Genomic DNA, 127232 nt, shown 5'->3' with positions numbered 1-127232 from the left:
ATCCTTTTTGAACTGGCCCAGCTTGCAAAATTTTTCAGTAGGGCCGGTAACTGCCTTGCTGGTCCGGGTTGAATTTCTATCGTCTAGCCAAGTTTGGCTGACCACTCCGGCCGCTAACCTGGCCCATGCTGTATATACAACACAGAGCCAAGCTTGGGGTACCACTGAGCTTCCCGCCTGGCCCAGGCCATAATTCCAGCGGTGAGTCAGTCCATGGCTATACAGAGAACTGCCGGTGGTCGCCAGACTGGCATACCAGTATGGGGCCGCCTAGCGCCATGAGGCAAAACAATCTAGGCCCAGTGAAACTTCCCCGGCTGCCTAGTCTGGCTCAAGATTGAGCCGGTCATAATGTGCTGCTTGGGGGGCCTATTAGAAATGATTAGCGTTCAGTATAATGACGTAAATAATTACATTCCGGTGTTTATATTTTTAAATATTACTATAAAAGGTATAGTTTCAATATCGAAACTTGATACGAATTAGCGAAAACTATCCAGCCCGGTCCCATCACAATGCTAGAATGCAAGCGTAGCATTTTAGGGGGTTCCGAAAATATGCTCAATATGAACGCATTTCTAGGTTCCGATTTCCTGTCGCAGCGCGTTTCCGCGGCAGCATTCCGGGTGCCCCTGGCCAGAACGCGACACGTATTACGAGCGCCGCCACGAATCGCACCTGGAAGAGACTGGATTGGAAAGCCTCTAGACTGTTTCACATGCTGCGATTCTCGTCCGAATTCGGTGCGATTTCCAGTAAATATGCGATTAAAATCGAAGTGGCACTGTCCCAGCGGCTCTGCAACTGGTTTCTACCAAGCTGGAATTTCGTCGCACAGTCGTTGCGATCACTTCATCGTCAGACAGCCGTCCATTAGCCAGCTTTCATCCGCGATAGTTGCGTATTCGAAAATAAATTTAGACACTTTACATCTTTTGGTTTAATGCCTAAATATTAAACATTTCTAGTTACATCTTGTATTCGTAAAACATTTGTGTTATTAAGACGTTTTTGTTGTATTTGAGGCAAAGTAAAACGCGAGGGGTCCGTGTCCGAACAGCCGGCCGCGCCGACAGAAATCCTGAAAATTGGAGGACGTGAAACCAAACATTGCGGTCGCACTCGCTAAGTCGGCTGTCGCACCGATTTTTTTTTTTTTTTTGCAACAGTCGCTGCATCTGCAACAGGCTTCTGGACTTCTACATGAGGTTTGCATTCTCAACTCGGTGAACACGTATCTTTAAGAATCGGGTAAGCGTTTTCAGATAAGATCAAACCACTTCCGGTGAACATTTTTTATTTTGATGAAAAAAAAAAGTTTTGCTGGCCCCATGAACAGACGAATAAAACCGATCGTTACTTTAAAAAAGATTGTTTTTGGGAGAAATAAAATAATTTTTAGCAACCTCTCAGTCAAGTGCGCGTTTTGCGTATCGGGCGATGTTGGCGTATCGGGCGGGTTCCCCGAAAAACCTGTTCTGGCTTCGGGTTTAAAAATATTTACTTACAAATTAGGCATAGGAAGGATTGACAAAAAGTGTTACTCATCGAGGATTATGGTTGTTGTAAAGAGAAAATAATCGCAAGCGCGGCACATAGCGCAATAAGGCTCTGGATTAAATCTTTTTTCTCCGTATCTATAAAAGCTAAGGTCCTCACACTGTGCCAGTGTGTTGCCCTGTATATAGTTCACCATCGCCTGCAATATTGTTGACCTAGTTACCGGCGGAAAGTTACAATTCCTCGTTTAACTAAATATGCATTAAATTCAAAATCATTAAAAAAAGGCTATATTTAATATTGTTTAATCTTTCCGAAATTAGCATTTATATTATATACTAACAGAGACTGCGAAAAACATAACGCAATATTTTGTGTGGGTTCAAAATTATAAAGCGAGAAATATGTCCAAATATACGATAACGCGGTTGCCATAAATAGGGCGTGCTCATAGCCACTCTTCACTATTTCATCATTATTAGAAAGCGCAAAAATACTACGGGGTGGTCAGGACAAGTCAGACTAACAGCACAGAGGTGGACGCTAGTTTTGAAAGGAAAATTTCTAATACACTTTTGTATAGCCCTGTTGGAAAATCTTGATGATGGAATATAATGAAAAAAGCCCCATACGAGCGTAACCGTAATCTGGGACATTCCATACCAGCGAAAAGGCGCCTCCAGCAGAGTGGATTAAGGAAAAACATCACAGACGGACGGAACAATACAAGCATAACGTATTATGGGACATCCCATACCAGCTAAAAGGCAATACCAGCTCGGTGGAGCCCTATGGCTTTACTATGCTGGTATCGCCTTTTCACTGTTATACAGGGCGATATTTTTTAGTTCGACATCTTTGTTTAAAAAGGTGATCAAATCTACACTTATACGGTTTGTGCGGGAACGTTATACGGCCAGGGGTACGTAGTATAGGGGCCTAATCATAACGATCAGTCGAACAATTAAATGCAGTTTGTTAATTAACTTTTTAATTAGGGAAAATGAACATATGGTTTCAATTAGAAACTCGCTGAGAATCATCGAAAGCCGCTAAATCATCCCTTTTTAGAAGGATATAATGCAGGGGTGACATTTTACGCCCTCTTTAAAAAGGCTGCATTTGGATGCATTTCTAGGTTTCGGTTCCTTATCGGAGCGCATCTCTCCGCTCCTGTTCCCAAGAGGCTTAGACGCACAACAAACGCGCGCCCTCCTTCTTTTCATGCTATGAGGGGGGCGAGGGCGTGGCTTGGTACTGTGGCGACCGGGCAGCAGGGTCGCGGGCACAAAGATGTGCTCTGATAAGAAACTGAAGTCTGGAAACGCGTTGGAATCGATCATTTTTTTAGAAGGCTGCAAAATACTGCTTTTGTCTTTTATCTTCACAGAAAGAGTTGTTATAGTGTTGTCCGATGATGCTTAGCAAGTTTCTAATTGAAACCACGGGTCTATTTTCACTAATTAAAACTTTAAAGAACATATTCTACAGAAAGGGAAGCTGAAGCGGTTTCGTATTTGAGCAAACACATGTAAATCTTCTTCAATTGACCTCCAGGATCTCAAATATCAAAATTATTTCTTATTTTGGTGGATCGAGGCTGCTTAAAATCATTGTCAAAGTACCGCTGAAGACACTCTTTCCCGAAGAGTGACGTCACAAAAGGAGGTTTCGAAATTTCCGCTCACGAATCTTCAGCGCCTATAAAAGCTCTGCACGCACACGCTATTTTTAAAAAGGGCAGAAAAAGACGTCACGACTGGTGCCAGAGCGGCCCTCAAGCGACACACGCTTGGCGGCCAAAAGATCCTCTTACGACGTCACTACTGGTTGGATGTTTTTTTTTGTGTGTGTGTTTTCTTACGTTTAGTTATATCTTTGGGGAATGCAAACGTGAAATTCAGATTCACAGAATAATACTATGCTAAAGCCCCATCTAGTTTTCTGAAAGAAGTCATGCAGTTCCCTTTAATAAGCCGACTCATCAATACAATTAACCTATTATACTATGCCCCCAGGGCCATATAACTAACCTGCAGAGGCCGCGTAAGTGCAGCTTTTACGGCTTTTTTTAACAAATCTGTAAAGCCTACAAAAAAAAGCCTGTAGAATATAACTTAACACGATATGATTGTATGGCCCCTTCCTCGCTTGCATCGCTCGGGAGAGGCTCGCGGGCATTCAGCGTTCCATTGGAACGCTGGATGTCAGCGAATCTCTGCATCGGCCAGTGGTTTTAAACAAGCATGATGTCTGAACACAAATAAGCTCTTGTCCGAGGTCCTCGAGGAGCACAAACAGCAGTGGCGAAATGTAGTGAGGTGGCAAATTGGGTAGCAAGTATTTATTTCTACAAGAAATGCATGCAGCAAAGTTTAACGTTGCTCAAAAAATTATAAATTCAATACTCAACAAAGGTGTCCCTTGAGCTGTGAGACCAAACTCTCACTCTTGCCGCTCAGGAGTTCCTAACTTGTGCGTAGAGGATTAGCAAAACCGAGATCTGCGTTGGAAGCGCACTTGCGATATAAATATTGAATAAACATAAAATGAAAAATGAGACATTTAGAATTCTTTGTAATGCGAAATTAGAGCGCAGCTCTTGAGGAGGAGGATGGGACGGGATGCCCCGTTTCCCCCCTCCTCTCCTCCTCTCCTGCTTTCTCCCATTTAGCGGGAAAATTTCCCCACTAAATTTAGCGGGTTAAGTTCCCCGCTAAATATCGCGAGAAAATTGATGTCACGTGACCTCAACACCAATTCAGTTTTCCCGCTAAATGTAGCGGGGAAAATGACGTCACATGACTTCGTGTCCCGTCACCCATAAACAAATTCAGTTTCTCCGCTGGATTTAACGGAAAAATTAACGTCACATGACCTTGCTGAAACTGTGTGTACAAGTTTGGCTTGCGCCAAACTCTTACGCACAGTTGTGTTGACACGCAGTCAACCGCAGTCAAGAGTCAATAAGAACGCGCTATCGTCGCTAGCGGCTCACCAATAATAAGCGAAATCCAAGCCAACATGGCGGCGCACAGCGACAGCCTCGAAGTGTTCGACCTTGGGACAATCCCGCTGGCTTCCCCGACGTTTTTTAAAGCTTGAACCATCGCAGCCTTGGAAAATACACTCCCCATTGCTCCCCAAAACGAAAACGCAACTTCTGCGAGCGGAGAACCGGATACGTTTCGCCGAGTCGGCCGAGTGGCGCGAGCGAACACGTCACCCTCCTCTCCTCTCTCGGCTTCTGATTGATCGAACGCACCGCAACGCTTCGGAAAGCTGAGCGAGTGTCTACTCGCCTGCGTCGCGCTGCGGAGCGTTGCGGGAAGGCGCGCGTCGCATCGCAAGCGACCGCTCCTGGCCGCAAGAACGCTGCAACGCAATCAAACGCGTTAGCGCGGATGTACGTATGGGCTCTAACGGTTATCGCGCGTGCGTTCCACGCAGTAAGCCAGGGTTAGACTCCTGGCCGCGGAGGCGCCTTTTTGTTGACTCTAACGTAATGTTCTGGTAAATTCGAAAACAGTGTTGCTTCTTCAATGTCAGAATGTTCTACACGCCGAACCTTCTACGCCAGTTATTCCAGAAGCCCACACCCCTACATATAGGGCTCCGAGTGGCGATCTGCAGTCAGTTTCGGCCCAGCGTTCGACTCTGCTGTCTCGCCGACTTCGACGCTCACGATACTTTGTTATTATCTTCTTTTCCCTTTTCGTTTTGGGCACAAGTTCGCCACATAAAATGTTTATTTCTTCCTGTTTATTTATTGTTATTTTGGGCATTACCCGTGACATTCTGGTGGTAGTGCTGGGTAGCGCATGTCCATGCAGCGTCCCTCTCTGAATTACCGCAGTGTAAGTACGAACCCAAGCCCCCAAGAACCCAACAAAACCAGAACGGGATCCGATCAAGCCGCCGGAGCCTTGGCCTACCCCCGGAATAAGTACCCTTGCTACCCAAGACCAGGCAAACAAGGAGGACGACGATGACCAACCACTCGGAGACCCCGGCCGCTTCTGCCGTCGTATACCTGCCCGTCGGAACCCGGACTCCGAGGCGTTTCCACGGGGAGATCCACGAGGACGTTGAAGATTGGCTACAACATTACGAACGAGTGGCCCGCCATAACCAATGGACACCGGAGCAGTGCCTTTAGAACGTCTACTTCGCTCTTGAGGGCACGGCACGCACCTGGTTCGAGCACCACAAAGCGTCAGTTTCGTCGTGGGAAGAATTCCATGCCGAGCTGCGACGCACCTTTGCCAACGAGCACCGACGACAGCGTGCCGAACAACTCCTGAGAGCGAGAACCCAAGAACCGACCGAGAGCGTCACAAGCTTCGTCGAAGACGTTCTCCACCTGATGAATCGTGCCGACCCAACCACTCCCGAAGAAAAAAAGCTGCGGGTCTTGATGCGCGGCGTGAAGGAACACATTTTCGGTGACCTTGTGCGGAGCCCGCCTACAACCGTCGAAAGTTTCATCACTGAAGCAACCAACATCGAGCGCGCGCTTCAGGCGCGCGCTTCCCACTACCAGCGACATCCAGGAGTCGCTACACCCACGCTGCTTGACGGCGAAAACACTCCGGATACGCCAGACATCCGGGGAATTATCCGGGATACGCCGGTCGTCCGGGAAGAACTGCGAAGGTTGCTGCCAACCGCCAGTCGTCCGCTAACCCTTTCCATTGCCGAGGCTGTCCGAGAAGAAGTGCATCGGGCGCTCCAACCAGAGGTTCGCGTCACAGCGGTGGCACCGGAGGAACCGCCGCTGAGCAACATCGCCATGGACCGACGCCCGCCACAAGCTCCCCGCCAAGCCACGGCGCCACCCCGAAGAGACACCCCAACGCCGCAGTACACGTTCGCCCAGAGCAACCTGCGCCGAGGAAGACAGACGTCTGGAGGGCAACCGACCGACGCCCGCTGTGTTACCACAGCGGGGAAGCTGACCGTGTGTACCGCCGATGCCCATACCGCGACGACCCGGGCTGGCCGGGTTCCACCCGAACGACCCGCGCCCCCGTTATGGTGAACGCCCTCTAGAGATCGACGAGTACGTGCGACGACCTCAGTCCCCCGAGCCTGCGTACCGCCGAGAGTTCCGGTCGCCGACGCCACGACGTCCAGCTTCGCCGATGCATCGATCCCGACGTCAAAGTCTGTCAGCCCTCACTCGTCGCCGGGGAAACTAGGCGCGGCAACCCCTGGAGGTGGAGTCGCCGAAGACGACCGACGCCAAGATCCTCCATGAACATCAGAGGGCCCTTACTCAAACGCCACCAGAGACCAAAGCTACGCTCCTGCAACGGTAAAGAATAACCTAAACATCGTTATTCACTGTCACGACACGTCGGCTCTCGTCGACACCAGAGCAGACTACTCCATTCTGAGTGGGAGGCTCTCCCAACGCCTTCGGAAAGTGACGCCGCCTTGGGATGGCCTACAGATATGAACCGCCGGAGGACATCTCCTCACGCCAGTCTTAAGATGCGCTGCTCGCTTCGAGATTCACGGTGAGACGTGTCCGGTAAAGTTAGTCGTTATACCAGACTGTGCGAGAGACGTTATACTCGGAATAGACTTCTTGTGTGAATACAGCGCCGTCATCGACCTGGAAGATAACGAGTTGAGGCTGCGGAAACCTGCCGTAATTCCCGAGGATCACACTACAACGGCAGCCACGTCAACTACAGTGCGTGCACTCACCGCCCACGTGAACTTGCCACAGCGCTCGAGTGTACTTGTGCCGGTCGCGACCGAAAAGAGTCATCTGCGGAGAAACTTTGCTGGAAGGTAGCGTCCAACTGCTTTTAGGAAGAGGGATTGGCGTCGCAAGAGGCATCGCGGAGCTCCAAGACGGACGCACTGTTGCCCTCGTAACGAACTTCCGACAGGAGGCCCAGCACTTTACGAAAGGCACGACCATGGGTCACGCCGAGAAATTCCCCGACTCTGCCGCTATCACCGGGGTATCAGAAGACCTCTCTTTGTGGCCACACGACACAACGCCGGCTTCGCAGTTTGATATCGATCCAACCCTGCCTACCCCACAACGGCGACAACTCAGTGACCTTCTTGCCGAGTTCAGTGAGTGCTTCTCTTTGTCAAAGGTTCGCCAAACGACGGTTGCGAAACCTCGAATTGTTATTGATGAAGACGCGCTTCACGTTCATCATTCGCCGTACTGTGTCTCGTTGAAAGAGAAAGAAATCATCCAGAAGGAAGTTGAAGAAATTCTCAACGACGACATCATCCAGCCCTCAAACAGTCCGTGGGCTTCACCGGTACTCCTGGTGAAAAAAAAAAGACGGGACTCTTCGGTTCTGCGTGGACTGTCGTCCACTGAACGCCGTAACAAAAAAGGACGTCTACCCGCTGCCCCGCATCGACGACACTCTGGACCGGCTGCGCCACGCCCGATATTTTTTCGTTGATGGACCTGAAGAGTGGGTACTGGCAGATCGAGGTCGACGAACGGGATCGTGAGACGACTGCCTTCGTCACGCCGGACGGACTGTACGAATTTAAAGCGATGCCGTTTGGACTGTGCACAGCGCCGGCGGCCTACCAGCGCGTAATGGATACCGTCATTTTAGGCTTGAAATGGCAAAGCTGCCTCGTCTACCTCGACGACGTCGTGCTAATTGAAAAACCCGCCAAAAACTTCCAGTGACATTCGGTGGAAATGCATAAATTTCCACTAATTTTTACCAGAAACCAGCGCAGATTGTTGAAAATACTACCGGCCGCCACTTTCAGTTACCAGATTTCGGTGGACGTTTTACCGGAGCTACTTTCGTTTAACATCCGGCAAAAACTTCGAGTGACATTTGGTGGAAACTGGTTAATTTTCACTCATTTTGACCAGAAACCAGCGTAGTTTACCAGTCTTTGGTGGAAATATTACCGGCAACCATTTTCGCTGGAATCCTACCGGAAGCCACTCTCGTTTGACGGACACCGAACTTCACTGGAAGCCGACGCAAGGGGAATGGCTAAAGGCAAGGAAGCCAAGACGAGCAGGGGGACTGAGTTTGTAATGGTGGCCGCCAACGCAGTGGCATTCTCGTGAGTGCGTGTTTTAGCTCGAGACGACGTTGCAATCCTGCAAGAAGTGCGTGCAGCGAACTGTTTTGACGATCCAAAAAGGTAGGCAGCGATCACCGGCAACTTGCTATTTGTGACAGGTAAAAGTCTGGGCCAGAGCAGGTACGAGACCACTCGGGCGGCATTCTCGTGAGTGCGAGTTTTAGCTCGGGACGACGTTGCAATCTTCAAGAAGTGCGTGCAGCGAACTGTTTTGACGATCCAAAAAGGTGGGCACTTTCACCCGTTTTGAACCGATACCAGTTTACCAGTCTCTGCTAGATTATTTGCCGGCAAACAGATTTCGCTAGAATTTAAACGGCATCGGGTTTCCAGATTTCGCTGGAATGTCACCGGCAGCAGCTTTCGTTTACCAGACGACACGGTTTTGCTAGAAATCTTACCCGAAACGTGTGACTCGCTTCCCTGTGTACCGAACTTCACCCGAAGCCGACGCGAGGGAGGGGGAAGCCGAGACGAGCCGGGGACTGGGTGTGTAATCATGGTGCCTCGCACAAAGGACGAGACCCCACGCGTGGGGAAATGCGAAAAGGTCGTTTTGCTCATTTTTTTTTAAGCAAACCGGTTTCTTTGTCCCTTACCCTGTTGGAAAATCTCGATGATGGAAAGATGACGGAAAAGGCTCATACAAGCGTAACCGTAATATGGGACATCCTATACAAGCGAAAAAGGCGGCTCCAGTATAGTGGAATAAGGCGGAACAATACAGGTGGGCGGAACCATACAAGCGTGTCGTATTATGGGACATCCTATACCAGCGTAGTGGATATAGGCGGAACCATGTAGGCGGACGGAACCATACATGCATAACGTAATATGGGACATCCTATACCAGCAAAAAGGCGATACCAGCATGGTGGAGCCATATGGCTCCAACGTGTTGGTTTCGCCTTTTCACTGTTGTACAGGGCGATTTAGTTTTAAGCTTTACATATATGTTTAGAAAGGTCGTGAAAGCTATATTAATGCGGTTTGTGCAGGCGAGTTATACGGCCAGGCGTACGTAGTATAGGGACGTAGTCGTAACGATCAGTCAGATAATTAAATACAATTTGTTAATCAACTTTTTAATTAGTGAAAATGAAAATATGGTTTCAATTAGAAAGTTGCTGAGTCATTGAAAACCACAAAATCAAGTTTTTTTAGAAGGATATAATTCAGGGGTAGCGTTTTATGCATTCTGTAAAAAGCTTTATTTGGACGAGTTTCTAGGTTTCAGTTTCTTATCAGAGCTCATCTCTGCGCCCACGGTCCTGTTCCCCAGGGGCATAGACACGCAACACACATGCGCCTTGCTTCCCTTCATCCTACGAGGGAGGCGAGGGGGCGGCTTCGCACTGCGGTCACCGGGCAGCTGGACCGCAGGTGCAAAGATGCGCTCTGGTAAGAAACCGAAGTCTGGAAATGCGTCCAAATTGACCATTTTTTTATAACGCCATAAAATGCTACTCGTCTTATATCTTTACAAAGAAAATTGATTTAGTGTGTTTTGATGATGCTTAGCAGGTTTCTAATTGGAACCATGGGTCTATTTTCACTGATCAAAAATTTCACGAACATACTATACTTAGAGAGAGGCTGAAGCAGTTTTGTATTTGAGAAAACACTTTTAAATCTTCTTCATTCGACCTCCAGAATCTCAAATATCAAAATTATTTGCTAATTTAATTAATCAAGGCTGCATAGTCATTTTTAAAGCGCTGTGAAAGCACCTCCCTAGAGAGCGACGTCACAACAGCAGCTTTCAAAATCTTTGTTCACGCATCTTCAGCGCCTATCAAAGCTATGCACGCACATGCTATTTTTTAAAAGGGCAGAAAAATGTGTCACGACTGGTGCCAGTGCCGGAGAATATACCTAGAAAACTTGCGATTGGACGCGCGGCCCTTAAGCGACACACGCTTGGCGGCCGAAAGGTCTTCTTACGATGTCACTGTTGGTGGGATGTTTTTTTGTGTTTTCTCACGTTTAGTTATATCTTTGAGGAAAACGAACGGGATATTCAGATTCGCGGGATAAAACTACGCTAGAATGAACCTCCATCTAGTTTTCTGAAAGAAGTCTGGCACATCTCTGTAATAAGCCGACGGATCATTACAAATTAGCCTTTTATACTATGCCGCCCTGGCCATAAAACTCACGTGCACAGACCGCGTAAATGTAGCTTTTACGGCTTTTTTAAAAAAAATCTGTAAAACAGAAAAAAAACTCTGTAGAATGTCCCCCAATACGATACGATTGTATGGTTCCTTCCCCGCTTGCATTGTTCAAGAAAGACTTGTGGACATCCAGCGTTTCATTGGAATGCTGGATGTCAGCGAGTCTCTACATCAGTGAGTGGTTTCAAACAAGCATGGTGTTTGCACACCAGTAAGCTCTTATCCGAGGCTCACCAGGACCACTAAGAGCAGAGGCGAAATGTCGTGACCTGGTAAATTTGGTTGCAGGTATTTATTTTTACAAGAACTGCATGCAGCAAAGCTTAACTTTGCTTAAAAGAAGATTATTAAAAATTCAATACTGAACAATGGTGTCCCTTGAGCTGTCAGACCAAACTCCCACTCTTGCCACTCAGGAGTTCCTAACTTGTGCGTAGAGGATCAGCACAACCCAGATTTGTGCTGCGAGCGCACCTGCAATATAAAAGTTGAATAAACATGAGATGAAATATGAGACGTTTACAATTCTCTGTAACGTGAAATTAGAGCACAGATCTTGAAGAGGAGGATGGGAAGGTATGCCCCTCCTCCCTCTCCCCTCCTCCTCTTCTGCTCCCTCCCATTTAGCAGGAAACTTCCCTGAATTTAGCGGGAAAATTTCCCCACTAAATTTAGCTGGTTAAGTTTCCCACTAAATTTAGCACAGAAATTGATGTCACATGACCTCAACACAAATGCAGTTTTTCCGCTAAAAGTAGCAGGGAAAATGACGTCGCATGACCGTGTCACGTCAGCCATAAAAAAAATTCAGTTTCTCAGCTAGACTTAGCGGAAATATTAACCTCACATGACCACAACATTAATTCAATTTCCTGCCAAGTTTAGCAGGGTGGTTATGCCGACAGCGACGCCGCGAAACGCGGAAACGGGTGCTAAGAGCTGCGCTAAAAACTAAATGCATCAGGTGAAATAAAGTGAACATTAGAGATACTGTAAGAAAAAGAAGAGAATCTAAGATACCGTTCTCAGATCCTTCCTTTTGTCCGTTCTCAAATGTTTTGATTTCAAGAAATGTTTATCTCTTTATTCATACCCAGAGAACCCCTCCCAGTTTCAGCATGAATGCAATAAATCAATGCAGACTAGACCTTGTAAACTATAATCCACATGAAAATTAATGTTTGCCACATAGTCATGTATGAGTCAGTGGCTCAGATCTCTAAATACATTTGTATTGAGGAACATTCTTGAATAGAACTTCTGGGCTTCGAATTCAACAGTTTGTACCTCCAAAAGGAACACTGTATGGCACTGATTTTTTTTTTTTTGTGACACATCAGAAACAGCACAGCACTGTCATCCTCGCATACCTAACAAGAATTTGTATTTTTTTTTTAGCATGGCATGTGCTATTCTAATGCCCATACAGCATCCTTTAACAAAATTTCCTTTGTAGAGCTTTTTATTGGTTCTTATTTAGCTCGCACGACAGATTCGGTACCTTGAATTCTCACTCGGCATCAACAGTTTTATATATTAATGTAATAGCGAAAGACAAGATGTATGGACTTGAGTACGGCTCAGCAAGCACAGATGTTGAGAAAAGTACTGAAGAAAACTCAGATGTCAAAATAAAAATAAGCTGGAATGTGGAATTATGGACATGGACATGAATACAGTTAGCAGATTCAATATGAAGAATATGTGTTAGACGCACGCTCAAAGAAACCTGTTGCATCTATATTCATTCAAATTACTTTGCAGAACCCAGCGCTACAGTCTCAGGTGGGAGTTCGCTGAATAAGTCTACTGAAAATGAGTGTAGACGGAAAAAGCAGTTTGATCTGCGATAATGAACATTACATAAGTGACATGTCATTATTACTGTTACAGTGCCGAATGTTCCAAACTGTCAGTCGCATCATTCTGTGAGTTCCCTCCGTACATTACAGGGTTTGGCTCTCTCGAATGCTTTGCGAGAAAAATGATGAACTGGAAATATCTAGAGTAGTTCTAGAAAAACTATTTCCAGAATCTTATCTCAGCATCGCAAAGAATATAAAAAGTTTCTAAAGACAAGGTTAGTGCAGGAGTTGAATAAACTAAATACTTTGTTTTTCGAAACCATCTTGCCGTAGTAAACGTATGAAGTTCCCCTAGGTAGAGCTAGTCATTACGGATGATTGTGCCCATTGCGTACCATAAAAATTTAATTTGCGACCTACAATATTTACAAACTCAATTAACTCTGAATAAGTGGACCACTTGGCATTAAAGATTGGCCTCACCATGACTGTCTGCCAACATCTACATAATCATTTCCATGAACCTATGTATTTCAAGAAAATATTTGGTGCGAGCTGCTTAAAACACAATAGCACTTTTTAGCAAGTGCTGATTGTTGGGCAAGTTGGTACGGTACGTTAGAAAACATGATTGTGCTTTGAAGACGGGGACATAGGAAGGACAGACACCACAGAGTGCTAACTTTCAACTGATTTAATTCAAGAACCTCGGCGTAGAATCACACTGCGTCACCGCACCACATCTCAACCAATCCGTGGCCCTGCCACGGACCGCAAGTACGCCAACTCCTTATCCGCCAAGTCAATTAACGCCACACTGACACAACACGTGCCGGAACTATTTATAGCATCAGCCTCCATAATCTCTCTAACAGTCATATCTTTGTGCCTAGCAAGAACAGTAGACTGAGCAAATAATGGTTTGCACTCGCAGTCATGATCTGTCGTGTCACTGTCATGACTGCGGGTGCAAACCATTATTTGTTTCGTCTATTGTTCTTGAGAGGCACAAAGATATGACTGTTAGCGAGATTATGGAGGCTGACACTATAAATAGATCCGGCACAAGTTGTGTCAGTGTGGCGTCAATTGACTTGGCGGATAAGGATTTGGCGTACTTGCGGTCCGTGGCAGGGCCACGGATTGGTTGAGATGTGGTGCGGTGACACAGTCCGTTTCTACGCTGAGGTTCTTGAATTAAATCAGTTGAAAGTTAGCGCTCTGTTGTGTCTGTCCTTCCTATGTCCCCGTCTTCCAAGCGCAATCATATTTTCTACCGCACTTTTTAACACTAATAGAAAGCCTGTAGTGGGCCACAACTTAAGCAGTTTTCACTTCATTATAAAGAGCAATTACACATATGTGAACCATGAATATAGGCCTGCACTGAATTTTTTTCTTAAGCTGAACGTGCTATGCTCTGTTTACTATATAAATCTTTGCAGAGCTGACAATGTGCAAGTTCCTGTTTTTTTATATTTCACATGTCCCGACTGGTGAGTGTGGTAGGGACATAAGATTGATGACACCAACGAAACACAATGATTATTTTAAGAATTTGTTTGGGTATAGCACGAGCAAGGCGATCTGCGGGAAGTTATTTCTGTGACACCGTCGAACCTACATCCGCGGGCTTTAAGTTCACATGTTAATCATGTCTGCAGACTCCTTTTTGTAATTGGAATTTCATCCAACCCAAGATTTGAATATGTTTTTTTTTCATTTTAGGCTTAGTAGTGCTTTTGCTGTTCTATTAATAGGTAAGAAAAATGCTTATTTCAAGTGGCATACCTAACACCTGGTGGCATGAGGACTCCCCTGTCGTGACGCAGACCGAAAGTCACAGCCAGGGAGATACTGCGATGCTCTTGTTGCTGGGATTACCTCCCCCATGGTCCTGCCCAGACCACAGAAAAAGATTGAGTCCAAGCTTGTGGCCACTAGGATCTCCAGATCTTGAGGCACCCAAGTAGCTGAAAATAAAAACAAATCACAATCAAGTACTTGGCAGAGCTACATTAGAATGGCTAGCATATTCTTTCGTGATCAGCACATAGATCCTCTTATTTTAGTCATAGTCACCCCCCAGGACAAAGCTACGTAGGCGCTAAAATGATGGGTACCGAACTTAGGTGAATGATCAAATGCATTCATTTAACCCCCTTTCGCCCCAACCTGAGACTTCTGTCAAATATTCACATTCAACTGTAAAGACTACAAATAAAACTACTACTGCAATGCAAAGCCGTATAGTGGGAGAGTTTAGCCAGCGGGTGTGGCAACGAAGGCGCCGGAGAGGAGGAAAGGGAGGAGAACGCCAAAGGAGGGAGAAAGAAGGCAGCAGGGAAACAAAGAGGAGACGACCACCATTTTGACGCAAAGCTGTCTGCACGGAGCACTGTTGAGGCTACGTGTCGTCTGCTACGGGCTTATTTATTTTTTTTGCCTAAATAAAAGTGCGTTCAAACATGGAGGAACTTCTTTCTTTGGGTTTTTAAGCCACCGAGGAATAACACTATATCATTTTATTGCCAGAGCCTGCCAAATAAAAGGAAAGAACCGAAATTTGAATATCGATCCCATGCCGGGCGAATGAATGAAAATGGCGGCCCTCCCCGCTCAGCTGGGAGCAGCCTAGAGTTCACGCGCATGCGCTCACGCCTCTTGCTCTGTGCCGCGGGCTGATCAGCTCACTCAGAAGGGAGACGTTACGGCAGCCAAATCATAGACTGCCAGACTCTCCCCATATATGGCTCTGCTGCAATGGAAAGATTTTCCTACCCTCGTGCTCAGCGAGTGTCGACTGTGGATACAACTCCGGTTCATACACTCGCTGAACATGAGGGTAGAGTGTACCAGCAGAGGGCAGGTGTCTGTATACAAAGAGTTTAGTTGGCACACCAAGAGGCTAACGAATAAGAATGGGTACCACTCTGATCAAAATGCCAAAAAAGCGTGGATCTCGGCTTGACACTAACAGCGGCACACAGTATCTATCTTAGTGACAAAGGGGTACTAAATCATTATTTTCAGCTTCCTAACTAAACTAAATATTCTTCCCGGCTTGCTTTTTAGGAAAATCTCAAAATTTACAAGAACTACTAAGACAACGTCTAAAAAAAAGCAATGGCAAAACCAGCAATCGAATTCGCCTGCTCTCCAGTAGCACGACATCTATGGCAGGCAGACCTGCAGAATGAGCAAGCAGTTTAAGAAACAGAGATGTCCTATGTATAATTTTTTTTTTATGCTGCAAAGCAAGCGCTGGAAGGAGGTTTCCAACATTAACGAAATTTCTTGCAATCAGTTGAGAACAAATTAGAGCAGTGAACTTGTCCTTGCTTCTGGCATAACGTTTTAGTGTTGCCCATGGAAACTCACAAAAATTCGAAAATAAAAACAAAAAAGACTAACCTTCATAAAAAAATCTAACTTTGGCAAAGAAAAGTTACCTTGGAAAAAATATGTACAATACAGTTGTACAGCGTGCATTTGTGTGCTTAACCAATTTTGAGGCAAATCGGCGACAGTGAAAAGAAGACGTTTGAGTACAATTAAGGGAAAGACAGAAAGGATGCATACCTACAACAAAAACATTTAGAACGACCACGGGCAGGAAACTCTGGTGAGGCTCTCGGAGTGACTCCCTCATATGGGCCTGCGCAGACCACAGAACAAGATCGGTCAGAGCTTGCAGCCATAAGGTGCTTCATACCATGAAGTTACAGAAGCGGGTGCAATTGGAAGCAAAGTGCATTTCAGTTCTCTGAAAAACGAAGAGTTTAATAGGTAGCTTGCATTCATAAGGTGATACAGTCATGAATGCACAGACTTTTCAATGCAGCGCTATATCACCAACTTGTTAACCATGCCGGGCAACACTAAAAACTGAGAGCATTATTTTAAACTATCTCAGCTTAAAGTTAACCACGACAGAAGCTTCAAGCCATCCTTGCAAATTCAGTGCACAAAGCAAGCCATGTGACCTTCTAGTTGGACGCCATGGTACGTCGAGCTTATAATCATGCGTCATGCTGTTTTTGCTGCAAAGGCTTGTAGTTTCAAAAGTGGTCCAGCTTAAAGAGACTAAAAGTATAGACGTTTATGAGTGGGGCCCTCATTTAGTCTGCAGCTACATTGCGAAATAGGACGTTCCAACCGGGATGTTTGCTGCCTGTAACCACACGACCAGCTTGTGCCCAGCGATTGTTCGAGCTGAATACATGTCCTCGACAGTGCCATTATTTGACAAGCATTTCTATGACTGTTAAACATGACTGACTTACAGAGAGACTCCACCTCAACGACTAATGACTTGGGATACCTAACTGAATACTGATATATCAACTAAATGCAAAACAATTACCTGGCAAGCATTAAATTTTTCAAGAGGCTGGGTCGACTCCGCATTAATTTGAAGGAGTCGATGCGTAATAGGACAATACAAACAAAAATATGCCTTAGAATTCCTTTTGCACCCCCAAAATGATGTGTTTTTGAAGGTAAGGTACACAATGTTCTTGATTTAGAAAGTGCCTCAGCTGTACAAATGCATATGCAATAAGGGCACTTGCCAAGCCTATTCTACTCAGCTCTGTGCAGGTTAAGCTAAGTTAGAGTATAGAAGTACATGCTCACTGACACCATCTGAAAGGCAGGGAGAAGTCTCCGTTGTTCGACCTCCAGCCCGTCTGCTACCTTCGATGACGTTTCAGCGCCTGATGAGCCTGGAGCGAGCACATGTCTAAAGCGGGGTGAAAAGCACAAGCATGTGCTGGAGGACGCCCAGCCATTCTCTTTTTGTCATCGGCTATACTACATATTTTTAGTAAGACATATTTTTAAGTGAGGAAAAGTACTGCAAATATGCAGTCCACCTTAAAGATAACAACAGTTGCCATTCACCATTTTCCAAATAAGTGCTCCCACGTACCGGAACATCTACACATGTGGTGCGTGAGTAGGTTCAGGACTGAGAGGCTAGAAAACGAAGCGCTCGCAAGGCTTGTCTGGCCCTTCCAACCATGCGGGTACATTCGTTGCAAGTTCCCGATTTGTAGACAAAGTGATTTAGAATGAGCAAATCTTGTCTACGCCCGAGGTAGAACATTGAATTGCGATTCCCCCATATTGTGCGAACCATCCTTCAAACTGCGGTACCACCTGCAAATAAACTATGTTGTGCTGCGGCACGCGTCCATGCTGCCTGCTTCAGAGGAAAACCAGTGCTCGTGTTGAAGACGACATCCCACAGTGGACAGGCAACAATTTTTAACGAACAAAAACAAAATTGATATCATTCAATAGACACAGATAGGCTCACAAAGTGTCGGCACCATGATTGTTGTTGTTGGTTTTACTCTTGCATACAAACAAAGGTGACTTCCTCTCTCCTCCGATGGACAGTAAAACCCCCTTATCTTGGTGGCCCCTATTTCTTCTCGAATCGGTCACAGAGGACATAATCGCAGTCACTGAATTCCGCAAAATTAAAGGCCGCGAAAATTAAAGGTTCGCCAACATTAAGGGGTTTACTGTTCTTCTGAGTGTCACATGATGTTAACATTTCAAGGAGGCTGAAGGTATTGGTTTAAGAAAAAATTGACCTATGAAAAAAATGCCCTTCTCCAGGTTAGGCACGCGAGGTTCTTTTGCACTACCTATAAGGTGGCAAGTTTATTTCGGCAGAGCTTTTGGTAAAACGGAGTCACAAAAGTAGCTATATTTGGCGTCAACTATTTTGTGCTGCATTATAAAGCCAGAGTAGATTCCACAGTGCGTGCTTCAGCAGAGCACTGTTTGTTGCGAGAGCATATGTGGTTTAGTGTTGCATCCCATTTGCATAATCTAGAGAAACTAGCGCTGACAGAGTTGGAGCACTCCAAATATTAACAGCCGACTGTAGAAGCATTGAGAGATGCACACATGCGAACTGTGCATTTCTTAAAGGTGGGTTCGAGCAAAGGTAAAAACAATATCTATACTTACGACGGCCATACTTGCCTTTCCCAAGCACGACCACTTTTCCCTCGGTAGCACCATCCAGTAAGAAGCACCAGCAACACGCCCATGAGACGCCGCCGCCTCCTGGATTGAATGACGACCCGCCTGAGGTCTTGGAAGGAGATCCGGAACACTGCTTTAGGCCAGATGTTGTATCTGGTGGGGCAGAGACTAAAAGCAAAAATTAACAAATTTATCTGAAGCGCTACATTCCTATAGGACAGCAGTATTTTTCTTAGGCCAGTGATTCGCTTTAATTAAACACAAATGGTTGGTTTATATGATGAACCATCAGCCCCTATTTTTCTTAAGTGTAACGCAGTGTCTAACGTTACGTCCGACGGAACCCGAAATAAAAATTAAAGTTACGCCCAACGTAACTGTCAAGCATTCGAGTTACGTCCGACGTAACCCAAAATAATTTACTCGAAAATAGGTCGAACTCTATTTGTTGGACCCACCGAGAATAAAAAAAAAAAAAAATTCAAATATAGGTCGACTTTTTTTTTTATTTTTAAGAACAGGGGAAATTTTGGGCAAAAGAAAGAAACCTTTATTTACATCACTTCACAGCTTGGTAGACATCCTCGCAAATCCGCCACAATACTTCACTGACACCGTTGTAAAATGACGACAAGAAACGAAAGAAGATGCGAAGCGACGGAAGACAAACTACAAAGACGCAAACAAAGCCGCCGTGTCGCCATGAGCAACACGCGAGCCGAGCCGCCTCAAGCAACTAACAAAAGTAACATCTTTTTTTTTTTTTTTTTTTGTGCGCGTTTGCGAGGATGGAGGACAAAGTGCATGGCGCATCGCGTTCCTCTCCTTCCCCATTGCCCAGCAAGGGGAACGCTAGAGGTGCGATGGCGAAATCCAATGCCCCAAGAGGTGCGCGCGATAGCGGCATCGGCCACCGCTGTTGTTTTCGGTTGTTTAACAAAAGCCTTTGGAAACAAGAAGCGGCGCAGCTCTACGGCAACGCCGGCTCGGTGACTCGATAGCTTCATGCCTCCGGTACGGTCGCAAAATTTGGTCGCGAATGTAGGTCGAAATTCTTTAGTCGCGATTTCCGAAAAAAAAAAAAAATAAATAAATAAAAGAAAAGAAAAAAAAAAGGTCGACATATATTTGAATAAACACGGTAGTCAGCTGCGCGACGAGACACACATTATGAAAGCGATTGGTGCGAGCGATCAAGGTGATGAGCGACGTTTTCTAGAAGCACAAGAACCGAGCGGCGCAAGCAGCGAGAGTGAGAAATCTTCGTCGCTCGGCGCCGGCACTCGTAGCTTCTCGTCGTCGCTCGTCTCGTTGATCGCTATATTGCTTACATGCTGTTCAGAAAGGTGCTCTAAGTGGTTACCATTGCATTGGGACCAGCCTCGCATCCAACCGTAACCAGTCTTGACTTTTTTTTAAGCCGCCCATGTAGAAGTTAACATCGTACATACATCGTTTTCAAGCATGGCTCCTCGTTCATTGCTCGATTTACTTTTTCGTAAATGACAAACCGCAATGAAGCACAATTATTCTAGTTCAAAATTGTCACGAACACTTGGCACGCATGCTTACACTGTAGCGCACCTAACGTAATTTAAAAGTAGAACGAAAACGGGACGAGATTCGCTTACCGCTTCACGGAAACTGAGTCCTTCGGATCCTAGGCCTAACGGCCGAAATCGGAAGTCGCCTGCGGTCCGGCGATCGGACGAGTTGAGCCGGCCGCGCTGTGCTGACCCCGGCTGTCCACGCCTGGTTGAACCATGAGAGGCGTCGTCGAGTTGAGAGCCAGAGACGCAGTAGAAACGGACCGTAAAACATCTGTCCCGTAAAACGCAGAAGGAGCCAGCGCCAAAAGCGCTACGTCTGGCTGCGTCGCCATCTCCGCGACGACCGGAAGTGTGTAAACCGGGACTGGCCGGGAAGTTAGAAAAGGCGCGGCAGCGGAAGCCACTAGGCGGAAGCTTTACGTTTCGGTTTCGCTTTTCTCCGACATCGGCCACGGTCGCGGGCTGGTATGTTTGCGGCTGGTTGCGACGACGCGAGGGGCCACGAAAAGACGCCGAGTTGGCCGAGTACGAGTCACGGCCCACGATACGAGCAACGGGCCATTTGCCCCTGTCGACCGGCGATGCGGTATCCGCGGCTTAGTGTCACGATCGGTTTGTTGCCGTGCACGTTGACTCAAAGCTCGAAGTTATGCAGTTCCGTCAGTTCCGTTCCGGCACCAGCCGCACCACGTTTTCCGGTGCATCGCACGTGGAGGCCTTTCGACGCATTCAGTGAACGTAAAGATCGCGCCCGCTGTCTTCGGTGCTGTGGAAGAAGTTGGGAGACGGAAGAAGCATCAAAACCAAGGCGTTTAGGACTCCAGTCCGGGCCGCCGGTCCACTCTGAACGAGAGGCGACGTGTGTGTGCACGCTTTGAGGAAGCCTCCACGTTTCGCCGCGCCAGACCTCGCCGATCGCGACCAGACCCCGAGTCCGAGAGGCTCTTGCGCAGCCAGGAACGGCAGCGAGGTAGGAGCTGCTCGTTCTGCGCAACCATGCAGTGCTCTACAGTGATCGGAGCTCTCGGTGTCATGCGTGCTTGCACCGAAGCCGTTGTGACCCCTTCGGACGCGCAAGTCGTACTTCGCAAAGGTTTGGACGGGGCCGCCGTCACCGAGCAGCTCCGCTAAATTCCGCTTACTTATGATCCCAATAAAAGCTTGCGTTTGTTCTCGGGAAAAAAATTGCGGGACCGCTCTCCGCGCCGCCGACGAGGTTGGCCGCCACCATGTTCTCAGCTGTTCACTCGCTCCCGCAGCGAGCGCCTTCCGATAATCCTCCCGTTCCAAAATGCGATGCGATCTTCGTTTACATGGGCTGAATGAATGCGCACTCGCCATCTCGATCCACCTCTGTCTAGCGACTTTAATGCGATGCGCTTTGCGCATTATGCCGTTTACATGACCGCATATTGAATGCGGCAACTGGATTCAATGCGACTAAGTCGCATTCATGTAAACGCGGCTTATGTTATTTTTCGTCATGTATGATGTATGTAACGATACCGGTGGTAAACGATGGACGTTTTAGTTGGAAGATGGCGGTCGTCTTTCTGCATGTATGGTTTAGTTATACCGGTGGTCTTGTGGTATAGGCGTTTCGTTGGAAAGATGGCGGTCGTCTACGTCATCGGACGCAAAATCATACCAGCCATACCGAGTCATATCGGCGAGCAAACCGGCTGCCAGTATAGACAGACCCGGAGCCATAGCGGTGCCGGTATCTCCAGTTATGGAGAACGCAAAACCAAACTAGCTGCATGTATAATAACAATAAATTATGGTGGTGTCATACCAGGACTGTACAAGCAGCAGGTTTGTTCCTTGTACGTTTTTCCAATAGGGTAACGAGAAACGGCCGGCCAGGAACGAACGACTGTCCCCAAGATTTCTCAACGTCGGTGGATGTTCGTTCCGTGCGTTCGTCGCTTTCGCTAAGCGTGCTACTGATAGTGTGTATGTGTTTGCCTGGTGCACCCGCGGCGGCGACATAGGGGAGGACATCGTGATCTGTGCCCGTGATTTCTCAATGGCGGCGGATGTTCGTTCCGCGCGTTCATGGTTTTCGCTAAACGTGCTACTGATAGTATACGTGTGTGTGTTCATGTGGTGCGCCTGCGCGGTTTTATTAGTTGAACTACAGTACATCTTGGAATTTACCCAGCGGAATTGTGAGTACCTTGAAAGATATCTTTTGCGGCAAAGAACTCGGTTGTTCCTATTTAATCTGATCGCTTTTGTCTACAGCTGTGAAAAATATTTCACTGATATCGGCCCTGTTAAATAAATACACAGGACCTTCAGGTCTATGTGGACTAACCACTTTAATTGTTGCCGAATCGTCCAGCATCTGGTAAACATAACCAACCACGGTTCACAGGCTTCCTCTAAAGTGCCTTCCGGTGACGTCCGAAAAAGGAAAGAAAAAACACGGTACATTCCGGCCAGTCTGGTGATCTTCTGGTAAATTCTGGCTTTACTGGAAGTGAAAAGGGTCCCATAATCCAGTAAAATAGATTTTTACTGGAAATGAGCTTCTGGTAAACATCCGGTGATATTCTGGTAAAAAATATGGTGACATTGCGGTAAAAATTTAGTAGTATTCCTGTAAAATAACCGGTGACATTCCAGTAAACAATTTAATGAAATTCCGGTGAACTTCCAGTAAAATGGACTTCTACTGGAATTGACATTCCGGCAAAAAATATTTTTCAATAGGGAATACTTGATTTATATGTATCCGAGGCCTGCAAAGACTTCGTCACCATATGAACCGCGTCCTTGATAAAATCCAAAGTTTGTAAAGCAGCAATCGATGCCTCGATTTTTTTAAACCTAATTACAAGGAATCTGCAAGCCGATTTGATTTATGATGCCAACCACTATTGGATTTGAATTCGAAACCTGTATTCGCACACCCCTAAACCAAAACAAAATTGAATTCACTTTTTTTTACGGTTGAAACGCAGTGTTTTCTATTAGTAGTTTATGCATTAACGTGGATCAAACAGTTAAGCATAAATAAAAGTAGTGAAATGTACAAACAGATGAATTTTGGAAACACAAATTTTGTGAGCAATGTGGACGAGAGTAATATACAAATATCAAGATGGTTTACTATATAAAAAAATGCTAAATACCAAAACAGAAAGTCGGAAAATTTTAGTTATACATAAAATAGCGCAAAAAAGACAAGATGAGAAGTATAGAGGACAGGCATTTTATGTCGTTTCACCGGACCATCAAACACATCAGGATATATGTATGACCAAAGCAAGATCAGAAACGTTTTTGTTATTAAAGCTGGCGTGTTCTAAATATGGCGGCCCCTACTTCCGTTTTTTGTAATACTGGGTAAAATGATACCGCCATTCACGCCGTCATCACTGGACAATATCGTCTGGTCCCATGAGCGTGCAGAAAACAATTAACACGTTGCTCTCTGAAAGTTGATCGTGCCACTTTTATTTTCTAGGACATTCTTGAGACCATGTCGCGGCACAGACGTTTCACTGCATTAACAATTTTAATAGTCGTCGCACAAATTTCTAACACAATTTCTCATATCCGAGAGAAAAACGAATTAGCAGGCCTTACACTTTGTATGCGTTATATCGTTGTTCAACACGTGGTGCTCGCGTGCTCGCACGTGGAAGCAGCACCTCCTAGGTGACCAAATATATAAGTGCTGAATTTTATACAGCCCTATCGAAAGCCAGCAGCAGGGCAGAGATTGAACACGACTACTACGTCAGTGATCGTCTGGTACTTCTGTCCGATCATTAACCGCACGAGTTCCAATCGATCTCTGACGCAACCCAATAGTGTATAATCTGTGTGCAGCGCTAATCTCGTTAGGATAAATTTAAAAAAAAATCAGCACTGTGGCTCTACGGTTTGCTATCAGGAGATGTTAATAGAAGAGACGATTTAGGTAAATTCATTTCGTGTTGAGAGGAAATCGTGGAATGAAAGGTGGGTTGTAAAACTTAAAATTTTTTTCTGTTCAATACACTTAGCCGACATGAGTGCTATATTTTAGAACCATCGCCACCTAATAAAATATTTCACTATTCATCTTTTCCACCCGCCTTGAAAGAGCGGAGTAACCTACTCACTGAAATAATAAACTCGATTTCTTTAAACGTTTACCTAAACTGTTTAAGAATGCACCTCAACATATAGTGAATATACTAACGTGTTTTTTTTTTTCAAGCATGTATTTATGGATTTTCTAACAATCGTTTTAATATATATTCATGCCCGATTATTCTATTGCAAATTAGGTTATTTGAGATTTTACCATGAATTTGTTTCTTTATTGCCATTCAGGCTCTAGTTCTAAAAGGTTCCTGAATAAGAACCAGTATAGTATAAATAAATAAACACACATTTCATGGTTCGGGAAGTTAAAGATAGTTGTACACTGGGTATTCGCACTTCGTCTTTAGTACAGATGTAATTACTGAAAAATTCAAATGGGTTTAAAAGAATGCTTTAAATTTAGTAATTTTTGTAGCAACAAAGCTTGCGAGTAAACTTTAATTTGTGATATATGTTAAAGCTGTCAAGGTTGTACGAAGATTACACGTCACAAGAGCACCCGAAGAGTCAGCTCCTGCGATGCATGAATAGAGTACAGCGGATGACAAAGCACACCAATGGGTGTAATAAAACTTTTGTTGAGCTATTTGGTTCATATTGATTAAAAGGTTAAAAGGTGCGAACACACAGGACAAAGAAAAAAAAAACGAAAAAACACGTACGACACGGACAGGCGCCTGTCCGTGTCGTACGTGTGTCTTTTATCGTCCTGTTTGTTCGCGCCTTATAACCTTTTGCACCACTGGGCATGGACATACACGCTAACGCCATGCTTTTTACACGTAAGAGAGTATGGTAAACGTTTTACGAAATAACTTTTTGTACCGCCTTCTTCCAGACTGTAGTTGAGTGTTTGCTTGCTTAATTTTATTTATAAAAATAAGCACGGATCAACGCCCTGCACCTTAAAAAAACGGAGGAAAGAGGTAGCTGCTGCCCGTTTTCCTCCCTTCTAGAGTCACGCCCGTAGCCAGACATGATAACATAAAGTTTTCTTCTTTTTTTTTCAGGCGGACGGGAGGAGGTTTCGCCCTCCCGTCTTATTTGGGTTATGTTTTTCGGTCGCAGGCGCAGTTTATTCAACGCTGTTCCACTGATTCAGTGTCAGCGACAGCAAAGGCCGCCTGTAATTAATTATCCTAGTCCAAACATGCAGAGCACCAAGATTGCACTGACCTTTATAACACTAATTTTGTCAAACGAACAAACTAAGCCGTTAGAAACCACAAAGTTACGGAGCAGTGCCAGGAGCAAAACGTACACTGAGCGGACATAGCTGTCTCCGAAACTCCGCACACCGAGTGCCAACCGTTCCAACGACGATCGCCGTGGTTTCATAATTTCCGTGTTTAACCAACATCGCTATCGAAGTGTTGTGGGTTGTGAAGAAAAACTGGAAGCGTCGATTTGCCAATGTCACCATGTGTTTCGTTTACAAGTGGTGTAATATTAAGATGAGATGAAGCATACCGTTGCAGGTTGGAATTTTCTTCATAATAAAATGTTTAAGAATACCGCTTGAGTGATGACGTGCAATTGATCGCCCTCCGGCACCACGTTGGGACGGTGGTTTGAACCATAGCTCCTATTGTACAGGCCAATGTGTTTGTCGCCTCCAATGTCATTTTGTCCACTCGTTAAGAGAAATTACGCACTCGGGGAAGGGTTGAACAGGCATAAAATGTGACGGAAAGTACGTGAATTTGCACTTTGGGATATTAGCATTAAGCGAAATTAATAAAAAAAGCCGATGCACTGTAGAAAAATTTCCTTTGTGCTATAGCCGGATAGTTTTTAGTCGACTGTGGGCTCATAGACGAGAATGTTGTTTTAGAACTCGCTACGGCCTACGCAACACCTGCCGCAGATCGTGGCTTGGATTGAATTGACGTGTGCTGAAATGCGATTTTACTGCCAGTAAGGCACAGCTTTCAGCTGAACAAATACTTGTTCGACAGATAATATTTCAAGACGACCAGTGTTGCCATACATGAACAGCGCAAAAACAAAAACAAATACTACTAAAGAAAAATTGGCCTATATAGGAACCGCAATTGAGCGGCATGTTATATCGGCTGTCGCAAATAAATACGGCATGAACATTTGCTTTTTACTGAGATATTCATCCTTTGGGCCGTTACAAATACCTTCTGAGGAGTGACATTACTAAGAAAAAATCTACATACTCGAACACGATGTATTGGCTATGTGATCGTCGAGAAAATCCGTACCTTAAAAAGGGCAAGTAGAAAGGCGAAAGCGCAGTTGTCGGATATAATAATCGAAGAAGTGTGTTTGTTTGCTGCGGGTAATTTATATGAGCGTATGTAAGATAAAAAATGCCTCCAGCACAACGGTGGCGCAAGCAAGCAATATTTTTTTTAATATTTTTTTTTTATTTTGGCGGTTTTTAGCGTCACATAACCTAGTACTGGCAATTACTTCCTCGAGCGTGCAATCTTGTCTCGACGAAATTAATATGCTTTTACGCTTCGCGACACGTATTATCTGGCTACCGTGCGACAACGAGCCAATTAGGATGCTTCGAAGTAGCTATATTGAACGGTTTACCACTCCTCCCTGACGTGCGGTACTTACGAAGGAATTGTGGCTCGAGAAATAGTAAAGTTCGGAATGTGCCATTGGGCAAGTGACAAAGTTTTATTTGTCTCCGTTTAACATTGCCGCGTTGACAACGAAAATACTGAGTGACTGCGTTTGAAATGCGAGTTTTCTAATATCCGCATAAAGCTGGCTTGGACAATAAATACAGTTCGTGAATATCCCATGTTTCGTTTTTATGTGCTGCTCATCTCGCTCCGAAAGCGGTGACTTGTTTAGATGGGCGAGAGCAGCTAACTGGTTTTCTTGCGCTAGCTGCTGGACGCACTTGGGAACCCTCAAGCAGCCCCAGGTGTTTGCCTGTTCCAAAACTATTCCAGCTATTCTTGAATTTACCTCGGCAGCGTTTCGTGTTAAGAGCGACAATAAATGCAGCTTCCTCGTTAAGCCTTATTGACTCCATTCACGCGTGTCGGACCGCATTAATGAGATGCAGACGAGAGAGGAAATTTGCCCCCTGCTTTCAGTGACTAAAATTCCTACCTTCTTGAAGGAACGTATAGTACCCGATCGTTCTTGCCTTAATGGAAAAATACATACAAACCCTTTTTTTTCTGAGAGTGCGCTCGCTTAAAGAAGAAACTATAAGCGGGTTAATTTTTTGAAGAAAACAGGAGATGACGAATGAATAAAGGGCGAACACAAAACATATCACCTGAAACGTGTTGTGTTTGCCCCCTGTTTCGTCCTTCGGGTACGGTTTTTGAAAATGTTTTAACACAAACCAGCTCGGCTTTATCTTTATAATAAACACACACAAAAAAATGTTTATCTGCAAACATAAGAAAACTCCAGTAGATTTTCCGCAACCAGTAAAGAAGACGCGCGCAAAATGAGAATTTCAATATACTCCTGAAAAGCAGGTGATTATCGAACCCATACTCACAACACGTGAACTGCCCTGAGAAGGTATAGTGGCGGTGCGAGCGTTTACCGATGTTAAGTGAAGTAGTCAACGCTCAGAACGTTCTTTTAAATGAGACAAAAGGGTTGAAAATCAAAACAACAAAAATACGGCTCGTAGTTAATTTTCCATATTGCAGAGAATGCAGCGGAGCCTACGAGCAATTTGATTCGCTCGTGCACTGTAAACGTATTGCGCGTCGAAGTGCCTCGGGTGTCAATGTGCGTCTCTCGAAGGTCACCTGACGCTAACACTCTGCCAGTTTGGCACCGTCAGCTCTAGGCGTTCCCTGCCGTTTATGTTAATGCGCAACGCACTGTAGTTCCGTGAACTTTCGTGGAAACCGGAAGGCAATAGAAACAAACGGAAACTTGCGTTGTATTTGTGCACTTGATGTTGAAATGCGGAAACACATATGTGGAGGAGTGGATAGCCACGGGGAGAACATGAAGTCGGGGGTCTCTTCATTTTCATGAATTCAAGGCCCCCCCCCCCCCCCCTCGAAGTTAAACATTCACTCTATTAAATTAAATAAAAAGTTAAGTTCGGTTAGAATCTGCATACACTTCTTCCTAAAAACACGTGTTAGCTGGCTTTTTAATATTTTTTTTTTTTTAACTCGCAGCACTGATCACTGTTGTAAGCTGAAAGCAAATATGAAAAAAAAAATCGTTTCCTGCAGAATCTTGGCATGAAGTACAAATATTTATATTTTAAACTCGGTTTTTTAACACTTAAGCTATTTCTGATCTAATCTCACTGTTTACTATCATTAGGGTGTATTTATGTGATCATGAAAACCAAATATAAACAAATAAACACATTTTAAATTATGAATTTGTTAATGGTCATAACAAACCAAAAAAAAATAGATTGATTGGACCCGACACTGAACTGGCTCTACCTGCACTACTGAATAAATTTATTATTATTAATATTTAAAAAGGAAAAAAAAAAAAAAACGATGACTTTTTATTCAGCTGCGTCCTGGTTTATGAACGCAGTGTTTTGGTTTAGAAATTATTGGAAGCTAAGCAGTAAGACCAAATATAATGCCAGTGGTTTTATGATAGATACTATGCAAACTCTTTCACATGTAAGTATTGAATTGGAGTGCTAAGAACTGCTATCATATCTTGTTTCGTTTGTACTTTGCCAGGGCAAAAAGAGAAGCAGGATTTCGCATTCTTGTAAAAGGTTTCATAATAAATATTATATCTTTAAAAAGTCTCCCGACGCTGTGCACGCTGTGCGCATAACAGTGGCAGTAAATGGGCAAGAGAAGCAAGCGGTCAAAGAGTTTGGATAAATTTCTTAAACTTTCTGCGCATAATTGGAATTGCTTCCATGGCTATTAAGAAACGCTGTCTATATGCGCATTTTATGTACAACTAGTTGAAAGTGTGGCAAATGGATATTGAATATTTGCCTCTTGAATGCGACTTTATTCTCTATTTATACCTGGATTTTCCTCTTTTTTATTTTGTCGAGTAAAGCTAGAATGGACGTTACTCATCGTTTTGCAGCTATTGTTCCATTATAATATCTACCCTAGTGCGTCGGCAACCGTTCTTTTATAAGGTTGGTAAACCAAGCACCTACAAATATGCTGCGCCAATCCTTGATAAGGATAAGGCTGGAAGCTTCGTTTTCGGGTTTTTAGAGCGTCGGTTGCAAGTGATACCACCTGGCGAAATCCGGCGCCTCTCCAAATTACTCCACCAAGTGGCGCCCGCGACTCTACGTTTTCGCAATTTGGGTACATACAATTCCCTCTCGTCGTGGTCAGAAATTTGATATAGACGTCTCGAAGGCCGGCTGTTTGTTACCATCCTACGTCACGCACAGATTTAATATCTCTCCCGTCGTCACAGACGCCCGTCAACACACTGTTAGGAATGGAACGTACATCTTTTTCGTCTTTACCAGGTGTGGGAGACTTTGAGACTGCACAAACATTCCAACATTCCACACGTATCGGGGGGCCGTAATCGCGAATTCCGGATAATACAGTACCATAAAACGAACCCCACACTCTAAGAAAAAAGATGGTCTCAAAGAACTAACGGCAGCGTTTGGTCTTCTCAACTCCCATTTGCACCCCGATGAGACCATCTGGTTCGTGCTAGGTACCGTGCGCAAATGCTGGGGACTAACTGTTCTCGACCAGGACTAACTGAAAGGCGCGCGGGAACAAAAGCAGCCGCGGGTGCAAAAGCGCGGGATCAAAAGCAGCGAAAGGCGCGCGGGAGCAAGAGCGCGGGAGCAAAACACGCGCGGACAAGGTGGCGGCGTCTGCCGCATCGCCGATGGCCAGCGTTAGCAAGGCACTATCTGTTTCGGAACGCAGGGGGAGGTATCCACAGACAATCGTAGCATCAAAAATTGCAAGAGGGGGCAAGTTTAAGGGTTGAAGCTGACTTTATAACGATCGCAGCCTCCGTACCAGCCCGTCGGGGGAGCCGCCGCTGACTCAAGCGCAGCCATTGTTGATGCACTGGCCATGCGGCTTTTGACCATTGTCCTGTGTCCATCCCCTTTGCATACTTTTGAACGTACTTTGAAAGCGTTTATATTTTCATTTTAGTTTAACCTAGAAAATTGTTTTTACCACGTAGCACGTGGCAAAAACGTCTCCAAAGACAAAAAAAAAAGAATTCTCGTTTCTTTTCTTTTTGCTTTTTTCGTAAGAGACGATGCGGTTGCCACGGAGACGCGCATGCGCAAAGTAGGGCAGTCTATGCGGGGAAGCGAGAACATAGCTGCCGGGAGCCTATGGGGACGCTGTTTTATAGACTGTCACAAATAATTACGGTGTGTACCGTTACTTCTTAGTAAGAGATACACTCCTTGGTAAGTTTAGCAACAATATTAGAGAACAATATTGGTGCGAAAGCGGCACCATATTTCTAACATCGTTCACGGTTGAGATGGTCACTGACAAAACGGATCCTCTAGTATGATCTGTATAAAAGGGGCATGGGTAGGCTTTGGGGCGACGATTGAAATAGCGTTTCGTCGCGTGTGGGTCGTCGCGTGTGTGTTGTGCACGTGTGTTGTGTGTGTCATCTGTGTTCTTATTCATTGTCTATGTTAAAATCTGTATAACGTGTGCAAATGTGAAATAAGCGTTGTTTGTATGTGAATGTAATGAGCGCGGAAAAGATCTACCCCAGCCGAAACTATATTTTTTACCAACTTTGAATTTGACGTTGACTAGCGCCACCTGGGCGTGTAAGGGCGCAATTTGGTATTAAATAAGGTAAGGGCGCAACATTTAGTCCCAGGGGCCTAAATGCAAGGGTGCAAAAGTTAGTCCCGGGGGTTCAACTCTGAGGGACTAACGGTAGGGGAGCAAATGTTGCTCCCGTCACCGTTGCTCCCCTAGGAGACCAATGGTTGTGTCAGCGCATTTGCTCCAGAGCAAGTCACGCTCCCTTTTTTTCTTAGAGTGCAGCATCTCGGACAAAAAAGGCAATTCCAGAACCAGGTTTGATAACAGCATAGAAATCAAAACACACGTTTCGGGTATAAAGGTGTTTTTTTTTTTTAGCTGCACCACATTTTCAAAAAAGGGAACTTGAGATAGAGTAATTTGAGCCCTGGGAAAGTGTTAGTGGCCATAACGGCCTCTAGAAAAACGGTGAAATTAGGCAATCAGTTAGCTAATTAACTAAAATGTTTCAATTAACTTTTAATTTTTCACTTGAGGGCACATAATGTATTTAGAGGATTGAAGATCGGCCACAGTATGGTCTAGCCGTATCGTCAAATATGGATAAAAGAATTCCTAGTAGGCGCTACGGGGTCGAGAAATATCACTTTGGTAAATGGCGTACGACCGAAACTAAACAGGAAAGAGTGCCGGTAAAGTTATCGCTCCGCCTTTCCGGGCACGCGATTCGTCATTATCGAGGCCGGCTCGCCTAAGCAAGCGGAACTGGCTGTCATAATGACGAATCGCATGCCCGGAAGGGCGGAGCGATAACTCTACCGGCGCTCTTCCCTGTTTAGTTTCGGTTTGACGCCCTTTACCAAAGTGGCATTTCTCGACCCCGTAGCGCCTACTAGGAATTTTTTTGTTCAAATCGGACGACACGGCTAGACCATACTGTGGCCGATCTTCAATTCTGCAAATGCATTAGGTGTGCTCGAGTGAAAAATTAAAAAGTTAGTTAAAATATTTTAGTTAATTAGCAAACTAATTACGTAATTTCACCTTTTTTCTAAGGCCGCCATGGCCACTAACACTTCCCCAGGGCTCAAATTACTCTATCTTACCTTACCTTTTTTCGAAAATTTGGTGCAGCTAAAAAAAAACACCCTGTATTTTCTTATTTTCTCGCCTGAAACACGTCTCGTAAAAACACCTGACGGAAAAGCATTCCTCACAAGCACGCTTCTCCTAAAGGGGCATTCGCACAAGGGGACTTCCTCGGGAGCTATGTGCGTGACATCAATGATCGGAGGGACCAGCCAACACCTCACAGGTAAGTAAGCCGTAGTGCTGAGAGAAATGTTGTAATGTGCGAAGGCCAACGCTCGGCACAGATTGGAGACGATGATTGCGTCAACGTACGGCACAAACTTGACCCGAAGCCGAGGCAGCACTCCCTTTCAATATTTGTCCAGCGTTGGCCTTCGGTGGCTACACAAAACTGTGAGGACTACGGCCTTGTTGTCCGAGCGGTGTTCAACGAGCGGCACTCCCTCTCCAAGTTTAACATTCCCAGGAACGGCCGGGTGCCGAGAGGAATGCCAGTGTTATCAGACACATTTAGAGCGGTCGGCCTATCGTCATAAGGGCTGGGTGCGCGGCGCCGAGAGTACAAAACTTGAGGCGTGCATTATACGGCCATACGCGATTATTACAGGAGCTGCGTTATATGCAAAAGACGTCAAACTGGTTCCTGCTAAAAAAAAATATGCTTCTTCAATGGGCGAATGCAACATAAAGAATGTGGAACTCCCAACCAGTTGAATCAAGTGCGGCATGAGGAGAGAATTTATGAATATTAACAATTCCTCAGATTGGCTCAAACGACAATAGGGAGGAGATTGGGCCACAGAGCCTAGAAATCAAGAACCAAAAGTATAATTTCATTTATTCGCCACTTTGCTTACCCTCTCCGATTTCGTAACTATCCCCGGGCCGTGTGGGATATCACCAGGATGACTTAGGGGGGATTGGAGAAAAAAAAAATTAAAAACATCACTCCCCCCCCCCCCCTTTGCCCCCTGTGAAGGGAGTCGTCAATTTTCTTCTGGCAAAGCCTAATCGGCGTTACCAGGGCACAGGGCCCACTGGAAGACAGGGTGAGGACTTTGGGCCTGTCATGCTAGAGGGAGTCTCAATTTTTCTCTATCCCGCCTGTCCCGAGCTTTGTCAGTTTGTTGTGCGTGATTAAATTCCCTGTACATAATTTCCAACAGTGTTCCAATCTCCTCTTTGTTAATAAAATGCACTTATCAACCATTTTCCATTCCCGTCTGCAAACCTCAGCACTCCGGCTAAATATGTCACCCCCTCAAAAAAGGCGGGGGAACGCCCTGTGTACCTCAACACCACATGTTCAATTGTCTCGTCTTTCTCTTGGCATACCGCACAGCGGGTATTCATTAACTCATACTTTAGCCCATATATTATAGTTCGCAATACTCCCGTTCTAGACTCGAATAACAACGATCTCCCTAGCCAATCATTATTCAAATATTCTTGCCTTGTTTCCACTTTTTGTCATTTCTGCATTGCTAAAGCTGATTTTCCCAGTATTCTTTGTTCTCACATCTTTCTCTCGTCTTTTTTACTTCCTTTTTCATAAAGGTAGTCTGCTCTGCGCCAGCACTTGAGTCTTGGTACTCGAATTTTAGTTTGCGGGTTCGGTATTTCCTTTTGGTATTCAAGTGTTTCATGTATAGGTGCTTGTATACCTTTCTCTCCAATCGTGTATCTTCAATTTTGTATAGCCTTTTTTCGGATATGAACCAACCCATCGCGTCTCTAACCAGGAAAGATGCCTGGCCCATGTATCCCTGTACTCCTTCATTTGGTGTATTTTATTTTATGCATAATACCGCATTCCTAAAAGACAACCCTGGAAAAATGACTCCTTTCCATATTCCCCTAACAGCTTCATATCTAGTGTATTTCGTAGTGGCGTATGTTTTATAATTACTTCATACCGTTTTTTTTCTTTCTTCAGCATATTTTATTCCTGTTCTTCAAAGTATAGTTCTGTCTCATTCATCCATATTCTTAAGTATTTATACTTCTCTACGTGTTCTTTGAGAACGGTTTGAATTTTCAGCGAGTCCCTCTTCTCACCGTTATAAACTATCAACCCCAACTTGACGCTACTGAATTTCAGGCCCAGGGAGTTTCCTTCCTCTTTAGCTATCTTAGCATATCTCAGCTACCCGCTAACAGTACAATGCCGTCTACTTAGAACATGTCTGGTATAAGTTGGTTTACTTTCCCATCTCACTACAGATATGACCGGTCAAAACCTAAACTTCACTGTTCTCATTCCTTTTTCATTTTACTCAAGAATATAATAAAAATTAGAGGTGATAAGGGAACACCATGCCCAAATTCCCGTTTTATTTCTGCCGGTTCTGTTATTTCAGCTTCCCATTTTATAACAACCCTAATATTTGTGTATGCGTCTTGTAAAAGGCGGGCCACAACACGTTAAGCAATACCGGTGCCACCGGCGGTATCGCGCAGAGTGAAATCTGTAAAGTTTCTGAAAACGCGTACAAAATACCACCGATTGCGAAGATATCCCCAGTCAGGCGGGGACTGTTTGTGAAGCACCAGCAAAAAGCTCTACCATCCATATTTGACGATTCCTTCAGCGTGGCTCCTCACAAAGGCGTGAGGTTGTTACCACGTGATGCGCATCCCGGAAAGCAAAGGGAGGGATTTGCCTCCACCCCTAACGAAGAACTCCAACGAAATTGTAGTGTGTATTTTATTGTCTAAATATCACCCACGTTCTGGACACACCGCAAAAACACCCAATATTTGTTAAAATTACAAAATGACATAAATTAGTATTCATTACCGAATAACCCGAATGTCGTTGCGCTTCCTTTCTCATTAAAGCAACATCGCTCTGCGGAAGTAGAGCGGCAAGCTGCGCGGGCGCACTCCCAATCGAACTCGGCCAAACCGGATTTCACTTCTCTCCCGAACTTATCGACCCGTTCCGAAATCAGTCTGGCCACCTTGATCACTATCATCATCATCTGAAAAATGTCATATGTGCCATACCAATGGCGTCTTTCTATTTACTGATGAAGGAACATGTTAAAGATACTCCTAAGCTGAGGACTCAAGGCCTATACATTCTAGAGTTAGCACGTTGCGAAGCCGGAATTGAATTCAAGCGCTGCGTAAGCGTTCATCTCTCTAATTCGGGCCCAGTGATCCTGTTAGTGGGACAAAATCGACTTCAAAAACCCTTGACCTATATAAATTTATAAAGGCGTCTGTCTGGGCTGGCGCTTCGTTCTGACTGGTTCCATCTTTGTGGGAATCGACACTTGAAGAGATGATCCAAAAATACCTGTATAGCGAAGAGTTTATTCTCGTCTGGAGTTGACATGCAAAAGTGGCGGTGCCCGATAAAATACGGCAGGCTACGGGTTCATTGCCGCCATTCGTATGGCAAAATTAAACCGCCATTTCAGCCACCAGATGGCACTGAATTTCGGAAAGGGTCTATTGAACTCCTTTGGAAAGCGGAGAAAAGGCATCCGGAACTGCCAAGTGAAACGCGTTGAAATTACCATCTGCCGCAGCTCACAAGTGCTTCAGCTGCCCCATTGTTTTGACTGTGAAGGTTAACATAACGTCATGAGCTCGCAGGAATAGCATGATCTGCCGAGACGTATTGCACTCTCCGACGGCTGCTCTTCGAACGCTCGATGAAAATGGCCGTTTGGAACGAAAAATATAGCCATTAGTTCAAAAAACAATCGAGCGATTGCTCTTAGCAGATATTTTTGATCCGGTATAACTTGTCTCAAAACGTGAAGGTATATTTCAATTTTAGTTTTAGTATACCTTTAAAGCGCTTTGTTTGAAACTATTCAAGTAGCACAAGAGCTGGCACCCACGTGAACCCCACTTCTTGTTCTACTTGGGTATTGTGTTACAAGCAAAGCTCACGAAGCAAATGGGCAAAAGTACATAGACTGATAGCAAATCTGCTGAAGCACTTCTTTTAAAGAACAAGGCAGCGTCTACTGACATTTACATCACATTTGGTGTGGCCGTTTGAGGTTTCTTGTTCTCCAGTTTTTGATTTCTAGAGCAAATAATGTTTTGAGGATTGGGCGATGGTCTTTTGTTTGGGAGTGTGGGCATGCTAAAATATCTATCGGACAAAAATAAACTTCGTACGTCACTTTCCAAACTATAACCAACGAGCAAATTTGTCACACATTCTGTATTTAGTTTTAAATATATAAAAAAAATAATCAAACTACCCAAGCAGCACAAATTGGCCAATCATTGGCCAATGGCTGGCAAAGGTTCTTTGGCCAGTAGCCTGACAGTAACCGGCCAATGGCCGATGACTGGCCTTTCTCTGGCCACTGGCCATCAGCCATCGGCCAAGCATTGGCCGATGACTGGCTATTCTTTGGCCATTTGCCAAAAGACCATAGCCAGGTATTGGCCAAGGCCTGGCCAAAATCCGTGCTTCTCGGGTTAAGCTCCTTCGACGATAATTTGCCTGTTATGGGTGATCATAATTGTATATCTAGACACTTCAACCATAAACTATAAGGGGCATGTTAACGAAGACGTTAACTAACTCATAAAACTGCGTGGCTTAGAAAAAAAGAAATTGTACTGGAGGAAACTGTCAACCATGGGGACGTCAGAGATTTTCAAGAACAAAATAATTAGTAGAATATTTACATACACTATACTGATGAAATTTCGTATTAGCAAAACTAAACACATGATCCCTATCTGAAAGTTTCTGAGCATTATCAAAACCTCTTTAGTAAAATATAAGTTCAGAAAGCATTTTACGGTAGAGCGACAAAACACTAGATCTGGTCGCGTTTCTAGGTTTGATTTTTCAATCGGAGGTCATCTTTACTCCTGCAGTCCTGCCCCCAGTGGAAAAGGCGCGCAACACACGTGCGCCGAACTTCCTTCCATCCCACCAGGGAGGCGAGTCGATAGCTGAGCGCCTCTATCACGTGGGTCCAAGGCCGCCAGCACTAAGATGCCATGAGATGGGAGACCGAAACCTCGAAACGCGTCCAAATTTAGTCTGTGAGTGCTCTTTCTTCAGAACTCCGTAATCTGCTTTATTTGCCTTACATATTTCTAAAATGAGTTAATCAAGTTGTTTTCGATGATTCTTAGCAATATTCTAATTGGAACCATATGTTTATTTGCAGAAGTTTAAAAAAATAAAGACGTTTATCATTCTCTGTAATGCCGAATTAGAGCGCAGCTCTTGAAAAGGAAGAGGGAAAAGTACGGAGGGGAATGTACTCCTCCCCCTCTATACACCCCCTCCTGCTCTCGTGCTTCAGCCCCATTTAGCGGGAAATTTTCGCTATATTGCCGCGCGCGCAGCTGCCCAAGTAGGCGGCTCGTGCCTGGCCTAGCGGTTATCGCGCTTGGTTTCCACGCTGAAAGCCAGGGTTCGATTCCTGGCCGTGGAGGCTCATTTTTGTTGACTCTGTAAAGTAATGTTCTGGTAAATTCGAGAAGCATGTTGCTTGTTCGAGGTCAGAATGTTCTACACGCCGAACCTTCTACGCCGATTATTCCAGAAGCCCACACGTGTACATAAGGGGCTCCGCGTGGCGATCTGGATTCAGTTTTCGTCCCAGCGTTCGACTCTGCTGCTACGCCGACTTCGACGCCCGCGACGCTCTGTTGTTATCTTTTGTACCCTTTTATTCTTGGCACAAGTTCGCCACATTAAACGTTTATTTCTTCGTGTTTATTTATTGCTTTTCGGTCAACACCAGTGTCATTTTGGTGGGGGAGCGGGGTACCGGATGCCCGTGCAGCGTTCCCCTCCAAGAGCCCGCAGTGCCAGTCCGAGTCCAAGCCCGGTGAAAAGACCACTCTACGCGGAACCTGAAACTCGGACCAGCCGCCGCACCAAGGGAGAGGATCCTGAATACGGTTTGCTGCTGGACAAGCCCAAGCCGAAGGAGACGACGATGGCCAACCAGGCGCAGACCCCAGCCGCTCCTGCCGTCGTCTACCTACCCGTCACTTCTCGGACACCGGCTCCCTTCCATGGCGAAAGCCACGAAGACATCGACGACTGGGTCCAACAGTATGAACGAGTGGCCCGTCATAACGGGTGGACACCGGAACAGTGTCTGCAGAACGCTTACTTCGCCATGGAAGCAACCGGCCGTAACTGGTTCGAGAACCACGAAGCATCGATCACTTCCTGGGAGACACTCAAGGCCGAGTTGCGAAGAACATTCAAGAACCAACAACGAAGAGAACGCGCGGAAGAGCTTCTTCAAGCGAGGATCCAAGGCCCTAACGAGAGCGTCGTCAGCTTCGTGGAGGATGTGTGCGACTCAGCAACCGCGCCGATCCTCAAGCCTCCAAAGCGAAGAAGCTGAGAATCCTGATGCGAGGCGTCAAAGAAAACATCTTCGGCGGCCTTGTGCGAGCCCCCGAGTCGAAGGATTCATCACGGAGGCAACAAACATTGAACGTGCCCTTCAAGCGCGGGCCTCCCATTACCAGCGACTTCCCGGCGTCGCGGCCCTCTCGACTTCCAGCTGCAACAGCCCGGACCTCCACGAGATTATCCGGGACGTCGTGCGGGAGGAAATCAGGAAGCTGCTACCTGCTGCCACAAGTCCGGCTACGCCCTCAGTCGCCGAGATTGTCCGGGAAGAACTTCAGCAAGCGCTGCAGCCTGAGGTTCTCGTCAGCACCGCTCCGGAACCACCGGAACTCCATAAAAAAAAATTTTGTAGCCTTGCTTCCGGGTTCACGTTCGCAGCCTCGCATTTTTTATGTAAAAATAAATTCCTTATCACGAAGCCCACAAACACGTCAACGAAAACCTTTAACTATAAGCATTTTTGAGCATGAATGCATTTTTCTTGCTTTTTGCGCAATTCTAGTGTTTTTATAACTTTTTTTATTTGTTCCTTTCAACGCAAGTGCCGTGGATGGGCCTTGTCAAGCCCACTACGTCCTGTGCGGAAATGTTTTAGGAAAAATTAATTATGTTTTATTGTGAAAGAAATAATAAGGAAGAGGCTGAAGCAAACAACAGCACTCCCAAATATTCTCTTGTTATTGCATTTTTTTAAAACCCGTTTTGTGTGTTTTTTTTTGCGCCTTAAGAATGTACGAGCAGCCAATTTTGAAACAACCCATACTTTCGAAAATTCTTAAAATCAACGGGCCCTGTGCTCCTGGACCCATAATTTTTCATAGGTGTTAATAAACTCTTATGTACAAGCATGTAACCAGAACAAAACGAATATTGCTTAATTTGAAATTCTATTTATTTCGCTAAGAATCTGTGCTTTTCGGTCTCTATACTAAGCGTAAAAGAAAATAGTTGTTATTTATTCAGGCGTAATATCGTCGCGAGTGTAGCTGGCTAAGTAGGCAGCGCGCCCTTGGCCTAGTGATTATAGTGTTTGACACCCAAGCAAAGAGTCGAGGACCGATTCTTGACTCCGGGGGTACCTTTTTGTTGTTTCTGTAAATGTCGCTTTCTGGCAAATTCAAGAATCATGCTACTTCGGGCGAGCCGGAGTCAGTTTCGCCCCAGCGCTCGATCCTGCTGTTTCGCCGACATCGACGCCTGCGACGTTAACCTAATTGTCTTGTTTTGGGCAAAGTTCACTCCATTAAACATTCAGTATCTTAAGTTATTCACCGCCTCACCATTTGTCATTCGTGACATTTTGGTGGAGGTGCCGGGTATTGCATTCTATGCCAGTGAAACGTACCGCTCAGATGATCTGTCGGGCTCGATCCTTTTCAAGTCCCGTAGAGCTGATTCCAGTCGACAAGCCCGAAACCCGAGCCAGCCGCCGCACCCAAAAACAGCCCTCTGAGTTTGGAATTTATCGCTAGAAGTCGGAGACCCAGACGACGACGGTGTCCCAGCAGAATCCGGTCGTCCCTGCCATCGTATGCCTGCCCGTCACTCCTCTTACGCCGACTCCCTTCCACGGCGAGATCCATGAAGAAGTCGAGGACTGGATCCAACATTATGAGCGATGGCGCGCCAGAACGCAAGGATCGCAGAGCAGTGCCTACGGAACCACTATTTTTTGCTGGAAAACACCGCCAAGCGCTGATCCGAGAACCACGAGGCTTCGTTTACATCGTGGGACATCCGTGCGGTCGAGTTGCAGCGGACATTCGCCACCCAACACCGACGGGAGAGGGCAGAGGATCTTCTCCGTATTCAAACCCAAGGCCCCAAGAAAGCGTCCTTAGATTCGTGAAAGATGTCGAGCGCCTTAGCACTGGTGTCAACCCACAAGCCACAAACAACAAGAAGCTGCGGGTCCTCATGCGCGGGGTGAGGGACGACATTTTTGGAAGCCTCGTCCGCAACCCGCCGGCAACCGTCGAAGCTTTCGTCGCTGGGGCAACCAACATCGGGCGCGCCCTTCAAGCACGCTCTTCTCATTACCAGCGACATCTAAGCGTCGTTTCATCCACGCTGTTTTACGGCGAAACTGGCAATGTTACCCCGGACATCCGCGAAATTATCCGTTTAGTGGTCAGGGAGGAACTAAGAAAGTTGCTGCCAGCTGGTAGTCGTCCAGCCACCCTCTCCATCGCCGAGGTTGTGCGCGAGGAAATCCAACAGGCGATCCAACCTGAAGTTTCGATCAGCACGACGACACCGGAGGAACCGACGTTAACCTATGCCGCCATGGCCCGACGACCGCCGCAAGCTAACGGCAAACCCACGGCGCCACCCCGACGAGCTTCCATTGAGGGGAACCCGACCATATCTACCGCCGTTGCCCCTACCGCCAAAGAGGGATACAGGACTTTCACCAGAACGACCCACGTCCATGCTACGGTGAGTGACCGCGGTAGATCGAAGAGTACCGCAGACGACCTCAGACTCCCCCGGCTGCACCTCGTCGCGGGTTCCGGTCGCCGTCGCCATGGCGACCAGCTTCACCGATGCACCAATCCCGTCCGGAGAGTTTGTCGCCCTTGTCGCACTGGGAAAAATAAGCGCGGCAACCCCTGGAGGTGGAGTTGTCATAGACCAACGACGAAAAGAGCCTCCTAAGACGCCGGAGGCCTGACGATCGTCCGATGACGTGCAACGGAGCAACGCTTCTTCAACAGTCCCTAACAGCCTCATCGTGACCATCGACGGCCGCGATACGGCGGCACTCGTGGACACCGGAGCAGACTATACTCCGTCTTTATTGGGTGGCTTTCACGCCGCCTTAGGAAGCTGACAACGCCGTGGGAAGGACCTCAAAGACAAACCGCCGGTGGGCACCGTATCATACCAGTAACGATTTTAACTGTTCGTGTTGAAATCCACGGTGTGACGTGCCCTGTCAAGTTCGTTGTTCTGAAAGACTCTGCGAGGGATGTTATTCCTGGAATAAACTTTCTTTGCGACTATGGCGCCGTCATCGACCTCACAGTCAACCGGCTTACCCTACGAAAACCTGTCCCACCTCCGGAGGAACCCAGAGCGACGTCATCTGCGGTCTGAGTCCTCGCAAACCACGTGAACTTACCGCCGCCGTCGAGTGTTTTCGTACCCGTCGGGATCGATGAAGCTTTCAGCGGCGACGTTCTGCTCGAGGCAAGCCTCCAATTTGTTTGGGGCGCAACTTTGCTCGGCACGACAAAGGCACAGCGTTAGGCTGCTGTTTCGAATTCTATGCTGCCTAGGAAACCGCGTGCTAAATGTCGGAAAAAGGTTGAAGGTACAACGTTTGCTAGGCGGCATAATTTAACTGTTGCGCAACTGCAGCGCACGACATGTTCCTTATGCAACGTGGTATTACTGTAGTACAGACACAAACATCGTAAAGCTGTGTAGAAAACTGTCTCCAAACTGTTTCTGACGCAACATTGATCGGCACGACAAAGGGACAGCGTAGGCTACTCTTTCCAATTCCCTGCTGTCTAGAAAACCGTGTGCTAAAAGTCGGAAAAAAGTTGAAGGTACAATGTTTTCTAGGCGGCATAATTTAAATGTTGCGTAACTGCAGCGCACGACATGTGTCTTAGGCAACGTGGTATTACTGTAGTACAGACCCAAATATCGCAACGTTGAGTAGTGAACAGCCTCCAATTTGTTTCTGACGCAACATTGATCGGCATGGCTAAGGCACAGCGTTAGGCTACTGTTTCGAATTCCATGCTGCCTAGGAAAACATGTACTTAAAGTCGGAAAAAGGTTGAAGGTACAACGTTTGCTAGGCGGCATAATTTAAATGTTGCGGAACTGCAGCGCACGACATGTTTCTTATGCAATGTGGTATTATTGTAGTACAGACACGAACATCGCAACGTTGTGTAGAGAACTGTTTCCAATTTGTTTCTGACGAAACATTAATCGGCACTACAAAGGCACAGCGTTAGGCTACTGTTCCGAATTTCATGCTGCCTAGGGAACCCAGTGCTAAAAGTCGGGAAAAGGTTGAAGGTACAATGTTTGCTAGGCGGCATAATTTAAATGTTGCGTAACTGCAGCGCACGAGATGTTTCTTATGCTACGTGGTATTATTGTAGTACAGACACCAACATCGCAACGTTGTGTAGAGAACTGTTTCCAATTTGTTTCTGACGAAACATTGATCGGCTTGACAAAGGCACAGCGTTAGGCTACTGTTCCGAATGTCATGCTGCCTAGGAAACCGTGTGCTTAAAGTCGAGAAAAGGTTGAAGGTACAACGTCTGCTAGGCGGCATAATTTAAATGCTGAGTAACTGCAGCGCACGAGATGTTTCTTATGCTACGTGGTATTATTGTAGTACAGACACCAACATCGCAACGTTGTGCAGAGAACTGTTTCCAATTCGTTTCTGACGAAACATTGATCGGCTTGACAAAGGCACAGCGTTAGGCTACTGTTCCGAATTTCATGCTGCCTAGGAAACCGTGTGCTTAAAGTCGGGAAAAGGTTGAACGTACAACGTTTGCTAGGCGGCATAATTTAAATGTTGCGTAACTGCAGCGCACGAGATGTTTCTTATGCTACGTGGTATTATTGTAGTACAGACACCAACATCGCAACGTTGTGTAGAGAACTGTTTCCAATTTGTTTCTGACGAAACATTGATCGGCTTGACAAAGGCACAGGGTTAGGCTACTGTTCCGAATTTCATGCTGCCTAGGAAACCGTGTGCTAAAAGTCGGGAAAAGGTTGAAGGTACAACGTTTGCTAGGCGGCATAATTTAAATGTTGCGTAACTGCAGCGCACGAGATGTTTCTTATGCTACGTGGTATTATTGTAGTACAGACACCAACTTTGCAACGTTGTGCAGAGAACTGTTTCCAATTCGTTTCTGACGAAACATTGATCGGCTTGACAAAGCCACAGCGTTAGGCTACTGTTCCGAATTTCATGCTGCCTAGGAAACCGTGTGCTAAAAGTCGGGAAAAGGTTGAAGGTACAACGTTTGCTAGGCGGCATAATTTAAATGTTGCGTAACTGCAGCGCACGAGATGTTTCTTATGCTACGTGGTATTATTGTAGTACAGACACCAACATCGCAACGTTGTGTAGAGAACTGTTTCCAATTTGTTTCTGACGAAACATCGATCGGCTTGACAAAGGCACAGCGTTAGGCTACTGTTCCGAATTTCATGCTGCCTAGGAAACCGTGTGCTTAAAGTCGGAAAAGGGTTGAAGGTACAACGTTTGCTCGGCGGTATAATTTAAATGTTGCGTAACTGCAGCGCACGAGATGTTTCTTATGCTACGTGGTATTATTGTAGTACAGACACCAACATCGCAAAGTTGTGTAGAGAACTGTTTCCAATTTGTTTCTGACGAAACATTGATCGGCTTGACAAAGGCACAGCGTTAGGCTGCTGTTCCGAATTTCATGCTGCCTAGGAAACCGTGTGCTAAAAGTCGGGAAAAGGTTGAAGACACAACGTTTGCTAGGCGGAGTAATTTAATTGTTGCGTAACTGCAGCGCACGAGATGTTTCTTATGCTACGTGGTATTATTGTAGTACAGACACCATCATCGCAACGTTGTGTAGAGAACTGTTTCCAATTTGTTTCTGACGAAACATTGATCGGCTTGACAAAGGCACAGGGTTAGGCTACTGTTCCGAATTTCATGCTGCCTAGGAAACCGTGTGCTAAAAGTCGGGAAAAGGTTGAAGGTACAACGTTTGCTAGGCGGCATAATTTAAATGTCGCGTAACTGCAGCGCACGAGATGTTTCTTATGCTACGTGGTATTATTGTAGTACAGACACCAACATCGCAACGTTGTGCAGAGAACTGTTTCCAATTCGTTTCTGACGAAACATTGATCGGCTTGACAAAGGCACAGCGTTAGGCTACTGTTCCGAATTTCATGCTGCCTAGGAAACCGTGTGCTAAAAGTCGGGAAAAGGTTGAAGACACAACGTTTGCTAGGCGGAGTAATTTAATTGTTGCGTAACTGCAGCGCACGAGATGTTTCTTATGCTACGTGGTATTATTGTAGTACAGACACCATCATCGCAACGTTGTGTAGAGAACTGTTTCCAATTTGTTTCTGACGAAACATTGATCGGCTTGACAAAGGCACAGGGTTAGGCTACTGTTCCGAATTTCATGCTGCCTAGGAAACCGTGTGCTAAAAGTCGGGAAAAGGTTGAAGGTACAACGTTTGCTAGGCGGCATAATTTAAATGTCGCGTAACTGCAGCGCACGAGATGTTTCTTATGCTACGTGGTATTATTGTAGTACAGACACCAACATCGCAACGTTGTGCAGAGAACTGTTTCCAATTCGTTTCTGACGAAACATTGATCGGCTTGACAAAGGCACAGCGTTAGGCTACTGTTCCGAATTTCATGCTGCCTAGGGAACCGTGTGCTAAAAGTCGGGAAAAGGTTGAAGGTACAACGTTTGCTAGGCGGCATAATTTAAATGTTGCGTAACTGCTGCGCACGAGATGTTTCTTATGCTACGTGGTATTATTGTAGTACAGACACCAACATCGCAACGTTGTGCAGAGAACTGTTTCCAATTCGTTTCTGACGAAACATTGATCGGCTTGACAAAGGCACAGCGTTAGGCTACTGTTCCGAATTTCATGCTGCCTAGGGAACCGTGTGCTAAAAGTCGGGAAAAGGTTGAAGGTACAACGTTTGCTAGGCGGCATAATTTAAATGTTGCGTAACTGCAGCGCACGAGATGTTTCTTATGCTACGTGGTATTATTGTAGTACAGACACCAACATCGCAACGTTGTGTAGAGAACTGTTTCCAATTTGTTTCTGACGAAACATTGATCGGCTTGACAAAGGCACAGCGTTAGGCTACTGTTCCGAATTTCATGCTGCCTAGGAAACCGTGTGCTAAAAGTCGGGAAAAGGTTGAAGGTACAACGTTTGCTAGGCGGAGTAATTTAAATGTTGCGTAACTGCAGCGCACGAGGTGTTTCTTATGCTACGTGGTATTATTGTAGTACAGACACCAATATCGCAACGTTGTGTAGAGAACTGTTTCCAATTTGTATCTGACGAAACATTGATCGGCTTGACAAAGGCACAGCGTTAGGCTACTGTTCCGAATTTCATGCTGCCTAGGAAACCGTGTGCTTAAAGTCGGAAAAGGGTTGAAGGTACAACGTTTGCTCGGCGGTATAATTTAAATGTTGCGCAACTGCAGCGCACGACATGATTCTTATGCAACGTGGTATCTGTCTCCAATTTGTTTATAACGCAACATTGATCGACACGACAAAGATATGGCTTAAACAGCTTCTTCACACTGGCGTTCGAAACGCAAATGCTTAGTGGACCAGCCCGTTTTCTTCGTCGATTCGCGAGCAGTTGCACTGAATCTTTAAGCAAAGGCGTCCACCAACGCGACTCAATCGCCGGTGTGAATGGACCTGCACTGCTTGGAGCTCCATGTTGCCTGGGAAACCGTGTACCAACGTTACTATAACCACTCTGTAAGGATGCGATGCACCCAGGTCGGGACGCGCTACCTGAAATCAGCGCTGAGACAAGGTTGTATAAAAACAGTATTAATTGTGCCGCAAAAACTTGAAGCTAAAGATATTAGAAAAGATCACGCGCAGGTAATTTGGTACTAAACTCCTATAGAATTTACTACAAAAAGAGCTTTTTTCCGTTTGTTCTTACGCAAAAACACGCTTTCTGCAAACTCAAGGTGACCACAGTAAAAAAACAAAAAAAAAAAAAAAAAAGATTAGGACTGGCGCTATTGTCGTATTTAGCTCGGGTCTCGGCCGATGCCCGTGGCCCAGGTTTCACCGGTGACTTTCTTACCTGACTGTTCTGGCAGCGTTGCCATGCACTAAAAGTCGGAAAATTGCTGAAGGTACAACGTTCGCTAGTCCATGCGCTACAAAAGCTGGCGCATCCCCGGTCGCGCCTGCAGAGACCTAATTGTTAAAGCCGGCGAGTCGTCGGGCGGTACACTTTTGTGGTTCCAAATTTAACTAATAGATGGCGCGCTATAACTGCTTCCACTTGCAGAGTTTGGATATATTACCACCGCACGGGTTATGGGTCTTTTCTTCTGATTCGTGCGCGCTTACCTTTGCGACATGGGGGAGAACGCCACAGCCTAAAATATCCCGATCTCTATCACCTTACGGCCGCAGATGACAACAGGAGATTGGCCGTTGTATTCAATTTTCAGTCAATGACTTCACATGTCCAACAAACTTTCACCATGTTGAATACGCTGTCGTCCATCTCCGACGCCATACCTGCCAGCGAATTGTAATGTCGCAACTGGTTTGCAGTGCGCGCGGAACCCGGGTTTGAAAGCAGTTGAGAGAAAGGGCACTCAGCGTTGCCACTGTGTGCTGTTCGAGGCTAAGCTGAAGTGATGATTATGATAGCCTATTTTCTACTTGCAAACGTGGGTTCCGTCTGCCAGCGTATGAAGTGGCTTCTTTCTCCGCTTGAGACTCTATAGGATACGCTAGGTGGACAATTTGGTCATTGCAGGACTCCTGGAAATTTAATAATGGTCACACGGACTCAAGCTGGCACTACGTTGATTCATATCAAACCACATATGACATCCGTAATAAATATGTTGAGAACGGGTTTCTGCGTATATTTTTAGTCGCCAGTTGGAAGAGCCACCATGCATGTTTTGAAAGTTTTTCACAAGAAGCTATCTTTCGGAGAAAATCATTTTGTCGCCAAGCCGCACAGACGTAATCACCTTCCGTTTTTAATAAAAGGTTGATAATAATGAACACAGCTAGCCTGCTCCGATTCTGGTGTGCCAGCAAATGTAGAAAGCGGGACGGGAGGGAGCGAAATTGGCGAAGCTCATCATGTTCAAAGTCTTACATTTCGTTTCTATTTGACCTTTTGACGTTCCCTAGCTCTCTCCCTCTCTCTCTCGTCGTTGTCTTCCTGTCGTCTGCTTCAGGTGCTCTTTCTTATTGCGCAAGAGGTTGCCTACTTACAGCAACTAGCCTCCGTCTTGCTGCACGGAACTTCTGAAACGAAGTATAGCTCTCCTGCGCTCTCGTCTTCACCCATAACCAGTCACCGTTTAGGAGCGAAACCATTTGAAGTCTTTTTTAACGTGATTTGCTTCAGTTCCACTTTTCCGGGCTTTATATTTCATTTGTATTCAGGACAGAATTTCAGGATTTTTTTACAACATGTCAAAATTCTCCGTTGTTCATTTTATCCCTGAAAATGCTTATGAGATCGTACCCATTCATTGGGTCTCACACACAAAAAAGCATTTCTTGGTGGCCACCCACAAGTTAAATCCTCGACAAGAATAACGAAGGCGGTGCGCACTGGTGAACCCGTCGACCGAGACACATGGAGGCGCCAATCAAAATAATTTTTACTGAGGTAAGGGTGCTGAATTATCCTCTTTTGCGCAAAAGGCACGTTTAAGAGGACCGCTCTTGCGCTCTGATAAGATACCTTTTTGTCTGAGTCAGGCCGTTGTTGGTTATCGCTATCGGAGAGCATAATGATTGACACAAACTTTCAAATATAACATTCGTCAGTGAAAAGCAACCTTTTGAAGGCTTTAGAACTTGCACAAAATGCTCATGCATGTCTTATACATGAGTCACGTTTGACTGTCATCCCAGGAGTCAATCTGTGATAAAAGGGGGACAAAATTTATATACATAATTTATCATCATAAGCTTGAACAGAACACAAGGGCGCAAGAGAGCTGGTATAAAAGTGAACATTGTGAAAAAAAGAAAAAAAAAAAGAAATGAGACTCAGGTTATAAAAACGAACACTGCAGAACAGGATCGAGTTGACGTTTCCTCGATCCTTTTCTGTCGCGTTGTTTCTCATAGGCTACCTTTATCTGCTGCTTAGCCCTGTGTATTTGTGTGTCGGAGATGTAATAATTAAGATGTTTATTATTGTGTTTCTGTCTTCGTCTAGCAAAATGTTTGTCTGATGGCTGGAAGCACCCTTTCATTTTAGTTAGGTTATTCATTATAACGTTACACCATGTGCTCGAACTTGCAGGCTTTAATTTTCAATCTATGTTCCTCCATTTGCAATAAAAAACAGTCAGAGGTATTGCAGCGGCAACCTAAATATGTCAAATTGTCAGTAATAGTCACTAGCCACCACTTTATTTATAATGACCAAACAAAAGATAAAATAAAGCTATTCTGCTAGGTACAAGTAAATCACCAAAAAGTCAGCTGCTGTTGAAGAGAAGAAATTGGAGGTGAATTCAAACGTATTACTTCTTATCCGACAACCTTTTAACACTAATATTACTAAAGGTAGCAATAATCAAAAATTAACTGTAGACCACCATTTCATTGAATGCCGTATAAAATATTGTCGGAAATTTCTCTTCTATTTCTTAAAGGGCAACTCCGCTAAATTCCGAGGATTTAGGGATAATGAGTGATTCTACGATAAAAAGCCCTAGTAAAAGACACCAGGTCGTTTGCTTCGTAAAAAAATGAGATATGTATTTTTAAATCTAGTATTAAACACGAGCGGAAATCAGAATCGAAACTACGGCTGCGTGCGGCAAGACTGGCCTCGGACCGCCAACAACATGGCCATCACGTGGTACGAGATGTCACGACATCCTTTACGCAACGACGTGCGGGACTGGGGCGGGCGTGTGCCAGGCGCAAGTGTCGCAGTGTTGTACGGAACGGCGTTCCTAAAACGCGTTCCTTTTAGGAGGAACGAAGGAACGCCGCCGTTCCATCTTTTATTGGTTCAACTGGAACGGGAACTCGTTAAATTTTACGGGAACAAAAAAAGGAACGGCGTTCCTTTCTTTTTTTTTTTTGTCCAGTGGTGTATTTTTTTTATTTTGTTCCTAAGGGCAAAACTCTAAAAAGTATTAAAACAATATATTTACTAAGAGCGGGATCGCGATAATGTTTTTGTTACTTACTCTAGGCTTTATGTTGCCGCGTCCTTGCTTTGTAGCAGTCGGGTGCCGGCGAGGTACGACCAGCGCCAAAATGTTGTCTAAAGAGCGGTATCTTTTGCGCTCGAAACACAGGCGCGCGTTGATTCATGCCCCGCGAGCCCCCTCTCCTCTCTCTACCGCCTAAACCAGGGGCAGCGTGTTTTAGTCAGAAAAGAAGCCGCCGCCATAGCATGTCTCGCTGTCGGCGGGGCGCGCAATGTGCCTCAAAAAAGGCCAATCGCGTTCACGCCGCTCTGCGGCGAGAATCTGCGGCGGCGCATTACGAGGTGACACGAGCTGTGCGGCTGACGACATTTGGCGGTAAACAACAGTTAGGTTTGGCGGCGAATACAAATCCAGCGCCGCGTGGTGGAGCGGTAAAAGCGTCGGGCCATGCCAACAAACAAATCTCTCGAGGCGGCATCTCTGGATCGTGTGTTATCCAGAAAAGAAGACCCCGGCCGTGGCATGTCTAGCTGTCGGCAAGGCGCGTATTTCTGAAATGCCTCAAAAAAGGCCATCGCGTTCACGCCGCTCCGCGGCGGAAATTTCTGGCGGCACTTTACAAAGTGACACGAGCAGTGCGGCTAGCGATATTTGGCGGGAAACAACAGTTAGGTTTGGCGTCCGATACAAACCCCAAAACTGCGTGGCGGAGTGCCAAGCGTTGGGCCGCGTAAAGCCAGCAAGCAAATCTCTCGAGGCGGCATCCCTGTGCAGCAGGTGGCATGTATGTACCTGCGAAACACGGGCGCGCGTTTGCCGATGGCCCGAACCCCCCACCCCCTCCCTCTCTACCGCGTAAACTAGGTTGAACGTGTGTTAGTCAGCGGTAGCTGTTGGCGAGCGCGCAATTGAGACGTGCCTCAAAAAAGGCTAATCAGGGATCCCGGATTCGCCCCATGGTTTTACTCCACGAGAACGCAACTACACGCGCCCGGGAGTTGTGGCGAGGAGGCGCTTTCTTGGGTGTGCATCAAGGACCTCCTTGTGTGTCTGTGGTTAAGTGAAAACTGCCACAATGTGTGCCGACGTCCAAGTCGAATGTCCCTGGCCATGGCTGTCAACAATGTTCAAACCTGTCCAAGGCAAGGGCAATGGCAACATAACATACCAATGCTTGACTTGTGCACCGTCAAGCAAGATGATCGGAGCATCGAAGACATCTGCTGCCAACTTAAATAAACATGTCCAGGTAAGGTTCATTTATTTTTCTTTCATGCTCGGCAACTATAGGAAGTTATGCATTCCGTGACTAGGTTAATGGTTTGTTATTTTGCATTCATGTTACCTATCGTTTTCGCCGGTTTTAGATTTTCAAACGCGTAAGTACGTTTTTTAACGTTGCTCTTGCGAAAGGGGTGTTGCCTGGGCTGTGCAGCTTTCCTTTTCCTTTTAAAGCAGCAGGTTCTCCTGGATAACGTCAGTTGTTACCGATGCATCTATTTACCACCAGATCTACTCAAATATGGGGAATCCGAAGCACTGAACAGAACATCCGTGCACCGGAAAGTTTGCACGAAATGACGAGATTAACATTTTAGTAAAATAAGGTAATTCCGTTTTGTTTTCTTTTTTTTGGTAACCCTGATGTGTCTGATGGAAACTTGCTGATCCCGAGCGCTATTTAAACTTATGAATAGTTCATTTCGCAACAACCAATACATCATTAACTTTTGTTTTTGTTTTGTGCGATGCGCTATATTGGCCGGGGTTCAATAGCCTGTATAAGTAGAGCAGCCATCTTGTAGCACCATTTCTTACTGTTTTTTCAGAGAGCTCATCTTCACAAGCTCGGGGAATATAAGAGCCTAATGAAAGGAGGGGGGCGGAAACGTCTCGGCGAGGAGACATCCTCGGCTAAAGAGCCTAAAAAACAGCCGCGCTTGGAGTTATCCGGAAAGCAACCTGTCTCTCAACAGAAGCTGGACCAACTCGTGACGACGTTTGTTGTGGAAGGCCTGCACGCATTCTCTATTGTCGAAGAAAATGCGTTTACAGATCTTGTGGAAAGTCTCGCTCCAGGCAGGAAAACATTCTCTCGGCGAATGTTGACCGATCGGATTGACGCACGCTTTGAAGACATGAAGCAGAAGCTTTCGCTGGAACTGATCAGCGTGGATCGCGTCGCTGTTTCTGCCGACCTTTGGTCAAGCTTTCATAGGTGTGTTTTATTTCATAGTGTATTATCATTATTGGAGTGAGTGTATGACGTATATAATCTGTTTGCCTAATGATGTACTCTTACAGGAGCTTCATTGGCGTTGTTGCCTTGTGGTTGAATCCATGCACTCTTGAGAGAAATACAGCTGCGCACGCATTCCGGCGTGTAATCGGTCGCTCGACGTACGACAAGCTGGCGGAGGTATTGTCTTCGGTGTTTGAAGAGTACAACATCCAGGGCAAATAACCTCTGTGGTTACAGACAATGGGTGGAACTTCGTAAAGGCATTCAGATAAATCTTTAAAAACTGATCGCCTGATAATAAAAAGTTATGCTACTCTTTACTTTGTACTAGTATACGCACTTCAACTTATTTTCTTTTTACATTTCGGGCTTTTCGGCGAAAATGAGACCAACGAACACGCGACGAATGTGAGGCGCGACCATCAGAACTCGGAGACATTCTCCACGCATCTGACGAATTTGACTGTGTACTACTTCCGCACGTTAGGTGTGCAGCGCACACATTGAACTTGGTGGCAACTGTAGATGCCGCTGCTGCTGAGCTTGACGTCCAGTACTCTAGAATCGCGAAATCCGTGTTTAGAGAGTGTGCAGCGCTGTGGAGCAGGCAGGGGCAATCAAACGTCGCGGCTGACTTACTCAAGAGTCATTGTGGTGTCTATCTCCAACGACCGAACGCAACAAGATGAAACTCCCTCCACGACGCCATGAAACATCTCCTCAAGCTGCACGACGAAGGGAAGTACCTGGACTGGCTTCTCTGCAACCTGAAACTGCAGGTTTGCAATCGTCCAACAGAGTGCAAGTATATGGAAGAATACTGCAATGTAAGTGATGCATTTTCATTGATCACCCATTTTAGGGGAACGTGTGTGATAAGTAAAACATATCGCTGGTATTGCAATTTATTCTTATTTTGATCACTTATTATAAAATATACAGGCTAACCTGCATATGCAGCTATTTTTGGATAGCAGCATCTACTTCCTTGTCTTTAGTTCCTCTGAAGGTAGACGCTGAGAAACTTCACCTATATATCAAGGCATCTGCATTAATTGCATCTTCCAACTCGATTTTCTATCCGAACGCTGATACACCGCTAGTTTATAAACTGACCCCCACGCGCGACCAAGCTAGATGACGTAGAAACTACAGTGCACATGTCTTGCTATATATATTTTTTTTGTGCAAAGCATTTTTTTTTCTTTTTAGATTATGGTGCCAACATTTAACCCACAATAGTCATAAAGCATTGCGTTTTATAAAATGTAAAATTTATTTATAGATGTGTACCTTATACGTCCTAGAACTTCGTAAATATTTCGTGCACCATGTCGTCACTGCATGGGATCATTGAAAAGAAAGTGGGAGCACCCCAGAATACTCGATCGTGAACTTGCGGTTTTGGGACCGAAAAAGCCCGCTTTCGAGCCGAAAGTGTATTGTCTAAGTAGTTGGCACCGATATATTGCATCTTTGCTAATATTGGTATTTTGTTAGTATTTTGTATGTTTTCCTTGAGTTTTGAAGTAATGCATCCCTCCACTTTTTATCACGCCAAAGGTCATGAAGCCACTCTCCTGTGCGCTGGACGTCCTTCAGCGACAGGAGCACATGTTTATTGGTTATCTGCTTCCTACCCTGGCCAACCTTGAAAAACGAATAAAGTACGAGGCCATGAAAGAAATTGCATATTGCGGTCCCCTCGCAAATTCGGTTCTCACCGGCATTGAGAAGGAGAAGAAATGTTTCCCGTCTAATTAATAGTCCGGAATCACAGGTCAGGTTTGGACACTAGAAAGGAACGAGAGTGAGCTGGTGATCTCCAGTTGCTTAATTCCAAGGTTCAAGTTCTCGTGGATTGAAGATGGTTCTATGCGTGACCAAGTGTCCAACTACCTCAAGACAGAGCTAGCTTCGGTGACCCCAGGTGCCATGGCAGATGTTGCCGTCTCCACAACACCAGAATATTTTTTCTCGTTCGGGCAGCAGACCATTCAGCCCGAAGCACAAGACGAACTGTCGCGGTACCTGCTGGTGCCAATCGACTACCCTCTGTCGCAGATGAAGAGCTTCGAGGGATTGCACCGCCTTTTCCTCAAGTACAACACGGCAGTGCCTTCAAGTGCTTCGGTGGAAAGGTTGTTTAGCGTTGCCAACGAAGTGCTGACAAAAAATGCGGGCTCGTGTTGCGGACAGCAAAATCGGAAAGCAACTCTTATTAAGTTCCAACAAGGGACTTTGTTAGATTGAAACGTGGAAGGTTGTAAACCGCTCGTGCAACGTGTGGTAGCCCTCTAATAAAGAACAATAAAATTGACCCCGCTCCAATTTCCAGGCTAACAGTGCACTTGGCTCGTCTGAATCGCCCACCAGAAGCATGAATATGGTAAAACGCTGGAATTTTTAAAGATGAATACATCAACAAATAGAACCTTGCTTCAGCTTTGCTTTTCTTTTTTTTTTTTGTCTCGTGGCATCACGGCATTCAAATTTGTATGTTGCCATTTGATGGGATAGATAAAAAACAAACTTTGTTTGATCTAATTATATACGGTAATTAGCAAAAATATAAATGTAACGTATAAGGAACGATACGTTACATTTTTTAAACAGTAACGGGAACGAGTTCCTTTCTCTCAGATGGAACTTGAAACGGGAACGCGTTCCAAAAATCTTAAGGAACGAGGAACGACCTTTCGTTCCTCTTTTTGAGGAACGTGTACAACACTGATTTGGAGACGCCTTCACTCACTCCGTGCTCGCGCCTTCAGTACACCACGGCCACAAGAAAGTAGGGGTGCCGCGAACTTTTGGCAAACCGGATTTTTAGGTCGAGCATTCGGGGTTCGACTGTGTCAAACTGGTTCGACAAACCTTCGAAACTTTTAACCAGATTTGACTTGTTCGACTTCGTGGACAGCGTGGCAAGCATGTCTATGTCTACACAATTTTGTTTTCACTCAAAGGGTTATTTTAATTGTATAAACAGATGCAAATGAAAGAAACTAACTCTTACTACTGAACAAGTAAATAACTTAATTTTTTGTACTGTATTAACTGTAATAACCAATCGGTGCTGCCCTTAATTCATCCCTTAGCCATCACCATCCAATCCGAAGCCAACTGGCCAGCATGTCACGCGTGCGAATAGCAGTCGAATCTTTTTCTAACTTTTCGCAAGAAGTTAGAAGAAGTCGAACCTGGTCGAACTCCAACCTCGGCTGGTTCACGACAGCCCCACAAGAAAGGTCTTGCTGGCTGAACGGTTCAGTGGAGATGCAAAGCGCTTGCGTCGTGCTAGACACGATTTGACAGAAGCTTCTAGACGCAGATGAATACCAGAATCTGTACCGTGTCAGCCCGGCAAAGTTCCTCATACCAACTTTTTAGTATGAGAAATGGAATGAAAGATTGTTTTGTGGAAATAGTTGGGGTCATTTTGCTTTAAAAGTCTTACTTTAAATTTTCAGAAAGGCACAAGCATTGGACACCAGCTGCCTTCACAATCATGCCCCCCCCCCCCCCTTTCCTGGTAGTTGCTGTCGGTGAGCAACCCGATAGATAGCCTTTGGCTTTTCTACCTTTCTAATAGAAATGAATGGTTCTTCTACACGTGCAAAAGTAAAAAGTATGCTACTGCCATGTCTTTCAGTTTTGTAACGCTTTATTTCCTCAGACCAAAAATTTTTCTTCAGCTTGGTTCAGATGCCCAATACATTCATGGAATATTGTGTCGAGAAATTTCTATTGTGCGTTGTGTGTATGTTTGGGGCGGGGGGGGGGGGGGGGAGAGAGGTTTACTTCGCTGGTCCATTTGGTAGACAGGACGTTGTGAGAAAGAGAAGTGTAGATAAAATTCAACTGTAATAGCCCCTTCCCCTGGCAAATTGCGAGTGCTCGGTGCGCGCTCGCCGAGCGGATTCTTGTTTCCCTCGCGAGATGAGAGCAATCTCTCCGTGTGCCGCTTGTATATGTGGAGCCAGTGGGGCGCTCGCCGAGCGGCTCCAACCGCTCCGTGGAAAAGTGGCGGAGCGCGTCGAGCGGTCCGGAGTAGTTCTCCGCGCAGCCTTTTTCGGAGGAGTACGATGTGTAGTTGTCTCTTGCAACGTTTCAGTTTCGTTATCGACATTCCCACGGCGGAGTGAAGGAGTTTCGCGGCTTTTTCGTTTCCATTGCTGGGTGGGAAGCTTGGTATGTTTTGCTTTCGTTCCCGTCGTCATGTCCGACTCGCCCGAGCATACTGCGGCGATGACATCGTTGCAGTTAATTTCAGGAGGTCTAATAAAACGCAGTGACAGCGACGAAGATACCAGCTTAGCTCCAGCTCGAGTGACGACCAGGCAGCCGTTCTGGGCGAAGTGTTTGCCGAGTCGTTTGGATGGCCAGCGAAGAGTAAGTTTTGTAAGTTTTGGCAGAAAAGAAAATGTTCAGACGCTGCCTCTTGCTACATTGCACGCTTTATTGCAACCCCGTTAAGTTCATTACACCGCAAAGATCCTTGGTGCGTGACCTAAGCTTCGTCAAGTGTCCTGGACACACTTGTTTGAAGTTCTTGAGGATTGCTTGTCGTGTCTTCTCACTGAACGTGTCTCGCGTAACAACTGCAAAGCCACCTTCCTCATTAGAAGTGAATTGATTCAAGTGAGGTTCCCTGAACTAGTCGACGATGCGCGCAGCTTTGCAGCCCCTCGTGAAAAAACACGGCAGGCATACGAAGGATGACAATGACGCCGTCGACAACAAACCGTTCTTTGTCTTGTGAAGTCGCTTTTTTTTTAAGATACCCTTGCGAGAGACAACTTGTTTACAGGACGCAGTATCGTATTTTGGCAGGATTTCGACTACTTACCTAAGGCTGGCTGGATGTTCGGTGGAAGGACAACGCTCCCAAGAATTGTGTCGTCTTGCTTTAGAGTATCAGCTTGTTTTTTGGCCCTCGATGGAGTTACCCTCGCCTGCTGCGACAAAACGTATGTGTACTGTGTTGCAGCCCGAAGGTGGTCCTTATATTGCCTCTCAGTCTGCCTGAGTTGCGACGTTCCCACAGTATTAGCGCAGTCTCAAGAATTTTTTTTTGTGTCTGTCTACTTGTTTCCAGGCCCCGGATTGTAGAATTCGTTAGATTCTTTAAGCGTGCCCGGTCCACGGTTGTATGCCATGAAAGAGTGGCATGACGTCCACAGGATAGCTTCCGCGTCGGTTGGCGTACGCATAAATCCTATAGTTGCAGCTGGAGATAGCGATGAAATCAACGAAGGGATACCCCGACTGATGATCTGTGGGGAAACCTATAAAAGAGCCCGTCGTAAGTGCGGTGTTCGCTGTTACAACGCACTATACACGTACGTTACCGAATGATCTTAGAGTGTCAGAGCTCTTTGAGGCTTTGACATCTGCTTACCAATAATGTGTACCAGAAGCATTATGGCATGTCGAAGCAAGACATTGTATGCATGACAGATTGGAAAGTTATATAAAAATGGTCATAATGTAACACCTGAGCCTGCGGTGCGTTATAATTAGGAAGCGTGTAAGTCCAAGGAAAAGACAACAGGGGCGGACGTCTCCTAAGTTTATTTATTTACTTATTTATTAGTACCTTGAAGGGCCCTAAAACAGGGCATTATACAAGGGATGGGCAGGTCATATTTGTAGGACAATAACAAAAGCATATAAGCATATACAATCATGGACAACAATACAAAAATACTCAACAAAATATTCAAACAAAAGTTGACAAAAGGTTCACATACACTCATGTTCAAAAAGTGCTAGTTCATTGTGGATTGTAAAAACACACCTAGCACTATTTTAAATACAACTATATTGTGAGATGTTAATATATGTTGTTAGGCAAAGCGTTACATCCATTAATTGTAAAAGGTATGAAAGAGTTAGCGTAAGAAGTCGTGGATGCATAGATAGGTTGTATTTTACAGCTGTTATCTAATCTCGGAAAAAAAAGTGGGAGGAGGAAATAGTTTATTTCTAATTGTTGGGTTATGGTGGTAAATCTTGTAGAACAGTGTGAAACGAAATATTTTCCGCCTTAAGTGAGGTCAGGGAAGTTTGCTCGTTTACGCAGTTCAGACACACTTGTGTGATCAGAATAATCTGAATAAATAAATCGTAGTGCTCTTCTTTCGACACGTTCTAGTTCGTATTTCAGATAAGTTTGCCTCGGAGGCCATATGGATGCAACGTATTCTTGTTTTGGGCGTACTAATGTTAGATGTGCAATTTGTTCTACTTTAGGGGGTGTGAGTCTCATGTTCCGTAGGAGAAAACCAAGTGTGTTGTTTGCCTTAGCAACAATGTGATTGACGTGGGTGGTCCATGTTAGATCGGTAGTGATATGAAGACCAAGATATTTGTAAGATGAAGATGAACCGAGTATAAAATCTTTAATGGTGTAGTTGTAAGAAGACGGTGACAAGAGAAGAGAAAAGGTGAGTAGTTTGCATTTATCTAGGTTTAATCACATCTGCCAATTATCACACCATTTTGTAATGGATGACAAGTCAGTTTGCAGGGATGAGTGGTCGCTGGTTCTTGAGATAGTACGGTAGATTACGCAGTCGTCTGCGAAAAGGCGGATGGTCGAAAAAACACGAAGAGGGAGGTTATTGCTGTAGAGTTAAAAAAAAAGGAGTGGTCCGAGCACGCTTCCTTGAAGGACGCCAGATGTTACGCTCATTTTGGATGATGCTGAGTTATTAACAGCGGTATACTGACAGCGATCAGAAGGAAATTCACAAATCCAAGTAATAATAAAGTGGTCAATTTTTAATTGAAGTTTCATTATAAGGTGGCTATGTGGTACTCTATCGAAGGCCTTCGAAAAATCAAGGAAGTTACCGTCAGTTTGTCGTTTATGTTCCAAATTAGAATGAATGTTATGTATGAATTCGAGGAGTTGGGTCTCGCATGACAATTCTTTCCTGAATCCGTGTTGCTTTATGGTAAAAAGCCATTAGATTCGATATATCTTATAACATTAGAATATATGATATGTTCCAAGATTTTCGAAGGAATGCTGGTCAGTGATATTGGGCGATAATTTAAGAGCGAATTTCGGTTTTCGGACTTATGTATGGAGATGACGCGGCTAATTTTCCAGTCATGAGGGACGATACCTGGCGAAAGGGATTCACAAAAAATGTTGGTTAAAACAGAGATGATGCATGCTTCGTATTTTTGAATATTTTTGAGTTGATGAGGTCATTGCCAGAACTCGAGAAAAGTTTCTGATTTTCAAAAGCGTTGATAACCCCAGAATAGTCGATGGTAATGGTTTCCATAGACGGATGAGTAAGGGCAGGAAGTACCGGAATGTTGTTAAGATTTTAATTGGTGAACACGGAACAAAAATAGTAGTTTAGGCGATCAGCACACTGGTCGTCGGAGAGAACTGGACCTCCGTCAGTGGTGAGAGCAAGAGGGGTGAACGGCTTAGGATTGATTACGTTCCAGAACTGTTTGGGTTTGTCGTTGTTTGTCGTTGTTTGTGTTGTTGTTTGTGTTTGGGTTAATACTTGTAATAGGTCGGTACCGTAAAATTTTGATTTGGCTTTTGGAATTTCATATCTATATATTTTTCGCATTCTTCATATTTATTTTATGTCTCTTTGTTTAAGGGCTTCTGTTTAGCGCGTTTTTTTTTATTATTGCCTAGTCGCTTGATTGCTTTAGTATACCAGGGGTTGTGTCTATCTGTCTTGTTGTTCACCAGAGGCACGTATTTTTTCGCGAGGTATGGTAATCTATTTATAAAACGGAGCTAGTTTTCCGCAATGGAGTAACTATGGAACGCCTCCCTGAAAAACACATAAAATGTCTCATTTTCAGTGGTAATAGACTTGAAGTCGGCTTTGTTGTAATTCCTTATTTGTTTATGAAGACTAGATTTGCCCAGAATAGGAAACAAAAACTTAAAATGTGCAACGAGGTGGTCACTGGGCCCAGGTAGTAGTGAAAGGTTGTGGATCACATTTGGACCCGTAGATAAGCAAATATCAAGTATGTTGCTACTGTGACCAGTGATTCGAGTTGGCTGACTAATCAGTTGTGTGAAGTTGAAATCCGAACACATATTGATGAAACATCCTGATTCATTTTCATTTGCTGTTAACTTATTCCAGTCGATGGAGGGGTAGTTAAGATCACCTAAAAGTATAAGCGTTCCTTTAGGAAATTTTAAGGATATATCACTGAGACACTCTTGTAATAAATGTACAAAGGCAATATTACTGTCAGGTGGTCTGTAGCAGAGGCCAATGACTGAAAAGAATGTGATGAAAGGTATAACCAAACCATTTCTAAGCCCGGTGCAGGAGTCACTTGTGATACCGTCAGGCGGTTGTTCACAGCTATCTGTACTGCCCCCCCCCCCCCTTTGTACATACTATCACATCTATAGAAACTGAAATTTATACACGAGGGGAAAATTTCAGGGTAATGAATTTCGGGGGTGAGCCATGTTTCGGTTAAAAGAACTTTGCCTTGGACTTGAAATTCTCTGTATGCTTTCCGCACCATAGTCTTGTATATTATATTATGATGAATTATCACCGTGATATCTGCACACTCACTGTTCTTTGGAGAAAAAATTAATGGATGGGATCTTTTATGCTGGCAAAAAGGCAATTATCGGAACCTGTGTGAATGGTGACATTTATTTGTAGTAAACGCTATTTCTTAAGCTTCGGTGGAGAAATTTAACGTAATGCACGTGCTGTGTGGTGCCTGTAGGCGCAGGGAGCAGGCGCCTGGAAGGTTCATTCTAGAAACAAACTGTTTCGGTGTGAATAATTGAACCGTGACACTGAATTTGACAGAAAAAGATTAATTGGGATGGCAATTATCGTGGTTATTGTTCTATAATGCCGCGCGCAGGGACGGGAAAGCAAAGCTAGTACACAGTCTTCTAGAAGGTTCGCGTTTATTCTTGCTCCGGACGTAACTTCTACGTCCGCAGCAGGTACTGCTTGCGTGCTTGCGTCCGGACCATTGCTTACGTGTAGAAATCCTTTCGCATTTCTACTCGTAAGCAGTGCTAAGTGTTGTTTTTGTTTCAGAAGATTTTTAATTTTGAATGTGCTTGCTGCCCACTCAACCAGTCACTGGCACTTAAGTCAGAAAGCATCAATTTATTGTATATGGCACAGCTTATTAAATAAAAATATAAAATAATACTAAAACCCCTTAAAAGTAGAAACAAAAAAAGGGGGAAAAGAAGAAAAGACGGAATGGTTGTCTCCCTGGCCGCTGAGCTGGACAAAACAATTACATGCCAGATAGCGTAAGATAGGGTTGATATCGCAGCTTCTGCCACTCATCCCACCACCGAGACACAGCTGCGGCATGGCAGCCAACGGCGGCTATCGAAGCTATGCCCGGCGCCGTATTCGTGAGAATAAGAAAGTGCCGGCCGGAAGGGGGCGAGTTGTCCCGCCTGCAGGTACGAAAGGACGCTCATGCACGCATTACGGGTCTCGACAACACACGCCGCGCCGTAAGTCAAGGCGGTGATGCAGTTTTTCTACGGCTTGCATGGTCAGTAAACGTTTGCGGCCCACTTTCATGGTTAATAATACCTCATGATTTTTTCTATCTCGTCTGAATTTGTAAAAGGAGCCAATTTCGCGGGTCAAGTATCTCGAATATAGAAAGGTTCAATAGAAATCAAGCAGTTCAAATATTTGCAACGTATTTAAACATTTCAAGCCGTAATCAATGATTCACTGCAGGTTTCAAGAGGAAACGTGGTTCCTAAGAACACCTCACCAGTTCGTTCCTTCGGAGAAGAATTTTGTCAAAGTGGCTAAATTGAGCCACTTTGAAAAACTGGGGCGAGTCCTGCGAAGTTCCTTGGTAAGAATGTAATACACCTATTTGGGTGCATACTTCAATTGTTGAACGCCAAATACATTGAATCCTGCAGAGTAGTAGCGGAGACGCACCTCCTCTATATTTCGTAAGTTTGCTCCTACGAATCATAATTTTTTTTACTTAAATAGCCACATTCAGCGCCTTTTATCTCAAAAACCAGGACCTCTCTCGCAAAGTTCACACGGAATCATGTAATCAATTTTTTTTGTGTAGACGCTTATATAATTTCAAGCCAGGTTTAAGGTTGGAAGCTGCAGGTTTCCGGTGGGGGTGACGTCCCAATAACTCAAGGGTTTGCTCTTTTGAATGTGATTCGTTCAAAGTAGCCACATTCATCTTCTCTTGTCTCAATAACCGGGGAGATTCTCACGAAGTTCCCATGGAATAATGTACTAAAACGGTTTGAGTAAGTTCTAAAATAATTCGTCATATAGTTTGCACGCCAGAGGTTCCTAGTGGAGGTGCACTTCCACAAATATGCGAGGGTTTGCCCTTTTAAAACACAATTCTTTTGAAGTCTTCATAACCTTTTATCTCAACAACCAGGGCTCATATCGCTAAGTTCCCCCGGAAACATGTATTAAAACCCCTTAATAAGGTGAAGCAATAAGTTTGAGCAATAGAGTAGTACGCTGCCGGTTCGTGGTGGAAGCGTGATTCCCAAAAATATTTAATGGTTCGTTCTTTTGGAAGATAATCCTTTCGAAGTAGCCACATTCAGCGACTCTTATCTTAAGAACCAGGGTGAATTTCGGAAATTTCCTGGGGAATCATGTACAAAAAAACTTTGAGTAGATGTAATAACAGCTTTATGTAGGCATTTCTTTTTTCGCGAAGAGAAAGCGACTGGAATAGCCCTACTAGTTGTGAGAACATTTAGCAAATCGTTACTGTGTTCCGCTTACAGCACTATATGAGTCTTTGAAGCATGCCTTTAGGCGAGCGCTTAGGGGTCACTGTATAATTTGGGAACGCGCTTAAAACTCTTCTTCAAAGGTTCTAGTAGTGCAATATGCGGAACACGGTAATGGTTTGCTAATTAGTCCCCATTTTCACGCAGCCATTGTTATCATTGCACGCCTCTCATCTAAACAATTTTCATTACGGTGGAAATATTTTTTTTTTGTTCTCTAACTTATCTGCATTGTTAGCGTCTTGCAAGCTTGTTTCACTTGCAGAACTGTCCCAGTTGCTAAACACAGAGCTAGGGATTCCGGTGTTAGTAAATTAAACCAAATAAAATTGCAAAGACGTCGTTTACATAAATGTAATTTCGAAAAAGTAAGGTGCTCCTTCCTGGAGTATTTTTAATGATACAGGAAAGATACGTTTTCTGGGCAAGAGATGAATATTTACATACTGAACTCTCAGGGAACCTAAGAGGTTTCAGTTAGAGGCTAGATTCATAGAACTAGAAAGGGAACGAAGATTTTTATGAGAGTCAACAGAGGAAATCGAATATTTTTTCCAGGAACCCCAAAAAGATTTTAGGGTAATGAAAAGTGTATTGGACAAATAAATGGAAGTTATCTTAATATGCCTGGAGACCTCACTGTTTTTTTGGTTTTTACCGGGTACATGTTATTATTATTTAGCTGTTTTCGCACATCTTTCAAGAGATCGCGCAGGTGGTTCACGCCCCGAATTCCTGGAGATGAACTTTAGAGAGGATAATTGATTTGAGCGGCGCCATAACCGGTCATTCTTCCTCTCAAAACATCTAAGTCCACGGAGCACACTGAGAACCGATCAAATATCTTCAGGACTATTTTGGAGACACAAAACGAAGTGAAAATGATTGACACGGTATTTCTAGTATGTAGTTCTCTTCGCGACTGCTGTCGTTATGATGTAAACTTTTCTGGAGGGATCATACATCCTTTTCGGATCAGTCGCTCTGCCGTCCGACGGACGTAGTCACCCCTCCTCCTCATATTCATGACAAGTGGTTGGTCCGGGGTTAACGCTTCCCCAACGAGGATGGGTGGTAGCGCCGTGACGTTGGTTCCTGGGACGCTTTTCATTGTAAATGGCTATTTCACTGTATATACGTAGATCATTCTATGTTATTGACATAATCCATGGTCTGGAGTACACGGCGCTGGCCTTGCAGCTGCCAAAATCTCCGCATTTACCACTTATTTTAACTTAAGGAAATATTCTCCCTCTTTTTCACTCGTGATCAATAAATCATCGTTTTCGGTTGTGTGCAGAAGATACCGTAAGTTGTGGGACGAAGTACCGGGATACCGTACTGAGAAGCTTGTCACAGAGCCTTCCTGAAGAAGTTCATTGGGACATCGAGAGACCTTAAGCTTGGACTCAAGGAAACCTGAAGTGACCCATTCTTAAAACATTTGGCACTGCGGCGAAAAGCATAAAACGAACTAATAACGTAAAACATACATAAAACGCTAACACAGCGTTTGGCTACACCAGCCGAGGGCTGCGTCAGAAACGCCCTCACATAATTTATGTAGTACACATCGGTTTAGTTCTCAACATTGCCGCTAGGTGCGCGACAGTTGGATATACTCCCGCAGGTCAGGTTTGAACCGGTGTGAACAGCAGCAGTCAAAGTTAGTTTCGCAAAGCAGGCTCTGTATGAATTTTTGGCGGGAAGGGAAAGTTTGTTCCCGGTCTCGACATGGGTCAAGATTTGGGTCGGCATGACAGGGGTGGGGACGGGTTGGTGCAGTGCGAGGGGTGTGGGAGGTGGTGTTACCTAGAGGAGACGGGTTTCGGGAGTCTGGAGGAGGCGGCGGGGATGAGTTTTGAGTGTCGCCTTTGTGTGAAGCTTCAGCAGGTAACTGGGGAATGGGAGGGTAGAGTTCGGGAGATTGAGGCCCAGCTTAAGGTAGAAGGAGACAAGCGGGTGGGTCTCGAGGCCCAGGTTGAGGAGCAGACTAGGCAGCTTACTCATGAGAGGGAGCAGCGGGTCGGCCTCGAGAAGCAGGCGGAAGACCTGGGGGAGGTATGGAAGGCGGGTTTAGAAGAGCGTAAGAGGGAGTGTGACAATAGGGTAGAGCGCCTGGAAGGGGTAATTCGAGCGAGTGAGAGTAGGGAGGGAAGAAAGGAGGAAGTGTCAGTTCTAGCGAGACTAACCGCCAGTCTGCAGGCTGGGGTCACTGGTGGTCGGCAGTCCAGCCTGTTGGCTGGCGGGCTCGACGACGCTGGAGAGCTGAGTGACACTCAGCTCAATGGCGCCTTCGAGCAGCAGGCGTCGGGCAGTCAGGTGACAGGAAATAAGTCGCAGGACAAAGGCGCTCAGGTACCAGGGGGATGAAAAGGCAAACAGCGCGCAGAAAACGGGGACTAGAGGAAGTGCAGAGAGGACAAGCGCTGCTTGTCCTGTTTGCCTTTTCGTCAGTATGAACCAGCTAACCCACATCGCCACCCTTACCAGGGGGATCTAGGGTACTGGTAGTGGGGAGCTCTAACGTAGCACGGGTTAAGAGGGGTGTACATAACAGGGTGAAGGGAGACCTGACGGTAACCGTAGAGGTCCAGCCAGGGAAGTGTATGGCGGATGCTATGACCACAGCACGTGAGGGGGTGTGGGATAACCGGGAGGGAAGGAACCTAGTAATAGTTCATGCGGGGCTTAATGATGTGCTCAAGGGTAGGAGCCAGAACCTTGGAAAGCAGCTAAACGTGGGAATGCGTAACCTGAGGGACGTGTCTGAGAAAGTGCACGTGGTTGTGTGCACCATTCCAGAAGTTTGGGGGCAGTCCAGGGCAGCGGAGAGGAGGGTTGTCGAAGCCAACAGAGTAATTAAGGGTATGAGTCGACAGCTTCGGTACGACGTAATGGAAGTAAACAGGAAGTGTACGAGGCTGGCTCCCGCCCTTTTGCAGATGGCATTCACTACAGTGAGGCCACGGGTTACAGGGTGGGGGATAGAATGGGCCGCACGGTGACTGCTTTTTTGGGGGGACCGAGGCCCCTGGGGACACTGAAGTAACTGAAAACCCAACGAAGTCAGGAGAGGCACCCAGGGTTAAAAAAAGGAGAAAACGTAAGAGCAGGTATAAACAAACAGCGCAACCAGACATTAGATATATTAACATGCAGGGTGGTAGAAATAGGTTAAAATGGGAAGATGTAGATTAGCAACTAAAAAAGGAGGATTTAATGGTGTATGGGTTTGTGCAAACACATCTCGGAGACATGGAGCAGCCACCTTGCAACCCTGACTATGTGTGGGAACAATGCACCAGAATGGGGGGAACGAGGAAGGGAGGTGGAATTGGAGCATTTATTAAGAAAAACATTGACTTTCAAAGGACCAGAAAGGAAAGCGCTGAACATTTGGGGCTGAAAGGAAAAGTCGCCGGGAATCAACAGTCCTTGGAGTTGTTCACTTATGGACAGGGACAGGTGCTAAAGAGGAAAACAGAAAAATGATTGATTGCATATCAAGAGACATTAGTGAGCCAGGGGAAGGTTTTGAAATAATTATTATGGGAGACATGAATGCCCATATCGAGAGTCTGATGGGCATACGGACTCAACTGGAAGCATAGTACAAGAACTGGTGGAAAAACATGACTTAGTTGATGTAATACCAGTCAGAAGTGCGACGGGCACATAACGTGAGAAACTGGCAATCTACATTCAACATTAGATTACGTGCTCATGTCACATAAAATATATGGTAAGTTACAAGTAAAGAAAATAAATGAAGAAGGTTCCAAAAGTCTTGGTAGTGATCACAAGCGTATTAAGCTGAATTTTGCCAGAGAAGTAAATGGTGAAACTAGACAACATAATTCAAAGCAAACTTTCTGCAGCGACAAAGAGTTGGAAATAGTTGCTAAAAGAATAGAGGGAGCGGTTTCTGGGCAACGGTATACAGATTGGACCTATGAGAGCCTAACCAGGCTTTTTGCTCTGGAAACATACCTCAGCATTCTCACTCATGAATGCGATCACTCACTATCACTCACGCTCACCGTCAGATTTGACGTGATCGTGAGTGAGGCCGCGAGTCTCGAAAAATTGTGAGTGTGATACTGAGTTACGTGAACTCATGAGTGTGAGTGTGAGTGTGTGTACAGAGAACTCATGACCGTGAGTCTGATCGTGAGTTTGAGTCCTGCGAACTCAGGAGCGTGAGTTCGATTGTGAGTGTGATCGTGAGTTCTGAAAACTCTTCAGTGTGAGCTTGAGTCCTGAGAACTCTTAAGTTTGAGCGTGAGTTCTGAAAACTGATAAGCCTGGGTGCGAGCGTGACCTCTGAGGACTCATGAGTGTGAGTGTAAGCTTCAGCTGTAAGTGAAGTACTCATGAGCGTGAGTTTTGAGATCTCTTGAGTGTGATTGGGAGTTTCGAGGCTCACGAGCATGAGCCTGAATCAAGACGTGAGTCGTAGGGGGGATATGAGTCCGGTGATTGCATTAGTCTGCGTGATGATGCGAGTGTGAGGAGCATTGCCTTGATGAGTCGCGGTGAGCGCTGATATTAGCAGGGTTGGTCACGTGAGCTCCCGGGCCATCCTAGTGGGCGAGGAGACTCTCGCTTCGCAACTACTGCGTGGGGTTCAGGGTTGGTTTGGGTCCTCCTTGCCAGCGCCCTCAGCAATGTCTCAACAAGCTGTGAAGGGTAGGGGGGTATCTGGGAAAGGGGGCGGGGGGATGTTCACTTTCGTTTCTCCTCGGCGTTCGCTCTTCGCTTCACGGCAGACGACGAGACGCCAACGGATTGATGGCGCCTCGAGGCGGCGCGGTAACGTCGGAGTTAAGGAAGCGCTCCAAACGGTTAGCGCTCCTTTCTCTGTAGCACAGAAAGGCTAGTGTGAATTTCGGCTACTGTTGCCAAGTTGGTGCCGGTGAGGATATAACATTTTATGACTGCGTCAACTATAACGTTCGCACGGCTGCGATATAATTAAGGGACTCGCATGATCCTCATCAGCACCCAGTCGCACAAACAATTTTATCTTTCCGCGCACCTCACAGTACCTTTTGCAAATGAGTCATCACGCAGGAAGTGCAACAAAGGCGGTGTCATGATCGATCGCTTTCACATTGTGCGATATCATGCTTTTATGTGTCGTTCGGGGCAAGATAGCGCAGGTGCATGGGAACCAGGCGGCAATGGCCAGGCTGCGCTACAAGAGTGCTGCATTCAGTGCAACAAGCGGAGGTGTCTCTGTTAATGGGGCGGCCAGTCTGCCCGTCGGAGGGCCGTGGTGAGCGGCGGCGACCTCAATTTCAGCGGTACCCCGTAGGCACGTGCGCGCCATGTCCCTGGTTCTTTATGCGTTTTTTAAGACCATCGGAGCTTTGATAGGTCGAAGTGTTTAGAGCATTATCTAGAGTTGTCATTTGGACACCAGTTTGAGTTGTCTTCACAACTTGTGGGGTTGCTCTATAATAATCGCCACCCCATCGGTCTGTGCTTCGCTCGTCTCCCAGGAAGTGACACAACACAACGAAAAGGGAGCGAATGGGTTTACTGTACTCCCCGGTTGACTGTCTTCGACCGCCGGCAGTTCGGACCCCCCCCCCCCCTTCCCCCCCACCCTAGTTGTCGCCCGTCGTTCATGGCTCGCAGTCGGAGTCCGTGTCCACGCCCGCGGATAGTCCTTCCCACGCCAGCGCTGCATAGGCAAGCTGTTCCGGGCTATCACAGCCAGAGTCTCGCTGCGGAACCACTTCTGGGTCGTCATGTCCTAGGACGGTATGGCTAGGGCTCGTCGTTTACGCCGGTCCTGGTCGGAACCTCGCTGGTGGAATGCTCCGGGGATGGCCATGGGCCAGACCAGCCAGAACGGCTCTATCGTTCCTGCCCGGCCCCAGCCTCGTGCAGCACGCTCTTCCTCCTTCCTCGCCGGCTGGCCCCCGCTCGCACCTCGCTCGGCCGTCCTCTCCTCCCGACGCCCCCACGACAATAGAATAAAATGTGGGTAATTAGAACCAAACTCAGCATGCTGTACACAAGCCTGGTGTAAAGGGACGTCAGGCAACAAAGTGTACGGGCGAGAAGGATATTTACGCTGCGCATAAGTTTTTTTCTAAAAAAAAAACAAAAAAACTTCTGGATCCTGTTTTTTGCACGCCCGGTACATTTTTTTTTTACCAGACTCAGCATTTAATTTGGTAGCCGAAACAAACGAAAATTTGTTCTACGAAAATCCACAATTTAAAACTCGCAGGTTTGAAAGGTTTTTGTTGCGACCGCGCGTGCCGAACGCCGCGCGCGGTCGCAACAAAATGCACGCCTATACAACTACAAGTGCCGGAAGGGGCCCGCGGGCATCTCGCTTGAAGACCTGATCGCCTGATTCTCGAAGTCACAGCGAAGCCAAAAATCGGCTCGATTTTTCCTATCTTATTTCTCTATGTGGCTGTCCAAGAGACTCGTAAAACAACTTGTATAAATATGTTATTTTGCCAAGTGGCTTCCAAAACGAGTTTGTCAGACCACTTTCTAAACCTGCACATCTATTTTCGTTCACTTCAACAAGTAATGTAAAATTCACTTACTTGATGCGTCGCACTGCAGTAATCCACTTTTTCGCCGTGTCGCTTCCCAAGATCTCGAAGGGAAGGGGTAAAGTTTGACGCTTGAGTCACCTTCACGACTGTGGCAGTCTTTCACGCCGCTGTAGTGACTTTTGTTTTGGGGGGAAGCTCTAGGCGTAGGCGAGATGTCACAGGAACCCGGTGAGGTCATAGAGACGTGAAGTTGAAACTCACTTTTATGAAAAACGGTTTGAAAGAGGCTCACGCCAATCCGAAATTCCACGTTCACACGTGGTTTCTAAATGCGCCCGCCCGCTGTCCCCGCGACTCGGGCCGCCATGGCCTACGGAATTAGTTTTATTTTGCAGCCGCTAGACGGCGCAACGTGTAGTGCCAAAGTATGACTTAGGAAACTGGGGAAGCTACGACTCACTGGGCCAATTAGAGCGTCGCATAGAAACAGCTGGCGTCTAGAATAAACGCCTGTGAGACGCTGTCACGTGTCTCACTCCACTAATTTTACTGGCTCATCGGGATTCATAGAATTCGCCGTCTGCCGTGTGGCTGCTTACACAAAGAAGTAGAGGACGGCGGCGGCGCGGCGCCGCAACGTCGCGGCGTTTGCCCCACGGCAACGGCCGGCTTGCCGGCGCGCCGGCTGGACGCGACTCCGAGGCGCCAATTGCCCGGGCTTCTCGGGCTTCGGGCATGACGCTGTGCTCCCCTTGCCCTTTGTTTACTCATGCCGCGTTTTTACGTTAGTATGGCTGAATGCATAGGTACTCAGAGTGAGGTAAGAATTGCTTGTAAAACAAAAATAATAAATATATTTCACAACCAACTTTTTACAATTCAATTCTAAAACACTTTTTTATCGCTTGAAGGCCTATGGCACATATCGCGATGATTCAAACACGTAATGAAGTTTTACAATGGTGTAGCAGAGGGCAAGATTGATCAGCGGGTCGATGAAGTGCGCTACGGCGTTGTATGAATACTTGTTAACCGAGCGACAGAGAATTGGTCTCGAACTGATGGTTACAGAAACGCCGCGGGTTTGATCATTATATAAAATAAATAATAATATTTCTTGTGAATGTGCGACTAAATGACTAGGGAAACCGTTTTTCATATTTTAAATACCACGCAACTTCAGCTTCCCGAATGTGCTGCTAATTTCCGGGAACTAAATACGCGAAATAATGCTAAATGTTGTATTTAAAAACACCGCCCAGTTATATTTTGATATGGGCGGACATTGTGACCGCGTAAAATGTTCCGGTCGCAAAGCTGTGACACTTCATGTCGTCCAAGCACGCACACTTAAAGGGACCATGAAAGCGCCTTCGACATTTTATTTTACAATTGGAATAGGCTTCAGACAGTGTTGACAAAGTCATAACCTGTACTGACGCTTGTGTGCCAAACAAATCACTTAAATGGACCCCGCTAGTACTCCTACCCGCGGCGACACCTCGAAAAGGCAAGAAGACCAATTTTCCGTGACGTTCAAGCGTAACATCAGAGTAGGCTCGTAAAGGCCGGTTCACACATCTGCGTTCCGAGCTACAGGAAAGACAGAAACGTCACGAACGACATGACACCGGGACAACCGTGACACATGATTGCTCGATAAAGCTGCTCATTGCATTATGTGTCACGCTCTGTAATGCCACGGCCACTCGATCCCCCCTGTTGGTGCGGCCTGCCGATATTGTTCCGAAATGAAAAGAGCGCGCGTGAGAGGAGAACTTGTCCCACTTTCCGTGGGGGCGCTGCACATCGGTGGGCGGTCTTGTGAGCTGAAAGCTATACTCTGTTTCACCTTGCTGTTCAGGTTCGTTACGCACATTGCTCAGTAAGATCTAGCAATAGGTTTCTTGTTATTTTGCCATGCCCAGGCACTTTTATGTGTATCATGTACTATTGGTTTCTTGTTTGTCGGCTCCTGCTTTGTGGGGACGTTGAATCAAACCCTGGCCCCGACAGTGATTGCTTGTTAGATAACATTTTCAAAGGACAAGCTGAGATCCTTAATGGTATTCACGACTTGAAGTCACAGCTAGTTGCTTCCGATGCAGTAATAGCCTCCCTTCGTACTAAAGTAACTGAGCTGGAAAGACTCCTGCAACTCATGAGCTCTTCTACATCCAAAATAGATGGTCTCGACAGCACGTTAAGTTTGCTCCAGACTAACACAGCACAACAAACTGAAAAACTTGTTGATCTTGAGGACCGTAGTCGTCGCTCTAATTTAGTGATTTATGGATTACCAGAGCCAAATAATGAAACTGACCTTCAGCTTAAAGATCACGTAGTCGGGGAACTGTTTGAGAAGAAACTTGATGTGAAATGTTGTTCAATTGGTAGAATTCACCGACTCGGTCGAAAGAAAGCTAATCGTCCGGTCATTTTGTACCTCCAAGATTATAACGAAAAGCAGGCTATACTGAAGAACGCTAAAAAACTGAAAGGCACGCACATTTTTATTGAAAATGACTATTCACGTTGCACATTTCGAAAGCGTAAGCTGCTGTGGGAGAGTGCCAGGAGTGATAAAGCTGATGGAAGGCGTGTCTTTATGGTTAACGATAAACTTCGCATTGATGACGACACGTTTATATGGGATGACAGCAAGAATGCACGGGTTAAAATTTCATCTACGCACCACCAACCTCAAAGCACGTGACATCACCGGCACTCTCCACCACAGTACTTGCGCCTTCTAAACGTTAATGCCAGAAGCATAATAAACAAAACTGTGGAGCTTGAAAGTGTAATGCTTTGTCATGATCCTCACGTGACAGTATTAACTGAGACGTGGCTAAGCGATGAAATCGATGACCGTGATATAGTTGCTGGTTCATACAATATATACCGAAGAGATAGACCCTCCCGTGGTGGCGGTGTAGCCGTCATTTTAAAAAGCAGCCTATCTGCTGTAGTGCTAGATCAAATGACTGATCATGAAAGCCTGTGTCTTCGTGTTACTTACGGGAAGGAGTCATTCATCTTGATCGCTGTATATCGCTCACCCTCATCAAGCAATGAATACCTGGCTAGGCTTTATGATTATATACTCAAGTATTCCAAGAGCTGCATGCTCTTGGTTGGTGATTTTAATTTACCTAACGTTGATTGGCATAATTTATCATCCTCCTCACCCTCTGACCAAACCATTTTCGACATTGCGTTTGCCTGTGACCTTTCTCAAGCAGTTAATGTACCCACACGCGTCCAGGGTAATTCATCGTCCATTTTAGATCTTGTCCTTTATAGTATGTCTCTGTCTGAGGTACAGGTATCAGTGGAGGATGGGTTGTCCGACCATAAGCTTGTTTCTTTCTCCTGCCTCATGGGCAGCTCGGATGATTTTGTGGTCCAGAAGCGCAAAACTATTAAAGACTTTTCTAGGGCGAATGACGAATCAGTTCTAGATTACCTTGAGTTATCCTTAGATTCATTTTCTGGGAACGACGTTAATTATTTATGGAATAAATTTAAATCAATCTGTCATTTTTGTCTTCGAAACTTTATTCCTAATAAAAGTAAATATGTGCGCCGCAAAAACCCCTGGATGACACGCGAAATAATTCATCTAGTACGGAAAGTAAAAAGAAACCGTAGAAGTCGAGTTCGCAGTTCCTCCCTCCCCTGCCTAAAGCGAGCACTAGCAGCTAAAATTCGCACAAGTAAACAGTTCTATCATTCCAATACACTCACGCGATTCCTTAAGACAGATCCAGCGAAGTTCTGGCGACACCTCAGCTCAAATCAACAAAAAACTGTCGATTATGTCAAGATTGGGGAAATGTTGGTTCACGACAAACAACAAATAGCTACAGAGTTTAATCTTTTTTTTCAGTCAGTGTTCTCGAAGTCTTACACTAGACATTCCTCCTTTAACGAAGAAACTGAAATAAGCTCAGAGTTCATCACGTCTGAAGGTATCTTTTCGATGCTACTTAACCTCAAACCTAAATCGTCAAATGGTCCTGATGATATACCAAATGCATTTCTTCGTCGTTACGCTGAGTGGATTTCTAGATTCCTTGTTGTTATCTTCCAGATGTCATTTTCATGTGGCGTTGTTCCCTCAGATTGGCGAATTGCTCGGGTTGTACCCGTTTTTAAAAAAGGAGACCGTACAATGTTAACAAATTATCGCCCAATTTCACTCACCAGCTCTTCGTGTAAACTACTGGAACATATAATTTCTAATTACATCAATGATTTCCTCGATAAACATGAAATAATCTCGCCTTTTCAGCATGGGTTCCGAAAGGGACTTTCTACTACTACTCAGCTCATTTCAACTATTCATTCTTTTGCTTCTATAGTAGATAGGCCTGGTCAAGTCGACGTCATTTTCTTTGATTTTAGCAAAGCCTTCGACAGAGTTCCTCATTCCGGTCTAATGTACAAACTTAATGAGATTGGCCTTCCCAGCACAGTTGTTCAATGGATTTCATCTTATCTTCAAATGCGAAAACAATTCGTCGATGTAGTCGGTCACCATTCTGATCCTCTTCCTGTAATTTCGGGTGTTCCGCAAGGGAGTGTCCTTGGCCCTCTTCTTTTTTCAATTTTTATTAATGACCTCACTTTTTGTATAGATAAAAGCGTGAGTATTCGTTTATTTGCGGACGACTGTCTATTGTTCAAGGATATTAACTCTACTAGGGACCAAGTTGTTCTGAACGAAAGTCTTAATGCAGTATCTAGCTGGTGCGATCGTTGGGAGATGAAGCTTAACCAAGAAAAGTCCTTGTACATGCGCATCACTAACAAAAAGTCCTCTCATCAGTATGAATACTTTATTGGTGATAATTACATCTCTCGGACGATGAGCTTTAAATATCTTGGTATAACAATTTCTAGCAACTTATCTTGGTCCTCACACATTGAACACGTTTGTGCAGCTGCCCGTCGAAAACTAGGTATGATAAGGCACAAGCTTAAGCACGTGCCTTCTCATGTGAAACTTTTAGCCTATAACACATTGATAAGAACGAAGTTAGAATACGCCTGTACAGTCTGGGATCCATTCACAAAAAAAGATATCAAGATACTGGAAGATGTTCAAAAGCAAGCAGCTCGTTTTATATTTAATCGCTACCACCCGAATGACTCACCTGCTGCCTTAATTCAAAGTAACAACATCATCTCTCTTGAATCACGAAGGAAGCTAGCTAGACTAAAATTTCTTTATCAACTCTGGTTTAAAAAACTCCGGCTTGAATCGTCGTCCTTTCTTCACCCATCATCGACTAGGCGCACAACGCATGACCATCCGCATAAAATAACTCCAGTATTCGCTCGAACAAATGCATTTAAATACTCCTTCTTTCCCAGAACCATAACAGAATGGAACAACCTACCTCATCACATATTTATATCTGACAATGTTTTGGAGTCGATTGAGCGTTTGTTTGATGTGTAACTCTTTGCATTGTGTTTTATTTTCCTGTTCCCCACTGCCGCCACCCCTCCCAACTTTGTTGTGAGCTATTACATGTGCTTTATTACAATTTTTGCATAATTTTCCCCTGTTCCCCTCTCCCATTTCACGGATTACCTGGTGTTACGTTTTTTTTTTACTCCACTTTTGTAACCCCCAATCCTGCTTGGGCCGCAATTGGCCTGCAGTATTCCTAAATAAAAAAAAAAAAAATATGTTGTACCGCAGAAACGGCTGTAAGCGCGAGCTCCTTGCTCTGGGGCAGATCTCGGCGGCACAAGCGATCGTGCAGTAAGGGCAGCTGCCAACGCTATGAGCTCGCGCTTCCAGCCTTCGCTGCGGTACAACATAAGGTGAAACGGAGTATAGAGAAGGCGCCCAACGCGCTCTTGCTGCACTATCACCGTGTCCGCGACCCAAATAAAATATCTGCCTGTCATTGGCTTCGCCGATACCGAGGCGCTGCCGCGGTTGCGGAAGGCAGCAAAACTCGCTTTCCCCCCACCTATGCACCGCTGTGCTCGGCGAAAATATCGTAGTGTCACTCTGCGCTCGCGTGTGTGGTTTGTATTGGCATTTTGGAAGCTGCCGGAAATGTAAATGCGCGTTCTAGTTCTGAGTGCCAGACGGCGATGAAATGTGCCAACTCCACTCGTGAAACAGGAAATCCTGCAGTTGATGAAGTACGATGAAGTCTCTTCCGAACTTGAGTTGCCACCACTGACTTACATGGCTGGCTACTTGGCCTTCGTTTGCGAACAAAAGGTGACTCTTTTTATTTGTAAAAAGTGTCGTAATTTCAAAGTAATTAGCTGAAACATTCAACCTAGCAAAGCAAGAAGAATTTCACATTGAAAGCAAGGAAGGCTAATGTGTAGAGCCCGCTAAACTTTGCAGGTGACGTGTCCTGAACGCAAGCGCAACTTAAGGGAAATGCATCACATGACGGAGCAATATCAGTCCATGTTTAGCCTTGACCAAGGAGGACTCAGCTATCCACGACCTGAAGCTGTCCGGCTGTACAAGCTCGTCTGCACCTTTGTCGAGACGGCTCTAAAGTCGGCATAGATTCGTGGTTGTGGAAGGATTTGCAAGGTTTTGGAAGGATTTACGCAAAAACAGGCTTTCTAAAAGCTCAAGGTGACCACAGTACAGACAAATGATAAAGAGTGGCGCTGTTGTCGTATTTAGCTCGGTCTCGGTGGACGCCAGCGGCCCAAGTTTCGACGGCTGTTTTTAGTAACGCTGGCGGCCGTACACCTGACATCAGTGTTACCTTCCCACACCTGCTGATAGTTTCGGTTTTGCCGTACAATTCTGAAACCAAACTTTGGGCCGTGATATTTATAAAACTATACACTATGAAAAAAAGTTAGACCTTGTGATTCAGGGACACTGACTGAACTGAAAGCAGTCGTAATCCCATTTTCGAAAATATTTATCGGAGTTGCGGTTTAAGCTGAAACAAACTATAGCTACAGCTGTGCAATATTTTCAGCAACGGGACAAGGACGTCGACCGGCTGTCGGCCACACAAAGCGCTGCAGCTGTATCCGCGAAAGTCGGCGGGTACGTGCGTGCAAAGCTGCGCCCGCTTTCGCCGACAGCGCCGCAGCGCTTTGTGGTACGGCGCTGATCGGCCCGCCGGTCGATTTCATCATATTATTAAAAGCCTTGCAAAGCTGTACTTTCGTCATTTGATCTCGTATTAGCGGCGAGATGTTTCGGTGGCGCCCTCGTTCGGTTACGTTTCGTGACGTCATTACCTTGTGAACAACAAGTTCGATGGTGTTTGTAAGGGGAATGGTGGAAGCCTGAAATCATAGCAACCTCAAAGCAACACTGCCAACACCATCGAAATTGAATTTCCTACATTCCTCTTATTTCCGTCATGAGACATCCTTTGCTGACGTCATAGTCAGCATTCGGCGAATTGTGGTGGGCCGACCACAGCGACGCTTTCGATCGCTCACGTCGCCAATAGACAATAACAAGCACGGCACCCCAGCCGGTGCCCCATGATTGCCAGTGGGGGAGCTTGCGCGTGAAGATAGTTTTCGCAAGCTTGACAGTACCACAGACTAAACCGTCAGAGGTAGATTGCCCCTCTTCCCATCTCATCCCTCGAACTAGAGCTAATCGTCGTTGGCTCTGATTATCAGCATCAACAAAACAAGTTCTTACTCACTCAGCATGAAATTGTACGGGCTTGTCCGCACAAGCAGGCATAGAGGCGGCCAGTGGCTCTGCTTGCAGTCGTCTTGTCGCCGGGGGCGCAAGCGAGTTCGTAAGACGCGACCGCTTAATGACTCCATCGAGCATAAGGCTTCAATCTAGCTTTCGATCATGCACCAGTCATGGTCAACTAGTAGCGTATGTCGACATCAATCTACGCGCTGTAAAAGAACGTCTGGAAAATCTAGAAGAAAAGATGGCTGAAACAAAAGAAGAATGAAGCTCGTCTTTCCAATGGACTATCAAAACAATGATGCTTCTCAGCGAAGATTTTTGTTTTCCTTCGCCCATTTATATTTATTCATTGGAATTCTGCCAGCAGAGCGTCCACGAACGACCTGAAAAAAGGTAATGAGGCACAACCGAAACGCGACCGAAAGGTAATCGAGTTTGCTCGCTACAGAGCTGCAGGCATAACGTATTACGAACTACTCCAAGGTATTTATATTACGCTTGTCCTACAAGAACACAAAATATTATTAGCTTTTTTATATAATTCTTCATTAAAATTGAAAAGTACATTAATCGGTGTTTTTCGGTGATTACGGAGAACTCCGATAAAAACCAGAACGTTTTCTTGTGAATATCTTTAGAAAACGAGTTCTTTTCCCTTCAGGGCTGTATCTCGCGAAGAAACAAGAGCCTGCTGCAACAAGAGATGTGCAGTTAAAGCTCTGCCTCCCAGCGCGCACTCTTTCCCTTCTGTAACAGTTCTCCGCACATGCAATCAAAGCACAACAGAAGGCAAGGCGCGCATGCTGGAGACGCAGCTTCTCCTCTAGATGTTATGTTTCGTCAGGAAGAAGCCCATAGATTTTCCAGTATTTACTCGCAAAGAAAATCGGCAGGTGTTTTTCGGTGTTTATTTGTATTGTTTTAAGTGTCGGTGTATTTTAGTGATCTGCTGTACATGTAAGCTAAAAAACGGTGATTATTGGTCGAACAATTCCATGAGAAACGCAGAGTTAGCGAAGTCTAAAGGCGCATCACACTGGAAGCGGATCCGCGTTCGCGAAGCGTTTGCGGATGCGGTGCGCGAGCGACCCCGTTCAGACACAACGAGAGGCGGTTGGCGGTTCTCGGCGATCACGCGTGATCTTTTGAGACTTGCGTTTGGCAACCCTATTTTACAATCCAAAATCCACTTGAATCCACGATCCAAAGCCAAACTTTTGCTGTTTTGTCACTCTGAAGATTTTTTCCCGGATGTTCGCTCGCATCACGAGTTCAGGCGGCGAAAAAAGAAGCCTGGACCTGCCAAACTCGCCTGTGATTCCCTCGACTTCGCCCACAAGCAAAGCCCAGATAGGCACGCCTTGCTGATTCAGAACATGATGCCCCCAACCTTTTCTTCGAAGTGGACCCTTCCCGCACGAATAGCTGACCTTGTTTTCGGGATAGAGGGCCAGTTTTCCCCCCCTTGTTGTTCGCTCTTATCATTTTTGAAGTTGTGAATGAGCGGTGGGGTGGACCGTGCTGCGGGGAAATGTGTTCGGTGCTAGCCGGTCTTGGCTTTGTTGGTGGCGGACTCTCCTCGCGTCACACGCACGTCGTCGAGTCTCCTGTTTGTTTGACATTAAACTCAAATAAACGCCGTATGGATTACCACTCCATCGGCTGGTACGTACACTTTATTCCTTGATTAGGTTTCCTTTATTTATTTTGTTAGTAGTAAACGTTACAGGTCGAGCTAGCGCAGGTACGTTGCGGTACCTTGTCCGTTCCGCGGTAGTACGCTGGCTACGCAATCAAGCTTACGACGTCTCTATCAGCCTTCATTTTGGTCACGCAGGGTGTCGAAAGCTTTCGATAGTTAACGCGACTATCTTAGTGGGTAGAAAAACGGACATTTCGGTCGATCAGGGGCGGGTTCCGATGTTCTACGGACAGAGACTAACAAGGCAGCGAGCTTGGGCTGTGGCACCCGGAATAACAAACAAACTTACCCCAACCAAATCGTCGGTGAGAAGTCCGTTAAAATTACGACTCAATTCTTTTCGCGGCGGATACAAGTGACATACGTGAACATCACGTTTTTCCGTTGATTTGTCGAAAGCTAGGACTACAGTGCTAGGACTACAGCGCCTTGGACGCCTCACCAGCGAAGGGTGCCATCTTGTTTTGAAAGTCACTGACGTCACGTCAGTTCGCGTTGTGATTGGTTGCCGCTTTGCGGTTCGTGAAGGCGGTTGGGTGAAATCGGTCCTGAAGCGGTTGGCAAAAACGCGCTCCAACCGCTCGATCCTAGCCGCTTTGCGGTTGAGAACTCGCGGATCCGCTTCGCCTTTGCGCATCCGCTTCCAGTGTGAACGCGCCATAAGGGCAGTCTTGAATAGTAACGCGTTACTAGTAACGCGTTACTGTAACTTCGTTACTTTTTTCGTAACTTGTAACTGTAACGAGTTACTTTTTAAAAATGTAACTTGTAACTGTAGTTCTATTACTTTTTTCCGAGGTAACGATGAAAGTAACTACGTTACTTTTGTCGTTACTTTCCAGCTTTTTTATGAATAATATATCACTGAACGAGGGTACAATTTAGGCATTCTTTGCGCTTTCCAAATTGTCTGTTCGGACATTCCGAGTGTTAAGTTATTTTTTGCACAAGTTTGTGAAAACGTTCTTTCTCGCCAGTAAAAAGTCAAAGTCAAATTGGACGTTTGAGTGATTTATACAGCGTAAGGTTGGTCTGCCAGTAGGGGCGACACTGGTTTACACTGTAGATGAGAAATTTAGCCAGTGCAGTACAACCGCTAGCCTGGGGTCTTTAACATGCACCACGCAGTAGTGATACACGACCACACGCCGGTACAATACTCATCCAGATCGAAACGGGCAGGGGTGGGGCTCGAACCCAGGGTCCCTGGGTTCTGCAGCGCGAGCTTTCGCTCCACGCACGTCGAGCTGGGTGTGCGCTTTCGGCCACCGATCCCCCATTCTCGCCAGTCACGACCCGAATATAGCCACGTGTAGATTTGGTGAAAAAAAAATGTAGTCATCTTTAGCACGGGCTTGTACTTTGTGACTGAACACTTACATCTTAGTATCTTGAAGAACTATCTCTTTTGCGGTTTTTCTTTCTTCTGCGCAAACGCTTTTTTATCGGGTGAATCAAACGTGAAACAACAATACTCGCAGAGGGCACGCAAGTTTCGTATTTTGATTAGCGCCACCACTCCGCACTGCGCATGCTTTGTATCTTGATTTGCGCCACTACTCCGGTGTAGTGTCAACAGTCGAGGCAAAATTTACTGCTCTTTGCGCGGGGTTTGTTTCTGGCTTGCCGGGCACGAACTGAAATATGTCCAGGGACTTAATGAACCTAGCGCAACCGTTAACGAGCCAGCAATGTGCTAGTGCTATACCAATGATATGAATGTTGATAAGAACAAAGAACTACCATGGCCGGCGTATAGAGAGCATTTTGCTGTGGTGGACGTGGTTACTAACAACTTGACCGCAGAAAACGGCACTCTGTTGCCTCAACGCCTACCCGGCAAGCAAAAACCTGTTCCGGCGAAACAACACAGCAAACCCATCTAGCGCGTTAGACGAGCGCCTGTTCAGCAAGGGCAGGGACGTGTTCGTTATCAAACAAGGGAAACTTTCAGACACTAATTTCGAGAAGCAACTGCTGCTAAGTTACAATATGCAGTAAAAAGCACGCTTTTTAATTTTATGCAAATAAACTTGGTGAGAAGCGTTTTCTAGTTTTTCCTTTTTTTTGTGTGTGTGTTATAGAAAAGTAACTGAAATGTAACGTCGTTACTTTTTAAAAGTAACTGTAACTGTAACGAGTTACTTTTTTGTTGTGGTAACTGTAACTTCGCTACTTTTTTCTGGAAGTAACTGTAACTGTTACGAATTACTTTTTAAAAGTAACTTACCCAAGACTGCATAAGGGAGGACTTCGACAAGAAAAAAAAAATCTTAGCCGGAGCAATTTTTTTTTTTTTTTGAGAGGTCCGTTTGTTTCGGTTTTAATTATTCGATAGTGTTACTGACAATGGTTGCTTGATAGTGTTTTTTTTTAATATTTTTAACAATTTCTGTATTTTTGACGCCAATGTTCGTTTGTCCATGTTTTCTCGAATTTCGTCGTTCTTGTATTTTTGAGGCTGGCGAATGTTTATCGTCGTTTTTCGGTTCAAACCGCGAAGTATAGACAGCATAGCTATATGTTGCGATCGCTTGAGCGAGAAAAAGAAAACTCTAAACTAATATTATTTATTGCACCGTTAGTTGCATTTGCGCGATAATGGCATGCTCGTTAACTATCGCATGACACCCGCACCATAGATCCTGCGAGTGCCGACCTGAATATATGCAAGATTTCATTGATTGTCTAAGCAAAGATAAGTGTCGTCTCAGGGTTTAGATATCATGATTAAGTCTGTCTATTCGGGGCATATCAGCACAAGGGAACCAGGTATCAATGAGGTCATTATACGATATAGGAAGACAACAAGAAATGGTCATTCTCCGATGGCTCTCTTTGTTCAGCAAACTGATGATTGCTAGAATCTTATCACAGACAGTCGACGTGATCAGGTTAATCTAATGGCAATGGATAACCAGTCCATTTGAGTAGCAGACTCGCTGCGATGGAACCATTGGGAGCAGAAATTGCAAAACAGGAAACAGAAAGAGTTGAAAGGAGGGATGCAACAATTTTTCTACTGTGCACAGATACCGCTTAAGACGTATCCCTAACGTTAATGACATATGAAACACGCGTTCGTTTTTCACCCCACGCAATAGAAGTCCTAGAAAAAAATTTAAAAAAAAACGAGCAGAGTTCACCCCCTTAGCTCGCAGCCAGAACAAGCGGCCACGTGATCTGGAGCCGATTACATCCCGCCAGTGCTGATCATAGCCACGCGCTGTGGATGGCAAAGCGCAGGACACGCGCTGAGTTCCAGACATTGTTATGGCTCGGCTGTTGTCGTCGTTGCAGCGATCGGACACGGGTACCGTGGACACGGGTCGCAACCCGAATGCTTCTCGAGCTAGCAATTTTCACGAGCCCAAGTCGAGTGCCCACGCAATGCTCGGGTCCAATCTATGAACCGCACTCAAATATCGTCACTTGGGTGTACTGCGATCCCTGAGTTACGTCATCAAATTTTGGAAAGGAGAGATTGAATGAAAATGATCGCTTTTGTCCTTGAAATTGCACCGCAACAAAGGAGTTTCTTGGCCAATATTGTTGCGTCTGAGTATCCTTGAGTAGCAGGTGTGCCAGTAAGCTCGTGTAGAGAGAAAAACATTCCAGTTGAATATCGTTGCACAACTCCTTTAACTCGAACCACTAGCCTCTCGCAGCACTGGATGTATCATCAGTACCCCTACATCAGATTTTTACTTTTAGCCGCTGCAGAGTGTGTCTAGTGTGTTGTCTTCACTGATCAACACAAATTATTTCTGGTAATACGAGGAAGCTTGGGTGTAATCAGTGCAGGTCACCTCTTTATCCTGAAAGCAAAAACGGTGTTAAGCGTAATATTGCCGTGCGCAGGGTCACGGACTTACTGAAGGTTCTGGTTTATTCTTGCTCCGGACATAAATTCTATCGTTTATCCGTGCTTTTGTTGTTCTAGAAAGTGCGTGTTCATTCTCGCCCCGAGCGCGCTACGCTCGAACCTTCTCCGCCAAATCTTCGAGATACTGACTCACTCTAGATAAGACGCCGCCCGCGACCTTGTCGAGTCTGTTTCGCCTCAGCGTTTGACTTTGCAGTCACACCGACTTCGACGCCTGCGACGCTTTGCTTTCTTATGTCTCCTGTTATTTATTTTTTTGGGGGCAAAAGTTCGCCCCCATTAAACATTACAGTTTTCCCCAGTTATTCATTGTTTTGCCTTGTCATTCGTGACATTTTGGTGGAGCTCCGGGGTACCGCATGTCCGTGCAGCGCTCCCTTCCTAGGGCCCGCAGTGGAAGTCCGGTTCCAAGCCCGGTGAGAATACCACTCGACGTGGAACCTGAAACTCGGACCAGCCGCCGCACCAGGGGACAGGATCCTGAATACGGTTTGCTGCTGGATAAACCCAAGCCGAAGAAGACAACGATGGTCAACCAGTCGCCGACCCCCGCCGCTCCTGCCGTTGTTTACCTGCCCGTCGCTCCTCGAACGCCGACTCCTTTCCACGGCGAGATCCACGAGGATGTCGAAGTCTGGATCAAGAACAACGAGCGTGTGGCGCGCCACAACGGATGGACTGCGGAGCAGTGCCTCCAGAACCTCTACTTTTCGCTGGAGGGTACTGCGAGGCATTGGTTTGAGAATCACGAGGCTTTGCTTACGTCGTGGGACATCTGTGTGGCCGAGTTGCAGCGGACGTTCGCCACCCTACACCGACGGGAGAGGGCAGAAGATCTCCTCCGGAATCGAAAGCAGGGCCCCAACGAAAGCGCCACAAGCTTCGTAGAAGATGTCCTCCGCATGAGCGCCCGTGCCGACTCACGAGCCACAGACGACAAGAAGCTGCGGGTCCTCATGCGCGGGGTGAGAGACGACATCTTTGGAGGCCTCGTGCGCAACCCGCCGGGCACCGTCGAAGCCTTCGTCACCGAGGCGACAAACATCGAGCGCGCACTCCAAGCGAGCGCTTCCCACTACCAACGGCATCCAAGCGTCCCTGCAACCGCGCTGCTTAAGGTGTATCCACACGACGGACCGGGCCGCGGATCGATTGATAAAGGTGTATCCACACGACGGACCAAATTGCTGCTTTGGTCCGCGGGCAGCGCATCATGTGATCTTACGGCACCGTTTTCCAGGTCCGCCGGAGGTCCGCGGCCCGCGCTGGAGAAATGTCAAGCGACTTATCTCGCCCGGACCTTGGCGGCGGACCGCGGCGTTTTAAGTATAATTGAGTGCTAAGTCTGGCAACAAGCTGACTTTTGTTTTATAGAGTGGAATCCAAATCCAAAGTCGTGTTCTTTTGGCGCCAACTGTTGAAGACAAAGAAGACGAACCCTTTGTTGTGCGACGATGGCGGCATGGTGCGACGATGCAACTTTTTACTTCATCGCGCTCGTGGAGCAATTCCCCGCTCTGTGGGACAATAGATGCATGCCCTTTTCGGTTCACCTATGTCCTCCTCATCCTCAATAGTCAACGCCAGGGCCACCGCGGCCAAAAGTCACTTCCGTTCAACCTCCATCTTGGCTCCTTACAAATAGCCTCAAAGCAGCTCGTTGCATGCGTTTGGCGGAGCTGTGAGGTAGAGGGTTAGACCGGCCCGTTCACTCTGTCGTCTGCTCTTTTGGTCCGCCGTGTGGATGCTCATTGCAGCCGGGCGGCCCGCGGGCCGCGCATCACGTGATCAATCGGTCCGCGGCCCGGTCCGTCGTGTGGATACACCTAACGTGATGCGCGGCCCGCGGGCCGTCCTGCTGCAATCAGCATCCACACGGCGGACCAAAAGAGCAGACGACAGAGTGAACGGGCCGGTCTAACTCTCGACCTCACAGCTTCGCCAAACGCTTGCAGCGAGCTGCATTGAGGCTATTTCTAAGGAGCCAAGAAGGAGGTTGAAAGAAAGAGACGTTTGGCCGCGGAGGCCCTGGCGTTGACTATTGAGGACGAGGAGGACTTAAGGGAACCGAAAAGGGCATGCATCTATTGTCCCACAATGCGGGGAATTGCTCCACGAGCGCGATGAAGTAAAACGTTGCATCGTCGTACCATGCCGCCATCGTCGCACAACAAAAGGTTCGTCTTCTTCGTCTTCAACAGTTGGCGCCAAAAGAACACGACTTTGGATTTGAATTCTAATCCAAACAACAAAAGTCAGCTTGTTGCCAGACTTAGCGCTTCAATTATACTAAAAACGCCGTGGTCCGCCACCAAGGTCCGGGCAAGAAAAGTCGCTTGACATTTCTCCAGCGCGGGCCGCGGACCGCCGGCGGACCTCGAAAACGGTGACGTAAGATCACGTGATGCGCTGCCCGCGGACCAAAGCAGCGATTTGGTCCGTCGTGTGGATACACCTTTAGCGGCAAAAACGCTCCTGGTACAGACTTCCACGAAATCATACGGGAGGTCGCCCGAGAGGAACTCCGCCAGTTGCTGCCAGCCGCAAGTCGTCCAGCGACACTCTCAATCGCCGAGGCTGTGCGCGAGGAAGTACAACGGGCGTTCCACCCAGAAGTTCCCATCAACACGGCGACACCGGAGGAACCGACGTTAAGCAACGCCACAATGGTCCGCCGACCACAACCAGCACCGCGTCCGTACATGACACCTCTCCAACGTGTGCCTCCAGAGCCGCACCATTCCCAACGCCAGGAAGATCGGGCGCACGTTCGTCAAGAACAAGTTGTACAAAGGAAGACTGACGTGTGGAGAACGGCTGATCGACGCCTGTTGTGCTACCACTGCGGGGAAGCCGACCATATCTACCGACGATGCCCCTGCCGCCAGCTGGGCCTACGAGGGTTTGCACCCAACGACCCTCGACCACGTCTCGGAGAGCGACCTCGGGACATCGAGGACTACCTCCGCCGCTCTTCATCTCCTGAGTCGACTCCCCGAGGAATCCGCTCACCGTCTCCCCGACGCTCACCATCGCCCTTCCGTCGATCTCGCCGAGACAGCCTGTCACCTATCGCTTCCCGTCGGGGAAACTAGGCGCGGCAATGCCGGGAGGTGGTGTTGCCGAAGACGAACGATACCAAGATTCCCCAAGATCGTCGGAGCACTCCCACTCTGACGCCGCAACGCCCCGAAACGACGTTTCTGCAAGAGTATCGAATAACCTCAACTCTATCATCGACGGCCACGACGCGAGAGCACTCGTGGACACCGGAGCAGACTACTCCGTTTAGAGTGGGAGGCTCTCTCGTCCTTTTCGGAAAGTTACGACGTCGTGCGACGGACCGCAGATATGAACCGCCGGCGGACATCTCATCACACCTGTCGGCAGGTGCACTGCTCGCGTTGAGATCCACGGTGAAACCTGCCCTGTGAAGTTTGTCGTTCTGCAAGACTGTTCGAGGGACGTCATTCTCAGAATGAACTTCTTGTGTGAACACGGCGCCATCATCGACCTTGTAGAGAACAAGCTGACGCTTCGGAAACCTGTCCCATCGGCGGAAAATCCCAACGCGACGTTAACAGCAGCGCGAGTCCTTGCCAGCCACGTAAACTTGCCGCCGCTGTCGAGTGTCTTTGCGTCCGTTGGGACCGAAGAAGCCACCTGCGGTGTAGCACTGTTGGAAGGAAGCGTCCAACTTCTCGTTGGACTAGGGATTGGCAATGCAAGAGTCGCAGCACCTTACAAAGGGTACAGTTGTGGGCTACGTCAAGGAAATTCAGGACTCAGCCGCGATCACCGTGATCTCAGAAAACGCCTCTCCGACGCAGAACAAGACAATCACGTCATCAGTGCTCGACATCGACCCGTCAATCCCAGCCCCACACCGACGAGAACTCAGTGACCTTCTCGCCGAGTTCAGTGAGTGCTTCGCCACGTCGTCGAAGGTGCGCCAAACGACGGTAGCGAAACATCGAATAATTACTGATGACGACGCACTCCCAGTGCATCGGCCGCCGTACACGGTCTCCGTGAAAGAAAGGGAAGCCATCCAGAAGCAAGTTCAGGATATGCTTAATGACGACATCGTCCAGCCCTCAAACAGTTCACGGGCTTCCCCAGTAGTGATGGATAAGAAGAAAGACGGAACCTTGAGGTTCTGCGTAGACTATCGCCGACTGAACGCAGTTACAAAAAGGGACGTTTATCCGCTGCCCCGCATCAACCACACCCTGGACCGGCTGCGCCACGCCCGATATTTTCGTCGATGGACTTGAAGAGCGGGTTCTGGCAGATTGAGGTCGACGAACGAGATCGTGAGAAGACAGCCTTCGTCACGCCGGATGGACTGTATGAGTTTAAAGTAATGCCGTTCGGGCTGTGCACAGCGCCGGCAACCTTCCAGCGCGTTATGGGCACCGTTCTGTCCGGCTTGAAATGGCAAAGCTGTCTCGTCTACCTCGACGATGTTGTGGTGTTCGCAAGCGAATTCGACGAGCACCTGAGACGACTGTGAGCCGTGCTACGGGCCTTCAAGGCTGCTGAGCTGACACTCAAGCCTTCCAAGTGTCGGTTCGCCTCTGGTGAGCTGAAATTCTTGGGCCATGTCGTAAGTGCTCAGGGTGTACACTCTCAAGAAAAAAGGGTATAAAATAGTGTATCGTTACATCCTTTGTTCCATATTATATACTCCAAAACTTCAATTCGATGTACTGCGCCCTATAGACGAATAGACGGCCCGAAATTTTACGAGGGGCTTGATAGCCGTGTGGTACAACTTATTAAAATAGCTAATGTACGTATCAAAGACTACATAAAGAAAACGCCGAGTTTTTTACAGTAGGGCCAAGAAAACCCCAATCTTTTTTTTTTGTTGTTGTTGTCGGTAAAACGTACGTTAGCTATTCTATTAACTTGTGCCACACGGCTATCAAGCCCCTCGTAAAATTTCGGGCCGTTTGTTCGACTGTAGGGCGCTGTACCTCGAATCGAAATTGTAGGGTGTATTATATGGGACAAAGGGTGTAACGAAAGACCCTTTTACACCCTTTTTTTGAGTGCGTAATCCCTGATCCTGCAAAGACGTCCGCTGTCACCGAATTCCCGAAGCCATAAGACAAGAAGGCCGTTCGAATTTTCCTTGGGCTGTGCGCCTATTACAGAAGTTTCGTTCGTGACTTTTCGCAAATTTCTGCACCGCTGACGCATCTGACGAAAGACGACGTGCAGTTCCAGTGGGGAGAGGAGCCAAAGCAAGCGTTCGACGAACTCATGCGAAGGCTCCAGTCGCCCCCTATCCTCGGACATTTTGACCAGTCGGCGGAGACTGAAATCCACACGGACGCCAGCAATACCGGTCTAGGTGCGGTACTCGTTCAGCGACAAGAAGTGGCAGACGGAGTAATCGCTTACGCAAGCCGGACGCTGTGGAAGGCAGAACAAAATTATTCAACCACCGACAAGGAATGTCTCGCTGTCGTTTGGGCGATAACCAAGTTTCGTCCGTACTTGTACGGGATCCCGTTTCGCGTGGTCACAAACCACCACGCCCTCTGCTGGCTCGCAAACCTCAAGGACACGTCCGGACGCCTCGCCCGCTGGAGTCTTCGACTGCAGGAATTCGACGTAACCATTGTGCATAAGTCCGGCCGCAGGCATAATGACGCTGACTGTTTGTCTTGTGCTCCAGTGAAACCTCCCATTGCCGGCGTCGACGACGATGACGACGAATGTTTCCAAGGTGCCGTAGACACCAACGACATGGCAGGGCTCCAACGAGACGATCCAGAGCTGCGCGCCCTGATTGAGTATCTAGAAGGACGAGGAAGTCCCGTTCCTCGCGTCTTTTCACGAGCCCTGCCGACCTTCACTATTCGACGAGGTGTGCTTTATAAGAAGAATTTCGGAACCAGTAATTCCCTGTGGCTTCCGGTAGTCCTTACCAGCCTTCGAGAAGAGATTTTTCAAGCCTGCCACGACTACCCGACTTCAGGACACCTCGGTTACAGCCGGACACTAGCCCGAATACGTGAAAATATTACTGGCCCAAGCTTCCGAAGACCGTCCTTCTCTACACATGATCGTGCCATGAGTGCCAGCGACGCATTAAACCGCCGTCAAAGCCGGCAGGTCTCTTTCAGCTGATTACCCCGCCAACCAAGCCCTTCCAGCAAATTGTAATGAATTCGCTAGCTCCTTTTCCACCGTCGACGATGTCGAACCACTGGATAATCGTCGCCACCGATTATCTTACTCATTACGGCGAGACGAAAGCCCTTCCGTCGGGGACTGCTGTCGAAGTCGCCAAGTTCTTCGTCGAGTCCATCGTCCTCCGGCATGGCGGCCCCGAAGTCCTCATCACAGACCGAGGGTCATCGTTCATGGCACAGTTGACCCAAGAGATCCTTCGTCTAAGCCACACGGACCACCGTCGAACAACTGCATACATCCGCAGACCAACGGGTTGACGGAGCGACTCAACAAAACAATCGCCGACATGGTCTCTATGTACGTCGACGTGGAGCACAAGACCTGGGACGAAGTGCTGTCCTACGTCACGTTCGCCTACAACACAGCAGTGCAAGAGACCACAGCAGTGACACCCTTCCAGCTGGTGTATGGCCGGACGGTGAGTCGGTGACGACTATGCTAGACTCCATGTTGCCGCACGAGTCAGTCGACGACGGGAGTGATGACGCCCAGGAGGTTGCTCAACGGGCAGAAGAGGTCCGCCAGCTAGCCAGACTACGGATTCAAGACCAGCCACATGTCGACGCCGGCCGCTACAATCTTCGGCGGCGTGACGCCCATTTCCAACCCGGGGACCGGGTATGTGTGTGGACACCAATACGGCGCCGCGGTCTCGGCGAGAAGCTTCTCAAGCGTTACTTTGGGCCCTACAAGGTTCTTCGCTGTCCCGGGGACTTGAACTACGACGGAACTCGACTATAAAGACAACGTCAACCGCGACCTGAAGTAGTCCACGTCGTGCGCCTCAAGCCGTATTAGGAACGAGAGAAATTTGGAATCTCGTCAAACTGTGAACTGTGGCTCGCGATGCTACTCTCCCTTTGATGTGGATTTGTGTTTTCGTTTTGTGCTGCATCGGGACGATGCGCTTTTAAAGGGGGGATAATGCCGCTCGCAAGGTCACGGACTTATTGAAGGTTCTCGTTTATTCTTGCTCCAGACATAACTTCTATCGTTTACCCCTGCTTTTGTTGTTCTAAAAAGTGCGTGTTCATTCTCGCCCCGAGCGCACTACGCTCGAACCTTCTCCGCCGAATCTTTGAGATAGTGACTCACTCTAGATAAGACGCCGCCCTCGACCTTGTCGAGTCAGTTTCGCCTCAGCGTTCGACTCTGCTCTCGCGCCGACTTCGACAACCACGACGCTTAGCTTTCTTCTGTCTCCTTTTATTTTGGGGGGGGGGGCATAAGTTCGCCCCCATTAAACATTTCAGTTTTCCCCAGTTATTCTTTGTTTCGCCTTGTCATTCGTGGCATTATTTACGCCAGGAGGGACGTTTTAATTCTAGAGCGAAACCGAAACTAACCTCTATTTTGGATTTAATTTCTCATTTTCGGTTTAAATTTTAGATTCTTTCATAACTCAAGATATGTCTCACACCGTAATAATCTAGCTAGAAAAGTTGCTCGCGGAAACTTTATTTTATGACATTCGTGCTGACGTTTTCGAGTTCTCGCTGCTTTTCTCGCTCAGATAACTGTCACGTGAAATCATGAACTGCGGGCCTTTCAACGGGTTACCAGACCTCTGGTGCTTGTCATAGCGACAACAAAAATAGTCAATGCAAATTAAAAAGGAGACAGACAGACAGTCGAACTTTCGCGACGTTGAAACAGCGACCACTTAGCACTTTTATTGCTCCTGGAGCAAAGCCGCAAAGCGTACGGCCCGCGGACCACACGCGGCAGTCAAGTGTTCTTTCTCAGGACCGCGAACGAGTCCCCGCTGACCGAAAACCTGCGCACCCGTCACTAGCACTTTGACCGGGAATCTTCAGATACATTTTCAATTTTGTTTTTTTAAGCGCACATCCCCTTGATATTTTTGACCACTTTCTTCTGGTCTGCACTGTTTTTCACGTATGCAGTTCTAGAGCTTCAACAACTTTTTATTTAGTGGCTTGTTAAAGAGAAAATTGGGTTGTGGGGATATTTATACAGCGTGTAGTTGGTCAGCCATTAAATTTGCGACGAGTCACACGCTGTAGATGAGCAATTTAGCCAGTGTAGTGCAACCGCTAGCCTGGGGTCTTTAACGTGCACCACGCAGTAGCGATACGCGACCGCACGCCGGTACGATGCTCATCAAATTGGACGTTTTGAGTGATTTATACAGCGTAAGGTTGGTCTGCCAGTAGGGGCGACACTGGTTTACACTGTAGATGAGCAATTTAGCCAGTGCAGTACAACCGCTAGCCTGGGGTCTTTAACGTGCACCACGCAGTAGTGATACACGACCGCACGCCGGTACGATGCTCATCCAGATCGAAACGGGCAGGGGTGGGGCTAGAACCCAGGATCCCTGGGTTCTGCAGCGCGAGCTTTCGCTCCACGCGCGTCGAGCTGGGTGTGCGCTTCAGCCCACTCGGCCACCGATCCCCCAGGTACGATGCTCATCCAGATCGAAACGGGCAGGGGTGGGGCTCGAACCCAGGATCCCTGGGTTCTGCAGCGCGAGCTTTCCCTCCACGCGCGTCGAGCTGGGTTTGCGCTTTAGCCCACTCGGCCACCAATCTCTTTTTTGTTTTTTCTTTAAAGAGTTTATTTTTAGTTTGCAGAAATATTTGAAAATGTTAAAGTACACAAAGCATTCACCACACTATTTACAACATCCTAACATGAATGGTGAAGTATGAAACACACGCGAGGTATGATGCATGGTAGACATACACGCAGTTCTCACTCATTCCAGTCAGTACATAAAAAATGCACATCAGCGTCGTTGGCTTGTAAAGTTCAGCACGAACATGTCAGTGACACTTACAAAAAGTCGTTTAAAAAAAGTCCCAAACAGTGATCTTTAACAACTATAGCACATATGTGACCGATGGAAGAATTAATTTTAGAAAGGTTTCATTACAATGTTATTACAGCTGCTTCATTTGAATGAGAGTGTCTAGTAAAGGTGCCCACTCGGGGGTCCCCTCGGCGGGGGCATAAATACTCTTAATCTGCGTGACAAGTTCAATGAAATACACATCCACGGTGTGGGCGTTTATGACCGCGTGTCTAACAGCCATGCGGGATTTCCAAATACTGAAAAGCCCCAGAAGCACAAATAAGTCGTAAGGGACGAACTCATGTTTGTCAACTGGAAGAAAACGAATGTAATAGGGTGTCATAATCAGATCTTTTTTCAATGTCCGCTTTAAGATGTCCCAAAATAGTACGGCGTCCCAACAATCAATGAAAACATGCTCAACACTTTCTGGTTGTTTACACAATAAACAGTCAACCGACCATGGAACAAACATTCCTCTTTGTTTCATCCATACTTTCACAGGTAGTGTTCCGGTGTGTAGTTTAAAAAAGAAAGTTTTTACTGCAGGAGGGATATACATCTTTTTGACTCGACATAGTACATCCTGACCTAGGCCATCTGCGAACAAGGCGCGATAGATAGGTACTGGAAAAAGTATGTCCAAGAGTGCCCGTGTAAGGTGTTTTCTGTTGACACTGGAAAGGTACTCCCGTGAAAATCGTGTAGATGGAAAATTTAAAGAGTCGACGACATCTTTCAGAAAACCTATGGCAACCATAGGTTTTGAATTCTCGGATGAAACCAAAAATGATGGGAAGTGACAAGCCAATTTTGTCTGAATCATTGTACGTAGAAATGGCTGTTCCTGATCTCGGAGGAAGAAAAACCTCGACACAAGTTGTCGAACATACAAATGTGGTAAGCCAATCCCAACAACGGACATACGCCGGAAGAGGTTGTCTCGCCTCATCAGTTCAGATCCGGACTTCCATACATATAAAGCACAAATTCTATGAATTTTTTGCACGTTCTTCCTGGCACAATGCAGAACTTTCAATACATACATAATCCTACCAATAAGAAAAATATTGCATGCAGTCGCTCTTGCAAAAATGGACAAATCTCGATTCGGCCATTTTGACACTCTCCGTTTCAAATCATTAGTGACTTCGGACCAGTACGATGTGCTATTACGATATTGGTGGAGTGGTACACCGAGATATTTACAAGGCGTATCACTCCACCGGACGCCTTCGTATTCAGTTGGCCGCGTTGCCCATGAGCCATGCCAAAACCCAGAGCATTTCTCTCAGTTCACTGCAGCAACAATTTCATTGCAAAACACCTTGGTTAGAGAAAGCGCCTCGGCAATACTTTTTTTGTCAGCGCAAAAAATGGCAATATCATCAGCGTAAGCTACGACTTTTACCTCAACCTCATTGAAGCTATAACCGCGAACGCTCTCGCTTTTAGCGATGCTCAAGCAGAAGGGTTCGAGGCATAAAGCAAACAATAGTGGTGATAGGGGGTACCCTTGTCGGACCGAAGACGAAACTGGGACGCTTGTAGTAAGATTATGGTTTATAATGAGTTTCGTTGTGCATCCCTTATAAGCCATTTTTACTCCATCAAATATAACTTTACCTATTCTGACGTGTGTCAGCACCTGCGAAAGAACTTCATGGCTGACACGGTCAAATGGTTTTTGCAAGTCTATTTGGAGCGTGGCAACCTGTTTTGTTTCCTCTGAGCAACATTCTAACACGCTTCTTGCGATATGAATATTTGTTTGTATACTTCTTCCTTTAATGCCGCAGGTTTGGTGGCTACCAACTAGTTGGCTAATGACACTTTGAAGCCGACGTGTCAGTATTTTTGCGAATATCTTATAGTCAGTCTTGCACAACGTGATCGGTCGATAGTTAGTAAAGTTTCGCAGTTTTACGGGGTCATCCGATTTGGGAATTAAAATGGTGTGAGTCTTCAGGAAGGATGGCTGCAGCATTCCCACTGCGTACGCTTCTCGTAGCACACCCAGGAGCGCTGTGCAACTACGATTTTTAAACTTTTTGTAGAATTCAGATGAAATTCCATCTGGCCCTGGCGCTTTGTGATTGGGCAGTTTCTACCGCTTTCTCAATTTCGCCGAGCGTGATTGGTCCTTCGAGCCATTCCGTTATGTCATCTTGCAACTGAGGAACGTTCGCTATCAAACCGCATAGGCCTGTAGAGTTAGGTCGTAATACTTTACTCCCAAAGAGCTCGCTGTAGTATAGAACGAAGGCTTTTTCAATACTGCTGGTGTCAGTTGTAATCTGATTATTAAACTCGATTTTGTAGATATCTTTTGCTAGTGCGTATTGTTTCTCAGAAGCCAACGCTCGTTTTGTAGGCTGCTCTCCAAAAAGAAATTTGTTCGTCCGAGAACGCACAACTGCACCTTCGTAACGCTCCCGATGTAAGAGCTCAATCTCTGACTTCAGGAATTGTATGTCCTTTAGCCCAGCGCCAGGATTTTGACATTCTGCATTGTGAAGCACGTGCAAGTCCCTATTCAGTTGCCGTTCTTAAGCTCTCGCTTTTGACTTTATAGTAGTCGACCGTTCAATTGCGACTTGCTTGAGGTCCTCTTTAAAGTGCTCCCACCTTTCCAGTAGGCACTGTCTATTTGTTTCTGCATACTTTTCGAATAAGTTGTTTACGTCAGTCACAAAAATTTCATCTTTGAGAAGATTTGCATTTAGCTTCCAGAGTAACCACTTCGTCGACCGTGCTCTCTTTCCAAATGTCGCCGTTACTAAGCAGTGATCGGTAAAAAAGAAGGACTTCACGTTCTACTCTTGAAAATTACTTATCAGGTCGCATGACACGTAGATCCTATTGAGCCGAGCATGCATGGATGCTTGGAAATGCGTGAACTGAAGCTGACCCTTCCGTCCACTCATTTCCGTTACGTCGACCATGTTGCATTCATCGATCATATTGCTTAAAAGGTTCGCGCTGTTGTCATTGGTATCTCTACGCACCGACCTATCTGTAACGTTGCATACACAATTGAAATCTCCAAGAAATACAACAATGCGGTCACATTCCAAGTGCTGACGGAGATAATTAAAGCAAACCTCTCTCTCTATTGTCTTATTTGGAGCGTAAATACAGATAACTCGCCAAGACAGATCTGACATAGTGAAATCACATACAATGAAACGACCTTGGTCATGAGAAATTACCGACAAATTAGTGAGCTTTAAGGATTTTTTTAGGAAGAGGAAGCATCCTGCTGACGTACCTACGGCATGACTGACACACACTTCGTATTTCAAAAGAAATGGTTGTAAGGCTCGTTCAACTTGCTCATCTTCAGACATTTTGGTTTCTTGAATTGCTAAAATATCTAGTTGTTCTTGAGCTAGCAACCGTTGCAACTGGTACTGTTTACGGCTAGAATTCAGTCCCCTAACATTTAGAGATGCAAAACAACAAGGTTCTTGCATTTCGCACATTCCTTAAAGTTATGGATACTATGTATGCGAGCTACCCGTAGAGGTTATTTTCCTTTTGTTTCCGAATTACGTTTCTTATGACCATGATTTTGTAAGTTCGAATTGTCTGTCGTCGGGTTTCCTTCGTTGGCGTACCAGGCTTCCGTCACTGTTAGCTACTGTGAGTTCTGTCGGTTGCGGTGCTTTGCATTGTAGCGTCCTTTCTTGGTGGTAACAAAATTCCACTTGGCCTCCTTATCAAGGTCTTTGTCTTCGGTCTCCAGGCTTTTTACGTTTTCAAGGGGTCTCTTGTTTACCTGACTTGCGTCAGGCATTTCTTCAACGATTTCTGGTGATTCATCTTTTGTTTGTTGGTCTTCAAGGTCGCAGTTTTCTTCAGTTTCAGATGCCCGTGGATCTGGAATACTCTTCACTTCAGTTGCCAGAGGCAGATTCTGTACAGCAACGTTTTTCTCTTGACCAGCAGCCACTTCTTTTTCTTTGGCGAGACATGCATTCCCACCTGTACCTGGAGTGATGAGAGCTGCAGAGGCAGTACTGGCTGCCGTACTCTCTGCCTCGTCAGCATCCATTAACAGTTCATGCACCGGGTCGATTTCTTGGCGTCCAACGGCAGTGGCGTATGTCTTCATACAATCGTCTGACCCATGACCGAAGCGGTGACACTCCGAGCACAGCGGTACACGACAGTCACGACGTATATGTCCCGTGTGCTTGCATCGCAAGCACAAAGGCGCGCGCCCGGGAACCACAATCAAGGAGTTCGCTCCAAACAGCCATAACTGGTGTGGCATACCGTCAATAGTCGTTCCCTCTTTGAGGTTGATCCGCACAAGTCTTGTCACTGACTCAATGCTTTCAAAACCTTCTGCTTTCCAGGTTTCTCGTGCGACTTCTGTGACTTTGCCGTAAGGTTCCATAGCCTTGCGTACCGCATCATTCGAGACGTGGAAAGGGATCCAGTGTATCTTGAGTCTGACGTCTGCGTTGCTCAGGTCCATGACCAGACACCGTATTTCCTTGACCGTGAGCTCTTTGGCCGAGACTAACCTGTACCTGGCCGCTGATGACCGAAGGGTGACGATCCAGACGTGGTTCATCTGGTACGCTCCTATCGAAGCCACTTCCTTTAGGACGTTCAGGCATTCCAGCTCTTGTTTGAAATCTTCAATCCTGTACGGGCGGTTCTTGCTATCGCAGTGAAGAATGACGGTGTTCAGAGCAAGCGCTCCGCGCGGCAGTGATGGCAATATAACCTGGTACTCATCAGTGGGTGCAGAAACAAAAAATCCGCGGCCTGGAAGGGCCGTTGTAGACACTCCTTCGGAGCTCATATTTGGTACGTCTTGCGTGACCAACGTCTTCTCCTCCGGCCACCGATCCCCCTTGTTAAAGAAGATCTTAATGTCATGCTTAAGTCAGTCATGAATGCCGAGTACTTTGTGAAAAATACCCTGAAATACTTAGTACACAGAAGTTGAAGGAAAACTTTGTAATGGGGTTCACATCTTTCTCTGCCTTTACTCATTTCAGAGCCCCATGGTGCAGACGTGTATCCACCGCAGTCTCAACAGCTACATGCAAAGGCTTTTTCTCAGTGAAACCTCTACGAAGTTCTTCAGCGTATAAAACACCGTCACTAGCTCCTCTGATGGATAGTATACCCGTTCGCTGTCCTGGTGCCTGATGAGGGAATCACTGGGAGCCATAGAAGACTGCTTAATGACCAGTAGGAGCAGTCACTGGAGTTGATCGCTTCCTACTTCCTTGCTGTTGGTGTTGCTTGGAATCTCGTGAAACGACATCCCGGGCACCTTCTTTAGCGAGTCCGAGTTGCACATAGGCAAACAACAGTAAGGCATCCCCTACTGAAAAAAACCATTTGAAATTCAAACGGGTGGCAAACTGGTAAATCAAACGGGCGCAAACTTGTCAACCCGTTTGGATCAAACGTGATTATGGGATACGGGTAGCCGTTTGAAACAGTACCCGCTCTAAACGGTACCTATTTGATACAGGTGCCCGTTTGAGACGGGTGCCCGTTTGATACAGGTGCCCGTTCGACCTTGCACGTGACCACACGTTTGAACGTGCCATTCAAATCGGGAAATTATGCGCTAGCCCTAAACGGGGATCGTTTGGTAGGTTGGTTATCTTAAACTTATTTAAGACGTTCCGAAAATCATAAACCTATTTATAACACGGAGGAAACACGTAGAACAAATGTGCTCACGTAGGTGCTTGCAAATCGACAGGAAAACAGACACAAAAGATTGTTTTCAATTCTCCTCAAATATTATTACGTCTTCTGTAGACAAGTACAAACGTGCAAGCGATCTGTGAAATGTGAGAGGCACTCCAAGCTTTTATACAACTGAGAAGATAGCAAACCAAACAAGAACCGAGATAATTCTAGACTATGAAGGTAGACTTTCGGGAAATTATTCGCCCGGCTGCCGCGAGAATAGTGGCTGCATAATTATATAGATGACCTGGAAGAATACGAGCAGAAGAACGGTCAATCGTTGCCTAGAAGTAGGTTGCAGCGCACTTACCATAAAAATAGCGGACTTGAAAGATGTAATCCGTGATTTTTGTCGACACGGTCAAAGCAGGACAAACACACAAACACAAATGAGAGGGAACGGGTTCTTGGAAGTTTCGACACGATGTGGCGCACAAGCTGTCAGTTGCCGAACCCAACCAAACCGCAAGAATTCCTGACTTCTTTGAAGAATCGCTTGTTGCCGATATAGACGTAGGACTTTTCGAACACTGATAGCTTTGGTGCACATCCAATACGTTGTCGAGAGACATCCTAATAAGACCGCAGAGTTAGGCGACAGATCGAAGCAGGTGGACGCGCGAAGTTCGAGCTGGAACTAACAACAAGCAGGCAAAGAAAAAAGCGGCTGCTAGGCGCACCCTTCCGGATCTCGATGCTTATCACCGTATAGCTCGCGCGCGGCTGCGAGTCACGTGACGGGTGACAAGAGAGGAGGGAGGGGGCGAGGACCACAGGGACACTCCCTCTCCCCCTCCCCAGGCATTCCAGTTAGATGTGTTTTTGTAACCTCGAAAAAAAAAAAGAAAAGACGCGCGCCCGCATTTTAGCACGCTCGAACCTCGGAAATGGCGGCGGGGCGGCCAGAAGCTCGGCTTGCGCCCGACCGAAGAAAGTACTCAGCGCGAGCTCGTAGTTTGACTGTTGCAACGGCGGGCGTGGTCTCGCAATGCTCGATGTTCTTGCAGCCGCGTGTACGCATGCTACCTTCGCTGCGTCTTGAATTAAAGTGAAACGGAGTCTAGACGTACATTCTTTCACGCGGTCGCGTCTTCTGCAAGAGAGATTCGAGCTGAATAAGTAAATTGAGGCAACAAAGATGGACAAAGTTTTAAAGTTCTGTCAAAAATATCGGCTCACCAACGTCGTGCGTTTACGTAAAACAACAACAAAAAAGGTGTTAGTTTTAGTTGCAGTATAAGCGAACATCAGCGCAATCGAAATATAAATATAATTACTTGCATTACGCGGACGATCTGAAATCGATGAATCGGCGCTCCCAGCCTTCCGCAAACATTGTCTACCACGGCTGAAACGCTAGGTGTGCCCACGCCGCCGATCTGTACGTTCAGTATTAAACGGGCTCCGGAGAGCCGTTTGATTAAACCGGTACAGCTTGCAACATGGTCACCGGTTTGAGCAAACGTGCGACAACTTTGCCCAAACGAGTCGCCCATTTGCCCAGACGAGCGACCCATTTGCCCAGACGAGCGACCCGTTTGACAAAGGAGTGACCTGTTTGTCCAAATAGGTGACCGTTATGGCTCATACGGGGGACCCCTTTGAGCCATACGGGCGACCCCTTTGACAAACTGGTGACCGGTATGGTTAAACTGTTACCGGTATGGACCCGTTTATTTTCATATAGGCGCCAAATGGTTTTTTTCAGTAGGGTCATGCTACTTAGAATGCAGCACCAGGAGTCGGGGCGAAGTACAAAGTGTTGAAGTGCCCACGATCAATAAATAAAATAAAACGACCGTGCGTGTACGTGTGGCGCCACAGTGCGCGAGCCAAGAGCCGTAGACAGCCTCGTGGTGTCTGGACGAGGCTGTCTGAGACTGTCGCCTATTTGATCACGTAAGGACACGTTACCGCGTAACCTGAGATGGAAAACTTACGTTATCACGTAGCCTAACTTGATAACGTAGTTTGCGCTAGCTGCAGTGAACTGTAGCAGCGGACAAGCGTCGTCTGCATTTCCGTATGGGGTTTTGGCGCCCCTAGTAGCAAATATGTCCAGTAGGCGCGACGAAGCCAAAGTTACCATTGGGCAGACATGTTAAGTATAGAGGAGGCTATGGCTGAACACTCGGCGACAATGTTGGCATGATTGTTGACCTCTGCGACAGACCAGCACCGCGATTGACTTTGGCACAGCAGCGAATCATGGCGCTTCGAAATCTCGCCGCCTTTCTTGACAACGGCCCAGCTTAGAGCCCATAGGCTCCTGATTCGCTGCGCAGCGATTTTCACACGCCTTCGTGGAAATTATCACCGAGTGATTAAACATTTGGCTGCTTTCCTTATATATATTTAGTGGATTAAAAAATAATTGCTCGGCATGAATGTTTAAGACGCTTTTTGTTTCAAGAAAGCGTCGATGTGTTATACAGTATTGCTTCGCAGGAAAGCTCTGCGTTATGCTTAAATTAAAGTGCCCATAAAAGGTGTACTTACATGCAAAGGAGGGTACTTCCGTTTGTGCAATAAGGTTTGCGCATGCATACCTTATTTTTATAAGATTGCAAAAAAAAATCCAGAGAAACTTCCCAATTGTGGAGGTCTTAAGAATACTGTAAGTAGTACTCCGTGAGTAGTAAATTGAAAGCCTTCAGTATCTTCATTATCTTTCTAAAATAATATTTGTTCAGCAGGACCGTTAGTACGCGTTACCCATTAAAGGTGGTATCAGGTATCAGGCACAAAACATTTCTACGTTCTACTTTTCGGTATAATGACTTATTAAGCTGCTGAAGCTGCTAACGGATGAGGCCATTTAGCCAGCGGCAAAAACTGCGTAACGGAGCTTGTCTTCAGGTGCATAAGCCGTCATCTGCTAAACCGATCAAACGCAGAGTATGTACCGTGGCCTTGTGTTTTTAGTTTCCGTGGTTTCTGCTTGTATCTCGTGTCTTTGGCTGCGCTTTAATTGATATTAAAACTACCTGTAGCTGACTCTTTTTCGAGACATGTTAAAAATCGCACACTATTTCTTTTATCAATATGTTCATTGTTGAAACGTGACTGGGTGTCACAGGACATAGTGTTTCATCAAAATGTGCGGCATGGCGGTAATTAAATTACGAAGGCAAATATTCAGTTTAATATTGTTTTTCTTAATTCAGACGCCAACTTCAGTTTCGAAAGAATGTGTGGAGTTTAAGAACAATACGAATACCTAAAAAAAATTATAATGATCAAGCAAAGGCTATTTTCTTCCAGGTTAGGTTAGTGTATATAAAGTCACTGGTTCCTGCGAAAGTAGCGCCAAAAACTTGTTGTATTCGCATGTTTCGGTCTTTGTATTGTGACCGTGGCAATCGTTTTGCGCGCTTCTGTTAGTTTCTGGGGGACGTTTCTTTATTCTATTTTTTAGCGCGTGTAGCCGTGCTCACAAGGGACCAGGAAGCCACAATGGCCGCTTCCTCCTCCCTTGTGATGGGACAAACCAGGCTGGCAGTATAGGCAGACTTGTTACATGAGGGCTGCACTGCTTCCACATTTCCCGAACATCTGATGCGTCCCAAAACAAACTCCAGTGATGTGAATATGTTGTTTATTCTTCTAATCCCTCAAAGGGCCCTCGTAGATATTGCCGAGAGCATATTTAAAACTATGCAAGTATGATAACATCATAGCGTACCAACATTATTGAGCACAAAACAGGCCCAGCTACTGAAAACAAATATCATACTCGTAACAAATATTTGTTTCTGTAAACAGTTTATTACAAAAACGAACACACCTTTGAGCATCTAGTTTAATACTATGTGAGGAATCTGGATATAGGCATTTTTATTGAGTAGGACATTACACGTACGTCTAATAATAAACGCTCTGCAAAACCCCATCAGGCAACATTGAGTGCTGCCATGTTCTTTCTTGGGAGTAAAGCACGTGAGTGAACGGCAGTGCTGCCCTCGAGTCCAATAGGCACTGACCCGTGCTCACGGTGATTGCTAATATAAAGTTATTGTCCAGTACATATCTAGAGTGCATTTGCACTCTAGAGAAGTATGAAATAATCAGGTAATTAGCCCACGAGCTACAATGGTGGTGTAAGAGTGTATACTCCCTTTCATCTTAATTTGGTCAATATGAACCTTTGAAGAGAGGAATGTGACGACATATAATCAGAGTGGTCTCCTTCTACGGAGTGCTGTGCCATACCTTCACTCAGTCTCTCTGCTTGGCTCGAGGGGGCTGTGGCCTTTGCTCTTTGCCAAATTATGGTGAAACGAAGTATAGGCAGCACACACCTTTGGAAAAAGTCTATTGAAGAGAATGAAAGGACTGGTAGTCAACATTTTGCTACAAGATTGCTTCTTCGGACATCTGGGAAGAACACAAGTTCAGGTTATTTTATCCGGGTAAATAGAACAAGTAAATAATCAACCACTGATAAACTTCCCTCTTTATAAACACAATTATGGCTGCAATTAACCCTACAAAAGTGAAACATGTGCAGTTCATTTCCCATTTCTGAGTTGCTTTAAATTTAAAGAATCGTTGACTTGTGCAGTGCGAAAACTGCTTTATTTTAAAGATTATAGATGTTGGACTGGTGGATGAGACAACCATTTTAGAGGAGTCTCATTATAAACTAGAAGTTAGTCGGGAAATTTCATACCTATCGGCAAGGTCAAAAGCCTAATAATATTAATTTCTAAGCAACTTCAAATGCAGTAATGTGTGCACTGCCCGATCAAAAATATAAGAATTTGCCTTCTGAGTTTCAAGGGGATAATTGAACTGTTTTGTGAACGTTAAAAATGAACTACTTTGCGAATGATTGGTTCAGATCCTTTGTAACAGTTCGCGTGCACATTGCTAAAGAAAGCACCAGCCTTTCACACCAAACAAAATACTGCTATCAAACGCAAGCTACTGTAATAGCAGCACGTTATAACCAAATATTAAGAAGTCCTAAATCGTCGGCAAGCAACTGCACATCATGACTTTCGCGCACCGAACCAACTCGTATCTGCCAGCTCTGATCGCTGCTATTTTACCGTTGACGTCAAGGACTTTGTGAGATCACGTGACAAGTAGCCACATTTGCGTATATCATGGCGATCAACCTGGGCCTGGGCGCCACTTTCTAATTTCCGGTTTATAACAGAACTCTATGCCGCTCTGCCTCTACGATACCCCCCCCCCCCCCCCTTTCCCTTCGTACAAGCGTTTCACAGAAAGTGGCGTGCTCATCTGAGCTCGGCAGTACATGGTTCGTGCAGCTGTGAGCATTTGAACAGCAAAATAAAAATTTGCTCTGTTGCACCCGTACACGCTGTGCGCTCTAGTTCTGGTGTATGCGCTCTAGTCTTCGACCGGGAGAGCGCCCGTAAACTTGCTGTGCCCGAAACTGTACTCCCATGTCCAGGAAGCCACCTCGTACGGTGCTCAGAATAGCCTTGGCTATTTTGTGCGCAGTATTCGTTGCCTCGCTGGTATATTATGACTGGTTACGACCGCCACCTTCCTGCCCAACGCCAGCACCCGGCGGCACAACCAGAGAGCAGGTAATACGCAGTGTTGCTATGGTCACTGAAAGAATGAGAACGGCAGGGAGGTCCCTCACTTGTCCCGCCTCCCCAATGAGCTTCCTGCCTTCGACAGTGCGTCAGCGTTTTGTGAGCCTCGAGCTTGCTCACGCAGCCAAAGCACGGTGGAAGGCAACGGGCGCGTGGTGGTGGCCGGTCATCTGAGAAAACGCCGTGCCTTTCCCATCCTATCAGTGTCTATAGTGGTCATTCTGATTCCAATTTCTTTTCAGATTCTCCAAGTGTTGTCCTGGCGGAACTTTTTTGAGTAAACCTTGAGTTGGCCGTTTTCGGATTTCATGGCTGTTGCAGAGGAAATTAAATAGACAGTTTTATTTCGTTTTGTTTGATATCCTAGATAATTTCACATCTCGCTGTCTAAAAGAGTGCTATAAGAGTGAATGAGGTCGACGTGGATACACTCGACCCTACAATAGGTTCTGGATTACAATAACTTTTCGTAGATTCTACGCAAGAGATTTCCGTTAAGAGCGCGAGCACGTGACGATTCTTTGAGCATAGATTGAGTACGCGCGCGCAAGGCCCGCAATCCGCAATGTACCATGTACGACCAGTGTTGTTTTTTACTTCCCGTATCTACTGTTAATTACGATTTTTTTTTTGTTTCCGCAGACTTCTAGACGCAGCGACCATGACTTTGCGTTCAGAGCAAGAAGAGTCAGCAGGGTGTGTCATACGTACCAGCTAACCTTGGCGGATCACAAGAGGCGCTTCAACAAGCGCAACTTAAGCTGCGAACAATTACCCGTGTTCTACAACAACCGAGAATGTTCCTTCATCATCGACTCCACAAAGAAAGTTGGCTACTGCTACATCTGCAAAGTTGCATCCACCACAGTCAAGGCCATCTTCGGTCAACTGCTCAACATCAGTCACATGGGAAACACACTTGACAGTATACACACTGCCTTTCATGAGCATGTCCGCACAGTCTCACCAATGACGTTTCTACAGAGGAGCAGCCAGGAGAGCTACAGAACCGCCATGTTCGTGAGGCACCCCTTCGAGAGGCTAGTTTCAGCTTACGTGGACAAGGTGCTAGGCCCGCGTGCTGAAAATGTCTACTTTTATGAGCACTACTGGAACGACATGCCTGGCGTCAGGAACACGGGCCGGAACGTGACCTTCCCGGAGTTCATCGATTATATATTGAATCAGACAGTGAACCAGATGAACGCTCATTGGACTCCGTACTACGTGACGTGTCAGCCTTGTGCCGTCAAGTACGAGTTCGTCGGAAAGCTGGAGACAGGAAACAGGGACTTCGCGCTTTTCTTTGAAACGCTGGGTTTACGGCTCGAGGACATTCCGCAGCAAAACAAGGGTAGCGACCACGGGTTCCGCAAATCTGCCCGAGAGTTTTTTAAGGAGCTCACTTTCGATCAGGTGATGCGTCTATATGACCGGTTCTTCTTCGATTTCGAGATGTTCGGGTACGACTTCAGGGACTATCTGCACTGAAATTGCACGCGAAACCGAAGGATAAGGCCAACTTCGAAGAGGGTTTTTCACAGCCGGTGCTTCAACGAATCTGCAGTCGAGTAAAGGAGGGCCCATGCTTGAAACCTATAAAGCTATTTTCTCGTCAAATGAGCATTCAGAAGGCAGCTTTACTGAATAATATATTGGTCTAGAGAACTTAAGTGTGCCGGTAGCCTAAAATTAGTGTCTCATGTGTATACCCATAACCTCCTTTAACTGATAATGCCTGCCCAATCGCTGGTTGCCAGTTATAACCACAAAGGTTATAACTGGCAACCAGCCAGTTATAAACAACACAGAAAAGGTAACCACCGTGAATAGGCCTCTCTCGTGCGTTGAATTCTTGGTGTTCTTTTTGGCATTCGTCGTGGTTGCTGTGGGCAAGTTCCTGTCGGAGATGTCATTTTATTAAGTCCCAAGCTACACCTGGGATCATGAAAACTCACGAAAGCTCGTTTCGACGAAAGATTGTACCCCAATTCTACCTCCCGCCACTCAACAGTATTCGACAGAGAGATTTTCGAGGTAGACATTAAGTATGGCCTGTCTGGTCACAATCTGTGCATCTTCCCGAGGCTTCATTCAAAGCTCAGCATGTCTCGGGCCTCCCTAGCGTCGAAGCTGGATCAGCCCATGTGCCATTCCAGGCTCTCATTTGGCGCTGCTTTGATTGGCTCGCAGCGGTTATTTGTCCACATCTTTCTCGCTCACCTCGAGTAAGTGATGGGCGCCTGAGGACAGGCACAACGCGTTTTTCCCTATCTTGTGGTCCTGCACAGCTTACTCCTTCCACACTGCTTAGGTAATTTCGTAATGGTTGTAAGCACGGAAGACCCTGGCCGTTGTAATTTCTCGCCACCTTCTGCTCTGCGCCTGGTCCTTGACCTCAGAATTAAAAACGCTTAGTCTTCGCTGTTTAAGTCAGTGTGTTTATTGAGAAAATAAGGAGGAAAGAAAGAAAATTTGGAACGAAAGGTTATCCTCTCAATGCGGTGTTATATTTCTCGTTGCGATTGGGCAGAGGCAAACCATGAGTGGTTGAGAAGAGGAAGAATAGGGCTAGCGCCTGGCAGTCTGGGCGTGAGTCACAATCAGATGACCGCGGCCTCGAGCAAGTTACATTAGACATGGAAAATCTTAATCCTGGTCGTTCGTGGTCCATTTGGAAAAAATATAATTTGTGCATCTCGGTTGCCGATGTTATTTGCAGGGGTTGTCTTTCGCGCTAATTCCTTAGTCCTTTGTAGAGCCACTAAGTGAGCTACGCTTAGGGTATCGGCACTGTGTTCCTTGGTATTGTTGTGGGCGCCGCCATCTTGGTGCGTAGTGCAGAGCAGACGGAACTACCGATCGTCATGATTCAAAAGTGCGACTTCCTCAGCACTATATTGGCTGTTAGGAAGCTTATATAGTCAATATTGCTTTGGATTGCCGCAAACTCACTAAAAAAAGCTCCCGGTGCGAGGCTCAGAGCATTGCCTTCGAGGTCAAAAACGAAACTACTTTTCGTTTACTTCCCTCGGTCAAGTCCATCCCTTACTTTACAGTCAACTGTCAACATAAAAGGAGGGGGGGGGGGGGGGTTAGGCGATCTAAATAGTGCTGACAGAGAGAGAGAGAATGCGTAAAAACGGTGCGATCCTCCATTGTTTTGTGATACCGATGGCCATCGCTTCTCTCGCTGTCTATGCCCTCCCCACCCCTGGCCTCCACGAATATTGGTATGCAAGTGATAACCGATGAAATATCGATAACCCGTAACCGCTACTTTTTCTCTGACTGGTCGAGTCTTCGTCCGTGGAGTGTCCGTCGTCTCCATGGCCACCTCTTAATGACATGCTCTAAATTCAGGGCTAAATTCAAACTCTAATATACGAAAACACATCAAGGTAAGCTGGAACACCTGCATTCTGCATTGACTATACATTGTAATGTTAGAACCAAGTTTGTTTGTTTTTTTGTTTTTTTCTCGTGTGAATAACAGGCGAAACACCCGAGTCAAAAGGGAGCTTTCGTAGATCGCTTCTTCAGCTCCGAATCTCGTCGCGAAGGTAGACGCTGCTTCTGAGCATGCGCACCTCTAGCTTTGTCTGCACAATTCCAGGGATCATTTCTGGAGGCCGTAAGCTAGCGGAATGGCGGGTGTGGCTGCAGCTTTCGGTGCCTTGTCAGCTTACAGGTGAACGGAGTACACCTATGCTCTTTCTTTTAAACGCAATATTTTATTTTTACGAGAACTATCATATTCTGTGCGTATGAGGAATGAAAGTAGTGTTGGAAAACATTTTTGAAAAATATCAGTATTGTTTTCTAAATAAGTGTACAAAAAAGTAACGCGAAAGTAATTTGTGATGTAACAAATGAAGTAATATATTACTTGTAAGCGAACGTAACTCGTAACGGTTATCTATTACATTTAAGGCTCGGTAATTTGTAATTGTAATCTATTACATTTTTTAAGTAACGAGCACAAGTCAGGTTGTACGGGTCACTTGTTATTGTTTGTGATTTGGCGTCGTTGTCTTGATTGCAGGAGCATCTGCTTATTCTGGTAGGTCTTGTTTTCTTGATTTGCTATGTTGCGTACAAGTATGGCAATTTTCTTCGCGAGTGGTGTTGCCTTCCTTTAAGTTTTGAAGTTGTGATAAGGCCCTTGAGTTCATAACGATCAGAAGCTACTCGCTCTTGTTGTCTTCTGATCTTTTGATGAGTGCCAGCCCCATGGCGTCACGTGTCGCGTTACGTCACACGTAAGCGTTGTACCTTGTATGAAACGCCTGCGCGAGGTCATGTAGCGTGACGGCACACGCTTGACGTCACGCGCGTTCTGCTAAACTTGGCGGAATCCTTTTCCTCTAAATTTGGAGGGTAAACATTCCGGTATATTTAGCGCAAAATTTTCCTGCCAAATTAAGCGGTAAAATTAAACCCTCGCGACGCCACACGTGACGTCACGTGTGACGTCACCTTGTGCATGCCGGGATTTTCCGATCCCCCCGACGCCGGCGCTGGATTTTCTGCGAATCGAGCTCCAAAACGCTATCACGTTAATAGAACCTATCTGAAAGTCAGCCTACCAACTCTGTGCGGAGCCAAAGCGCTCTAATGGGAGGCACTGCACAGCTTCTCCACACCAGAATAAGCGAACATCTTCGAAACATAGAGGGAAAGGGGAAAAGATGTTGGGTTTTCAGGTCACCTTCGATTCATGAAATCGAGTAAGCTTGATTTAGCCGAGCAGGATCTCCTATCATCGCCGTTAGAGCTGAAATATTGGACCTTTCGAGGCTACCACAAGGTGACTCTGAATTTTTAAACGGGTACGTTATGCGTTAGTTGTTTATACAGCAAGGGGTTAGTCTGCTAGAAACATGGCGAAAGCCATGTTTCTGGCAGACTAACCCCTTGCTGTATAACCCCTTGCAGTTGCAGAAAGCAGCTGTCGGCTAAATGTATTGTTATGAGCGAGTAGGTTTCAGATGGTTTACCCTCAAGAGGATAATGCGCTGCATTGTGACCATGTATGCGCTGCACATTGTAACCATTATTTCAATGCCGTGCTGTAAACTATTACAACTTTTTCTTTGCCTGATCTAGGTGTGATCATGTTTTCTGCTCAAAATTATGTGAAATACTTGCTTTTTTTAAAATCTTATAAAGCATTACTTTTTCAGCCCACGCTGTCACAGTTTTTGAACTTAATTTCAATGTTAAAACGCGTGATAAAAATTGTCACGACTTATAAGCCATTTCTTACAAGTGAACGTCGGGTGATCCTCGGATGGTCGTGGCAGCCGTGAAGAAATGGAAGATTCTCACTCCTTTGCGACCGTCGCTTGGGTGGTTCGTCGCATAAATGAACACAAGAATAAGTGACAAGTGAAGCGAGCTGATTAAGGTCAAGAAAAAGAAGTCGGGCAGAAAAGATGATAGAGAAGTTAACCTGTGGTATTAAAAGCATACTAAAACAATCTCGGACTTTAGTATGTGCCGCTTCGTTCCATTATAAAATACAATAGGAAAAAAAGAAAAGAAAAACTGCTTCCGAGTTTTAGATATTCCTTTCAAATATCTAATGTTCGGCCTTTGCAGCCAAGGAAATGGGCATTTCATTTAAAATGATCGCCATTAGACAAACCGAAAGTCGCAGCAAATTCTAGGCTGAAACAACTTGCAATCCGCTTCTTTAAAGTCGCAATTGTTTTTTTATGTAAAGGAAGGGTAATGTAGCTTGTACCGTCCAATACATTGAAGCATCATGTTGCTATCGATCGTGTCGCAGCGTAATTGATGCCGCGGTACGACCGGTGGCTGGTCGTAGCTGTTTCAGAAATCCTATGTGCACTCCACCAAAGCGGCACCAAAGATTCATATTTTCGCGCGTGCAGCCGCGCACGCGCACACTTTCCGGATAACGCGCCGGTGTCGACACCTGTCGAGATCAATACCACGCGCTTCAAGCGAGCCCTTCCGGTCCCAACAATACCCAAGTATTCTAGTACACTGTAGCCCGTCCGCCGGTCCTCCCCGAAGCGTTGTTTCAGTTTTCTTTTCGCTACAATTGTTTCTGCTCAAGCGCGTGTCTTTCAAATATGCGTTCTATGCGCTCGCGCTCGCGCCAAGAGGACAGTGCAGAATTGTTGTTTTCGGGCCCGTGCCTTCACCTACAGCGAACGCGAAATGCTAAATTATCTGAAGCCTGGTTCAGACTAGGGTGCCTTCATGTGCGCTTTGCTTAGGGTGGAGACATCTCGCCATTTTGTCCCACACATTTATTTTTCTTTTTTGTTCAAAAGCGCGTGAAAGAGTGTGTCCCTGCACGCGTTTGTGGCGCTGACTGTGCTATGGCGACATTTTGTTTTCGTCAATTTCTTTGCATTTTACCCGTGAGCGCGTGCTGTCGGCATCAGGTACTACAAAGGGTGGCATCACCCTTAACAGAAGGACATTGAGGCACCCTAGTTCAGACAGTTGCGTTTGACTGCGTTGCGGCAGCGAGAAACCAGGACATCCCTGCTGCTTATATCGCGTGCCAAGACGATTCCTTGAATTGAATTTCACGCTTCATACGAAGCACAGATGTGCCGGTGAGTCGCTTTCGGTTCTCGACGCAACGCTGTCAAACGCATTCAAGCTCAAGTGTCTGAACCAGCCTCAAGCATCAAAGAACGCCGAGAATATAGTTCTCTGCGCTGCACCTGCTGGCTTCTCCAGCAGTACTTTTCCTAAAAAAAGATATATATATAAATTAAATAGCACGTGTATGTTTGCCAATGCCTTATTTTTGGAAATTTACTTGGAATATTTTACATAGGTAAAAGGAACGCGTGCCGAAAGGTCTGAAATCCTAGTCCCCTTTAGAGTGCTCCACTTTGGATGACACACACTTGTTTAAAACATTTTTTATCGAGTATGCTCGATGAAATGTGCCAAATGAGCCAGTGAAGACGAATCATATATCCCAAGACAGAGAAATACACAAATACACAGGCATGATCCCAGATATCTGTGTACGTTCGCCTTGTCCGGCCTGAGTCGTGGTGTTCAATGCTTAATACTTCACTGCACTTCAAAGCAAAAAATTGGGTATGACAGGCGTGCAAGCTCGGCGGAACCGAGGAGGCCATTTGCAACTGATCTGCACGCAGAACTGACCGATCACAACTTTAATGAGAGCACGCTCTTTACTGAACAGCACAATAAAAGATGACAAGAGTATTTCGTCCGGCGAACATTCCAGTCAATTCACGCCTGTGCGTAGCTTCCTGTGCTTTTTAGAGATTTGGTTAAATTACTCGAGCACGACGCCAGCTGCCAACTGTTTACTAGCAGTACATGGTAAAACCTGCGACGGAACCAAAAAGGACAACCGCGATACTTTTTATCTGCCTCGGGTTTTAGTAGGTGCCTACCAAGGTTGCCTGCACTCTTTGGCATGTTTGTTTTCTGCCAGTTTAGGCGAACTGAGCTACACGCCTGTTTCGACCGGTTCAAATTTGAATAAATGGTAACTAAAGCACAAAGAAAACAAGTTTCAAGTATTTTTTTTAGATTTTTGAAGTGACTTTTACTATTGAACAGCTGCATGTACTTGAATGTTCAATTCAAGAGTTTATAAGACGTGACTACCTCATGCTTAAGTGTCACTTGCCAACAGGGTGGTAACGCTCAATTGCTCGAGCCCAGTGGGTAGTTAAACAAGCCTGTGGGGTAGTTAGAGCCGTCAAAACGCATGATTACTAGGGGGGGTGCTCACTTTTTCTTAGAGTGTGCTGGGCTGTACACGTCTCTTTTTTAGTTCTTTTTTCCTTGAGCGCGTGAAAGCCGAAATCAGCCCACTCGTCAACAGCGTTCACCCACACCTTCTCTGATTTCCGGTCCGTTGGAGACTTGTGAAAACCCACCTCCGGGTGGTGCAGCGGGTTGTTTGAGCAGCCCACAGCGCTACAAGTTGTACTCGGCATTTTTCGAGGAACAGCTGGGCAGTCTTGGGCGCACCGAGTTGCTCGCTAAAACGAGTCTTGGAGTCCTCACAAGCAAATACACAAAAGGATATACCGAAGCTACACGTGCTACAGATAAAAGCACCGGCTAAACACGCCAATCACAAGCCGAAGTAGCGGTGGTAGCGGCTCAAAGAAGCACACTCTGCGCAACGCCCGGACCGGAGGAGAAAAAGAGACGACACTGACGTCACGGCCCAATGTTGTCTTGGGCTGCCAAAGGCATGGTAGCGCTTTTTTAGACGAGGACAAAAGAAAGAAAGACAATACCAACTAACCCAGCATACAGCTTTGATAAGCCCAATATTGCTTTAGCGATCGGCAACTCGCTGGCCGCCCGCTAAAAAGCAGCGGCTCGCGGCGGGTCGCATTTTTATTATCGGCATCAGTGAAAAATGCGGCGTCCCATGGACGTAATATTTTGGCTGGGGTCGTATTTCGTGTCTCTACAGTAGTTTATTTCATTTTGAGTTTTGGCCGGAGTTGCCCTTTAAGCGAGCGCAATCTTTTCACACACAAAACAAATACTGCGATAAATGCAAGCTACTGTAATGACAGCATGTTATATCAAAATATTGAGAAGTCCAAAATTTTCGGCAAACAGCGGTACATCACGACTACTGCGCACCGAAACAGCTCGTATCCACCACCTCTTGGCGCTACCAACTTACCTGTGACGTCACGGCTCTTGTGAGGTCACGTGACGAGTAGTCAATTTTTTGTACAACATGGTGACAACCGTGGCCCGTGCGCTACTTTCTAAATTCTAGTTGATAGGATTAAGCCACTCTGCCTCGTTGATAACCCCCCCCCCCCCCACCCACCCCCACCCCCCGCCCCCACCCACCCACCCCACCCCCTTTGGTACAGGTGGTTTCCAGAGAGTGGCGTCTACACCCTTTGGTAGAGGTGGTTCCCGGAAAGTGGCGTCTACATTTCAGCGATGCGCATGCTTCGTACAGCTGCTGGAGCATTTGAAGTGAAAATGTAGAAACATTTGCTCTCTTGCGGGTGTATAGGTGATACGCGTATACTACGAAACAGACGGCGCCCTCGTTAATGCGCTCCAGTCTTCGTCCGGGAACGCGTCCGGAAGCTTGGAGTCCCCTAGAGAGTACACCATGTCTAAGAAGTCGCCTCGTACGGTCCACAAAATAGCCTTGGTTGTTTTGTGGGCAGCAATTGTTGCCTCGCTGGTATATTTTGATTGGTTGCGACGGCCACCTTCTTGCACAACGGCATCATCCGGCGGCACGACCAGAGAGCAGCTAAAGCGCAGTATTGTTGCTCTAGTCACTGGCAGAGCGAGAACGGCAAGGAGATCCCTGAGTTGTCCCGCCTCCCCAGCGAACTTCCTACCTTTGATTATGCCCTCAGCGTCTAGTGAGCCTCGAGCGTGCACACGCAGCAAAAGCACGGTGGAAGGCAACGGCCGGCATGCCGGTGGCAGGGCATCCAAAAAACGCCCTGCCTTTCTCATCCTGTCAGTGACCATAACGGCATTCCGATTCCAATTTCTTCTGCAGATTTTGCAAGTGTATTCCTGACGGAACTCTTTTGAATAAACCCTGCGTTGGCCCTTTTCGCATTTCATGGCTGTTTTTTGATATCCTACAAAATTTCAGATCTCGATGTCTAGAAGTGTGAATGAAGTCGACATGAACACATTCGACCCTAGAATAGGTTCTGGATAATGGCGAGTTTTAGAGTAGGGAGCCCCAAAGCTTTAGGTGCCCCAAACAGCTTGGGGCGTCCCACAGCGCATGCGCAGTACTTCTGCGCATACCCACTGTGATGCCCCGAGCTGTTTGGGGCATCCAAAGCTTTGGGGCCCCTATTCTAAAACTCGCTAATAGTGACTTTTAGTAGATCGTTCCCATGACTCCGATAACGATATCCCGATACTTCGCCGCCTCCTCCCTTGTGCATGCATAGTATCGTTATCGGGCTATCGGAGGTATCGGAACGATCTACTAAAACTCCCTAATAAGAACTTTCGTGGATTGTACGCAAGAGCTTTACGTTGACACCGGGAGCACGTTACGATTTTTTGAGCACAGATTGAGCACACGCGCGCAAGGCCTGCAATCCGCATTGTACCATCTACGACGAGTGTTGTTTCTCGCTTACCGTGTCTATTGTTAATTACGTATTTTTTTATCTTTGTTTGCGCAGACTTTCAGACGCAGCGACGATGACTTAGCGTTCAGAGCAAGAAGAATCAGGAAAGCGTGTCGCACGTACCAGGCAACCTTGGCGGATCACAACAGACGCTTCCTCAACCGCAACTTCAGCTGCGAACAGCCCGTGTTCTCCAACAACCGATAATGTTCCTTCATCATCGACCCCACAAGGAAAGTCGGCTACTGCTTCATTAGAAAAGTTGCATCCACCATAATCAAGACCATTTTTGGGCACCTGCTCAACATCAGCCACATGGAAAACACACTTGAAACTACATACGGGGCTCTTCATGAAAAAGTACACACAGTTTCTCCCATGACGTTTCTCCAGAGGAGCAGCCAGGAGAGCTACACAACCGCCATGTTCGTGAGGCACCCCTTCGAGAGGCTAGTATTCGCTTACGTCGACAAGGTGATAAGACCACGTGGGGGCAGGGTCTATTTTTATGGCCGGTACTTTAACGACGTGCCTGGCTTCAAGGAAACGGGCCGGAACTTGACCTTCCCGGAGTTCATCGATTACATACTGAATCAGTCAGTGAACGAGATGAACTCTCATTGGACTCCGTACTACGTGACGTGCAGCCTTGTGCCGTCAAGTACGAGGTCGTTGGAAAGCTGGAGGCAGCAAGCAGGGACTTGGCGCTGTTCTTTGAAGCGCTGGGGTTTCGGCCGGAGGATATTCCGCAGGAAAACAAGGGTGGCGACCACGGGTTCCGCAAGGCTGCCCGAGACCTTTTTAACGAGCTCACTTTCGATTAGGTGATGCGTTTATAGGAGCGGTTCTTCTTCGACTTCGAGATGTTGGGGTACGACTTCAGGGACTATCTCCACTAAGAGTGTACGCGAAACCTAAGGCTAAGTCCAACTTATTTCTAAGAGAGTTCTTCAAGGCCAGTGCCTCAACAAATCTGCAGTAGACAAAACGATGAATCGTGCCTGAAACCATTAAAGTTCTTTTTGTTCAAATGTGTATTCAAAAGTCAGATTTACTGAATATTATATAGATCTGGACAACTTGTGTGTGCCAGCTTCATAAAAATGCTGTCTTATATGTTTACCCATTCTCTATATTGTATACTGACAATGCTTCTCTAATCGACGGTTGCCAGCTATCACACACCACAAGGACACGCAGCTTCCCCATACAAGACAGAAACTGTGAACGACGTGATTAAGCCTCCCTTGTGCGCTGAATTCTTGGTGATATTTTTGGCATTTGTCGTGGTTGCTGTGGGCAAGAACCTCCCGGAGCTGTCATTTTATTAGGCCCCAAGCTACACTCGGGACCATAGAAAATGACTGAAGCTCAATTCGAGGAAAGACTGCGTCCCAATTCTACCTCCTGCCATTCAACAGTATGCGGTATTCACCTTTTCGAGACTAACATTAAGGATGGCCTGTCTGGTCTCCCTTCGTGCATCCAGCTTGGCTCAAGCCTCCCCAGCGTCAAAGCTGGATCAACCCATGTGCACCTGCAGGCCCTCTTTCGTCGCTGCTTGACTGGCTCTAAGCGTTTCCCTGGCCACATCTTTCTCGCGCACCTCGAGTAAGTAACGGACGCCTGACGCCAGGAAAAATGCGTTTTTTCCTTAACGTGAGCCCCGGCACAGCAAACGCCTTCCACACTGCTTAGGTGACTTCGTAGAGGTGGTAACCCCGGAAGACCTTGGCCGTTTCAATTTCTCGACACCTTCTGCTCTTCGCCTGGTCCTTAGCTTTAGAATGAAAAAGTTCAGTGTTCGCTGCTTCAGTGAGTGAGTTTATTGATAAAATAATGTGAAAAAAGAGAAAATGCGAAACGAGAGGTTAGCCTCCTAAAGCGAGATTATATTACTCGCTCCGCTTGGAGAGAGGAAAAATCATGAGTAGTTCAGAAGAAAAAGAGGAGGGCTAGTGCCTGGAAGTCGGGGTTGGAGTGGCGACGAGAGTTCCGCAGCCTCGAGGAAATCAAGGTTGGCCTGGAAAACCTTAATCCTGGTCATTAGTGGTACTATTGGGAAAAGGATACTTTGGTATCTTGGTGGCCGATGTTATTTGCTGCGATTGTCTTTTGAAGATAATTCCTTCGTTCTGCGTAGAGCCACTAAGTGAGCTGCGCTTAGAGCATCGGTACTCTGTTCCCTGGTATTGTTGTGGGAGCCGCCATCTTTGTGCTTAGTGCAGAGCAGACCCAACTGCCGATCGTCATGATTCAAAAGTGCGACTTCCTCAGCATTATATTCGGTGTTAGGAAGCTCACATAACATTGCTTTGCTCTGTCGCGAACCGTTTAAACATATCTGAAGGACGGAAAAGCGTTTTTCGTGCTTTCAGAAAGAGCTTTAGATAAATGGCAAATAATAATTTGAAGCCCCAAGGTGGGTAAGTGTCATTGCTCTGAAACGTGGCTTATTTAGTGGCTTCATTCCCTTGCATTCTGGGCATACCCAAAAGATATGCTGGATATTTTCTCTCTCGTCGCACTGGGGACATTTTTGGAGAATATACTCGTCTTATAAGGTGCAACTGCAAACGAATGTAGATGTTTGCGCAGTCAGTTCGTAATTTGTAAAGTAAAGTCTGTTGCTTCTTCACGATTTTTTTTTCTTTCAATAATAAAAAAGTGGGAGTTTATAGGCCGTTTTGCGGACGAGGGTGATTGGTTTGCCCGGCTCTGTGAGTATTGTTTCGTCCACAGTTGTACCGGTCAATTTTTTATCGTTTGTGATGCGTCGTCGTGGGTTTTATTGGCAAGCGAATCCGCTTCTTGTTACCCGTGTATTCCTATGCGATTAGCTCCATTGGAAGTGGGTGGTGTTTCCTTAATTTTCCATATTGCGTATTAATACCCCATTCCCACGGTCAACATAAAGGTACCTTTAGCATAGGTCCCTTTGCTACCGGCGAATCAGCCCGTCCTCTTGGGTCGCGAGCACACGCCACGGGCGGAAGATCGTTAATTGATTGGCCGCAGAGACTAAAGGTCCCTTAGCTAAAGGTACCTTTACAGTCGTGTGAATAGGGTAAACGTTGGGCAATTTCTTCGCGGGTGGTGTTGCCCTTTTTTTTAAGTTTTGAAGTTGTGGTAAGGCCCTTGAGTTCATCAAGATCAAAAGCCACTCTTTTTTGCTGTCTTCTGATCTTTCGGTGGGCGCAACTCTTATGGCGTCACGTATTACGTGACGTCACACACGAGCATTATGGGTTGATTGAAATTCCCGCACGAGGTCATGTGGCGTGAATGTCACACGCGGGACGTCACTAGTGATGTCACAGCCGCGTGACCCTGGGCGAAAACTTTGCGCTAAATTTGACGGCAACGTTTTACGCTAAATTTGGCGGGAACATTTTCCGCTAAATCTTGTGGGAAAATTTTGCGGAAAATTTTCTTGCCAAGCTTAGCGGGAAAAATAAACCCTCATGAAGTCACGCGTGACGTCACCAGGTGCATGCCGGGATTTTCTGGTTTCACCGACGCCGACACCGGATTTTCTGCGAAACGAGCTCCTAAACGCTAAGCTCTACCCCACTTCATCCTAAGTCACTTCATCTCAGGACAGTTCATCCCAGACGCATCATCATACCAAAGTCATTTTATTCCAAGATGTTTCACCCAAAAAAAAAGTTTATCCCGTGTACAATCCTTAACGCGGCATTTGAGACCATACGGTTTAGCCGATTCAAGGGCAACTCACTTCATCCCAGGTCATTTCATCCCAGGACGTCTTGGGATGAAACATCTTTTATATAAAATCTCTGGGATGAAGTGTCCTGAAATATCTGGGGATGAACTGAATGGAGCTTCTAAACGCTATTGCGTTAAGGCCACGGTCCCGCTGAATGTGGCAGTTTAGGTACTTTTTGGCAGGTCATTACTAATCTCCTTTTAAATACTGTTTCGTGGGATTGATGTCATTCGAAAGGCAATGCAATCCTTTTTCATTTGATATTATGTATGTGTTGGTTTTTACTGTTCATGCGCATTTGTAGCGTTGCGAATATGATTGCGCGGACCCTCACTTGCTCCGCTAGTTCATGTTTTATGAACGATCCATTAAAGATAACACGGTTCCAATATAGCAGTTTTGTTCAGATGATGTCGGAGCAGAATGTAACGATACACTTTTTTGGTATTTGCACTACTTTGTTTTTTTCATCCCTCCAAATATTATCCTAAAATTTACATTTTTCAGCACAAATATGTTTTTAATGACACGCGCTAGGGCAATGAAATTAGCTACACATGTAGTGCTTATAATCGGTAATATGGAAAAAAAATGTAATGTGTAAATTTTTTTTGTTTAGATATTTTATATCAAACGTAGCACTTTTTTGTGCTTTGAGTCGTGGTACTTCAAATGCCGCTGAGGAAGTAATTAAACTATGATAAAATCTTTTATAACATTTAGAGCTACAATGGCTGCCCAAGAGGTGGACGATGGCTCTTTTTCGTTTTCAAAGTCGTAACGCTCCAGGAGCCCTTCAAACTTACCTGTTTTTGACGCATATCTTTTTTGGACATCAAACAGATTTATTGGCATTTAATAACATTTATTGTTTGGAATAAATATACATTGCGATGTATTACATTTCCACAATGATCTTGCTTTGGTTTCTTAATAGGTGTAGAACTTAGCTAATTTTAAAAACATTAAAACACTGTTGGGTGTTTTGTTGCTCTACCTGGCGGATGGCAGACAAACTGCTGAATTCTAGTCTTCAAAAAAGTGAAAGCCGTTTACCACTCCCTGTAACGCCGAATTGGAGCGCAGCTCTTGAGGAGGAGGAGGGGAGGGTACTGAGGGCCACGTGTTCTCGGGGGGGGGGGGGGTCACGTGACCTCGGGGGTCACGTGCCCCCTCAGAGGTCACGTGACCTCGGGAGGGGGTCACGTGACTCCCCAGGTCACGTGACCCCCGGGTCACGTGACCAAAATTTTTTCGCTAGATTTAGCGGGGAAATTTTTTCCGCTAGATTTAGCGGGGAAAGTTTTCCGCTAGATTTAGCGGGGAAATTTTTTCCGCTAGATTTAGCGGGGAAATTTTTTCCGCTAGATTTATCGGGGAAATTTTCCCGCTAGATTTAGCGGGGAAATTTTTTCTGCCAGATTTAGCGGGGAAAGTTTTCCGCTAGATTTAGCGGGGAAATTTTTTCCGCTACATTTAGCGGGGAAATTTTTTCCGCTAGGATTTAGCGGGGAAAGTTTTCCGCTAGATTTAGCGGGAAATTTTTTTCCGCTAGATTTGACGGGGAAATTTTCCCGCTAGATTTAGCGGGGAAATTTTTCCGCTAGATTTAGCGGCGAAATTTTTTCCGCTAGATTTAGCGGGGAAAGTTTTCCGCTAGATTTAGCGGGAAAATTTTTTCCGCTAGATTTGACGGGGAAATTTTTCCGCTAGATTTAGCGGGGAAATTTTTTCCGCTAGATTTAGCGGGGAAATTTTTTCCGCTAGATTTAGCGGGGAAATTTTTCCGCTAGATTTAGCGGGGAAATTTTTTCCGCTAGATTTAGCGGGGAAATTTACCCATAATGCACCGCGCGGTTACGCCGACGGCGACGGCGACGGCGACGGCGACGCCGCTCAAGCCGGGAACGGGCCCCTAAGAGCTGCGCTCTAAAACTTTCCGAGGGCGGCGTTGGCGTCTGTATCATCATCAATCTCCGTGTCTTTTTACCTTCACATTTAAAAAATATATTGGAAGATTTACTATCGATAAATGAATGGTTCAAGTACTGGGTCAGGTTAATAAATCTAAGACAGATAATTACACACGCGTAGCGTGATATAATGTGTTCATTATTCGACATGATTGAAATCAATAAACAATAAAGACGAAGAGGGAAATAGTACACCCGAATTCAGTTCATGCCTAGAGTCACTAAATGAGCTTTAAAGTATCGGCACTCCCTTCCACAAAATTGTTTTGGGCGCCACCTTTTTGGGTCTTGTTCAGAGCAAGCGCTACTGCCGATCGTCATGATCCAAAAGTACGGCTTCCTCAGCATTAGATGCGGTACTAGGAAGCTGATGCAATATTGCAATGCTCTGTCGCGGGTTGTTTAAACATTTGTGGTGGACGGAAAAGCGTTTCCTGTGATTTTAGATAAAGCTTCAGGTAACTGGCAACCATGATTTTAAGCCACAATATGGCCAAGTGTCGTTACTCTGAACCGTAGCTAATTTATACTGCCACAAGCGGCAACAATGAGGAAGAGGCAGGTGTCAAAAGGTAGTGGCTTGTGGAATCCACGGGGCTTACGTCATGGCCCCTCCAGGTATTACAAGCCTCTTGGACAAGAGCATGAATAGTGTCATTAAATAAGCTACGCGTCAGACTAGCGACACTTGGCTATATTGTGGCTTAAAATCATGGTTGCCAGTTATTTGAAGCTTTATCTGAAATCACAAGAAACGCTTTTCCGTCCTCCACTGTGCGACAAAGCGAAGCAAACATTACATGAGCTTCCTAACGCCGAATCTAATGCTGAGGATGTCGCACTTTTGAATCATGACGATCGACAGTTGCGCCTGCTCTGCACAAGCACCAGAGTGGCGGCGTTCACAACACTGTAGGGGAAGAGAGTGCCGATACTCTAAGCGCGGCTAATTTATTTGCTCTACACTCTTAAAAAAAAGGTTCCTGTTGTCGCACCCTTTAGGGTGCAACTGGCTTGTCCCTGGAGTTCGTCTTAAAAGGTAGCAACGTTACCCCTTCTGCGTGGGAGCAACTTTTACACCCTATGTCAGGGTGCATCTGTGCTCCCTTGGGGAGGCAACCTTGTCTCTAATGGGGAGCAATGGTCTTACATCAAGGGTGTAATTTTACTTCCTCTAAGAGGTAATAGGGCATACTTTTGGGTGGAAAGTTTCACCCTTTTTGGAGTGACAGCACATGCTTCAAGGGTGTAACTTCACCTATTCTAGGGGGCAATAGGTGCTAACCAGCTTACACCCTTCTGGTGCTAACTTTTCCTCTTCTAGGGGGCAATAAGTGTTAACCAGCTTACACCCTTCTGGGGCTAAATTTTCCTCTTCTAGGGGGCAATAAGTGTTAACCAGCTTACACCCTTCTGGTGCTAACTTTTCCTCTTCTAGGGGGCAATAGGTGTTAACCAGCTTACACCCTTCTGGTACTAACTTTTCCTCTTCTGGAAGCAATAATTGACCAGCTTACACCCTTCCGAGGCCAACTGCACCCTGCTGGGGTGTAATAGAGCTTACCTTTACGATGCAATTTTTGTTCCTTCGGGTACGGTGCCTGGACGCGTCTTCGACCGGTGTGTTTATCCAGGCCTTATTTTTGGTCTCTCGTTTTCGCACTGGAAGTGTCACGCCGTCGGATGTCGCACCCCCGGCGGTGGCACAGCAGTAAAAATGGACGTAGCAGACGCCTAATCCGCTGTAGCTTGCTCAGTCAGCGGACACTTCAGTCACAAGTTGAGGCACGCTGGGACGCAGCGACGACAGCGACACTTCCGTCTGCTCATCTTTTCTGTCTTCTTCCCTGGCACTTGGATGACCAGCCACCAGGATTGCAACATCCGTCAGCATGACACTTCCGGTTTTAAGTTGCTACTTCTAGACCACTTCTCATGCATGGCAGGTATGGGACGGTAAACACACCAGTCAAAGCAGCATTTTAGGCACCATACTTCGGCAAGCAATAATACACTTTTACGGGATTGTTAAAAAGTGAGCTTCATAATCCCCCCCCCCCCCAAAAAAAAACAAAAATGCCCATGCATTTGCTTTCCCGTGCACCATTTGGGGATCAGATGAGTACAATCAATCAAGCGAACAGGGCAAATGACAAAGCTAAAAACATATTCAGACAAAAATGAAGTATGTAATGAATGAAAAATGGTAGTCTTAAAGGTTGCTCGACATCCTACCCAGTCTTAACTTTTAGGACCAAACATAATTCCAGCCTTGCCATTTAACAAGCCTTATCTGTAGATCTCAGTGACTGGTTCTCCAAGTGCTCCGTCGGGAACCAAACATACAGGCATTTTTAGGAACACCGAAAGAATAACACACAGGTGAGACGAGGGACAACATACAATCTCTTTCAGTGAACGAAAGAGTATGTTGTTCCTTGTCCCACACATATCTTCTCCTTTCGATATTCTTCAACTCAACCAACATGCTTGTCGGCCTACATAGGCATTTTAGCGTGCCTTCCCCTTGGGAAATTTGCTGCTTCCTAGGACAACTGTACCATTGAGGCAGAAGAGACTGCAATGACTGAAGTATTACTGAGAAGAGGCTGATATTTGAGAATCTGCCCACAAAAGGAACAAATAGTGTGCCCACAAAAGGAACGAATAGTGCCAGGATGAAGACAACTCCATCACAATGCTAAAAAAATCCTGGTCAGAAAAAAATTTAAGAAGTCAAAGTTTATTTCTGTCTTGGTTCATATGCTTTCGCAATAACAAGGTATAGAATGGGAATACTGAAAACCTTCGCACATTTGTCGCCTTAGATGTAGAGTTTATCACAATATGGGGTAAAATAAAATCACAAAATCTGGCCCATATGAGAATATAAAATGTATGCCAGGAAAACATACATGAAGTCATGAAAAGGTGAAAAAACATGTCATTTATCACAAGCGAGAGCAGAAAATGGCATCCACAATTAGTGGAAAAGTTACAGGAAATGTGTGCATGGATACAGGAAATGTGTGCATGAGTGACACACCCTGCCTTTGGTGAAAATGGCTAGACTGTTGTGTAAATAAATACACAGAGCACAAAATATCACAACCCAGAACTCCCACATGGACCATAAAATTCTGTTCCCTTGGACTAGACTTCCAAACTTTGGAAACGGAAGTACCTGTACAAGATAAACAGCTAAATGTATATAAAAATAAAAAGGACAAAAGCGCATTGCAGAATCTCGCAGCAAAACGGCCAATGGACTAGACATGCCAGCAGTATGGATCAGTCCAGATGACACTGAAGATAACGAGCCACACCGCTTGGAAAAAAAAACAAAAAAAAAACCTCCACACTGGTTTGGTAGGGAAACTGACAGCAAACTGTTTTACTGCATGGATAGAAAAAGGACGTCTCAAATTAAAGTTTCAATTAAAAAAAAATTGTGCAATATTTACACCTATGTGTAAAATGAATGACAGGTTATTTTGGGTTTCAAAAACTTTTGCCATGTAAATATTGTACAATTCCTTTAGGAAAAATCATTTTAAGACATACCTGTCCTATCAAGGCAGTAAAAAATGCTTACTGTTTGTGTTCCTTTAAGGAAAAGTGATCACCTTAACACTGATGATACAATCTGTCGCAGCCTGTCGACTGGCAGCTTTCTGAACAATGAGGTTCAGAGCACATGACAAAAAGGATAACACGAAAACACTACTTATGTAACGCTTAGCAGACAAGTAATCAGATATTCAGAACAGCCTACACTTAAGGGGAATGCTGGTATTTAACTTTTTCTTTTTCATTTATCGTGTTGAAATTTAGTATACTGGTGTATTTCTCAGTGGGGATTTCAAATATGCAATTAGTTTTCAGATTGCTTTACTAGATCCCAAGTTATCAATACATTTGTAATTTTAATCAGGTCATCCTCACGGGTCATTAGCGTAAAAATCTTCAGAATACTGTAAACGACGTATTTTTTGTGGGCTCAATATTTTGCAATTTAGGTCAAAGCTAAAGTTTGGGATAATTTGCGGGTTCTAATTTTTGCAACATGGTGGGATCTCAATATAAATTCCAACGTGTTTACATTTTACCGGAATTGTTCGCGGGACCTATTTTCCGAGAATTGTGGGCGATTCGCGAAATTTAGGTCTTCGCGAAAATTAAGTTGTTTACAGTATATCAGAAATTTCTGTAGAACTGCATTCACCAATACATGGTTTGTGTGGTGATGCTATTTTTGTTACTTCATATGTCATACAATAATTTTAATTGATTAGTCTCAAAAAGATATAGCCTCCCGTTTTGCACAACCTGATTGCAAATGCTTTTTTAGCAATGTAATATCATTATATTAGGCTTAAAATAGCACAACCACAGGAAACATGTCTTGGATGCGAACGGCCCATAAGGAGGACCTAATTAAATTTACAAATTGACTGATAACTCAGGATCTATTAAAGCTATTTAAAAACTAATTGTATATTTGAATTCACCACTGAAAAATACATCAGTTAACTAAATTTCAGGACGATAAATGAGAAATAGAAAAACAAAACGTTAAGGACTAGCATTCCCCCTTAAAGGACACATGCAAAGAAAAAAAACATTTTTTTAAACAGCCTAGATGGAAAAAGAATGTTATAAAACGAATTTACAACGAAGAAAAAAATTTTTTAGAGCTATATTTACGGCGCTATACGAATTTGTAGTTCACGCCCGCGGCCGGTCACGTGACAAATAGCGGCCACTTTTCCGCGGCGTCGCAGAAAAGTGGCCGCTATTTGTCACGCGACCAGCCGCGGGCGCAGACTACGAATTCGTGTAGCGCCGTAAAGATAGCTCTAAAAATTTTTTCTTCGTTGTAAATTTGTTTTATAACATTCTTTTTTATCTAGGCTGTTTAAAAACAAAGATTTTTTTCCTTTGCATGTGTCCTTTAAAGGGAACACGCGGATGTGTGGCAGGCGCCCTGCGAGACGGAAACTGCCAGCGTCACCTGCTACTGCACAGACCTTTCGCTAGACGAACATTGAAAAACTCTTTGCAGTGGCCATGCCAACGTTTTTCGGCGTGTGCAAAGCGAAAGGGCTGCGCAGCAGCTGACGACATGCAGCATGCATTACCTTTGGCATCCATTGAATATGTGCTGGGGATCACGTGATTTCTAGCTATACATTTGCATGTTCCCTTCAAGAGTGGACTGCGCTGTAAATCTGAACTTGGCTTTAAAAAAAAAAAAAGATTACTTCTTCATTTTTTCTAGGTTCGAGAGCAATCTGGTGCACATAACGCCCAAATGCGAGTGACTCAGATCGAGAAGGTGCTCGATTACAATAAATGTGCGGCAGAACCTCTGTTCGTACTTAAAGTTAAAAACAAGATACAGACAAAATGCAACCAAAACTGCCTCCGCAGGGGAGTCTGCGTCGACCTTCATGTTCCCGAGCTGGACATGGCTTGACCCGTCTGTTGGCGTGGCCAGGTTGGTGGTGACTGCCACAGGATACACCGGATCACAAGCCTGAAACCAAATACACGGAGAGGGAAGCATGTAAAAAATTGTAATAGGACACTGGTTTTTATGACTGTGGGGCATGAAAATAACACATATGGAGCCAGCTGAGGGACAACGTGCAAGAGGGGTTGGATTTGGGGAAGGGGGGGGGGGGTCATATGATGCAGTTTTGACAACAACGTGTGGTTGTAAAAGTAACTGAAGTGGAAGTGTGATCACGACATTCACATCAACAACTGCAAGTACCAAGAAGTAAGCCAAGCCACCAAGCTAGCTAGGGAGCAGACGCAAGCCTATAGCAGTGATGGCTTTGCCGACTCTTTCTTGAGCAGGGCTGTACCACGAAATCCCACACCTGAAGACTACTAAACATAGCTCACATACCAGCCTTGAGATGAGTGTGTATAAAGATATGCCCAAAGATTCGAATACATGAAAACTTTCTTTTGAAACCGTTGAGCTAGTTCGTTCCCATCCATCAGTTTAGAGAGTTCAAACTGACTTAAAAGAAATGAGAATTATTGCTTCTTTTTCAAACTCGCAGATAAAAAAAAATTAATTTTTTTAATTTTCAGATTTTAGCTTACAGAAAGTTTGAAACCATCTAACTCAGACTTTCAGAACCCTCAGGAACTTCTAATTAAGGTTTGATAATTTCAGAATACTTCTAAACCTTAAGAGGTTGGCGACATCTCCAATAGACAAGTTGCCCTTTCTCCGAAGCGCCCCGGTGCCCGCCCGAGGAGCCGGCGACGGTGTTTCATCGGCTCAGTCTCCCAGCTGCTCTCCGTATAGATCAGCTTACCTCGCCGTGATCGTCCTCTTAATTTTCATTGTTTAGTGTTAAATACCTTGGTTTTATCGATTCAAGCGCATTTTTCTTAATCACCTAGACTTTATCGATTCAAGCACATTTTTCTTGATGGTAAGGGTACTTGTTCCGTTCTGCATGCTGTAGTTTCTGTGTGTAATTCTTTCTTTTGTATATATTTCATCGTTTTTGACATGGGCATCGACAGACGCCAAGCTGCTTTTTTTTGCCATTTTCGAGATGAGTTACTGTTGTCACCACGCTCTATGCCGCTATTAGCTCTTTTATATAACCTGCATGCAGTTGCAAGAGAGAGCAACTGCATGCAGGTCAGGTCGAACGTCAGAGCGTATGTCCTTGCTGTAAGCAGAGAAACGGGGTAGCAATCAAGCGAAGACCCACTGCGCCTGTATTTGGCCATTCGTGCTCGCTGTGTGAAATGTGAGCGTAGGGTATCGAGTACCATTTGCTTGCTCAAGGTGCAAGACACATGTGCTCTGCGGTAAAGCAGACGCAAAGACCTTGTTCATAAATAGTGCGGCTATTACTCGAGTAAATACGGTATGCAGTGATAGTAAACAATTGTCGCTACAGCTATAGTGCAGTTTGCACGAACATTTTCTGGCTCGCTGCAGTTGCGATCGCATGCTGGGTGGACTCTGATTGAGCACACGGAGACTTATTTTTGTAAACAGTGATATCTTCTATACTGTGCATGGGACGGAGTCAGAGCCCCGTGACAATGAACCGCCGGCACTCGCCGAGAGAAGGTTACAATGCTGCGCGCGCAGTTGTTGACAAGCGTTGCGTATGCGGAGCGCGATAACGGCTTCACAGGCTTTCAAAAGGATAAGTATTCATGACGAATCAGAGTCCTGTATCTTGAGTAAGTGCATGGTACTCGATGCCCTATGCTCACATTTTACACAGCACGCACAAATGCGAAATGCCAAATCCAAGCACACTCATACTTTGCTTCGGGCTTGCTACTTCGTTTCTCTGTTCGCAGCGATGATGTCCTGGTGTCCGAAACAGATCTCTCGCAACTGCATGCCAATCAAATAAACGAGCTAATATCGAGATAGAGCTTGGTGGCAACAGTAGTGCTCTCCTCGGGAGCAGTGAAAGAAGTGAACTGGCGCACGCCGGCACACGCATCTAATAACGAAATATACAGGAAACAACAAATATCACACATAAAATAATGTGCGTAGAATGAAATAAGTACACTTATAAACAAGAAAAATACACTAGAATAGATTAAAAAATGTGTAATTAATGCTTAAACAACAAAATAAAGAGGACGTGGAGGATGAGGTGATCCAGAAGAAGGGGCCGACGGAACACAGTTCCCACAATTCCTCGGGCCCGCACCAGGGCACTTGGGAAAATGGCAACTCAACTATTAACAATACAGGGAGCTGTTTCTCTCTGCTAATTTGATGCTGAGGTCACTTTGTTCACTTCACGGCACCCACAAACAGCTCTCAGTCTCAGTAGTGTAGAAGTACCGTCTTTAAGGTCATAGTAAAAAAAAATGAAGAGCCGATTCCACATTTTTTTAGATGATTTGATGACAATGACACCAGCAATGTGGACAAGGATGAGAAGCAGAGTGTCTTGCACTAACAGTGTGCGGCTAACTAACGCCTGTTAAGCATATCATGGTCTGACCTACTCTTGGAGACGAGATTCACTTTCCTAGTTTTAGTTTTCCGTCTCACAGCTGTTGAAGCATAGCCTCCAAGATTGTGATTGTGAAGCATAGCCTCCGAGATTGAAAAAGGAAAAACATACCGTAAAATACTGCGGAAGCGCCCACTATTAACATTTCCCAAACTTGGGAATTCTGTAAATTGTACGTTCAGCACCTGATTTGACCAGACAAGTGCCCATGTCTAGATTATTGGGTGGGCACTGCTCCGGTATTTTCCGGTATGACGTCTTCATTTTCTATTAACAATCAGTAGGAATACACATACTTCAAGGTTTTCTGTTTTTTTCTCTTCACACTTTTTTTACAGGTACCGATGCCTTACAGGAATTTTCTAAAGTTTGTCCTAAACAATATTAACAAGTTTTGTGCCATTTTAATTGGGAAGAATGGAGCTGTGCAATGATACCATTTTTATAATCTTCCAACTTAAGAGTTCTTTCCAATTAATTACTTTCTTAAATAACGAGAAAGCATGTCTTTTACACTATAATTACAATCATTCTTTTAGTAACACATGTCTCTCAGGTGAGATCTGAAATAGCATCACGACACGAATTATACCATTGTGAATGCAGTTGCATTAAAAACTGGTAATTTTGGAATAATTATTTCTAACGACCCGTAACAAATGACCTCATCAGATTACACCGATCTCCCATAACTCGGGTTCTACTGAAGATATTCAATATCTGATTGCTTATTTGGAATAGGTCTGATATCTGTTATATCGGTGTATAATATAAGTATTCTTTTATAAACAGAAAATTACTCACATCATCTCTCAAGAATGAGCAGTGGTTCTCCTTCAACA

The 127232-nt window shown here is 45.9% G+C and overlaps 1 protein-coding gene across 1 annotated transcript; it reads left to right on the top strand.

The window, feature by feature from the left end:
* The first annotated feature begins 52291 nt into the window (after positions 1-52291).
* Positions 52292-104092, top strand: LOC115317900 (carbohydrate sulfotransferase 11). The gene is made up of 2 exons (XM_040221276.3): positions 52292-52411; positions 103164-104092. The coding sequence occupies exons 1-2, from the start codon at positions 52292-52294 to the stop codon at positions 104010-104012; spliced, it is 969 nt and encodes a 322-aa protein (XP_040077210.2). The 3' UTR covers positions 104013-104092.
* The last annotated feature ends 23140 nt before the right edge of the window (positions 104093-127232 follow it).

Source organism: Ixodes scapularis, unplaced genomic scaffold (assembly GCF_016920785.2).
Source record: "Ixodes scapularis isolate PalLabHiFi unplaced genomic scaffold, ASM1692078v2 PGA_scaffold6__148_contigs__length_123643588, whole genome shotgun sequence".
Lineage (NCBI taxonomy): Eukaryota > Metazoa > Arthropoda > Arachnida > Ixodida > Ixodidae > Ixodes > Ixodes scapularis.
The sequence above is the reverse complement of the archived record's forward strand: the minus strand, read 5'-3'. Positions and strand labels throughout refer to the sequence as shown.

Bases quoted from the DNA above. Each gene is read 5' to 3' on its own strand.
- LOC115317900 (XM_040221276.3), top strand. From the start codon at position 52,292: ATGAAACATCTCCTCAAGCTGCACGACGAAGGGAAGTACCTGGACTGG. The intron at 52,412-103,163 runs GTAAGTGATGCA...TTGTTTCCGCAG, and splicing joins ATATGGAAGAATACTGCAAT to ACTTCTAGACGCAGCGACCA.